Source organism: Bicyclus anynana, chromosome 6, assembly GCF_947172395.1.
Source record: "Bicyclus anynana chromosome 6, ilBicAnyn1.1, whole genome shotgun sequence".
NCBI lineage: Eukaryota > Metazoa > Arthropoda > Insecta > Lepidoptera > Nymphalidae > Bicyclus > Bicyclus anynana.
In genome coordinates, this window is record NC_069088.1 from 1,902,991 (window position 1) to 2,042,902 (window position 139,912).

General features: G+C 36.6%; 1 protein-coding gene and 1 long non-coding RNA gene across 2 annotated transcripts; both read right to left on the reverse strand.

Moving 5' to 3' along the window:
- Nucleotides 1-52,535: 52,535 nt before the first annotated feature.
- LOC112055971 (uncharacterized) lies at nt 52,536-102,637 on the reverse strand. The gene is made up of 7 exons (XM_052882020.1): nt 102,504-102,637; nt 78,784-78,989; nt 78,070-78,223; nt 61,496-61,613; nt 56,106-56,272; nt 54,569-54,628; nt 52,536-53,644 (listed from the first exon to the last, which is right to left on the reverse strand). The coding sequence occupies exons 1-7, from the start codon at nt 102,538-102,540 to the stop codon at nt 53,568-53,570; spliced, it is 819 nt and encodes a 272-aa protein (XP_052737980.1). The 5' UTR covers nt 102,541-102,637; the 3' UTR covers nt 52,536-53,567.
- LOC128198154 (uncharacterized) lies at nt 98,101-99,942 on the reverse strand. Its single transcript, XR_008250892.1, has 2 exons — nt 99,337-99,942; nt 98,101-98,534 (listed from the first exon to the last, which is right to left on the reverse strand). It is a non-coding gene; the product is annotated as an uncharacterized LOC128198154 (long non-coding RNA).
- Nucleotides 102,638-139,912: the final 37,275 nt, after the last annotated feature.

The window sequence follows — 139,912 nt, forward strand, 5'->3', positions numbered from 1 at the left end:
AGTCAGTTTTTAATCAAGTATTGTCCTACTATTTAACATTAAAAACGCGAAAGTTTATATGGACGCTTGTTACTCTTTAACGTCGCAACTAATAACCGATAAGGATGAAATTGAAAATTAAAATAGATACTCGTAATACCCTGGATTAACATATATAACTCTTTGTCCTGAAAAAATCCACGGTTTCCCGAGATTTGCGAAAAACTGATAGTAATGGATGTTATGATTAATGTTTGTTACTCTTTCACGTCACGACCTTGAACTGAAATTACCTGTAATTTGGAATAAAGATAAGTATAAAATGGACATACCTTTATCCCGGAAAAATTACATTACGTATATAATTATTTTTTGCGACTAACACCGCCAGGTGCCAGCTAGTGTTCGTATGTTATAAATTGTTCAAAATTACTTTACATTCCTCAATGCATGGAATGCTACATCGAACAACTTTGGTATTTACTACAATATAAACAAATAATATCCATACTAATATTATAAATGAAGAGTTTGTTTGTAACGCGCTAATCTCAGGAACTACTGGTCCAATTTCAAAAATTGTTTGAGTGTTAGATAGCCTATTTATCGAGGAAGGCTATAGGATATAATAGAGGATATGTTTTCCCCGTATTCTTACGGGAAAGGAAAGGGAACCACGCGAGTGAAACCGCGCGGCGTCAGCTAGTAAATAAATAAAGTATTACATGTAGCCGTGACATAATTAAGCAATATTGTTAGAATGGAGTGATTAAAATTGCCCGTGTAAGCGTACCTTAACTCAGTGTTGGCTTAATACCGCCATGACTATGGAGCCAGGCTTCGTCGCTGCGATGCCGCAGCGCAAATCAAGCGTACTAATTCCGGCTAAAGATGCATTTAGCCGGAATTGGCTCGCTTGATCTGCAGCCAGCGTGCCGGTTAATGCGTGCTTCATGCAAATCTGATACTCTCATTTGCGCCGCTCTCCCGCGCCGCTCGATACTGTTTAATCATGGGGCATTTAACACTTTGTCTATTATAAATAAACTTTTGATTAGTTTGCCCATACCTTTATGTATCTGGATTGAGTAGCAATAAGCACTTGACTTCAATTTTACTTGTTGGAAAGTGATGCAATCTTAGATGAAAGCGGGCTAACTTATTAAGAGTAGGATGAAAATTGACACCCTTTTCGGTTTCTACACGACATCATACCAGAACGCTAAATCGCGTGGCGTCTTTGCCAGTAGGGTGGTAACTAGCCACGGTCAAAGCCTCCTACCAGCCAGACCTGGACCAACTGGCCCTGCCGCTGATCGAACCCAGAACCTCCGTCATGTAAATCCACCACGCATACCACTGCGCCACGGAGGCCGTCAAAGGCCTCGTGTCAAAGGAGGCTTAACATAGTTTGTCAACATCTATTGTCTAAATGTAAATTTCGAGTTGCAAAAAATATATCCTATAATGTACTGCTCTGAGTCATTCAACTTAGGCGTATATGGTTAGAGCATGAGCCTGTAATTACTCTGGCAATAATCCCTTCATAAAGACGCTGATTCTCGACATAAATAAGCAAAGCTTCCCTGGGCAAGCTATGTCAAAAAGCCTTACTATCAACTATTGAAGGATCCAGCATATGCAAACCATGTAGTATCTATATAGATAGTGGTATATATGAAGCCGTGATAGCCCAGTGGATATGACCTCTGCCTCCGATTCCGGAGGGCGTGGGTTCGAATCCGTTCCGGGGCATGCACCTCCTTTCAGTTGTGTGCATTTTAAGTAATTAAAATATCACGTGTTTCAGACGGTGAAGGAAAACATCGTGAGGAAACCTGCATACAAGAGAATTTTCCCAATTCTCTGCGTGTGTAAAGTCTGCCAATCCGCATTGGGCCAGTGAGGTGGACTATTGGCCTAACCCCTCTCATTCTGAGAGGAGACTCGAGCTCAGCAGTGAGCCGAATATGGGTTGATAATGGTGGTAAATATATAGATGTTAGTAGCTAAATCTATACCTGTTAGTACCAATTAATTAAATAAATACATCTTTTACCCGCGTAATCATGACATGTAAAATTTTGCATATTTCAATAATAAAAATAAAAATTACATGATAATAAAATTAATTAATTTGGTATAAAATTATCAATTTTAAGCAATATTATGTAGATCAGTTAATTAACTATCCGATAGTACGTGGTCTTCGTCAGTAATTAGCCATCTTGATAGTCAGTCAGCCGTTTGGCTAATGCTTGCTACATGCAAATCCAATCCTCTAATTTGGACCAATGGGCACATTAATAATGACCATTTACTAGACAAATTCGTGCGTGTACGATTATATATCTTTGGTGTACATGACCATAGCATATACGATATACTCTTAGCCTCAACAATATGGCCAAAGCATAGAATAAATCCTTTGCGTTTTGACTTCTTTTTCGAGATTGCGATTCGAGATTCGATAATTACAGGTAAGGGCAAAAAACCTGTTTTTTTCAATGAACTACCACTAGGCAAATACTTCCTTTCAGGATAGGATACAATTGGAGTAAATTGGAGAGAGTATCTACGCGGCAAATCGCTTAGGTATATGTTATTATCAATATGTTTTATATTAGAATGTAATTATTTAATATTGACCGTTCGAGTAACGTTTGACTCTGTAAAGATCATCATCAGTTTCTTTTCAACCGTACGTTTTTTTTTAATGTTTGTTACCTCATAACTTCGTCATTTATTTACTAATTTTGAAAATTCTTTCTTTTGTTTGAAAGAATACTATCAGATTTGTTTTATTTCATTTTCATTGGTTTAGCAGTTTTGTGTTAAAATCTAAATAATACCTCGAAGTCGGTTCCATTTTTATGGAAAAAGATCAGTTGTTATTGATAACGAACCGGACCGACGCGAAGGCTTAATTGTCTTACAGCCGTTTTCAATAACCTACCCAAGATTACGGATAGATAACTATCTTTACATAGTCAAACTATCTGTCAGTAGGTTATTTTAAAGTAGATAAGAACAGAAAGATAGATTTTTCTTAACTTTAGTAAGCGAAATGGCGGATAGATAAGTTATTAAAAACGGCCTTAAAACCTTTGTGTACGTGAGGAGGTCTTGCTTATGAATTACGTTGTCCATTGTACAATAACTGTATATTATACGATGTGCGTAGTTTTAAATAAGTTTGTGAAATGGTGGTAAACAAAAAAAATAAACCTTGGCTGAGTTTGTTGTGGGCTCTTCTCGGACGGCGGCGGTTTGGAATCCTCGTAACTTTAACTTTAAGTTTTCGACTATTATTACCACCATTAGATTAAATGAATTATGACATAATCTTGACCTTTCAAAAGTGCTTGTAAACTAAGCCTAATTGAAATAAATATTTTTTTTTAATTGGTAAAACATGCATGCATTTTATGTAGTCTATGAGTATTTTAATAATCACATTAACACTCTAAATCAGACCCCCCACTCAAACAGCGGCGAATGTAAAGCCGCTAGAAATAAAAAAGAAAATGTGTATTTCATTTGAGTTTAATCTGAATCCGCTGCAGAGTTAACAACTGCAGGCGTTGAATCAAAAGTTTTAAGTAGAAACCAGCGGCGCAAAGTGTTCATTCCATTGTAATAAAACTTGTTGTAAGTAGTTTAGTTTCTCGATCATCTGCCCTTTAAATACGAACCTTCAGCAGCCGTAGCTCTCAATAAAGCCACCTTTTCACCTCAGAAGGTAGCAAAGTGGATTTTGGGACTCACTCGAGCGCCGCAGCTCAAGAAATGATTGCGTGTTAAGTACGACCACCAAGTATGAGCCCTTATATTGGTGGGTACGTTTAAGACAAACAAAAATAAACAACTTCAGAGATACTCAACCAGTACATCAGATAAATTTATTGGGGTTTAATAATGTCCTTTTGGAAAAGCTATAATGCAAATATTGCAAAAGTCCTTTTTTTCAAAGTCTAAGTCAAGTTCATTTATTTCAATTAGGCTTAGTTTACAAGGACTTTCCCTTTCACTTTTTGTTATATTGTATGATTCAATTAATTATGTATGCCAATTCACCACGTTAACATGACATTCCCTTAATTCCCTTATGCTTTTTTGAGTTTTCGAAGCTTAAACGTTTGAAGAAAAGGAATCGATATGTAACATGGATGAAGATCCTGCAGTTACCAAGTGTGGCAAGCCGGAGGAATGATGAGTGTGATAGAGGAATGAGCCAAATTAAATAATATTTACATAATATTATTATAATGTATCGCATAACGGCAGTCTGAGACGCCATACGTACAAGTATGTACATGAAGTTCGTAGCCGATGAATACTAATAACTAAGAACGGAGCCGCACGTGTTAGCTATTAGATTTGTGTGTGGTCCAAGTTATTCTACCTATTTCAACATAAAAGCTTTTGTTACTAAGATAAGATGATATATTTTTGACGTGACAACGTCTTATAATTCGATGAAGCCGGCTGCACGCTCGTAAAAAGATGACGTCATGCGTCGTTCCCTCGCTCTAGGGTTGCCAATTTTTTTTATAAGAAATAAAGTACCTATATTCTGGTCTATGAAGATTATTAAACAGTATTTTAGGAACATTTTCTTTCGAAAAATGCCAAACTATTCTATCAGTATTTTTCTTATGACGTTGTCATGTTCAACTATCATCAGTAAACCGATTTTACAGAAAACCGATTTTTTTATTTCAAACTGGCTTCGTATGTGGATTTTGTCAATAAATTTCCATACAATAATTCAACATAGCACTTTGTTTTTTGTGGAAAAATAGCACCCTATGCGACATTTATTTTTGTTGTTTTAAACTTTCTACATAACTTGCATGATAATCAAAGCGTAAAACTGAAACGAACAAATAAACCTACCCAGGTTTTCAATTAGCTATATTATTAGAAAATGTTATGAAAATGAATAACATCACACTTTCCCTGCAATTTTATGTATATTATATTATTAGCTATTTTCAATTAATAAAGCTATTAACATTCATTAATCTTTATTCAAATAAGTTTGATATTGTTTAGTTTAACCACACAATGAATCCTCTTTAAAAAAAAACAAATTTTAATGAAGTAAAATGTAAACACCTTTTTGCTAACCCAAAAAATCATAGTTCACTAATTTCATAAATTCTGTACCTAATTATTCCGCGCCATGCACCATTTTGCGTGCCGCCACAAAACCAAAAATTGTAAAATGTTCGAGCATTAATATTTGTGTACCTACAGCTTAAAATGGATCATTTTATTGTGCGGTTGATTATTTCATGTTGTCAGCGTGGCTGTTATACTGTTTCATTAAAATACATTTTGTTACACGTACTAGGTACATGGCCGCTGGGCGTTCGTGATCACTTCGAAGCATTGACATATATAATTATGTATATAAACAATACGTCGCTTTGAAGTATTTTTTTTGCCGATTGTCTATTTTCAGAAATCTTCTAAATTGTACCTCAAGGGACTTAATAGTTAGATACTAACTGTGCAAAATTATTATGAACTTTGTTTTTTTTTTTTTTGCGGTCGCCATTGCAGAATTGTGATAAACAAGAAGAGAGGAACAGTGTGTCCATCTAAAAACGTTATCTGTGGTTTCAGAACTCAGTTTATAGTAGGGCTTCTGGGCTGAGATTAGTCTTGATACACCCGTAACCGTGGTTGGAATGCACGTTCAATTGGCATAAGAAATCGCAGACCTCTTTTCGACTGTTACGCAGAAGTTGATTGAGTTGTCAAGAAGCCGTTGATCGTGGACACCCATGTCACAAAGGCCATTTTTGGTATCTATATCCTTTTCTGTAGAAGGCTACCTACATATATTGGGGTCGTAAGATCACAATTAGTTTATTAGGGTAATTGGCAGTCGTTTTTTCAATATGTAAGTATGAGAATTTTACCCGCTAACGTCTATTACTTGGAGCAAACTCCAATAGTCATATTGTATTAGCATGATTGCGCCGGTTATTAGCATTTATTTAGGAAAGCCTCGTTAAGCCACACGGCTGTAGATGAATATTTTATTCATATTATATCCGAGGGAATGAATCCCGGATGCGGGAACTGTTTCCTTGAAGCGGTAACGCACCTCGTTAGCAATGATCTATTTACATATTTGTAATTGTACTGGGTATACGGTATACATTAAAAACTGAGCATCTCTAAATAGTGGACGCTTGCAAATAATGAGGCGAATATCTTAGCATTCCATGGATTCACCGTGCGGGTGCCGGGTCCATCGCGTGGTAGAGAAAAAAAACTCCGAGCAGAGTCCTGAACTTGTGACTACAGGATGTAGGGTTAAGGAATTCCTTGACGATCGGTCAACACTCCCCTTCTCTGCCCGTGTTATTCTCCCAGCATAGCCAAATTTGGTAAGATCCTATTAGAGCAGCTTTGGATACTCGTTCTAATATTATACGCGTGTAGAAATAACGTAAACGATTAATAAACCAATGCAATTATATCTAGAAATATCATGTATCGGTATAAATAGAAAAGTAATTTTTTGGTAAAATTTATTGCATCGGAGATCGAATAAGCCAATCCTCTGAAATCAGGGGTGTGATTTCGCTATTTTATACTCGTCGATGTAATAATGTAACAAGTTTTATTAGAATTTGAACTTTATTTCTATGGTTTGGGATATCAAATATAAAATCTCACTAACAACGAAGTTGTCATGGAAATGAACGATGTCACTTCGCGCACTTTACAGAATGCAGGTAGTTTTAAAAAAAATCTCTAGCTTTATTTTTTTTTTAATTTCAATTTTTAATAAGTTTTATTTTTTCTAAAGACATTTTATTTATGTATTGACTAGACAAACAAACTCTTCAGCTTTATAATATTAGTATAGATAAATCAGCAATGATTTATTATCTATCCACGATTATTTGAATATCTGGGAATATCGTGAAAAAATTCCCATTCGGTCAAATTACATCGCTAACCGAAACACGGAACGTCCATTACCCGCCGCGTACACTGTCGCATTATCCATACGAAATTTCAATTATTCTATTTTTACTTCAAACCTTCAACTGGGCTCTTTTAGTGTGTAGAGACAGAGGTATGCACTTCATCATCATTATCAACCCATATTCGGCTCACTGCTGAGCTCGAGTCTCCTCTTAGAATGAGAGAAGTTAGACTAATAGTCCACCACACTGGCCCAATGCAGATTGGCAGACTTCACACACGCAGAGAATTATGAAAATTCTCTGGTATGCAGCTGGTTGGTAAAGCTGCGCGTTTACGTTAACGCGATGGTAACAGTATGAAAATATTGCAAACTCCCACTAGGAACACTGAAAAAACGAACAGAAAAAACAGGGTAAACATAACCTTATTGAGTAAGTAAGTCTAAATAGCTTCATAGGTAGTTTTTAAAGAAGGTAGCGGAGTTTTCTTTTCGTTCCGCAAAGTTCAAGCCATTGTCATTGCGAGCTGCGCTGTGATTAAATCAGGAAACTTGCCCATTCGGATGTTGGCCAACTTTCTGATTATCCACTCATTCTTAAAAGTATCTTAAGGGGTATTGACACTGAACCAGTTTTATATAAAACTAGCAGACGCCCGCGACTTTGTCCGCTTGGAAATCAATGTAAACTTTCAAGCCCTCTTTCACCACTTTTGACTTTTGATTTGGATTCAAAATTAAAAAAAAATTTTGAATCCCAATATGTTTTGTATTTTTTTATGATTTATGAACAACTTTTAAAACTGTAACGCTAAAAATGAAGGACTTTCCATACAAACTTAAAAAGTTAAAACCCCTATTTCACCCCCTTCTTATTTTATTTTTGCAATATAAAGTATCCTATAACCTTTTCCGTATTATGGTCTTAAGCCGTGCTAAGTTTCATTTGAATTCATTTAGTAGTTTCAGCGTGATGCCCGAATAACAAAAAAACTCGGACAGACAGACAGATAGACAAAAAATCGAAAAAAATATTTTTAGCTTCAGTATCGATTATATAATGCTATCGATGATATAGATGTTGTTTGAGCGGTAATGTAAGAGATATTTCTCAATAATTTAATCATTATCAACCCATATTCGGCTCACTGCTGAGCTTTACTCTCCTCTCAGAATGAGAGGAGTTAGACAAATAGTCCACCACGCTGGCCCAATGGTGATTGGCAGACTTCACACACGCAGAAAATAAAGAAAATGCTATGCAGGTTTCCTCACGATGTTTTTCCTTTACCGTTTGGACACGTGATATTTAATTTCTTAAAATGCACACAACTGAAAAGTTGGAGGTGCATGATTCCTTCGACCCACATTCTACGCAATCGGAGGCAGATATCATATCCACTGGGCTATCACGGCCCCTGAGTGGTGGTTAATACAATAATGTTAAAAGCAGAATATACCAAACCAGTGACTCGAACTTAATTAATCAATGATGCAATTACTGATGCTATTTCAATAAAATGTAAATGTTTACATTCAAAAATAGATGATGAAATAATGGCACAGCTAGAAAATAATTAAAGTGCATTCCGTGAGCATTCGCCTGAAGAAGTTCGTGTAAAACTCGAAATAGGTCCGCGGAAAGGCAAACTAAATTGGATTCTTGATTCACTCGAAGCAAAGAGAAACAAACTAAACGAGAAATGTTTGCTTACTTGTGTACAACATTTATGTGATGAGCTTCCACAAAGGCAAATGTTTATTTTAATTTATGTGTTTATTTTTAATCGAAATTAAAATTGTTAAATTAAAGGATACTATTTTTCTTTTTATTTAAAGCACTTTGTAGGACGTCTTCTTTGCATGCTCCGTAAAATGTTATTTTGCTAAGAGGCCATCAGCTTAGCCAATTTTATTGCTGTAAACCGATCTATATATACGTGATAACCCAGTGGATATGACCCCTGCCTTCGATTCTGGAGGGTGTGGGTTCGAATTCGGTGCGGAACATTCACCTCCAACTTTTCAGTTGTGTGCATTTTAAGAAATTAAATATCACGTGTCTCAAACGGTGAAGGATAAACATCGTGGGGAAACCTGCGTACCAGAGATTTTTCTTAATTCTCTACGGGTGTAAAGTCTGCCAATCCGCATTGATCCAGCGTGGTGGACTATTGGCCTAAACCCTCTCGTTCTGTGAAAAGACTCGTGCTCAACAGTGAGCCGAGTATGGGTTGATGTATGCAGGTTTGCTCACGATGTTTTCCTTCACCGTTTGAGACACGTGATATTTAGTTTGTTACAATGCACACAACTAAAAAGTTGGAGGTGCATGCCCCGGACCAGATTCGAACCCACGCCCTCCAGAATCAGAGGCAGAGGTCATATCCACTGAACTATCACGGCTCTCGATCAAAATACTGTTATCGAGACATAACCTAGCAGTTTATGAATAGTCCTGTGTGAAATATTTTAATTGACCTATCAAATCTGGGACCGCCCACTCAAAGGTATCTAAATTAAAGGGCTGGTTAAGTGGTTAATAATAATTAGCAAAGCTGAGCAAGTAATTGCGGTACATTAATCACGGCTGAGTCAACCGAAAGATAATTGGTGTGAGACCACAGCATCCACCGGAATATGGAGGCATCTCTGAATGGTTTGTTATGTTCACACACCACAAGATAGTCAAAGTCAATAATCTAAATAATTAAAAAAAAATTGAAATCCCGACTGCCTAATCTGCGCGCACCTAAATATTATAATATCTAATGTACGTTTTTTTAATATGGCCATGATATACCAATTTGAATTCCTCTTGATGAGCGCTTAGATATGATACCCATATCGCATTACTCGAAAAAAAAATTTTTTTCACCTCAAGTCTATAGCGTCTCACAGTCGTTGTGTTGGTTTTTTTTTAATTTCACCTCTCTAAGAATATATACTAATAGGTATTATGAAGGCAAATGTTTGTGTGTGTGTGTGTGTGTTTGTTTCTACTTTGCGCTGCGGCTACTGAAGCGATTTGGCTGAAATTTGGAGTTGAAATATATTTTACTGTAGATTAACACATAGACTTTTCATCTCGGAAAAATCCATGGTTCCCGCGGGATTTGTGAAAAACTTTCCACGCGGACAAAGTCGCGGGCATGCGCTAATCTAGAATAGTACTGGCTTCTATCCAAACTCAGGCAAATTTACAGTTATTAAATCTACACGGGTAAAAGCTGGACATAGCTAAAGTTTCATATAACATGTTATTACCAAAATTAACCAAATTGCCCAACTCATGTAGCACCGTAAGTATCATCACCGGCGAACGTTTCATTTCCATTTCTTAAATCCCCTGTCACACCTTCATATCCGGGGATGAATCAAATCGCACCTCCTATGGGGTTGAGATTTGTATTCGCAGGGGAATTACTGGAATTCGCTTATATTATTATGTACTAGTTTTTACCCGTGGTTTCGTGTATTTTATCCAATAATATCAAAATCATTTGTTTTTAGACTTCTAATAAAGCAAGTTTCTTTTTTTTATTCTTTACAAGTTAGCCCTTGATTACAATATCACCTGATGGTAATTGATGATGCAGTCCAAGATGGAAGTGGGCTAACTTGTTAGGAGGAGGAAAATTCACACATCTTTTCGGTTTCTACACGACATCGTACCGGAACGCTACGTCTTTGTCGGTAGGGTGGTAACTAGCCACGGCCGAAGCCTCCCACAAGCCAGTCTAGTGTATTAGCGACTTTTTTAGTTCTATATCCATTTTGTATTAACTTTCGCAATTTTTCGAATTATCAGTTTAAAGAGTAAGCCGAACAAAGAACCTTTCTTTTTGGAAGTCTGTTAAAAAGGTTTGGGCTAAAAGCCCAAATAGCGCTCAAAAATATTAAATTGTACCGGCAGTCAAGTAAAAATATTACTCAAAAAAATATTTTTTCTCAATTAAATAGTTATTTATTAAAATACATACTCTTGATGTCAAGTAAAAAATTATAGTTAAGACGTTTAACAGACTGTTACAGATAAGTCAATAAAAATCTTAATTTTACAGTACTCAACGCTTTCATTAGTCACTAATATACTTATTAGACTCAAACAAGGTTAACCCGTCAAATCACATCTCAGACGCATTCCAGCAACATTGGCTGGCGGAATATGATTTGTCTCTCGCAAACGTAATAACGGTCGGCTAATCTAGTAAAACACCGCAAATCGATGTTCTAACATGTTTTCTAACCCTCGCGTGTCACCCTCGAATTCCATCGCTCATCCACCGCGGCTGGTAATGGCGCCGTTCGCATTGTCTCGCGCCGGTTTTTATGACGGAAGACTTACCTGACTTAAATGATTTAATATTTAAAATAAAGACTTGTAAGATAAGCCAAATAAGTCATCAGTATCGCTTTTCTGATGGGAAAGAATGTTGTTAAATAATCAAAGTCGTAATTTTATTTTAAGTTTATATTTTTACTTTCTAAAAGTATCTCTGCGTGATCGAATCAGAAATGAGGAGATCCGCAGAAGAACCAAAGTCACCGACATAGCTCAACGAGTTGCGAAGCTGAAGTGGCAATGGGCGGGGCACATAGTTCGAAGAGCCGATGGACGTTGGGGTCCCAAAGTGCTGGAATGGCGACCCCGCACTAGTAAGCGCAGTGTTGGCCGACCCCCCACCAGGTGGACTGACGACATCAAGCGAGTCGCAGGGATTCGCTGGATGCAGGTGGCTCAGTATCGTGATGTTTGGAAGTCCCTACAAAAGGCCTATGTCCTGCAGTGGACGTCCATCGGCTGATATGATGATGATTTTTACTTTAAACCTATTTTTTCAAATGCGCTTGCAAACTAAGCCTACTTGTTTTGAAATTGATTATTACCGTGGTATCGCTTTTCTAATGTACAATAATTATCATATACCTAATATAATTTATATATCTAAGAATAAAAATACGAAATTTTTAAAATTCACACGCCAGAATGGATGAAACCGTGGGTTTATCATCATCATCATCATATCAGCCGATGGACGTCCACTGCAGGACATAGGCCTTTTGTAGAGACTTCCAAATATCATGATACTGGGCCACCGAACCGTGGGTAACTAATTGATATTATTTAAAACTAATAATAATCAGCTTAGTGCTTCAGGCGTGAAAGCGTTCTAACGCTTTCACGCCTGAAGCACTACAGCATACAAGCCCATACATAATAAGTATGAATGCGATAATAAAGCGTCTCAATTCATAGTTTATTTATTAAATCGTTTTGTAACAGTGGAACCGCGCAAATTCCAATACAACATCGGGGGCTGTAATCGATTCGGCAGCGATTTTCTTCTTGACAGCCCAATCACAGCGCGATCGACAGGAGAGCGTGTATCGCTGTTTTGATGGGCTTCATACTTGATGTGTATATCTGAGGGCGGTGATTCGCGTTTAGTGGGGAGATTACTCGGTGACCTTGGAGCGAGGCGGGGAAATGGGGAAATCAAAAGAAAGATTCCATTTATAGGTAAAGCGTTCCGATGTCGTGCTGGATTTTTGTAGTGCCTTACTTTTACCTGTAGACTTTCGTATGCGAAGAAATCTCTGACACTTGTATTAATAGACGATATCTATACTAATATTATAAAGCTGAAGAGTTTGTTTGTTTGCTTGATTGAACGCGCTAATCTCAGGAGGTTCGATTTGAAAAATTCTTTCAGTGTTTGATAGCCTATTTATCGAGGAAGGCTATATATTATCCCCATATTCCTACGGGAACGGGAACCACGCGGGTGAAACCGCGCGGTGTCAGCTAGTTATTTATATGGTAAGGAACTGAACACTACACTCATGTACATACTCTTGAACTGAGTATTGTTTATTATTTTTTAATGATACTAAATATTATACGAACTTTCCCACCTACTAAAAGCTTACATTTTTCAAAAATGCTTGCTCAGAAACGTCTTGACCGAATTTTTATAATTTTTTATATCTAACAGCTACGAGAAAAGCTTGGATAGTATTTTTTAATAGATAAATTATACTTATTAATAATGAGATTGTAGATGACGAAAACTAGAGCATCCCAATTAATTACTGTAACGAAACTCCGATATTATTTAATGAGAACCATAATTCAATATTTAGAAACTTCGCCAACAAAAGGCCCCGCGCGAAACAGCTTAAAACTCATCAGACGAATTGAATTAACTTTTTAATTTTGATACTAGAGTTAACCCTTATTTAGCTTAAAGTCAAAATTAAAATCAATATTAAAAAATACTAAAACTTCTACTGCGAGAAAAAATGTTAATTTAAATTTTTTTCAAACTTAAGCAATTAATAAAGAACCTTTTATACCTACGCCGTACATTTTCATGTACCTAGTGCTTTATGCTTCTATTAGGTAAATTTATTTCTTCTTTTTTCATAAATTGAAATAAGTATTAATTGATAAGTAAAAATTTGTTTATATTTTATGTCATTCATTATTAATACCCTCAAGAATTCATTTTGTTTTTCTTACAAGTTTGTAGAACCACGGCAAGCGATTGTAATAAATAAAAATTAAAAAATAAATAAAAACCAATACTAATTCAATGCATTCATGCAGTTTAAATGAAAATCCTTTCCGATTTCAAAGCGAATAGAAGGTTCGCGGAGCTCCATTGAAGAGCGGAGCAATAAAAAACTACTTAGAATAATGAAATCAACGCTTCCTGAGAAGCATCTAAAAAGAGAATACAATTAAGCAAAGAATTTTAGCGCTAAATTGCAGCAAGATCTCTTATTCATGCTCAAGGATAAAAGCAAAGGAATCCTTCAAGGGGATACGGTATTCGTCGCGAAATATTTTTCCAAACAACAAGACCCGACGGTCTTATTGATTATTAGGATTTTTTTGATAAGTTTTTATTCGGTATTTGATAATTTTAACAAAAACTTTGTTTAATGTTTTTTAGTAAAAAAACTGCCGACTTAAAACACTGTAATCCTGAGAAACATCTAAAAAGAAAATACTTGATATTAGGTTAAGTGATTTAGCGCTAAATAGCTCGATAAGCTCAACAATAGCTATGTACTATGTAATTTATGGTCAAGGATAAAAGCAACAGGGCATCTATCTCATTTATACAAAGATCCGTTATCCGAACCGACTGTCTTTTTTAAAGAAGGTCTGTGGTTCTTTAATATATTTCTGAGCGAATTTTCATCTGGTTCAGTCGTCCTAAAGTTATAAATTGTGTTATATTAATTTAATTGTGTTTATATGGCACGCGTGTTGCTCATTGATCTAGAATACTTTACGATTGCTATAACGAATTTTACTGCTGTAATGGAAATAGTGTTTGCTTTTTTATTCTCCTAGAATCAAGTAATAGATAAAAGTTGATTATGAATTAAGAAAAATGGAATAAAGTTAAATTAATTAAAAGTATCTTTATGATTTTTTTATATAGGTAAATTATATATTTAAACGATATCGGCTCATCACACACGGGCAAATACTACGGGTATAAAAAGTTTAGGTAACTAGGTATTTGTCTCACCTTGGATATACTTAAAGTAACTCCAAAGTATGGTCAACTTTTTTTGAAAAAAAAAAAAGAAAAAAATTAGCTCGAACTCGAAGATGTTCTTGTTAGTTTAAAAGTTTTAGCTTTAAAGAACGACAACTGCAAACTCCAGGGTTATATTATATTTGCACTGACAAGATATGCCAGAGAATGCAATCGTCAGGAAAGGGTTCTATCTGTTCTAGGTTTAGCTGTGTCCAAATAAAGCTTACTAAAATTGCTATCACAATACAAATACTTAACAAAATTTTCGAAAATCAAGCCAGCTTACTTAATAATTTTTTAAGCAAGTTAAATATAAATTCACTTTCTCATCCGGTCTGTCTGTGCGAATGAGCCATAATTCAGAAGCAGTCCAAGTCGTGATAAGCGCGATCTTTACGTTTTCATAAACGAATGGAACTTTTCTCATTCCAACTTATTCTTTTTTATCGCACCGATCTGTACCAGGGGCTTATTCCACGAATTAGAGCGTTCGCACACTATAACAAACTTTATAATCATCATTGACGGCTTCCGTGGCGCAGTGGTATACGCGGTGGATTTACAAGACGAAAGTCCTGGGTTCGATCAGGTTTTCTCAATTGGTCCAGGTCTGGCTTGTGGGAGGCTTCGGCCGTGGCTGCCCACCCTACCGACAAAGACAAGCGATTTAGCGTTCCGGTTCAATGTCTTGTAGAAACCGAAAGGAATTTGGATTTTCATCCTCTTCCTAACAAGGTAGCCCGCTTCCATCTTAGATTACATCATCACTTACCATCAGCCCCCCTAGCCAAGTAGCACGTCGATTTTCTTTCTACGATCGCTAACGCTTCGAAAACTAGAAAAATGAATGGGAATGACAGATCTTGATCACGTGACCTGTCGATGTCGAATGTCATTCCCAAAAATTTTTCTAGTTTTCGAAGCGTTAGCGATCGTAGAAAGAGAATCGACGTGCCACATGGCTAGGGGGGCAGGTGAGATTGTATTCAAGAGCTAACTTGTAAATAATAAAAAAATAGGGAATGGTTTTTTTGCTTGCATCCATTAAAAACTTAAACGCAAAATACGCCGGTTGACTAGATTTTAAAATCGAACCCAGGCCCTCTGTTTTGAAAACCACGGCATTTCCAACTGTGCTAGAGACTTCGTCGAAACTGATATATTTCTGTGTACAGAATCATTGATTGATATTTGATACAGTAAATATTATCCAAAAAATATTAAGTCCGCTGCCAATTTGAACACTTTTATCGAATGAAAAAATAGCGATACATCAATCAGATCCAGACAATTTCTCCACTAAAATACACATTATAAGTGATACGTTTTTTGTAAAATGTAACAGATATGGTGTATAATTGAGCGATCCATCACGCGGTGTCTCGGTGACGTCATCATACGGAACCAACGGATTGATAAACGACACGCGGACAAGCAGATCGGGAATCCGTGCGTGTGATTGATTTGATTACTGGATTATTATATTATGGCACGCCCATATTGTATATACCATTTTCACATCTATATTTCAACATCATTACTAAGAGCATTGCCATAAAAAAGCAGTTGCTATGACAATAATGTACATATAGCGTGAAAAATTTAAAGACGAAAGTTTGTGTGTAAGTGTGAAAGTGTGTAAGTGTGTAATTATGTTTGTTCCTCCTTTACGCTGCAGCTACTGAAGCGATTTGGCTGAAATTTGGAATGGAAATTAATTTTACCATGGATTAACACATAGGCTACTTTTCATCCCGGAAAAATTCATAGTTCCCGCGTGATTTGTAAAAAACTGAATTCTACGTGGACGAAGTCGCAGGCGTTCGCTAGTTCTTTATTATTACCAACGTCGTCGCTAAAGGAAGGCAGGGAGGGGCAGTTGTCGCCATAGAGTTAAAAATACTTACCAAATAAAAAGCAATAAAAAATGTCGCTACAAGTGTGTGTGTGTGTAAGGAATTACTTATGTAATTATGCAGAGGAAAATTAAATAAAATCTGCTTTGTACTTGGATGGTTGTTGGATCCTTGGAACCTGCTATTTTGCGAAGTCACCACAGTGAAAACTCCATAGTTGACTACCATACTTTTTTATACTGACTGGGAGTAAGTATGAACTAATTCTGCTTTCTGTATGTATTTCTGTTGTCGCAAACTCATAGATATGTCCTGTCTGTAAATGGACAATAAAATTCTTTCAATGAAAGTTCCGTGAGTTGCCATTTTGCGGAAGTGTAATAGCTTTAAAATTAACTAAGTTTGTTGCGCGCAATCTGCTGATTGGAGCACCATTTTAGTCGGTTTACCTAAGTCCGACATAACCTTCTCGCCTTCGTGTATCTAGTAAGTATCAATTTATCTATCTATACTTACGAGTATAATAAAACTGGTCGAATTCTATACATTGAATCGCAATTTGAGATTTTACTTATACCATTTGTAACACCAAACGTTACCGCGGCATAACGGACGCCAGCGTCATCTAGAATCTATCCTTATAATACGAACTCTGTACATGTTGTACATTCTGTACATTGAAGATGTTTTGTAAATTACTGTTGGGGGGCATTATATAATCGATACTGAAGCTAAAAATATGTTTTTTCGATTTTTGTCTGTCTGTTCGTGTTTTTTTGAAACATAATGGGATTCAAAAAATTTTAAAATTCAAACTCTAAAGTGGTGAATAGGGCTTGAAAGTTTACATTGATTACCACGCGGACGAAGTCGCGGGTGTCCGCTAGTAATGATAAAAAATGTATCAGTGAAGACCATCGTTTATAAAAAGCGTTTAAAAAGGGAGGTAAGTTCACAGTGGATATTTCTGCACCAGAAATTTCATTTTAATGTAACGACATTTCATTTGAAGCTAAAAAGAAACAATATGAAGTCCTCTTAAAAATATTTTTAGGATACTCGAAAATATTTTCGAGTGCAAAGTGTCTGGGAATGACGAAATTTAAACCACTTATTTTCACAAAAAATGCTCCACACGAGTTTTCATATGATTTTCCTTTTCGCGACATGCTTATTTCGGTAACACTTTTCACCTGAAAAATAAAGTTTATGTCCAAAAAAAATGTAAATTGTAGTTCATATGCATTTTTTAAAATGCAATTGTATTTAGTAAATGTAACTCTGTGGATTTATGGATATATCCTAGAATAATGTAGCCTTTTAAAAAAGATCGTACACCGTCGTAGGAAACGCATGAAGCACAAGTGCTATAAGCAAAAAAATAGATGAATGGATAAGCGAATTTATTGTGGATGATTTTGTTATATTAGATAGATATTTTTTTAAATATCAATCTAATGTAACAAAAAAAATATAATGCATAAAGACGGACTTATCTTTAAATCTTTAATAGCTATTTCCTTTAGCCGCCTTCTAGGAATTTCGTTAAAGTCTCCAAATTTTGCATTAATAAATAGTAATTAATCCTACTACTATCTTGTAAAACGTTTGTCAGGTATAAAATGGAATCGTGGTCAAGCGTTTACTGTTTTGTTATCGAATACAAAAAAATACTAATTAAATTCACATAAAGCTGCCTACTTTTTAAATCACAACAATTGCGTATTTTTTTAAATATATATGTAGAATTCATAATTCTTTATTTGAAAATGGTTAAATACAGATCTTGATACAATAAATGTACAATTTGCTACAAGATAGCATGCAATTTTTTAAAAATAATCTTATAAGAAATAATTGCGAAATTAGAAATGATAGCGTAATTATTTCTAAACGATCGTTTTGATTTAAAAAGTAGGTAGCTTTATGTATTTTGCGTAATTATTTCTAAAGTAAAATACACTGCGTAGGTATTTGTTGGCATTTGCGGCTTATATGGCAGTGTGCAATCGACTTTAAAAGCCACCAGTGTGCGTGTAGTCGGTTACATTGAATTTTTAACAGAACGCTGCAGCATCTCCGACTGTTGGGCGAACATTTTTAAAGCCGCGTCCCGTTTGTATACGTGACTCCATCACGAGCCGCGCTCATAGTGGAGCGAAATATTTATGAGGGAACTTGTTTTAAGGCTTTTTTGTAATAAACATACGTCTTTTTTCCTTTAAACTAGTTTACGTGGCAGTTTTGGAGACGTGTTCTAAAGCCGCGTTTCCACTAGCGCGATCGATGGGCGATGCGAGGTTTTTAAGTTAAGCTAATAAACATAGAGTTGATTTTGACTTCTTGATATTAAAATAATTAAGAACTGGTATATTTTCGACACAAACACTTGTTTTTTATGAAAAAGAACTTAACTTTATATTTTATAAAATACATTATGAGTGTCCATATTGTACCTATCAAACCTTACGAGAGAATACGTTGAAAATGTATGTATGTAAATGTAATTAATAATTCTTTTTTCGTGTTTTCCTATAGTATGTCGCGTTTTTAGACCTAAGATACCTACTTAATAGATAAATTTTAAAGTCAAACCGTAATCGTACAATACTTAATCCAATTTTTTGTAAATTTCCGAAAACTCATATCCATTATCAATTAAATAAAATAAATACTCGCTTAATTTGATATATATTATATTTCAAGAATCGCATGTTCTTATGGAAGGTCACCTTAACGCTCTGTTTGTAGTAGAAGGCTTAAGGCCTTGTAACGTTAGCGTGTTGGATACATTCGTGTATTTTTTAAGTTTCGTCTGAAACCTACAACAGGAATCCCTGTAGTTTTACATCGTTCTAAAGGTTGTAGAAACGGAAACGCGACCACGACATGCATTTTGTTACAACTATAAATAATTATTAAAAAAAAATAACAACCGACTCCAAAATATTAACGTACCCACGAAACTAAAAAGGGAATTACATTATAATATTTTCTACCTTTTTTTTTATTCTTTACAAGTTAGCCCTTGACTACAATCTCACCTGATGGTAAGTGACGATGCAGTCTAAGATGGCAGCGGGCTAACTTGTTAGGAGGAGGATGAAAATCCCTTTTCGGTTTCTACAAGACATTGTACCGGAACGCGAAATCGCTTGACGGTACGTCTTTGTCGGTAGGGTGGTAACTAGCCACGGCCGAAGCCTCCAACCAGCCAGACCTGGACTCATTAAGAAAATCTCAATCGACCCAGCCGGAGATCGAACCCAGGACCTCCGTTTTGTAAATCCACTGCGCATACCACTGCGTCACGGAGGCCGTTAAAATTAACGTCAATTTAACATATTGATCAGTTTGAAGTCAGGTGTTTGAAATTTAGGAGTGTAGAAAATGCATTGGAAAATGTTTATCTTCTACGAAGTGTTATTATAGGTTTTCACTTATCACCTTTGCTGTTTGCTTGTTATTCTACTATTTTTTTCTTAAAAAAAGATATTAGGTACACATAATAATTTTAACATGTAATTAATATTCCTCTTTGTATAACAATCAGTGAAGGAACAACTACTAGTTTAATATCGATCGAACTATACTAATTTATTAGTAGGGTAGGGTAGGGGTAGGGTAGGGATAAGGTAGGGGTAGGGTATGGCTAGGGTAGGGGTAGGGTAGGGGTAGGGTAGGGGTAGGGTAGGGGTAGGGTAGGGGTAGGATAGGGGTAGTTTCACGCGGACGAAGTCGCGGGCGTCCGCTATTACTACTATAAAATAATCATTGTTTGCGACATCGAATGAAATAGCGGTTACAACGCTGTCGGCATTTAAATTCTAAAAATCCAACTATTCCATACTTGAATTTACTGGATTCCATACTGAATCAAGTCCGGCGTCGCAACCGTTGATCTATTGATCCGTATGTCTACAAAAAAGGTGATCGCACATAAATAAATTCGTACGTCAACATTATCAGATGTAATGGGACTCGTTCCTTGGAGTTTGGTCAAGTGGAGTAGTTCCTGTATCCGGGACTTGTTTGCGGACTTTCTCAACGGCCAGTGTAAACTGCCGGGCGGACGGACTATTGACTTTAGTTACGCGTCGATGTATTGGGGGATTGGACAGCGTTAATTATTTTGCCCTTTGCTACTTATATGTGCTATCTGTATATTTTTAGCAGACTCAGAAGTGGATCACAGAAGAAATCCAATATCGAACAAAGGTTCATAACATTTGTCAGGACAACTTAATTAACAAATCAAACTGTAACCAAAATAAGACCCTAGAACGGCAGAGAATTACCTTGAGTGGAGCCACGTACTAGTGATCGTTGTATGTACGGCCAAAGGCGCCTTTAACAGTTAAATAATACTCCCCTTTTCCACTCAAGTCACTCTCCCCGCCTAAGCCAAGTAAAGAATTACACAACAAGAAATGTGGACAGCTCGAACGCCACGAGCAAACTGAAGCCGACCGTACAACGAGCGCCTTATATCACAAGTCGTTCCCGCCGACCAATCTTTACCCCTCTCTAACTCCCTTCTCTTTACGGAAACACGTCGCGCCACCTAGCGTCGGCACGAGTCAACGCGAGATCGAGCGACGTCATATCCGTCTCAGTCTACTATTTCCTACAATATTTTGACGATCTCTCTGGCGCAGTTGTATATACTCAAGTGCTGTGGTATATACTCCACAGAGAGGTCCTATGTTCGATTCCCAGAACGGGTTATTAAAGATTATATATTTATTTAAATTGGCTCAGGTCTGAACTGCCAGGTAAACATCAGAAAGGTTGCACCACCAATCCATTAAGCGTTCCGGTACGATGCCGCGTAGAAACTTTGTTTGTGAGTTTATAGCCTTTAAGGGTTACCTCTGGATCTACTGAATCTTTCAAATTCATTGAACAATAAAAAGCCACGTTATTTGCGAGTGTCATAGGCAATTTTTTATCTCCCACGGAAATAGGAACTAGGTGGGTAAAGTCGCGGTCTGATAGTAAGTTATATTACATAATGGCGAAACAGTTCTATCTATGTATTATAAGACATAAGACCTAGCTATCTGAGAGCTACCTAATCCCTGCTAAGCTGCACCGGCATGATTTGCGCCGGGCGTCGTTGAAGCGAGCAAATGCCTTACAAATTGTAACTTACAATCAGTCCCCATTCACTGCGGCCATGACGGATTGAATACTGAAAATTATACTCCAACATTAACTAAGAGCAATTTTGGTTAAACCACCAGTTTTCTTAATAAACTGGTGGTTTAACCAAAGGACAGATAATAGTCATTAACTCAGTAGTTTTGATACAGTTTGTATAAGTGTAGGTTAATTTTTAACCGCCTTAAAAAGAGGAGGTTCTCTATTTGACACATATTTTTTTAAATTATTAAGCTACATTCAAAACGATCGGTAAATAGCACATATTATGTTATAGTTTACTTGTAAAGTGCTTGTAAACTAAGCCTACTTGAAATAAAACTCCTATAGACAAATATCAACCACAGCGTAACCGGAAATATCATTATCTCTTACATTGCGTTGGGATAAAAAGATCGGACTGGGGCTATTCCGCTATTGGTCGATATCTTTATTTCTCTTTACGAGATAATGTCGTATGCTAGGCCTACTGTGAAACCACTCATATTACCCAGCTCTATAGCCATAATTGTTGGCATATCATTGATATTAAGGATTCATTTACACGAGCGATTCGGCTGGTGGGAGGCTTCGGCCGTGGCTTGTTACCACCCTACCGACAAAGACGTACCGCCAGGTGATTTAGCATTCCGGTACGATGTCGTGTAGAAACCGAAAGGGATGTGGATTTTCATCCTCCTCCAAGCAAGTTAGAGTCCGCTTTCATCTCAGATTGCATCATCACTTACCATCCATCCATATTACAAGTTAGCCCTTGACTATATCCATACCAGGTGAGATTGTAGTCAAGGGCTAACTTTTAAAGAATAAAAAAACCCTAATTAGTCTAATTATTAACCTATTTATTATTCTTTTAATGTTTCTATTCGAAAACTAAATTACGCATGTAGAGGTAACCTATAAGTGGGTCTCTGACACAACAACTCAACTAATCCATGTTTTGTAAAACTCAATTTTAATTGTCATAACGTGTTGGTACCCTATAAAATAAATAAATAAAAAAGCGGCAACTCTACCGACAACAGTCCTGCCGCCAAGACGAAGTTACTGCAGTCAGCGACGTCTTGGCGGAAGGCGACGGCGTCGCCGACTGCAGCCGACTCTCAGCGCCGTTTGGCGGCGACCGCCAACTGCAGTCGACTCTCGTTGGCTGCAGCCGAGACGTCGCTGACTGCAGTTGGCGACGCCGTCGCCGACTCGGTAGCAGCTGCCACTCGTGTAAATGCAGTACGCAGTAACGACACCGCTCCGGCACCGTTCAGCACCGTGTGTTCTCTTCTTAAGATCACTCTGCAAGTCCCGTCAAATAATAATATAAAAACCGTAAAACCTTACAAAAAGTGAAATGAGTAGGTATCGGGTTTATGATCGTGTTTGCTCGCCGTCGGCTATAAAAGATATCGAACAGAAGAAAAAGCTCTTGGAATCAATAAACGGATTATGTTGCCGGCGATGGTTTCTTTGAGAGACTTTTTTCTATTTCAATACCATTAAATTGTATTCTAGACTGGATGGAGTCCTGGTAATTCTTTTAAAATTAAAAAAGGTAAAGTACGAGAAATATACATTTATGTAGACGACATTTATGATTACCTAGGTAAGTATTGACTAAGATTTTTTTTCAATATTATTATGCTGAGCTGGGTTTATACACTAAAGCTAATCGGATATTGTCATTGTCTACTAGAGCGAATTGTGATGTGTGGCATATAATTATAATCTATCAAAGATTATAGACAAATTAAAGACAATGATAGTATTTGTACTAATATTATCTTCTTCTATAATTAAAATAAATCTGTAGAGAGGTCCATTCTGTACATGAAATATATTACCAAAATAACTATCAGAGGGTAATTTAGTGATCGATGCTGATGCCAAAAATGCAATTAGTAAAGTTTTTGTCGGTCTGTCTGTATGTTTGTTTTAAAAATAAAAACTACTCGACGGACTTTAACGAAACTTGGTACATTCTTCATACACCGTTATCGTTTCTTAGATCTTAAAATATACAAATACATATTTATATTATTGACGGCCTCTGTGGCGCAGTGGTATGGTATTGAGGTTTTCTTAATTGGTCCAGGTCTGGTTGGTGGGAGACTTCGGCCGTAGCTAGTTACCACCCTACCGACAAAAAAGTACCGCCAAGCGATTTAGCGTTCCGGCACGATGTTGAGTGGAAACCGAAAGGGGTGTCGATTTTCATTCTCCTCCTAACAAGTTAGCCCGCTTTCATCTTAGATTGCATCATCACTTACCAGCAGGTGATTGTAGGCGAGCACTAATTTGTAAAGAACATAAAAAAACGTGTAAAATATATAATTGCGCATTTAAATATTAGATTATAAGATTTGTAGCTAGAACAGTTCCCAGTACTCCAGTGTCATTATAACTCAGCCAGGTAAGCCTTCAAAGTAGCACGCTTTGACATCAGAGGTCTTTAGCTAAACGTCTCCGCGCCTCTGCAAGTTAGTGTAAGCGTCCTCAGCGCCTCTCGCTTTAAGATCATCTTTCGGTGAAGCGAAACTTTGTGTGCACCTCCATAGTTTGCTTACCTAGCGGCACTATTCATTATCTAGACGGTAATATAATACAATACTATCCTGACTAATCTATGCTTCCATCCATCCTATTACTATATCGACAGCGTGATGCCCGAATAACAAAAAAACACGAACAGACAGACAGACAGGATAAAAATATATATTTTTAGCTTCAGTATCGATTATATAATGGCCCCAACAAATTTTTTTAAAATATCTTCAATGTACAGAATGTACAAAATCTACAGAATTCGTTTTATAAGTATAGATGGCAATAGTAGTACTCTATGCCACGGTAATGTTTGGTGTACAAATGGTTTAAGTAAAATCTCAAATTGCGAATAAATGTATAGAATTCGACCAGGTTTATTGTAATGGATAGGCGAAGGTTTGCATATGTGTTACTCCTTCACTCCGCAACTACTGAACCAATTTGGCTAAAAAATTTGATGCAGATAGACTATACACTGAATTAGCTTACATTGTATCCCATATAAACTAATGGATCAAGATTTTTGAAACTCAGAACTTTTACGCGAACGGAGTTGCGAACGTCCGATAGTAAAGAATAAAATCGTGAGATAGTCAAAAATCACTCGTATTTTTTCTTTGGTCATAAAATTAAAACAGCGAACTCTGGATCGCTTGTTTTCCGAGCGCCTTATCATTTTATATTTGCGTCTCGTGATTTTCAAAATGAACCCGCGAAGTTGGTCGGATTAATCAACTTTTTCATCTCCTGAATGCTTGTAGCGCGATGGAAACATCGAAAATTTTAAATTGCAAGTTTCCTTTGGAGCTCAGCTGCGAGACGAAAATTAGATTCATCATTTCACCGAACTAATCCTCTTCCATCATATTTCTCAATTTATTATTTTTCACGGTGTTGTTTACGGGGACGGAGCCGAATAATGAAAAGTCCTTTTTTGATTTTTTTTATTTTTGTCCTGTGTGATGTTAAAGTTGGAATAGTCTTAATAGTAATGGAGGAACTTTACTAAAAGACCGCAACGTCGTCCGCGTGATATTCAGGTTTTTTAAAAATCCCACAGCAACTATTTCATTTTACACGATAAAAATAACAACTCCCAGTGAAAGTGCCATTAAAATCGGTTCAGTCGGTCCAGAGAAACAGACAGATACACAAAAAATAAAACAAAAGTCAAAACCATTATCATTAATAATATCTTAAGTGTGCTGAAAATGGATAGCAAGTAACATTGTCTTCATCACACAAAAAAAATTTGAAAAACACCTTGTTTTTTTAATTAAGTTTTATGAGAAATCCTTAACTTTTATTATTTAATAATTTTACGACTTCCATGGCGCAATGGTATGCGTGGTGATTTACAAAACGGAGGTCCTGGGTTCGATCCCCGGCTGGGCCGATTGAGATTTTCTTAATTGGTCCAGGTCTGACTGGTGGGAGGCTCCGGCCGCGGTTAGTTACCACCCTACCGACAAAGACGTACCGCCAAGCGATTTAGCATTCCGGTGGGGTGTGGATTTTCATTCATTCCTTCTTCTAACAAGCTAGCCCGCTTCCATCTTAGACTGCATCGTCACTTAACATCAGGTGAGATTGTAGTCAAGGGCTAATTAGTAAATAATAAAAAAATAAAAAAAAATATTTCGATATATTTCGGATCCTTGTTCCATGTACTACACCAAATTAATATTGTTTATATTAAATTTGATATGAGTTAACTACCCTATTCCCTTATTATTAAGATTATTATGGTTTTGTCTCTTGAATTACCCTAAAAAGTACAATAAACAGTAACAAAGCCGGCGTGTTTGTATTACACTCACTCACTTTTTTCTAAATGACATCAAGGAAATGTTGCTGAATGAAAGAATTAGACGGTCAGGTCACGTGGCGGGCGTTTGCCAGCCTTGATGACTTCATGCCCGTGCCTTGATTATATAACTTCCGCTGGAGTTTTATCTTGTTCAAACGCAATGCTTTTCTTTGCTTGTTGACATTAGTGGACCGTATTGGCTATATCTTTTAGAGCAAGTAATGAAATACGATTAAAGAGAAAAGTTTTCAAGTGGCGGGGAAAAGAGTTTTGTTTAGCTTAAATCACATGTAATTGTAAAATGTAATTTGTAATGTAAAAGAGAAAATGTTACATCTTTAGCGAGTTTGTCATGTGTGTTTAATGCATCGTAGTATGTATTGGATGGTTTGCACGTTAACTTTGATACAATTAGATGTTATTTACTATGTACGTAGATATGATGTCGATGGGCTAAGCCAATATAATGATCAGCATTTTGAGTTAGAACTTTAGATCGAACTGTAAAAATATTGGATCATTCATACATAGGAGAAAGAAAGTCTGAGCCCTGTAGAGGCCCAATAAATAGCCAGATGATGACTTGGATGGTGATTTACTCGTATTTTCGATAGTGCGAAAATATTTCCACATAATTACTTTATCAAAGTAGAAGTATGCAATAAAGGGAAGTGAAGTGAAGGCAGTGGGTATCGGATTTATGGGAGTGTTTGCGAGGCGCGCTATGGAGAACATAAAAAGATATCGAACTGGGAAAGAAAGCTTAGAACCAATAAACGGATTAACTTTCCAGAACGCTGCTTTTTCTTGGATTTCTATTTTGTGTTTGCTTTTATATTTGCGTTTTGTTGACGAGGATTTACTCCTGTAATGCTTAAACTTAATATAATATAATTTAGGATGGTACTCCTGAGTATGGTTCTTAATTATTATCTACAAAACCAACAAAAAGTGCTCAGTACAATGAGAAAAAAAATAAACCAATGTTAGCCCAAAATTGCGGAAAAAGTCATAAAAAAATTCTATCTCCTAAACTAAGCAAAATCGTAGAATATACAGTTATGTGGATGATTCGGATACTCCTCGTTACAAGGCATCAATTTTAGCTTTGAACGACAAACTTCCGGCCACCCTGTATAACATATAATAATATAACAGACACTCAACGGTAAAGCGGTCGGACTCATCACCACCACAGAGGGGTAGTGGTTCGATCCCCGCCCCGTTGGACTATTGTCGTACCCACTTCCTACAGTCTTTCCCGACTAGTTGGAGGGGAATGGGAATATTGGTAAAAGCAGATGGTCCAAAATTGTATGGAGCCCAGGATCAGTCACTGTACCATGGCGGAAATAAAAGATTATTTTTTTTAAAACTATTTTTGATTATACAATCTACGAATTTACTTTAATTTTTTCGAAATAATATTCATTCTCTTCCAAGAAATGCAACACAAGAGTAATAATGGCGGATTGATAACCTTTTCAATGCAGTAGTCGATTTGACGTTTGCTGTCAATTGACATGTCATAGTTGCTTTAAAGGCGCCATCTTCTTAAAACCAAAAACTTGGGTTTTAACCTTATTTATTTCTATTTATTTAGTTAGATTTATTTCCTTTAATAAATTTTAATAAAGTCCTTGTATTATTTGAATTTTAATGATATGGGGTACAAGAGTGGACCTAAAATGGACCATCTCCTTTAAGAGATAATACAAATATTCTTTTAAAGAAAAATATAAGTCTAGAATATATGGTGAGGGTCGTCTTATATTGTTTTTAGCTTTTTGAACTTCTAAATCTAAAAATGAAATGTTTAAAAGAAACATGTTCCAAATACAAGAATTCTAGCAATAAAACTAATTAGTTACTATGAATGGAAAACGTTATCTATGAAAACGTAAAAAGAGGGATAAATTCCCATCATCAAGACACGGGTCATGAAGTTATCAAGAATGGCGAATGACCAGTACGTGACTTGACCGAATAAGAGTCTTTTTCTGTAACATTTCTTTGGTACTGTTTTGAAAACTTTATAAGTGGCATATAACTAGCCGTATATATATAAAGAGCCGTGATAGCCCCGTGGATATGACCTCTGCCTGCGATTCCGGAGGGTGTGGGTTCGAATCCGGTCCGGGGCATGCACCTATTCATATATGCATATTCGGCTCATTGCTGAACTCGAGTAACCTCTCAGAATGAGAGGGGTTAGGCCAATAGTCCACCACGCTGGCCTAAAGCGGATTGGCAGACTTCACACACGTAGAATTAAGAAAATTCTCTGGTGTGCAGGTTTCCTCACGATGTTTTTATTGATCGTTTGAGACACGTGATATTTAATTTCGTAAAATGCACATAACTGAAAAGTTTGAGGTTCATGCCACGGACTGGATCCACTGGGCTATCACGGCTCTAGTGGTTACACAATGCCAATAAACATAAAAGCCCTAAATATTTAAACAGACTGTAAAATATAATAAGTATAGTGTATTCCGCAATATGAGTCAGTTTTATGAAACATTTTACGATTGACATTACGAAGAACTTAATAAAAGATTGTGAGAGTGTCCGTGGTTTGTAATAAAGAGTAATAAACTTATGAAACAATGTCCTTCAATTATTTCATTCTTGGTGCAATCATGGTGCAATTATAGTGAGTTCAATAGAGATTATTTCAGGTCTGGTCTGGTGGTAGGCATTGGCTCATCATCGTCATCATCTTTAACAGCCGATGGATGTCCACAGCTTGACATTGGCCTCTTGCATGGACTTCCAAACAAAACGGTCTCGAGCCCCGAGCAATCAGCAACTCGACCAGCACTGCGCTTTCCGGTGCGAAGTCGCCATTCCAGCACCTTGGGAACTCTTCATCTATCGGGTCTTCGAATTATAAGCCCTGAATATTACTACATGCGGACAATACCTTTTATTTATTCATGAGAAAGTACAGAAGGTTTACAGAACTCGCTATAGACATACATACTTTCTACCTTGACAGGTGTATGAATATTAAAAATAATATTATACTAATAATTCCAATAATTAAATATTAAATCGGTGAACATGGTTTTAGCAAACAAAATAATACAAGTACAATTAGCATAATTTGACGAGGCATTCTTAACATCAAATAAATACTATCTAGTTTCAATTTTGTTAAAATGAGAAAATAATTAATATACTATCAGAATCCATTAGGCAATGTCAATGTCTTTCTATGGATAATGATAATAAAACATCCCGAAATGATATCGCGAAACCCGCACCAATACCATCATATAGGTCCGCGTCTGTTTAAACTATCTGTTATTTGCTTTTATATGTACAAGTTGTAAGAATTTGGGAACACAAACTTTGGGTATTACGAATAGAAAAACTGAGTTGTGTTCAAATTTTATAATCATAAAGATATAATATTATCCTTGTAGTGCAGTAAGTGAAATAAATAAAGTTCATGTTATATTTTTAAAACAGCCTCGTATTCTACTAAGTAGAAAAAGACAAATAACAGAACAACAACAAAATATAATATAATAATATTACACCATTAAAATTTAGAAACCTTAAAAACCGACAGCACCATAATCTTTCCTTAATTTTATTTACATACACGAGCTTTACCCTCGCACCCGAGACCCTCAGAAGTGGTTAAACCAAAATGAATTGTGCTCAAAAATAAAATAAGGCCTAGACACATTAATAAGGTTTACCTCAAAACCGGAGTTGAAATACAGCGCCGCACGTTATCGCAAGCCTTCTCGCCACCTGCGCCACCCAACTTGATATTTAATTAACATGGAGCATGGCTTTTGACTTCTAGAAGTGACGGTACAAGGCTTTTATGCCGAGAATTCAGTATACATTCATATATACATCTGAGTCGTGATAGCAAAGTGGATATGACCTCTGCCTCTGATTCCGGAGGGTGTGGGTTCGAATCCGGTACGGGGCATGCACCTCCAACTTTTCAGTTGTGTGCATTTTAAGAAATTAAATACCACGTGTCTCAAACGGTGAAGGAAAACATCGTGAGGAAACCTGCATACCAGAGAATTTCTTAATCCTCTGCGTGTGTGAAGTCTGCCAATCCGCATTGGGCCAGCGTGGTAGACTATTGGCCTAACCTCTCTCATTCTGAGAGGTGACTCAAGCTCAGCAGTAAGCCGTATATGGGTTGATAACGTATACATCCGATCAGGTCAGATCAGATGTATCAGATGTACAGTTCCAATCTCGTAAAATTATCTCGTACTAGCGTGGTTAACTTTTTACTTATTTTGAAGGAAATAATCTCTTAAATAACCGCTAAAGTGACAATTATATGTCCAATAAAGCCTCTTACTCTTAATAGAAGAAAATACAATATTTTTCTATGCATCTAATTTTTATGTTGGTTAAAATTATAAGGCTCTTCAAGAAAGCCTACCTCCATGCTAAAACATGCGGGGTAGCAGCGATCTTAGCTTCGCTGCCTTAATTGTATTTAGTCAATTAGCATACGAAATTTCATTTACAAGACTGGTAATTTCTCGTCACTTACTACGTTATTAGTTTGACCTTCCAGACGATCTAAGATATTGCTAAAACTAGCTTGTGGACTTTACTTACTAAATTTATCAAAGTTTGATCCGCATACGAACTTAAAGTTGTTCTAAGTTCGGAAGACGGTTTGGATGTAGCAACTTGACCGTACTCGTATATCCATGGTCAGCTGACAATTGGGTACAAGCTGGTTTTGTGAATCTAGCACAAAAATATTATTTCCAATCAGCTGGGAATCAAGACTGCGTAAAACAAGGAAACAAACCGATAATTCTCGTTTTTTTGAGTTTTATCTATTAATAGCTTCAATAGCTCAATGGTAAGAGCGGTTGGACTCATCACCGAGGGGTGGTGGTTCGGTCCCCGCCCCGTTGGTCTATTGTCGTACCCACTCCTAGCACAGTCTTTCCCGACTAGTTGGAGGGGAATGGGAATATTGGTCATATTATATAAAAAAATGGCAAATATTCCTTTTTTAAAAAAAGATGTTATTGTGTCCTACAGATAAACTTCTAGAACGTACTCTCACTAAGCCGTTCAATAATAAGAGATGACTTCCGTCGAGCCGCGAGTTAAATAAGTGTCGCTCACTTATTTCGCTTTAGAATCTACGTAGGTATATACAACTCTAAAGAAAAACTCTAAATAGTCATCAATGTTATTGACACACGCAGACACGCAGATTCACTCGCTTAGTTCCCGGTCCTGTAAATCCTACTAATATTATAAACGCGAAAGTTTGTATGGATGTTTGGATGTATGTTTGTTTGGATGTTTGTTACTCTTTAACGCCGCTACTACTCAAGCGATTTGGCTGAAATTTGAAATGTAAATAGATTTTACTCTGGAATAACACATAGGCTACTTCTACCCCGAAAATATCCATGGTTTCCCGAGATTTGCGAAAACTGATGATATTGATGATATGAATGTTTTTTACTCTTTCGAGCGATATATTATAGCCTGGATTAACACATAGGATACTTTTCATCCCGAAAAAAATCCATGGTTTTCGAGGATTTGTGAAAAACTAAATTCCACGCGGACGAAGTCGCGGGCGTCCTCTAATACGGGGATAAAATATAGCCTATATCACTCGGGGAAAGTGAAGCTTCCGAACAATCTAAGAATTTTACAAATCAGTCGAGTAGCTTTAGAGGCTATTCAATGCAAACAAACAAATAATCAAATCTTTCCAGTATAAAATATTACTATTAGACTATAGACTAGATATTATAGATAAACATATAGGAAGGCTACTCACACAACGTATGAAGTTCAATAACAATTAACAATACATTTCATAGAGCCAAGAATGAGTGTTGCTCTAATTAGATCTCAATCAGTAAAATAATATACTACGTTCCGTAGATTTTCTCGCATTTATACCAAGAAATAAACAAAGTATTATAAAAATTCAGCGCTTAATAAAACTATAGAACGCTTGTGAAGTTCAATAGGAATTAGCAATAAATGTCGAAGAGCCAAGAGCTAAATGAATGTCTCTCTGATTGGATCTCAAACAGTAAAATAACACATAACGTTCCGTAGATTATTGTCGCATTTATACCAAGAAATAAACCAAGTATTGTATAATTTTATTGATTTATTTTTATTGTTATTAAAAAATCTATAGGACGTGTATGAAGTTCAATAACAATTAGCAATAAATTTCATAGAGCCAAGAGCTAAATGAGTGTTGCTCTAATTGGATCTCAGTCAGTGAAATATACGGGGTCGCGACCACCGAGGCCACGTATATTTACTTTATAAGCGACACACTCCGCTATCATAACTACGGGTTACAGCCGGCCTAATGTAATTTATAGTTGATTTTAAGTGGCGGCTAGGGTTGTATTTCACTTAGCGGTCTCTAACTGAAAATTATGCCTATTTACTACTTGTTCGCTCGAATTTACGGTTCAACTAAAACATTTTATTTTGTAAGTGAAAATGGATAGCCCAGATATGACCACTGCCTCCAATTCCGGAGGCGTGTGGGTTCGAATCCGGTCCGGGGTATGCATCTCCAACTTTTCAGTTGTGTGCATTTTAAGAAATTAAATATCACGTGTCTCAAACGGTGAAGGAAAACATCGTGAGGAAACCTGCATACCAGAGAATTTTCTTAATTCTCTGCGTGTGTGAAGTCTGTCAATCCGCATTGGGCCAGCGTGGTAGACTATTGGCCTAACCCCTCTCATTCCGAGAGGAGACTCGAGCTCAGCAGTGGGCCGAATATGGGTTGATAATTAAAGTAAAAATAATTTGAAAACATTTATGTTTAACATTTTTCATTTCGATTTCGATCTGTCTAATAGAAAGCAACTTTTATTAAAAACAGGGATTTTTGAATGTTTCGCCAAATTTAAAATGATTTGCTCAATTTCAATATCGATTTATTTCCTGAGATGAAGACTAACGGACAGTTAGACGCACAATTCCCAACATAGGCTATTTATTGACATACTTAATGGGGCAAGAAGTATTTCGGTCATGTTTAACGTAAAAGAATTGTGCTATTTAAAATGTACGAGTATAAATCTTTAAAGCAGACTAAATTATTTGTAAGCTAAAAGCTTTAATAATATTTATAAGTTCATACAAAGGAAAGAGAAAGAAAAGAATTTAATTAGTATGCACTTTCATTTGAATAACATGCTAGCAAGAGTTGTGTAGACGGATAATCCACATAACAACTGGCAGAATATTCCTCGTGCACGTCGTCTTTGAAGATGCCAAACTGAAATAGTTTTAATAATGCAGATACTATACAGATTGAAATAACGATAAAAACTTGTCAAGAAAACAATATTGGTATGAGTGAAACAAAGGAAATGCTTTAGGTCAATACAGTGAAAAGTCTTTTGAAAACTTGTTATTGACGTGATAACGTCTTATAATTCAATGAAGCCGGCTGCACAATTGAAAAAAGATGACGTCATGCGTCGTTCTCTCACTCTAGGGTTGCCAACTTTCTTTTACAAGAAATAAAGTATTTTCTGGTCTATGAAGATTATTAAACAGTATTTTAGGAAAACGAACATTTTGTTTTGAAAAATGCAACCATTCCATCAGTATTTTTTATGACGTTTTCACTATCATCAGTAAACCGAGATTATAATGACCAGGCAGAAATATTGAGACAAAAGTGTCATTTGCACAAGATTAAAACTTTATGTGTTTAGAAATATCTACGTTTTGATAATTTTAAGAGACTGTAGAGAAATTGCAAATTTTATCGAGCCTGGCAGCGAGTAAATCATGCAACGTATCACAGAATATTACGAGTACGCACCTCGCGAGTAATCCAGAATATTCCAAAATATTTCCTCACAAGATTTTCCTGGATACGGCTCGGGAGGATTGCCTCGCAAATGGCGCATTGTGAATTAGGGGATACGTACACAGTCGCCGGTGTTATTTGACAGTGGTGGATCCAGGATTTTATTTGAGGGGATTGACTCGTCGAGGTTTTAATAATTTTAGTAGTAATAGTTATAATCGAAGATATGGATCTTGTTGCAGATGATGTTGGTATGTGGAAAACAATCGCCTATAAATGAAATTAAACTTTGTTGGGCATGCAAGGAACACGACCTACAACGCCCTGCTGTCCTGTGTCTCTCAACTTGAGGTGAAGAAATAAATCATATTGTGTCTACATTTACAGCAGCAACAGAGCAAAAATAAGGATAGCGGTTCTTCGTACGAGGAATCTAGTAAAGATTTTCAACCACTACCATTTCAACTGGGGTATAAGCACGTTTAATATTTAAGCCAAAGTATCTTTACTTAAACGCTTACTACAAAACTATAGCAATTATGATTACTTATTCCTAAATGACTTTGTTAGCTTGCAGGTTTAATGAAGAATAATGCATGATTAACTAGCTAATTTAGTTTCCAAAAAATATTATATATTTCATATGTTATGCATATAGTATTCGAAAAAGTTAATAATGTAAAAGAATTATGATTATGAAAAAATAAATATGCTACGGGTCTTGAGTCAAATTGATCCTTATTGTCTTAGTTAAGAAAATAATTTAGATGTTTTTGTGGGAGACTTGAGTCCATTAGTCCCCTTATGAATCCGCCACTGTTATTATGTGTGTATTCTAATACGCAAAGCTGTTGCTGGGAGCCTACGAATACGCATCGGGAGATCGTTTGTAAGAATTTACCGTGTTATATTATGTTCGTGTGGTGTTGTATTTTGTTTATTCTTTAACAAAGGGCCGAAAATATCTAAGCCAGAACTTTTACGGTTATAAATTAAAATTAAGCTTCCTTAGGAATCGTTTAGGAACATAGTTGGATTGTATTGGATATCTTTCAAAATCAAAATCAATAATCATTTATTTCAAGTAGGCTCAGTTTACAAGCACTTTTGACACGTCAGTTGACTATTTGTAAAGATTATACAACCGGTTCGGAAGGCAGGTTCTGCTGAGAAGATACCGGCAATTTGATTGTTAAAAAGTTTTTGTATATTATGTGTTAGTTTGATAGACACTGTACTAGAAACTACATAGTTTGTAGTACATTTGACGCGATAATTCAGTAAAGAAGTAACGCAATCGGCGCGCAACAGCAAACAGTTCTCAATAAGCGTAGATCCCCGAGGCGCTCGCCGGCAGCCATTCTATGCATTTGAGATTGATTCTATCATCCACGTGTGTGCATGGCTGATTGCCAATTACAGAGTGCGTTTGTTTGCTTTCACTCCTTAGTCCTTACCCAATCAGCGGATTTGGGATAACATTATCAAGATTAGTATAAAAATCTTGGCCTGAGAAGAAGATAGATAAGAATTCAAAATTTAAAATTCAAAATGCATTTATTTTAATTAGGCTAAGCTTACAAGCACTTTAGAAAGGTCAGGATTATGACATAATTTCATTTAATCTAATGGTGGTAATAATAGTCGAAAACTTAAAATTAAAGTTACGAGGGTTCCAAACGCGCCTTGGTCCGAGTAGAGCCCACAACAAATACAGCCAAGGTTTATTTTTTTTTGTTTACCACCATTTTACAAACTTATTTAAAACTAAGCACACAGTCGTATAATACAGTTTAACACCAAGCTTTTTTATCATTTATATAAATTAAATAATTAAAAAATAACCAAGTTTGAGTTGGATTTGTCCAACAAAACAAACTTGAAAGTAAATTATAATCTTTACTAATATTATAGAGAGGTTATGTTTGTGATATTGTAGGGGGGGATAATCTCTTGATGTAGGTACTGAAATGATTTTGAAAATTCTTTTAATAATAGAAAGCTACATGTTTACTGAGAAACATTGGCTATATTTTATTCGCATATTCCAAAAGTGGACCTTGGAATAATTCTCTGCATGTGTGAAGTCTGCCAATCCGCATTGGGCCAGTGTGGTGGACTATTGGCCTAATCCCTCTCATTCTAAAAAGAGATTCGAGCTCAGCAGTAAGCCGAATATGGGTTGATAACGACGGCGAAGATATTATAAGACATTCATGTTTTAAAAATATAACTGGAACTGGAAGTTGGCGACGAACAACGTAAGGAAACTAGAACACATTATGTTGGGGCTCGCTAGTAATCTATAAAACAATTGCGTTTGGATATAATATTTTATCAGATACCAACATAAAAGAAAAAGACAAACCCTCAAGATAGAAGTTGAACTGAATACACAAATAAACCTGCCACTTTTTTAATAAAACCTTATCAGAATCCAATTTAATCCCCTCTTGCTCTGTTATAAATCGTTCACAAAGAAATGTCCGTGACAGGTTCTTATCTTCCGTCTAGTTTTTACTGTTTGTTCTTGGGCATATTTTCTTTTGACGTAATTTCAATGTGCACGAATAATATCAGTAGGGAACAAATTTAAAATTGCAAGGCAAAGATTTTATAATAGAGATATGTCACTATAGTCTGGCAAGTTTGTTGATGACACTCCCAAGATATGCGGGCGACGCCTAACAAGTTAGCCCACTTCCATCTTAGGGTTCATTTACCCACTTGACTCCTAAATGGACGACCGGTCGCCCATCGTATCCGTTACGTGACATGTAAAAAAATATAAAGTAAACTAAGGGCAATAGATTTTTTAAATGGCTCACAACGGTAGATTAAAACCGCATTTTCTGACTGTAGGCTTCTTCAATGCAGACGGGCTTTTCGATAAAATACTCGCGGGCAGCGAATGGTTACACGAGCAGCACGTTGCCAACCAAATTAACCTGGCTGAGTTTGTTGTGGGCTCTTCTCGGACCAAGGCGCGTTTGGAACCCTCGTAACTTTAATTTTAAGTTTTTGAATAATTATTATCACCATTATCTTAAGTTTAATATTATTGCCTGACGTTTCGAAAGAGCTTGTAAACTAAGCCTATTTGAAATAAATGAATTTTGACTTTTTGACTTTTTTTGATAACGGCAGTTGGCAACTGTCACCGACGACTGCCGTTGACTGCAGTCGGCGACTGCCGTCGACTGCCGCCGAGACGTCGCCGACTGCAGTCGTCGGTAGCAGTTGCCAGTTGCCGTTGGCAACGTGCTGCTCGCGTGCGTGTAAATGAACCCTTAGATTGCATCATTACCATCAGGTGAGATTGTCGTCAAGAACTAAATTGTAAAGAATAAAAAAACGGATTTTTTCTAAATTTAATTTAATATGCATACTGATACAACCCTTTTGAGATAGGAGAGATGCTAAATGTAGGTATTCCTTTGAGAAATTCCGATATAACATGGTTTGCTACTTCTTTTGGCTTCATATATTCAGGCATCCAAGTAACCTACGAGTACGTTGCTATGTAGGTCTTTGAATACAAAATTCAATGGCCACGTAATATTATCTGAGGAATGGAATTGTAATTCAATCTAATTCCAATCGGCTAGAGCTTGCCACTTGAATATAAATTCCTTGTATCTAGAATGTGTGTAGACAAGACAGGGATTGTTCAGTTCGTAAAGCGAAATGCCCATAAGGCCCAGGTCTATTTTTTAAAAATATCTTGATAATTGTAGACTTTAATAATGGAATCATTATTCATAATAAATAAGTTTGCTTTAACGACATTTTTAATTCATATTTTATTTGTTCACAACGATTTCATATTATTTAGTAGTTTTTTTTTGTTGTTGTTTTCTCTGGTTTAAAAATGTCTTTTTAAAGCAAAGCCTGCCGACATGGAAGGTTTTTCCTGAGTATTTGGTAGAATTTGGCCAGCACGCATTACAATGAGCGGGATTTTCTTTTTTTTTCTATCGCCAGAGGTACATAGATTGCAATCCTTTCGGTCTCGCACATCCGTGTGAATTGGAAACTGGGACGCACCTGCCACTGTTAGTGATAGCTGCACTCCCATTTTTACCGACTTTCCATATAAAAGAACTTTTGCAGTTCGTACATAGCACGTTGTTTCAAAAGTTTTTTTTATTTGCCTATTTTGTATCTCTTTTCGTAGAAGAAGAGTTCATTTATTTGTTGAGGATACACAGATTAACAATATAATTATGCTTTCGACTATTTCTGACATACAAGTGGAGTGGATTGGAGTTTCTGACATATTAGTGGAGAGCCGTGGAGACCCCGGTGGATATGACCTCTGCCTCTAATTCTGGAGGGCGTCAAATATCACGTGTTTTAAACGGTGAAAGAAAAACATCGTGAGGAAATCTGCATGCCAGAGAATTTTCTTAATTCTCTGTGTGTGTGAAGTCTGCCAATCCGCATTGGCCCAGCATGAACTATTGGCATGACCCTTCTCATTCTGAGAGGAGACTCGAGCTCAGCAGTGAGCCGCATAAGGGTTGATAATGATGATAATGATGATGAAGTGGAGTGTGGAGTGTGTGTAGTATATCCATCACGTTGCAAAACCGCTCCGGAAAGCGCTTAGTTGGAAAGTGTTGGTCGACCCACTAGGTGGACCAGGCACATCACACTAGTTTTGTTTGGAAGTCCATGCAAGAGGCCTATCTCCAGCAGAGGACGACGATCATTTTTAATGATGACGGCTGAGTTGATGATGATGAAAGTAAGCGGGTTTAGATAGACAGTGTCAATTGTCAATCTCGAACACTAGCAAAATATGAGAATGAAAATGGTCGGCACCGGGAAGCATAACACCACCAACTTTCAACCTCGAATACTTCCAAGAATATGACGGAATAAGGAAAACTTATTATTACATAGCCCGATCCGGAACTCGACTTCATGAACTACATTCGCACAGTTTAACCACTGAACCGACGACAGTTAACTTGGCCATTATGGTGCCACAAAATTTACTGACCCGATGGCCAAAACTGTAACAACGTCGCGGCGGTCACCAATTTGGAAAATGTTATAATAAAAGTGTTTTATGAGTATATAGTGAGTGCTAAATAAGTTTGTGGCACTGTATGAAAGTTGAATATTTTTTCCTTTCCGTAGGGAGTTTTTTCCAGAAATATCTCCTTTGTTATATTTTTGTCGTTTGAGGCCAATAATGTGCTTAATAACACTTGATAATCGGTTAAATATTTGCGTGAAAACGTTACATACAAACACTTAGGTATCTATGCTAGATTACTCCGTGGCGCCCTCCGTAGCGCAGTGTTATGCGCGGTGGATATACATGACGGAGGTCCTAGGTTCGATGCCCGGCTGGGCCGATAGAGATTTTCTTAATTGGTCCAGGTCTGGCTGATGGCAGGCTTCGGCCGTGGCTAGTTACCACCCTACCGACAAAGACGTACCGCCAAGCGATTTAGCGTTCCGGTACGATGTCGTGTAGAAACCAAAAGGGGTGTGGATTTTTAACCTCCTCCTAAAGAGTTAGCCCGCTTCCATTTTAGAATACATCACTTACCTTCAGGTGAGATTGTAGTCAAGGGCTAACTTGAAAAAAATAAAAAAAAAAACTATGGATTAATTTGCTTAGTAATATGTTTTTTTTTTACCTAAACACAATTTTTTATGAAGGTTCTCAATATCCAACCAAAAATATTAAAAACTTTAATAGAATCAAAATCCATCAAAATTAACACGTCGACGAACATAGACTCATCGTATGGTAGGTATTCATTTCTACGTAGAACCTTTTCCAAAAATTTATTCTATCGTTGCTAGGTAATCTTTGATAGAGGAATATCGTAGGCAATCTCGCCCTCGTGTCTGGAGGCTTCCAGGAATATATTTTCATACTAATTCAAGAAGTGGGACATCCACGGCACATTACAGAGGCTTAGGATCGTCTACCGCGGCCAAATTTCCCCGGAGACGCGTATATTACGTCGCCCGAGACGGCCCGGATGCTGTATGATGCTGAAATGTCGTGGGGAATATGGTTTTTCAAAATTTTATGATCAGTCGCCCGTACTCGCTGTATTAGGTTACTGAGTCAGATGTGGCACATATTTTTGCATGAGCACATTTTAGTACTAGTACTAGACATATTGTGTATTATTAAGATATATTTTAAACGTATATATTGTAACTCGACTTTTCTATAGTACCGTGTTACTCACTATTTCTATGTTGTCTGTGGTTGTATCTATGAGTCGATCACCATGTTTTTTTCTGAGTGACATTTTCACGAAATTCATTCAATTGTCTCTTGAAAGTTTGTCGCAATTCGCGATTTTAATACGAACGTCATAAGGCAACTGTCACCCGCACCATGCTTTAATGCGCACATAGTTTAATGTGCTTTCCGAAGCAAAGGAATGTAACAAGATGCCCTGAGCAAACTTCCTCTGTGGGCGGGAGGATCCTTAAGTGAATGAAGAAATAATTCTTTAAAAATATGCTAATAGATATAGGTAGAACAATGACATTATGTGATCCATACGAGCCAATTTCCAGGCCTCGGGTTTTCAAATTACTTTAACTTCGTGTACTCGTTTTTTTTTGGACTGCCACTGATAAATAATTATTTGGAGAAAGATAGGCTTCATATTTTTCATGACCCTGGATTCGAATCTAAGATTTCGTGATCGGAAGTAACAAAGTCTTTTCACTGATCGAACAAGACATACTCGTAGATAAGCACCAAACTATCAAAACAATTAAATATTCCATTCCATTGGTTCCGTCTATCAGTTATACTTGCACGTATTCTGCTATAGTGCACATATCTTCACTAATCCAGTATGCCGTTTCAATGGCATTGTATCCAATAAAAATGTTAAGCTGCCGTTCGTTTCAATCTGTATCGAGTATCGTAGCCCTGGGGCAGATTTACATGCATATAGAGGGTATCGCGTATTTGCTTTATCCCAATATACCGTTGCATCGTTGCATCGGCTCTTTTGAGTTGCAAACACCGCATCATGCGCGTTTCATCTTCCGCGCCTTTTGTTTTAGGGTTCACCTAGCTTGTTTGGTCGGCTTTGAAGGTTTTACGTATTACGGAAGACGTATTCTTCAAAGCGTATCATTGTCTTGCGTTTCATTTCTTCTCTTCAAAGCGTATGCCTCAGGGTGTTCCGTTTCTTCATGATGCAATATTTTGCTTTCGCTACGGGAATTCGATTGATGAGATTTTGTATTGTAGAAATTGGTCGTTCTTTTTCAAAACATTGAGTTTTTGTAGATTAGTTTTGTAATGTTATAATACTAATACTAGCGGACCCGGTCAAAGTTTGCTTTGATTTATGTGCATTTCTTTCTTATCTCTACCCTACACTACACTACTCCTACCCCTATCTTGCCTGTGATTGCTAGACATACCAAAAATAAAGGTCTCTAGTGAAGTGTCGCCACGGAGCTAAGGTTCTGGCGACTGGAGATATGATTTTTATGGTAGGCATCAACTGATCCGCATGGTGCATACCGGACACATCGCATTTATAATTTTACGGTAAATAAAATCCGTGCGATGCGATCTGTACGATACAGATTAGTGGTTATATTTGGACAGTTGTCTATGAAATTTTCCAAAGCCATCACGATCCAAAACCCACAATTGCTGCAAAGCTGACTTATGACACGATATGGAGTGAAGATCACGTACCAGCAAGCAAGAAGGTAGCGGAAGGTGGCTGGAAGGAAGGTGGAGGATCGTGTGTGGTAGTGCACTCTCGGAAAGCCTATGTCCAGCAGTTAATGAATAGCTGATGATAATAATAATAATAATAATAATTTATTTATTTCAAGCTTCAATAGGCTCATAATTGTGTTAGTAAAAATAGAATGTGTTAGTAACTTATAAACTATAGCAAAACTTATTCTATTAAATATATCATACTAGTAATATGTGTGTCACTGCCGCTCCAATCCATTTGACATGGAACAGCAGTGATTCACATATTTACAGTCCAACCTGCTCGCAATCATTGCAAGAATGCTGTTGGTGCCGCCCCGCACCCTGCGCACCAAGGATCCACAACGTTTGCGCATTGTGGCGTAAAAACAGTCGACACGCGCATCCGCGAACATCCCCGATGCGCTACAAAAGCGGGGCAACCCCATCAACACCCTGAATGCGTTGTTGTATTGTACACGGAGAGCGTTATAAGATTTTTGAGAGTATTTGGCCCACAGACTGCACGTGTAGAAGCTAGTGCAGTATGCTCTGAACAAAGTAATTTTAACGGCATAGGAACACCGCGCAAACCTGCGGGCCAGCATATTAGCTCTTACTGATAACGCTCTCCGTTCTCTCTCGATATCAGTGTCGTCTCTAAGGTCAGGGGTCAACATGTGTCCAAGGTACTTGACTTTATTCACTCTCTCTAATGCTACGTGATTCAGCGAGATGGGTGGAAGGGTTAGATTTTTAGATGTTTTACCCTCTGCCTCAAATACCATCACTACACTCTTTTTAGTGTTATAGGCAAGACCATGTTTCTCCACATAAGCCTCACATACAGCTATGAGCTTCCTGAGACCACAGATTGACGCACTCAACAGCACCATATCATCGGCGTAACTTATGTTATTTAAACACACTCCATCTATGTAGCAGCCGGTTCTAGTGCTGCTGAGCTCGCCAAGCAAGTCATCCACGTACAGGTTGAATAGCGTAGGTGAGCTTAACCCCCCCTGCCTCACTCCGCACTCCAACCCATACGAGTCTGACAATGCGCCTGCCCACCGGACATTGTTGACCTGGTTTCTATACCAATATTTAAAAATATTGGTGAGTTCTGGAGGTAGTTTTGCTTCCTCCATCTTTCGCCATAAGATGTCATAAGAAACCAGGTCAAATGCTTTAGACAAGTCCAGAAAACAGGCGTAAATCTGAGTCTTCCTCTTGGCATAGTATGTGACAGCATGCTTCAGCCCCAAAACAGCACTCTCAGTAGACAAACCATGTCGGAAACCAAATTGATTGTCGTGTGGTCTAAAGAAATTATTTAAGTGAGAGTTAAGCATGCTGTCAAATACCTTCGAGATGACAGTAGCCAATGAGATGGGCCTATAGTTGGTTTTATCGGATAAGTCCTTATAATGATGATGATAATGAAAAAAAAAGAAAGAAAGAAAGAAGGAAAGAAAAGTTTGTTGTTAAATATTCAGTTCTGATTTACAATGGTATCCTTGCTAACTAGTAAGCCCGTCTTTTAAGGATGATGATGATGATGATGACTAATAGCTGACAAATGGCAAATAGGCTGGGCTAACTATCTGGCTATCGCAAGCTCTTCATCTAGTATTTAATTTTAATTTAGAAACTTGGAATTTTCGACTAAATGATTAAGATCTCCATTAATAGATTAATTTTTATAACTAATTAAATCTCTCAACTTATAGAAGCTTGGATTAATATTTAATCTGCCCGGGAATAGTCCAGACACGTTATAAATAGCTCCAAACTAAGTGCAATTCTGGATCAAAGTGACCGCGCTTTCAATAGTGCGGTCAACGCTTACGGTCATTGTAAAACTGCATTAATATTTTAAATGCGTTAGCCTTTTGAATATAGTTTCTAATAGTTTCACCACAACTTTTCACGTTTTAAAGCTAGCTTTAGTTTGATGAAATTTTAGGAAATGAGCATTCATTTTTAATAATACTATGAATATTGTTCTTAAGGTGCCATTGTATATGAATTACCATCAAATGTCAGAATTTTAATCTATACCATTATTATAAAGCTGAAGAGTTTGTTTGTTTGGTTTTCAAAATTGGTTAAGAAATTACGAAGTTATTAGGTAACAACACACATTAAAAACAAGAAAAAAAAACTTAGAGTCCAATTGAAAACTTCCCCTTTTTTTTGATTCGGTTAAAAAAAATATGTATTAAAATTAATAGCCAATTGGAAAATAATTAACGGTCGTATCTACTATTCAGTTTATATATCTTTGTTACAGCGCGCCTTACTCTAACATCCAGGCCATAACTCGCTATTTAGGCCACGATAATAGAAACAAGGTTAATCCAGTTTCAGCGGCAAATGGTTAGTTTATAGTGAAATATGAGCAAACAAAATACATTAAAACTTTGTTGTGAACTATTACTCTATCAACATTAATTTGGCGTCGGCCATTAGTCGACCGTGCTGCATAATTAATTTCAATTCATACATTGCGGATAAGTGAAGCAAGATTTTCCTATAATCAAGATAATTTGGAAATTTATAAGAAATTTCGGTTTTCGTTTGTGACGATGTAGGTAGATAATCTCTTGGTGTTTTAAAAACATAAGAACACCAAGAGTAACATATTGAAGGTAACTAAAGGTAGTCGGAGAACCAGCTAGATTTATTACTTAATTACGGCTCAAGGTTTGAACTGTTCTGGATGGGGAATGGCCATTCCCGGCCCAGACCTACCCTAACCACCCGGCAGTTTACTTATATCCTAGTTTATTTATTTCTAGTTTTTTAGTTAGTTAGACATTTTTAATTCATCTTTAATTTGTCCACAACGGGGGCAAGCTAAGATCGTTGACCATACAGCCTGAGTTATACGATAGTTTTTGAATTTTATTGTTTGTTAAGCTTGAAAAAATAATACAGCTTCAAATGTTACTTCACCACTGTGGTTCACCGGCGAACAATTTGCCCTAGAAGAGTGATAAAAAAATGTATTTTTCTTTAAGAAACATAATTTTACCAAGCCACTTATTTAACTAGTATATAAATAAGGAAGTACTACTAGTACTAGTACTAGTATATAAGTAAGGAAATAGTAGTTTGAGATGGATATGACGTCAGGTGGCGCGATCGGTTGGCGGGAACGACTTGCAATATATGGCGCTCGTCGTCTGGTCGGCGTCAGTGTGCTCGTGGCGTTCGAGCCGTCCACATTACTTGTTACGTAATTCTTTATGGGTTACTTGGGATAGGCAGCGAGAGTGACTTGAGTGGAAAAGGGGAGTGTTTGTTAACAGTCAAAGGATCCTCGAACCCTACACACAACGGTCACAAGTGCGTGACTTCACTCAAGGTCATTCTATGCTATTTTAGTTCTCTTCTTATTCTTAGTTTGATTTGTTAATTAAGTTGTCCTGACAAATGTTGTAAATCATAACCTTTGTTCGACGTTAGTTTTCTTATTGTTTGTAAACCACTTTTGAGTCCGCTAAAACTAGATACTTATTTATACATCATATTATCATCTTCATATACTTTTATACGGGGGTACACCTGAGTTCCTTGGGCCGGCGTTGTATGGGCCGATGGCCAGTCCCCAGTACAGAGATAAATCTTATTATGGTTTTAGTCGTGCATGTTTATGCACTTACTTCTTATACCAATATTCGCAGAACTACAAGATAAGCGAGGGTAAAACCGCAGATCACAGCTAATAGAGTATAAAAAGTAATTCCTTTTATTCAGGAATGGAAAAAAGATGAGTAGTGGTCTGTTGAAAAAAATCTAACGAACATTTTCATAGCAGCGTACTCGTACTATTTTATTTATTCCCCTCTAACGACAGAGTATAATAATATCCTATAACAGGATTTGATTACTTTGCGGAATTTTCCCAATATGTGTTTTCAAAATGGAAGTGCAGCTATCACTGACAGCGGCAGGTGCAGTCTAGTTTCCAATTCACGCGAATGTGTCGATACCGAGAGGATTGGATTGGATGTTGTTTGAAAAAGTAGCACTCATTGTAATGCGTGGGAACTGGCCGCTGGGGTTTTATTAATGTTATCTCTTAGAGTACCGATGAAGCCGATCTTTCGTGTGTAACGTACTGGATACTATCTTAATAGTCCAGGATCCGGGACGCATTTTTACAATTGATTACTATCAAGTTAATTTTCTGGGAGTATGGACGCTCAACTTTACTTTTTAATGTTTACGAAAATTCTTGATTCTGTCTGGTAGCTAACAAAAAGAGTTACTAGGTAATAAAAAATTCTGAGCGTATGGTAAGAAATAACGTACCACGTAATTTTATTTTTTTTATTCTAGTTAGCCCTTGATTACCGATGCAATCTAAGATGCAAGCGGGCTAACTTGATAGGAGGAGGATGAAAGTCCACACCCCTTTCGGTTTCTACACGACATCGTACCGGAACGCTAAATCGCTTGGCGGTACGTCTTTGTCGGTAGGTAACTAGCCACGGCCAAAGCCTACCACCAGCCAGACCTGGACTAATTAAGAAAACCTTAATCGGCCCGGCTGGGGATCGAACCCAGGACCTCCGTCTTGTAAATCCACCGCGCATACCACTGCGCCACGGAGGCCGTCAAAATTTATGGAACAATGTGGCTGTTATGTTGAATGACTATAAATTAAGCAATTATGATCAATTTTTTAAGTTCCCTTCAACTATCGTAATAAAATAGTAGGTTCATTCTTTGCTCTAAGTCAAGAAAACCTTTCATTGGAGAATTTAACATTCACAAAATAGATAACTCAGAGGATTACTTTTGAAGTAAATTTTAACTTTATAATATTATGTAAATTTAAAAATGGTCTATTTTATACCATCTTATCTTCCTCTTGCAAAAGTTTTTATGTCATGTCTTAAAAGAGAACGAGTGTCTCATTGTCGCGAAAAGATTTTCATTTAAACTGATAAAGTTTATTCAAATGAAAACTAAAAAAGTTTTTATGTTTGTCTGCTAAGATTTTAGAGGATTATCTATTGAATAGAAGCAGGTGTTAGTTTGCAAAAATTTATTGTGTAGTAGAGTTTTTGTGAGTGAGCTCCTACGTCGTTGTCCCGGCGAAGTAGCCATAGGCCTTTAGCCATGCCTGTACAGTCGATTCTCTTTCTACAAACGCTAACGTTTAGAAAACTAACAAAACGTATGTGTTTGACAGATTCGATCGACAACTCGACCACGCGACCTGTCGATGCGGATGACATTAGTTAATGTAATTCCTAAACATTTTGTAAATTTTCAAAGCGTTAGCGTTTGTAGAAAGAGTATCGACGTGCAAGATGGCCACAGACCATGGTTACATTACTGCTGCTATTGCAGTATTGCTGTGAATCCGGTATGAATGACGTGGCTGTTGGTCATATATGGCATATTATGACCATATAGGTCATCACCTACTCCTTAAGTTTGATGGAAAGACACTTGTATGATTTGTTTATTGCAATAGAGTTTCGTTTTCCCTTTTAAGGAGGACATTTTGAAAAATCCTTTTTTAGTGAGGCTACGTGATAGCCCAGTGGATATGACCTCTGCCTACGATTCCGGAGGGTGTGGGTTCGAATCCGGTCCGGGGCATGCACCTCCAACTTTCCAGTTGTGTGCATTTGAAGAAATTAAATATCACGTGTCTCAATCGGTGAAGGAAAACATCGTGAGGAAACCTGCTTAACAGAAAATTATCTTAATTTTCTGCGTGTGTGAAGTCTGCCAATCCGCATTGGGCCAGCGTGGTGGACTAATGGCATTCTGAGAGGAGACCCGAGCTCAGCAGTGAGTCAAATATGGGTTGATGACGACGAGTGAGGCTACGGAAAATACTATTCTCAGCTTTGTAGCTGTAGTAGTTTAGCCTTCATTTATTTTATATCAATCTGTCAATCAGATAGTGTTTTAGTTGTAATATTCTATTACCCAATCCAAGGCTCCCAGTACCTCATCATCATAAGTCACGTGGTCACTGGACCAACGAATCAATTCTCATTATAGATTCTCAATCTGGAGTTGGGAGGATTTTAGTGTCTTTGGAACCTTGTTTAATTAATCTGCCCTCCCAGGGGCAGATTAATTGTACTATTAAAATTTGAAAGTGATCAATACATGAAAACATTATCACCTTAAAAATGCCAACCAGCATTAGGACCAGCGGCGTGGACTTCTTGGATGTAGTAGGATGTAATGCATTGCCTGCCCTGATGACTCATTGCAAATCTGTATTCCAGAAGGAATTTTCTCTTTTTTTCTTTTCTAACTAAAAACTCTGGTTGGGACAGCATGGTGGGTCTAAGCGTCATATTCTCTTTCCTTAATAATGCAGTTAAATAGGTTAATAAACTAAATATAGTTGAGCACATTTTACCAAAAGTACTAGGCATGTTCCGGCAGACATAGTCAAATATTAAACATTTCATCTGCTTTTAATCTAATATTACAGTGTAAATCGCGAAAATATGAAGAAAAAACCATATTTCCCACGATATTTCAGCATCGTACAGCGCCTTGGCTTCTCGGGCCGAGGAAAAATACGCGTCTCATGGGAAATTCGCCCGCAGTACGCTACCCTAAGCCCTCATAATGGCGCCTTCGATGTCCCATCCTTTCCATGGAATTAGTGAAAAATGTATGTAACCCGCCACAAACTGGGACTTTCTTGTTAATCACGTTTCTTGCGGCTTTTGAAATATTGAGGGTAAACAATAAATTAATAACATTTTAAATATTTAGTAGGGATACTACGCGAGCAAGATCTTTGGCAGTCAATTTTGCTTACCGTTTGTGGACTAACGGCTGTGCCGTTTTTGCCGAATTGACTACAGGTACATCCATTGTCGAAGTACTTGTAGTCCATATGATCGTGACAAATGGCTGATAATTGTTATCGCCGCGTTGCAACGACTTGCGGTACGGACGATTTCAGTGTGCTCGTGGCGTTCGAGCCGTCCATCTTGTTGTGTAATTCTTTATGGGTTACTTGGGATAGGCGGAGTGTAACTTGAGTGGAAAAGGGGAGTGTTAGATATCTGTCAAAGGCGCCTTTAACCCTACACACACCGTTCACAAGTGCGTGACTTCACTCAAGGTGCTCTCTGCCATTCTTGGGTCTTATTTTGGTTACAGTTTGATTTGTTAATTAAGTTGTCCTGACAAATGTTGTGTATCTTTGTTCGACATTAGTTTTCTTATTTTTATAATCACTTTTGAGTCTGCTAAAATAATGATAATAACTCTATAGACCTGCAACACCTAACAATTATTCACACCAAACGTAAGCCACTTCTGTGACTATGTGAGCATAAGAGCAGTTACGCTAATGCCTTTGCCGACACGCACACAAGCGCACTGTAGCGTAGTGATGCGTCAAGGGCTCCCATTTCGGGGCACACAAAACGGCTTATAAATCCTGCAACTACACACTATCTATGTGTTATAAATCTATGGTTACAGCTTTAATAAAATAAATCAATATGAAACTAGAGTGCACCTCTAGTTTATAATCTCTGGTAGTATCTCTTTGATGTTGCGTTCCCAAACGGTCTAACGGGGTGTGTACTGAATAATCAGACCCCGCTGTTTTGGTTTGCAGATTTGTTGAGCAAATACAATAAAAAACTAGTAGTCAAGGAGCTGGTGAACTGATATTTTTACTATTTTGCAGGAGAATTAAATTTAAAATAAACCTTCAAAATTGTCGTACCACTTTTTTTGGACGTTCGCGAGTTCGTTCGCGTGAAATCTTAGATTTTGCCGGGATAAAAAGTATCATATGTTCTGCTCAAAAGTCCAAATTATATCATTACCAAATTTCATCCAAATCGGTTAAGGGGTATAGCCGTGAAAAGGTAACACACAGACAGACAGACTTACTTTGGCGTTTCTAATATTAGTATAGATTACACCATGTGACTTTGACCTCGTGGACTCTGAGCAATGACACGCATAAACCTTTTTGAATCACTCTTTAGCAAGCGTAGGTTCAAACCATGTACAAACTATATCCATCTACCTGTTCTGCTGAGGAGAGTCAGCAAGAAACTCAACAGTCACTCTTTTTTAGAAAAGTAATACAATATTATAATTTACAATTGTTAACATCATTACAATAATTTCTTCTAGTAGAAGCTGATCCAATGGCCTCCAAGTAGTGGCGTGCACTTCATACATGCATTAAAGTACTGCATATCCTAAGAGTTGTCTTCGTTAGTAAATACAGATTTTTCCACTTTGCTTAATTTTATTACTAGTGCATACCCTGATCGACAACCATATGCACGCCACTGCCTGGTTGGTTGGTTGTTTCATTTATTGATTTATTTGTTAAGCTTGTTGGTTACATAAAACAATAAATCTATTCATGTACAGCTTTAGTGTTACTTCATCTCCGGTGTACTTTTTGAGCAGTGAGAGTGATAAAATAAAATATTTTTTTTTATGTCAAATGTAGCAAACTTATATTAAAAAAATTATTTAACCAAATCCTTATTTATACATCATATTATCATCTCCATATACTTTTATGGGGGGGGCGTAACTGGGTTTCTTGGGCCAACGTTGTATGGGCTGGTGGACTGTTTTTTGTTTAAAAAACTATTAATTTAATTTAAATTTCCGGGCAAAAGGTAGGTACTATCATAATCAACAATCCCGACAACATTTTATCACTATAATTGCTTAAGTTATTTCAGATAAGAAAAAAGAAGGCAAATATGCAGGCTACAGGGCAGCGTTTGTTTCATGAATAAATATTTATCTATTTTCGAATTCTTTAATAAACACTTACAGAAAATAGAATAGTACCACTAAACTAAAGTGTTTGTTTTTGATAATTGTTTTATTCTAAAAATATACTGGCTCGTAGCCTACAACGAGTAACGAAATCAACAACTGTTATTGCTACAAAATGTCGAGTTTATTTTCCAATACCGGGTTTTTCAAAGAAAATAAAGGGTAAAGTTGAATAGACACAGTTTAGCGTACAGACAGTTCGGAAACGGAGAAACGATTTCTGCAGCCACGACTTAGCTTTCGAGCAGACAATGTGGTCATACGAGACAAACACTCTCGTCATTAATTGACATACCACGGTAAATGATTATTTTCTATACTCCCAATTATTCTTAGGTTATAATATATTATTATGTATTAGGTATATTCAACTAAAATAGATTAAAATGTTGTTTTAATAAGTTTTTATTCTTTATGAAAATCATCATTTGTTTCTTAGAAACATCCTTTGGGTTTTCATGTTGGAATCATTTTTCCAACAATAATGATTTTTATGATCATATTTTCATCGTCTGAGGGTTTACAAAATATAAATGTACTATAAAAATAATACATTTTAGTTATTAAATAACTAACGATCAGTCCCGGCTTTCCACAGAGACAAAAATAATTTTTCAAAATTTGTTTTAATTACGACATTTTTGTAGAATATTTATATAATACTTATATGTACTACAGAAATAAAACACTGTACTTTTATGGCAGGCGTCCACTGATCATCGTACAAATCGTACGTATCGCATTAAACGGATATTTAACATCCGGCGCAAAGGTGTGTTATAATTTTGACGTGTCTGTCTGTAGCACAGTAGCTCGCGAACGGATTATCCAATATCAATTTAGTTCCTTTTGTATTAAAAATGACTTATATGCGAGTGTTTTTAGATATGTTTGATGAAAATCGGTTGAGCCGTTTAAAAGTTGTGGGATGTGAATGTGGGGAAAAATAAATGTCTGCAAATATACTCAAGTGAGGTCTCAAATGAAAGCGCTCTGATAGAGGATATTGATGACTTGATCGAAAGTGTAATTAATAATTTCATGACATTCGGGAGTTTTTCAAAATTTTTAATTTTATGTTATATCTACCGTAAAATTGCGTCCACGCTATACAACGTAATATTAATTTCTCACTGGTTAAAGCATATTGTAAAACGAACTAGCGTAATATAGAATAGTTTTCGTATGTACGAGTAAGTACAATGAACTTCAGTCACTCGTATGCCTCTCTCTCGTCTTGTAATATCAGTTAACTCGTTACTAATAACAGTATATCAACAAGCTTAACAAAACACACCCGGGGCAGATTAATTTGACCCAAACGTCTCAAGAGTGCTCAACTATAACAATGTTGGCTTGACACGTCTCTTATTCGACCTTAGCATTACCTTCACGAGTTTTAGCGACAGTTTATATTGGTCGAGTTAGTCAAAGGGGTTTACTTGTCAAAGACATGAAATTTGAAACTAACTGCAAAAGGATTGGATAGATGCAGGCGTTACTTTGCGGAAGTTCATTATGAATATAAAATAATTTATTTATTTTGCTATTATCCGCGAAAAGCCGACGAAAACATGCGACAATGGTCCGACAAAATACTCTTTACGTACGTTTCTTTCCGAAACCGGAGTATCCTCAGGAGATGTCGACTCTACAACATGCAATTGTAAATGTACGTTGTAGAGGATTATAGAAAAAAAAAATATTATATAAGCAAAAAGATTTTTTATTTCCCCTGTGATACCTTTAGAAAATCAGTGGAAAAACTAAAAACTACTTGGTTGAATAAAACCATATGTAAGGCCTATCATTAAATTATGTCATTAAATAACCATACTATTGTAATGTAGAGTACCACATGCACAAAACTAAAGAGAAAAACACGGGACTGAATTGTAATAAGAAAGAAGTAGTATTTAGTTCTAAAGATAGCTCTAAGATGATATTGTATCAATAATACTCTTTGCCAGCATGCTCCGTGAGTTGCTTCCCTGTTTATCACAGTGTATTGCTTTGATTATTTCAATACTATTGCTTAAATAATAAAAAGAAAACACTATTGTAGATTCATTGTATCGACACACTAGTATAATAATAGTACATAAATAAACATAAGAGACAGTTGATACTTGTTAAGTGTAAACTGCCTGTAAGAGTAGTGCTGGCAATTTCATTAGTTTTATTAACAAACTTTCCACTTTAGTTATGGAACTTGAACATCTGTCCCTAGGATAAGGTTATAAGAATTGCGAAACTCTTAAAGAAATGAAGGATTTAAAATGAAAGACTGACTAATATTTCAATAGAATTTATTATTTTACGACTAGTGACTTGAATCTTTGGAAAATTTATATTAATTTTTTCCATCAATTTGGTAAATTGCTCTTGGTTTTGAAATGATAATTAATTTTTGTTGTTTCTATTACTTCTGCTGAATATCTTACAATAAGTTAAAGAATAACTTAACGGGTATTATGAACAAAAGTGTTATTAAAGTTTAAAGTAGTCTTGCTTTATCTTAAGAAAAAGGTGTTAGCTTTCTCTTTTCTCATAATTAATTTGACTGTATAATTTCAGTATTTTTATTATAAAGATAACTTTATACTTTACTTTTACTATAATTATACTTATAATATTGCGTTATTATAAGCTTTAATTTAACTTGTTTTATCTGGCCAAGTCTTGGAACTTATTATTTATCTTTTCAAACAACGTAATAATTAGTGGTACAATATATAGTACGGTGGAGCTGGGCTAATAATAGATGTAGAAGGTAGCTATATAAAAGATAAACCCATGTAGTTTGGGTTCATTCATTTCTTAACAATACTTAATATAAATATATCTCGGTAGATTCTTTCGGATCTACTGTCCTGTCTTTCCGAAAGTTTTAGAATAAAACTGTAATAATAAGTCAAGATACCAATATTGTCTAGTTATTACATTGCCATAAGTATTACTATGTTTGATTTTTTTCATGTCTTTAAATATTACTAGAAAAGTCTTCCTTCTAATTAAGAGAAATGCTTAAAAGAAAGATTAGGAGTGGGTACGATTAAGTCGAAAGGGTGGGAATAGAACCCAAGTCCTCTCGAACTTTATTCTGGTATCATCATACCATTGTTGAATCTACTTCCCTAAAAGCTTTCAAAACACCAGGTGGTGCGGGTCACATTCCAATTAAATCAAATGAATTGTGACTTATATTATGATTTTTTGGTTATCTTATAAATTATGTTTATAATATTTCGCTGTATAATTACACGTATTTGATATTCCTCTATAAATATTTAACAACTTAATTAATATTGGTAGTAAATGACGTCACGTAATTTTCAAATAGCAGTACAGAGCTATACAGGATATCAGAGTCAGGATCGGGCTGGATTTTCTTGTGGCACCTGGAAATAAGAGAACAATAATCTATAAAATATAACCTAAGATAATTTACTGAATGTTGTGCCTGAAATATTTTTATTTTGACTTAAAAATACAAAACTATAAAAATGCATAATAGGTCCTGAGGTTAGGGTGCGATGCTATTGTCTTAGTCTGTAGATGGGTATGGGGTCATGGGTCGAGTTTTTCTTTCTTCTACGAAATCTCAGTAAGTATTTTTTTTTTTAGAATTTAAACTACCGTGAGTGTTATTCATATTAATTGATTATGAAACACGGATAAAACTCAAAAACCCTACCCTTGGGTTCGAAACTAGTCGGGCATACTCCGACCTAATATCACGTGAGTTTTAGCCATGTTTCATAATCAATTATTTTTTTTGTTATTTTACATATATTAATTATAAATAAATAAAATACGTTTGGATAATGCACTCCCCGCTATATACGTAAGCGTAGCTTGTGTTATAAGTAATAAGATAGCGAATTATACAAATTATGTTATTACTAGCGGACATCAAGTTTTTCACAAATCCGGGAACCATGAATTTTTCCGAGATGAAAAGTAGCTTGTGTTAATCCAAAGTAAAAGCTATTTCCATTCCAAATTTCAGCCAAATCGCTTCAGCAGCCGCAGCACAAAGGAGGAACAAACATACACACTTACACACAAACTTTCGCCTTTATAATAAAACCACTTGTAAGGTCCCTTGTTCTTACTGTAATAGCAGTAAGTCACCGTCTCACCACTACACTGGCCAGTAGCGCACGTCCGCCTCCTCTCGATGCCAGAGACAGACTGGCTGCTTTGTTTTTTTTTTTCTTGTTGATTAAATACCGTTTAGCTCCCTGTGGAACCACTACGACGTCACCGGTGGGGCAGACTACCGGAGTATATATACACAAACACTACAGTGTGATTCATACCATGATCTCGGGCTGTATGCGCGTGTATCACAGTTCCCTCTTGGTCGGCGGGCGGTGGATCTGAAACCATCAATAAATCCATGTAGCATTGTCAGAGTATTCCAGTTTGTTTTATTTGTCGTTAGACAAAATAAATGTTTGCCTTCGCAATTTAAATGCACAACAAAATGTACGCGATACCTGCGCTAGTGATTTTTTTGTTGTTTCACCGAAAATATATTGTTGTGAGTGAATCAAAATACGAATAAAACAAAACAAGTTTTATTATATTTTGGTAATATTTTTTCAATAAAATTTTAACGTACTGCTGTGTTTTTTTAGATAACATTCGATAAAAAGGAGTAATACTGTAATCAGCACTCTGTGGTTTTACTTTCTTGGATATAGACAATTTTAGATTCCTACTATCTACATTACTATTATAAAAAGGAAAGATTCGTATCTTTGTATGTAACGAAGACACTCTACTACGAACTATTTGATTGATTTTAAAAAATCTTGAGCACATACAAAGCTACATAACTACATTTTAGGTCATCATCATCATCATTAACAACCCATATTCGGCTCACTGCTAAACACGAGTCTCCTCTTAGAATGAGAGGGGTTAGACCAACAGTCCATCAAGCTGACCCAATGTGGATTGGCAGACTTCACACACGTCATATAGAATAAAGAAATTTCTCTGGTATGTAGGTTTCCTCACGATGTTTTCCTTCACCGTTTGAGACACGTGATATTTAATTTATTAAAATACACACAACTGAAAAGTTGGAGGTGCATGCCTCGCACCGGATACGAAACCACACTCTCTGAAATCGGAGGCAGAGGTCATATCCACTGGGCTATCACGGCTAATCCTACTATCTACATTCCCATTTTAAAGATAAAAGATATGTATTTTTGCATGCAACGAAATAACTTAAAAAATACTGGATTTATTTGAAACATTCTTTAACCAAAATAAAGCCACATTATCAGTATTCCCACGGGAAGAGAACTACGCAGGTGAAATTGCCACTCGCGAAGCTCTGTTAGTAGTTAAATTAAGTTATGTGGGTACAGTAAACATAACAATCTCTCTACGCGCTACGAATGGCTAGCTTAACAATCGAAAGGTCCTAGATTCGCCTAGCTAAATAACTCAAACATTTTTCTACGTCATCATTATCAGCCGACGGACGTCCACTGCTGGACATAGGCCTCTTGCATGGACCTTCAAGCATAACAGTCTCGAGCCGCTAACAACCAGCGGCTTCCTGCAACCCGCTCAATGTCCTCCGTCCACCTGGGGGGTCGACCATCACTACGCTTTCCGGTGCGGGGTCGTCATTCCAGCACCTTGGTAACCCAACGTCCATCGGCTCTTCGAACTATGTGGCCTGCCCATTCAGCTTCGCGACTCGCTAAGCTATGTCAGTGACTTTAGTTCGTCTGCGGGTCTCCTCATTTCGGATTCGATCACGCAGATCCAAGCATGGCTCGCTCCATCGCCCGGTGAGTGACTTTGAAACAAGCTTAATTTTTTTCTGCTTACCTCGATAAAATATATCCCTCTTCCTACTGAAGTAGTTTGCTAGCGGTATATTCATGTCGCACAGTATCTCCACGGTGGGCGGCAGTGCGTCTATCTTGACAACAGCGCTGGTGAGAGCCGTGTACCGACCCTCGATGATCTTGATGGTTGATTTGGCATTGAGGGGTCTGCAACAATTACAATTGATATCTATACTTCTATGGTAATATTATTGAGCTGTTTAGTAGCGCTAATCTCAAGAGCTTCTTGGTACGAGCTGAAAAATTATTTTTGTGTGGGATAGTCCATTTATCGAGAAAAGCAAAGGAGATGGTCTAAAATTGTATGGAGTCCAGGGTCAGTCATTGTACCCTGGCGGAAATAAAAGAAAATATTTTTTTTAACTATTTTCTATTATACAAATCCATGAATTTATCTTAATTCTTTTGAAATAATATTCTCATTCTCATTCTCTCCCAAGAAATGAGTTACATTGGCGGATTGATGACGTTTTCAACGCAATAGTCGTTTTGACGTTTGCTGTCAAATGTTATGTCATAGTTGCTTTATGGGCGCCATCTTGATATAACTCTGAAACTTAGGTTTTAATTTTATTTATTCCTTTTTATTTAGTTACATTTATTCGCTTATTTATATTTTAACAAATACTCTGTATTTATCAAATTTTAATGAAATGGACCATCTGCTTTATGTTAAAACCAATAAGAGCAAAGTATCAGTGTAAAATGAAGCAAAAATGCGAAAAAATATTCCTTTTGAAGGCTTCTGTTGCGTACGCTGCGTTACGCAAAAACAATGTATGTTGGAAACGGAATTTCTTCTCTTTACATGTCGTTTGTGTGTTGATTTACTGTTGCTGTGTGTTTATCTGTTGGTTGACTACCTAAACCTAACCCTTTTTATCACAATCAAGGATATCCACACAGACAAAAACGCGGGCATCCGCTAGTAAAATAATATTCATACTTTAATGCGAATAGTATTGGATAGAAGCAGGCGTTACTTTGCGGAAGTTCATCATCATTATATAATGATTTATTTATTTTGCTATCATCCGCGAAAAGTCGACGAACCCATGCGACAACGTCACCCAGGTCCGACAAAATACTCTCTACGTACGTTTCACCCCGAAACCGGAGCATCCTCAGGAGATGTTGACTCTACAACGTGCAATTGCAAAGTCCTTGCAATTGCACGTTGTTGTTTTCGCGGATGATAGCAAAATAAATAAATCATTATATAAGCGAATAGTATTTTTTTTGTTACGCTTCTACGGTTAAACTACCTACAACATAAATTTTAATAATATTATTTCACCAATGGAAGGCTACATTATCAGCAAGTAACATAAGCTATATTTTAACCCCTAGTATTTGATAACTTGTAAATAAATGCAACCATACTACCTAGTCCTATCTATAGTTTCCTACACAAACAATGCACGGAGTGCTAATAATATGACTTCCACTCGTATTATCTCGTTTTATATTCATCGATTCTAACAATCTGCGAGTAGACTTGCAAAACTTCCCGGCTGTCCCAAATCGCTCTTCGAATAATACTGAACACTCACTTGGATGTTCCTTAGCTCGTGGAAACACACGCGAACATATTTTATTTCAAAATTTTCGCTTTACAGAAATTTTCATTGATCTGTCTCTAAGTAATTAAGTTTTGTAGTAATAATGTTAGTAAGAATGTTAGGGAGGATTAAACAAATAAAGTGCGAATTTCTAAGAAATTGAAACAGCGCCATCTAGTGGTGCTACTGCACAACTGTTTCAATTCCATATAAATTTGCGTATACGTCAACGTGATAGTAACAGTATGAAAATATTGAAAACTCCCACTAGGCATACTGTTTACTAAAAGTAAATTTTTGATTTGCGAAAAGAGAAAAAGTCTATAGATTGACGTCATTCTGTTTTTTGTATTCTTATATGTAAAGCCATTCTATAAATGTATTACGTGCCTGCATAAATCACCATATTTATATTTAGAAAGACGTCTCAAAATTGCACTGTCAATGTCATCCAAATTAAAATTAATGGATACAAAATTTTACGTCAGAGATAACTCTTTTTAAATTCAGTTGCAAGGTTTTACTTATACAAACAAACACCGCAAATTCCAAGTTAAATAAAATTGCAAAATTATCAGGTGCAATATCGGCTCGTGTGTTTCCAATACCTTAGAGTTACGGACTAAATAATTCGGATGTTCGCGAGTTTGCTAACAACCGGGCGTCTGCTCGCTGCGCCGGATTTAGTTCGTCCCCAGGTATTTGCGCCTAGGAGCTCCGTGCGGCTCTGCCCGGCGTACTTTGTGCCAAGCAGATTCTATCTATTATATTCTATCGTACCTATTTTTTTTATTCTTTACAAGTTAGCACTTGATTACAATCTCACCTGATGGTAAGTGATGATGCAATCTAAGATGGAAGCGGACTAAGTTTTTAGGAGGAGGATGAAAATCCTAACCCTTTCGGTTTCTACACGACATCGTGCCGGAACGCTAAATCGCTTGGCGGTACGTCTTTGTCGGTATGCCTCCCACCAGCCAAACCTGGACCAATTAAGAAAACCTCAATCGGCCCAGCTGGGGAACGAACCTAGGACCTCCGTCTTGTAAATCCAAAACGCATACCACTAAGCCACAGAGGTCGTCAAAACTATGTCTTTTATTTAGTTTTTTGGAACGAAGTTCTTTTTTGCGGTTTATAGTAGACTCAACTGGTCGCTAACTGGGCCATAAGAAGGTCAGTCACTCAGCGGGCGATGGAGCGAGCTAAGCTTGGAGTTTCTCTGCGTGATCGAATCAGAAATGAGGAGATCCGCAGACGAACCAAAGTCACTGACATAGCTCAGCGAGTCGCGAAGCTGAAGTGGCAGGCCACATAGTTCGAAGAGCCGATGGACTTGGGGTCCCAAGGTGCTGGAATTGCGACCCTAGGTGGACGAGGATATCAAGCGGGTTGCAGGGCGCCGCTAGATATTTTATCGACAAGCAATGATTATTTTATTCTATAGACATGTTACGTGCCTACAAAATCAATGCAAAAAGTGATCCGAATTTAGCGACTCCACTGAGAGCATACATGTACAATTTTATGTTTACTTACATTAAAATATATTTATGTACTTAACTATATAATTATAGTTTTTACACTTCCTAAACACACAACTCGGTATTGTAGACAATATTTAGGTATTATGTTTAAATAACCTTGTTGAATAAGCGAGCGAAAAATTAAGACAATTATGCACATTTGGTCGCCTCAGTTTTGATTGCTAGTGCCCTATCTTTAGTATAAAATATCTTTGTCGAAGAGAATAAAATAGCGGAATCATACCCCAGGTCTATTGGCTAAAATAAACATGTCTATCATCGTAGTATATCATCCAGATTCAAAATTAGACAAAATATACCATCATTAGGTATGACTAAAGTTGACAAGCTCTGTGTAAATAAGTAAACAGATGACGTTTATTTATTAAACAATCGAAGTACAATAAATTCCGCTCGTTTATATCCACATTGGAGCTAAATATTTTTACACGTTTCCGCATAATATAAAGTTAATAATTCAACACTAACGGCGCCCCAGACACCTATAACACAGCTATGACGTCAGCCCCCGGGAACCAAATTATGGATATAATTTATTGACAATTAAAATTAATATGAACAATTCGTACACAGAAGATAGACGACAGTACATTCTCAATGTGATTGTGGTACTACATCGGGATTGGGCCGAGAACATCGTTAAAATAACTTCATTAGAAGTAAAATGTGTTGATTTGTCCACTTTAATCATCATCATCATCTTATCAGCCGACGTCCACTGTAGGACAAAGGCCTTTTGTATGGACTTCCAAAAATCACGACACTAAGCCGCCTGCATCCAGCGAATCCCTGTGAGTCACTTGATGTCGTCAGTCCACCTGGTGGGGATATACCAACACTGCGCTTTGTAGTGCGGGGTCGCCATTCCAGCACCTTGGGACCCCAACGTCCATCGGCTCTTCTAAATTATGTTGCCTAACTATGAGGCCTACCTTTAATAAAGGTTGCTAAAGCGTTAGCTTTGTTCTGTGGTTACAATAATGATTTACAAAATAATGACTCACTAGTATAATTAACTGAATATATTCAATCTAAGGCCACAATTCCTCAACCTAACTAATGATTAAGTAAAATAATAATATTAGGTAAATCACAGGGTTGCATATTTTTAATAATAACAGCTTGGTTATGTTATTGTACGTTTTAAATGAATTAACATTAGTTAGCCTTTGGTATGGAAAAAGTAGGATTTAATAGGATGCTTCATTGGAACATTACATACCTATAGGTACACCAATATTATTCAAAAGTATTTTTTTTCAATTAGTTTAAAATCTTCCTATGAATAGTAAACTGAATAAAGAGAACCTTAATGACCGAAATTTAAAGAGGAATCTGGATAATAATACCTCTTTGGCGCAGTTGTTAATGCGGTAGTCTTAAGAGAGAGGTCTAAGTTCGATTCCCATGTAAATAAGTGTGTAATTTACATTACGTAATTAAATTTAACGTTATGACTTTACATTTTGTATCGTTATAATTATAACTTTAACACTTAAAATTCTGATATTATAACAGCGATCGTATCTAGACCCCACAACTCAATAATCATTATGGCGTCTGTTAATTATACAGTAAGTGTGGGTGGGTTTTAATTACAGCATAACAATTGATTAAATTTGCTCCCGGGGTTATTAATTTTTCGATGTTTGCCGACAGTGCCGTTCGTAATTTTAATAAGGGAGCCAACTTCGCTTGCCGACGTCATAATTAATATGTTATTGAGGAACGTTATAATTTTTAATCATTTCAGCTATATACTGAAGGTATCTTGGTAAGAAATTAATATATAAGGGCATATCTCAAAGTGGCACTAGGCGCGCAAAGATGAAAAGTAACAGATTAGCATACCTAGGCATGTATAACTTTTAATAAAATGGTGATTTTGCAAGTAGAATAGAGAGAAAGATTAAACAAGTGGTGGATGGACAAACTAGTACTAGTAACTATAAAAGTATATTTGTTATTCTTTTATGCTGCGGCTACTGAGGCGATTTGGCTGAAATTTGGAATGTAAATAGATTTTATTATCGATTAACACATAGGCTGCTTTTCATCCCGGAAAAATCCATGGTTTCCGCGGGATTTGTGAAAAACTTCATTTTACGTTGACGAAGTCACGGGTATCCGCTAGTTATTAGATAAATCTGAAAAACTGCTGAACCTATTTAAAAAATTCTTTCACCAACAGAAAGCTACGTTATCAGCGAGTAACTTAATTTTATCCCCGTATTCCTAGCGAGAATGGCAACTACGCCTACCTGTTTCCCGCCATGATGACGAGTTCTGGTCTCGGAAACACTCCTTCAACGGAACAGATGATGTTTAGGTACCCGTCGCTGAGTCGGTCCTGGATCATGTCGAATCTTGTCTCCGGCACTGGAAATTAAAAAAAGAAATGTAAAAAACATGTACGAATAATTTCTTATCTCAAGTAAAATTAAATAAATAAACATGACTACAGTCTGACAAATTCGAAAGACTGCGGTGTGAAATCGTGCGTGCGGGGAAGTGAGGTGCATCAGTCGTAGGTTTTTCATTCATCGCTAAACGACCCCCGGCTTGCGCGACCCATCGGGAGTGTTACGAATGAAGTCGCCAAGCTATAATATTAATTTGGGGATATCTCTGGTGCGTGTAATAGAAAGGTTTTAGATTCCGGTTTTTTATTTCCAGCTTGAATTAATGTAGGTTTTTTCATTTTCTAAATTCACTTCCGGTTGGTTGGTATAGGCGGCCTAGCTACAAATATAGTGTAGTACTATCGGTAAAGATGTAGGTAAATATTATAAAGGCGAATGTTTGTGTGTAAGTGTGAAAGTGTGTAAGTATGTTTATTATTCTTGTACGCTGCGGTTACTGAGGCGATTTGGCTGAAATTTGGAATGTAAATAGATTTTACTATGGATTAACACATAGGCTACTTTTTATCCCGGCAAAATACATGGTTCCCGAGGGATTTGTGAAAAACTGAATGCCACGCGGACAAAATCGCGGGCGTCCGCTTGTTATTTATAAAAACCTGTACAAGAAGAAACACACTGTTTCACACTCGTAGTTCGCTCGTAGTTTGTCGAAGTGCGTAATAAAATCGGCGCCGCAAGCGTACGCCGGTACAAATTACACGGTAATCAATGAGCCGATTAATTATTCATGCACTGCTTGGTAATCAGGAAGCTAACCGAAAACAGAGGAATTTTATTTGCCTCGCAAATAAACTGGCAATGCGGGGCCGCTTTTACCAAACGTCAGAAATTATTGTAACTGTATGAAGATTAAATGATTGATTTGCATGTTAAAATTAATTATTTGTTTGTAGTCTGTAATTGTAATTAAACAGATATTTTAACTACCTCGTCTGTCCAGAGGTTTGTTAATGGTGCTACGGAATTCGTAGCCACCGTAGAGCTAATTATTTGTAGTTTGGGTGAGGTTCTTGGTTCGACTCTAGCTGTGTATATTCGATCTTTTTTTCTTCCAAAAAAAAACTTTGTAGGTGACCGAAGTTTTAAAGTAGGTTGTAGCACATCCCCATGCCTCAGAAATCACTTCAAGCAGTCGTTATCAATCATCTGATAGTGACAGTTCAAGTTCGGTCAAACATTATTACTCTAAGCACCTGCGTAGCACCTCTATAGTAGCAGCGTCGTGGGTTCAAGTCCAATGGCAGAGGTTCTGCAGTGGCACATTAAAAAAATTATAAGGTATGTACTTTTCGTTTTTTTTTTATTGACAATTGATCAACGACAAGTTAACCCTTGACAGCGATCTCACTTAATGTTAGGTAACAATGTCTAAGGGTGCATTGACATGAGCGGCAACTCTATCGGCGGCAGGCGACGGCCTGTCGACGGACGACGGTCGGTCTCTGCCGCCGAGACGTCGCTGAGTGCAGTCGACTGCAGTCGTCTGTAGCAGCTGCCGCTCGTGTAAATGAACACTAAGATGGTAGCAGATTTACTTGGAAGAGGTACAAGTTCATTCTATCCATTACCTCTGACGGTTTCTGCGCATCTACATACGCATCATACCATAACGCTAAATCGCTGGATGGTACGTCTTTGCCGGTAGGGTGGTAACTAGCCACGACCGAAATCTACCACCAGACTAGAGCTGAGACAATTTAAAAATAATAAAATCCTCAACTGACCCTAGCTAAATCGAACCCAAGACCTCCTGATTAATATTATACAATCTAAGATGCAAGCGGGCTAACTTGTTAGGAGTAGGATCCACACCACTATTGGTTTCTACACGAAATCGTACCGAAACACTGAATCTCTTGGTGGTACGGCTTTGCCGGTAGGGTGGTAACTGGCCATGGCCGAAGCCTCCCACCAGCCAATGCTTTTACGGTGATTATGCTGTATTATAGTTATTAATTCCTCAACAGGTCAATATGAAAGTTTGCATACACGACAGAAGTACAAAGAAAAAAAGGTAAAAAAATACTTTCATCAAGGAAAATACATATTGTTCCCTAGGGATAGATTCCGTCGTTCGGGATAATTGATTGACAAAATCTACATTATCAAGGATAGGTATCGCCTCTGGCAAAGCATAGAAAGTTAATTACAAAAATTCAGTAGACAAGTTGATGGGTAGGAAAAAGAGAAAACGAATACTTTTTTAAATATTCTCCCGTTGTTTACAAGTAATCTTCCAAAGTACAAAACAGATTTTCATGTCATTATTCAGAAGAGTATCTACCATTACCTGTACCATTAACGAAGGAGAAAGTGGTGCTGGTTATGTGCTTAATTAGTATATAAACAAACAAACAAAACTATATACATTATAAATGAGAAAGTAAATCTGTCTGTTACCTTTTTACCGATTGTTCGTTGAATCGATTTTGATAAATCTTCTGTATAGAGATAAATTCGACTTTATATCATAGGCTGTTTACGCTCGGGCTATGCGGGCTGCGCATATTTTAGAAAAATTCATAGTTTCCACGAAAATTGTGAAAAACTAAAATTTATGCAGATAAAGTTATGGGCGTCTTCCTTTAAAGATTAAAATATAAAATATATGTGTTATCATCTATAGTTGTGCATATAGCATTTCCTTTTATTTTATTTTTATAATAAGTTTAGCCTAGTTAAATATTATTGTCTTAGCTAGTATAAATAATTTACTGTACCTACTATTTAGTTAATAAAATCTATTGTGTTATCATTATTTTTATTCTTCTCAGCACATCCACTCTCTAATTATTGATATCCGTAGGAAAATATCTGGCCAGCCATTTTAGGATTTGCAATGACGTCAGCTTAATATACATTGTCATCCAATATTTCATTAGGTATGTAACAATTTTAAAATTCATGTCCAAGCTTTTTCCTTGACATTGTTTTATCATAAAAAAAGTTTTTAAGAAATAAAGATAGAAGATAATGCAGATCACTGACTGAAAACTTATAATACAATCGTAAATTTTATGTTCCTTGGCACAAGCAATAGATCGTTAAAATTATAGTTACGATTTTAATGAAAATAGTCCTATTATAGATGACGATAGGACATCAATTCATAAACGTTTAATGTAGATGTCGTCAAAATACAGCATTGTACATGTTCCGAACAACATGAACGGCTCGCGAGCACGCTAACTGTAATGGGTACCCGGAGGTGTAATGTGGAGGTAGACTCACTAGACGTGTTCTGCACTGAAAGCTTATTAAGTGTACTTTACCGCAACATGACACAAGCTCACGTGAAGTAATCACGGTGTAAAATGTATTTAATAGAATTATTTATAGTTAGAAACATCACATGAAAGTGAAATATATTGAAGAACAAAACAGAGAAGTCGCCAACATAATAAACTGTGGAATTTATTACTTTAATTTGTAAAACTACAATTTATTGATTGAGTTAGACGAATCAAACAATAAATCAAATCAAACAACAATTTGTGCTCCAACCATGTATTATTGTTTGTTTGTTTGTTTAAAAATAATCTATACTTATATTATAAAGCTGAAGTGTTTGTTTATTTGTTTGTTTGCATGAACGCGCTAATCTCAGGAACTACTGGTCCAAAAGTCTTCCTGCGTTAGATAACCCATTTATCGAGGAAGGCTCGGCTATATATTATCACGACTTGAAGGATAGGAGCGAAGCACCAATGAATAATGTTTCAAAATCAGGGCAATTTTTCCTATTGAGAGCTTAAGCTGCGTGCGCTGCGTAAACGGTTCAAGTTTCGCAAAAATCATATATGACAGAATTGTTCCCCTTTAAAAGTTCTAAAAAAAGTCCGGGGCAGTACCCGCGGTATTTGTGAAAAACTGAAATCTACGCGGACGAAATCGCGGGCGTCCGCTAGTTTAAATATACATGCATTTTCTAAAAAGTTGAAGAACCTTTTGAGTAGGTTAATTTAGAAACGTCTTTTTTTAATTGTCTTCGTTTATTATTTTTAAAAATTATACTTTATACTTAAAAGAGTAAGGGACCATCATTTTCAATTTTCAAACTTTATATATATTTTATTTTAAGTTTTTTTTTTCTATTACAAAGACCCCGGAATGACACATCTAGTAAATACTTTCCATAGATCATTGTCTGATCGCTTCAAATATTGATGGATTTTATGGTATAAGCAAAACGGTCATTTGTATTCCATTAGCTTGTATTCCTCCCCCTTGTTTTACTACCGGCCGTACCCTCCGCCGATACTGTCTTGGGTTTTTTTTAACGAACGATACTAGGCCTCGTCATTTAATTACCTATTAATGTTATTTAATTAATATTGAATACTCTATTCGTCCTTTTGAACTTTTTACTCGATGTGTAAATATTAGAAGACCCAGAAACGTAGTAAACGAACGTAGCCTCATTTATATATGGACTTTTTAATTCTAGAAATAATCGTCAATCAATCAATCATGGTAGAAGTTTTGGCGTAATACATATTAGAGATGTACGGTAAATCTAACAAAATAGTCAATAAAAAGAAGTAAATATCAAAGAATCTATTCACAATGCAATTCCTGTTCTAATTGCTATTCTACAAGGCAGAGATCCAATAAAATGCACAAAAAATTCCATCAATATCGAAAAATGTAGACGAACATCCAAATGTAAGTTCAAAATTTTTTTTTTTAATTCAATTCAATTTGTTTTTGTAGTTTTGCCGGTTGTCTTAATTTGCCCCGATTAAATATATTCAAAATGCATTAAAAGTTAATGACAAATAATTTATACTAAAAGTTAAATGGAGTTGTTTTTAACTAACTAAACTAACAATTTTATGTGCGTTTATGTTACATTGTGCTCTTTGAGAGATCCGTTTACGTAGTATTTAACCAGCTTCTTTTAACTTCTAGTTTCTTTGTTTCACTAACTATAATTAAAAGAACTTTTAGTTTTTGAAAGAGTACGTTTTCTATATCGACTGTGTTCTCGTTAAGAAGACTTAACAAGTGACACGTAGTCGCAGCTTTAGAGCTTTGCTGCAGTTTTTAAAAGTTTAGTTTGTTTGTTCACTTGTTTTGACGGTTACTTTGGCCCAGTTTGGTATCCGTTACTTCTTAACCTATGCCTCCGATTCCGGAGGGTGTGGGTTCGAATCTGGTCCGGGCATGCACCTCCAACTTTTCAGGTGTGTGCATTTTAAGAAATAAAATATCACGTGTCTCAAACGGTGACGGAAAACAAAATAATTTTCTTAATTCTCTGCGTGTGTGAAATCTGCCAATCCGCATTGGGCCAGCGTGGTGAACTGTTAGCCTAACTCCTCACATTCTGAGAGGAGACTCGAGCTCAGCAGTGAGCCGAATATGTAAGTTGGAGGTGTATTCCCCAGACCGGATTTAACCTACTCCCTCCGAATCTAAGGCAGACGTCATATCCACTGGGCGTGATAGCCAAATGATTATTATATGACCTATACTTTTGCAGTTATATAGTATGTTAAATGAAATTAACATGAACTCCCCGCTAGGTGAACTGAGAGGATGCCTTCAGTTCACCTAGCAACCTGCAGGGATTCGTTGGATGCTGACAGCTCGAGACCGTTGTATTTGGAAATCTTTGCAAGAGGCCTATGTCCAGCTGTGAACGTCCATCTGTTAACGATGTAATGAATCTTACAATCAAATTATTATTAAAAGAAAACCATTAAAATGTACACATTAATAAATTCATTATTACACCTACAATACATTCGGAGCCTCACTCGTTAGCTCCCTCGCATTGCACGGGCAAAGTTGCACGAAGTAATTTCCGTTTCATCTCAACTCAAAGCATATTGCGGCGCGTATACGAACAGCACGTTAACAGCATGTGAGAAGTTGTAACAATGTTATGTTATGTTATTTATTGGAACAATGCTAGTGTTTGATTGCAATCCAATGCAGGTAAATTGAGTTGAATTACTTGTGCCAACGGTTTGTGGAACGGTTTTTACTTGAATTCCCTTTATTTTATTAAAAATGTTCGTGATTGTTTTGAATCGATGCATAAAAAAGTGCGTGTCGGGATACGCTCAGTTCAGGGTTTCGTTGTTTAAATCCTTCCAAACCGGTGGTAGAATCTTTACAAAGAAAATCAAGTGACGTATCAAAAGTGCTTGCTTGTAAACTGAGCCTACTTGAAATAAATGAATTTTGAATTTAAAATTAGCACTATAAACCCTTACAATGCGCAATAACCTTTTTTACATAAAATGGAACCGACTTCAAAGACGTCTTTCAGTTATTTTGAATTTAACACAAAATTACTAAACCGATATTCATGAAAATGAAATGGGATCAAAACAACATACGAGTCGGATTGAGAATCTTTTTTTTTTTTTTAATCGGTTGAAAATACCGCGATACCAAACACTAAGAGATAAACGAGTAAAAAACATCCCCACTTTACATGAAGGGAAGGAAGGGAAGAATTTAGATACTTTCCTAAAAAATATTTTTAAGATTTTATTTTACGTTCATACTTATGCTAAATTACAGCTTTTTAGTAGTAATAGTCTCTAGAGTAGTCCAGCAGTGAGTTGTTAAAAATAGTCGTCAAATAAAAGTATGTTGACTATATTTAAAAAACTATTTTTTAATTAAAGTATTAGGATTTCATATAGCTATTGCCCCGTGAATAATTAAGTTTTCACACAGTGTAGTAAAAGTACAGTGTAATAATAGTACAACACTGTATGATTGTTATACCTCATCGTGGGTAAAGTTCGTCGAAGTAATTTCCGTCTCGTCTCGTGTAACAAAGCATAATATTGCGGTTTACGAATCGTTTAGGAATCGGACACACTGATGCGTTCAAGATTTTTTTTTATTTTCTTCAAGCTTATAGTTTAGAGCCTCAGTAGCTCAACGGTAAGAGCGGTCGGACTCATCACCGAGAGGTGGTGGTTCGATCCCCGCCCCGTTGGTCTATTGTCGTACCCACTTCTAGAACAGGAGAAAAACAAGAAAGACAGTGTCCAGCTTTTAGTGAAACTGGTCGGATGTGGATCTTTGCCTGACAATTTTTTTTTAATAACTCAAACTAACTTACTAAAAAAACTATTTGTATTGCCAACGATATACAAAAAAAATGCTGATGAATTGCTATTATATAATTATACTCTTAGGAGTAATAAGTAAATAAATAAACAGAAAATAATGTTTTAGAATTTAGAATTTAAACTATCGTGATATCGTATAATAAATTAATAGAAAATAATGTATTGTAATGTCTCACAAGTCGCTCTATTGATTAAAAAGTACATTTCTTGATTGTATAGATTTAGCAGCTTTACTTTTATTAACTAACCGACGCCACAAAGTTTACCTGCTTAGTTCCAGTTTCCGTAAGAACTCAGGGATAAAAATATATAGCATATGATATTCACAATTAACGTGGTAAAAGAATTTTCGAAATCGGTTTACCTTTATAATTTTAGTATAGATAGTGGACATATTTTTCTAATTTATAATTTTATATTACTATCGAAATAGGTACTCGTACATTAATTTTATAAAAAAAAAATATTTGATTAAAAATATAGGTTTGGTTTTTAATCAACCGCTAGGATGTTTTGATGTAGGTTACAAACTTAATCACAATTTTACGCAGCAGTGTGACCTAAGCTTTAAGTCAAGCGAAAAGTTATAACAATCTATTATTTACTCATTCGATATGTTGACGTTCCATAAGAGTCGTACATACAGTCTGAAACTTCATTTTGTTAACATTTGTAACTTAATTAAAATATTGCCAAGTTATAATGATGTCTTACAGTCTTCATCTGTGAAAGCCTTATCTTGAACTACCCCATAGGTTAGACTTTTCGGTTTCAGATGACGGGGATCTGGGTTTATATTATTGTACGGGCTGCTATGAGATACATAATTTTTCTTTCTTCGAATAAATTTTCACCAAAAGTCCTCGAGTCAGAGATGGAAAGTTGGTGGTGTTACACCCCAGTACCTGACCTCTGCCTTCGTTTTGGAGGGCGTAGGTTCAAATCCAATCCGGAGCATGCATCTCCGACTTTTCAGTTATCACGTGTCTCAAACGGTGAGGAAACCTGCATACCCGAGCATTTTTTTAATTCTCTACAAGTGTGAAGATTGTCAATCCAGCATGGTAGCCTTGTCTAATAAGTTTAAGTCCAGTGATTTCGTGTCCTGATTTTACAAAACCCTTTGTTATTCAATGTGATGCTTCTAATAGAGGTATTGGTGCTGTATTATGTCAAAAAATAAATAATGTCGACCAACCAATATCTTACTTGAGTAGAAAGTTAAATAATCGGGAACAGCTATATTCTACATCAGAACGTGAGCTTCTAAGTATAGTTTATGCGGTTGAAAAATTTAGACCTTACATAGATGGCCTACATTTCACTGTAGTGACAGATCACAGTGCCCTTAAGACGTTGCATAACATGAAGGATCCGCATGGCAGATTGGGCAGATGGGCTATGAAGTTGCAACAATTTAGTTTCGATATCGTTCATAGACCAGGTAGGAGTAATGTCGTTCCAGATGCCTTATCCAGGAGTGTTAATGTTGTTGCATCCACTAAGAACGTAGATATACAAATCTTAGACAGTCATAAAGATGATTGGTATAAGATGAAAGTAGCTAAGATTATAGAAGGACGAAATAAAGGAAATGATTGGATGGTTAAAGATGGGTTACTCTATAAGAAAATCTGTTTAAAACAATATCCGGACAAAATTAATGACTGGAAATTAGTTATTCCAAATACCTTGCGGATTGAGATATTAAAACACTGTCATGATGATGTTACAGCAGGTCACTTAGGGGTACGTGTGATGACCATAGATTAAACGATAAGGTCGTGATGGCACGGCGCGAGGCAGGGGGCGCGGAGAGGGGGGAACGAGGAGGCATTGCGCAGCCGAGCGGACGTGCACGCACGAGTTTGTCAAATAAATTATTTTGTGTTTGGATTTTAGCCTTACCTTATCCTGGTGACAAGTAGGACGTCACAACTGGCGACGAGTCCTAAAGGGTAAGCGTGAAAGTAGTTAGAAATAAATGTGGAAAAGATCATCGAATAAAATAAAATACTATGTAAGTACCCAACGTAAAAAAACCGGCGCCATTAGGTACAGGTTGCAACTTGCATGAGCAAATTCCGTTTCAATAACGTGTATTCTAGTTGATAAAATGTAAATAAAATAATAAATCATTAATCCTAACAAAAAAACATTCCAATTTAGTAAATACGTTAAATAAATGAATAAGCGTATTGAAAAAATTTATGAATATTTTTTCTTTTCTTTATTTTTTTTTAATTTCGAATGTCAATTCGAAAAGGCAAAGGTATCACACCGTACAGTACATTTTTTAAAATCAGTATGAGTGATTCTTTGTAAATTGAATTGTTACCACGATTAGAGTCGTTTGGAAATAGCAATAATAATAATAATAAAATAAAGTAAATTAAATGAACAAATTTAGGGTACAAGCAGTTAAAATTAGATTTATTTAGATATAGAAGAATTGTGACTGTTGTAAATATTTGATCAAAAGTTGTTGTTTTATAGCCGGTCAGAGAGAAGGAATACAACATAAATTTGAAATTATTTTGGGTACTTACGTAACTGTTTTGTTTAATATGGATGTCAAGGCAAACATTTCGCACTCTAAAATTAAGCCTTTTAACGAGTGTTACAACAATCCACATGTATGTTGCAGTAGTAATGTGACATTGTCAATTGGTACTTAAAAAAAAAAAAAAAAAGAAAAAACGAATCAGTAGCAAACTGGATAATCCAGTTGGTGCTAGCAAAAACATACGATTTATAATATACGTATAAGTAGTAAACTGACAAGGACGTCAGTTGGTACTAAGAAAGAAAAAAAAAAAAAAAAAAAACAGTAGCAAACTGGATAATCCAGTTGGTGCTAGCAAAACAGTAGTAAACTGACAAGGACGTCGGTTGGTACTAACAACGAAATTATTTTGCTACAGGTCACAAACAATGTCCCATATGCCATCCTTAGAAACATTCGATTGCGATGGCGATCCCGCATCTGTAGGTTTGCGGTGGGAGAAATGGAAACGTGGTTTAGAAATATTTCTAATAGCGTCAGATATAAGCGATCCAAAAAAACGCAAGGCTAACTTACTCCACTTGGGAGGGTTGGCGTTACAAGAAATATACTATAATTTACCGGGCGAACAAAACACTGATGCTGATGAATATGATTTTGCAATAAAGAAACTAGATACTTTCTTCTCTCCGATGCAAAGTAAAATTTATGAAAGACATTTATTCAGATTATTAAAACAGGAGCCAAATGAAAAATTCGATAAATTTTTAGTGCGATTACGTCATCAAAGTAGTAAATGCAAATTTTCTAATAATGAGGATAACATTATTGATCAGATCGTAGAGAAATGTAATTCTAAAGATCTAAGAAAAAAAATACTTACACTGGGCGATGATGCTACTCTTGACAAAATAATAGCTCAGGCAAATGCCATTGAGGCCGTTGAACGACAACTGGATGATTTCGGTCAAGCATCTAACACATCTGGTGTATATAAAATTGACACAAAATACATTAAGTCTGAAAATTCAGAATGTTTTCGGTGTGGTAGTGTGCGCCATTCAGCAGACAGTAATATTTGCCCGGCAAGAAATAAACAGTGTCTAAAATGTGGATTCCTAGGACATTTTAGAAATAAATGTCGAACTCGAGCTAGCAAAAGGAATAGTTCTATTTTAAAGGCAACAGATAATTATCCAAGGAAAAAAATGAAGATAGCAAGCGATGACCAAAAGAAATCTGAAACTAACCAGAAACCGTATACTACATCTCATATCAAAACTGATGTTAATTATATATTTCACATTGACGACGACGCCTTAATGAGCTGCAATGTAGGAGGAGTTCAAATTGATATGATTATTGATTCCGGCAGCAAACACAATATTTTAAGTGACAAAACTTGGAGTTACTTAAAAAAGTATAAAGTGGCAGTTAGAAATCAAATTGCTAAGCCGGATAAAACATTTATTGCTTATGGTAGTGATAAACCTCTTATCGTAACTGGATCCTTTGATACTGATATTCAAGTAGCAGATCAGGTACAAACGGCAACATTTTATGTCGTAAAAGATGGAACACGAGATTTGTTGGGAAAAGATACTGCCATATCTCTTAAAGTGCTTAAATTAGGATTAGAAATAAACGCGGTAAGCGAAACTAGTTTTCCTAAAATTAAAAACGTGGAACTTAATATATCTATAAATAAATTGCTTAAGCCTGTAGCTCAGCCCTGTCGGCGAGTACCCATACCACTGGAGGAAAAAATTAATAAAAAAATAGAAGATCTCATCAAATTGGATATAATTGAGCCAGTAAAAGTTCCATCTGGTTGGGTTTCGCCGATAGTTCCAGTGCTTAAACCTAATGGGGAAATTAGGGTATGCATAGACATGCGACACGCAAATAAGGCTATTGTAAGAGAAAATTATCCTTTGCCTACAATGGATCAGTTGCTTCCTAAATTTAAAAAAGCCAAGCTATTCTCTAAATTGGACATTAAAGACGCATTCCATCAAGTTGAATTAAGTGAGGATTCTAGAGATATAACGACATTTATTACCAGCAAAGGCTTATATCGCTATAAAAGATTGATGTTTGGCATTTCATGTGCTCCAGAGCAATTCCAAAAAATACTTGAAAGAATCCTTTTGCCGTGCGAGGGCGTGGTAAACTTTATAGACGATATTGTAGTTTATGGAGAAAATAAATCCGAACATAATGCTAGATTAGAAAAACTTTTAGCTACTTTAAAAGAAAGCAATATTCTTCTAAACCAAAATAAGTGTGTTTTTTGTGTGAAAAGTATAAAATTTCTCGGCCATGAGTTATCAATAGAAGGGGTCAAGCCCCTAGATAAATATGTCAAGGTTGTAAAACAATTTAGGAACCCGACAACGGTTGAAGAAGTGCAAAGTTTTTTAGGCCTTGTTAATTACGTAAATAAGTGGATACCAAATTTAGCTACTAAATCTGAACCCCTTAGAAGATTATTGACCCTAAAATTAGGAAAAAATGCACATATCTGTTCATATTGGGGTCCTGAACAGACCGACTCTTTCAAAGAGCTCAAAGACTCTCTAAGTAATATTCACACTCTCGGCTACTATGATCTGAACGATAAAACTACTGTTATGGCAGATGCAAGTCCGGTAGGGTTAGGTGCAGTGCTTATTCAGTCCGACAGTAACGGACCTCGTATAATTGCTTATGGCAATAAAAGCCTAACTGACGTTGAAAAACGTTACTGTCAGACAGAAAAGGAAGCACTTGCATTAGTCTGGGCAGTTGAACATTTCGATATATATCTATTCGGCAAAGATACGTTTGATTTAGTAACCGACCATAAACCGCTGGAGGTTATATTCGGCAGCCGCTTGAAAACTTGTGCCCGAATTGAGCGTTGGGTGCTTCGTCTTCAAGGTTATAATTTCAAGGTGCTATATAAGCCAGGCAAAACAAATATTGCCGATTGTCTATCTCGATTATGTGCTACAAATAATCCCCAGCCGTTTGAGGATGAAAATCACATAGATCAAATTGTTCAACTAGCTAGACCGTGTGCCTTAGAGATGAAAACATTAACGGAATTGTCCTTAGATGATAATGAAATTCGACTAGTTAATGAAGCTTTGTCATCCAATAACTGGGACCCATTAATAAATATTTATAGAATATTTCAAACTGAACTCTGGACATATGAAGGCCTTTTGTTGAGAGGAACTAAGATTGTCATTCCCTTAAAGTTACGACACCAAGTTTTGGAGGCAGCCCACGAGGGACATCCAGGTATTGGTGCAATGAAAGCACGTTTACGAACCAAAGTATGGTGGCCCAAAATAGACAGTGATGCTGAGAAATTTGTAAAGAGTTGTAAGGGTTGCACTTTGGTTTCTGCACCGAATCCTCCAATACCAATGAAACGTCGTGAGCTGCCATCTAAGCCTTGGATTGACGTTGCAATCGATTTTCTCGGTCCATTGCCTAGCGGACATCATCTTTTTGTTATAGTTGATTACTATAGTAGATACAAAGAAATTAAACCAATGAAAACGATAACATCTGCTGAAACAATTAAAGTCTTAAGAGAAATTTTTTCTAGGCTAGGATCGCCTTTTAGCATTACCGCCGATAATGCTAAATCTTTTAGTAGCGATGAATTTAAAAACTTTTGTAAAATTTTAGGAATAAATATTTTTTATACTACACCATACTCTCCTCAACAAAATGGCGAAGTTGAACGACAAAACCGGGATATCCTTAAACGTCTTAAAATTAGTCAATCTGAGAAATCAAATTGGTATGAGGATTTACTATTGTATCTCACTATGTACAACAGTACCCCCCACTCTACTACTGGTAAAACTCCCTCAGAGTTATTTTTTGGCAGACAGTTTAGGGATAAACTTCCTTCGTTGATAGATTTAGAAAACACATCAATTTCAGAAATTAAAGATAAAGACAAAATAATGAAAGAGAAAGGGAAAGAATATGGAGATAGGAGAAGGAAGGCACAAGATATAGATATTGGCTTTGGAGAGAAGGTATATGTCAAAAACATGGTAAAGGAGAATAAACTCACCACAAACTTTAATCCAACAACACATACGGTTTTAAACCACAAAGGCCCTGAATATAATATACGAAACGATGAGACAGGACAAGAATTAAGGAGAAATATTATTCACTTAAAACGAATTGAAGGTCAGTGGGGAGTAGTAGGAGGTGATGAAGATGATTCGGATAAAATAAGTGATCTTAACAGCGATTAAATAATTTCTATAATTGCGGACGCATTAAAGATGTTTAGTTTTGTTTTAAGTATGATTACAGTTAATTATTGTTGTATATGAATTATATTTAAATATTTCAATTTGTCAAAAAAGGAGAGGTGTGATGACCATAGATTAAACGATAAGGTCGTGATGGCACGGCGCGAGGCAGGGGGCGCGGAGAGGGGGGAACGAGGAGGCATTGCGCAGCCGAGCGGACGTGCACGCACGAGTTTGTCAAATAAATTATTTTGTGTTTGGATTTTAGCCTTACCTTATCCTGGTGACAAGTAGGACGTCACAGTACGCAAAACTCTTTTCCGGATTAAACAACATTATTTCTGGCATGATATGTTAAGGGACGTTAGAGAATACATAGGACAATGTGATACATGCGCAAGGGTTAAGGTATCACAGAAACCTCCCTTAGGTCATATGGGTGAACATAGAACAGTTACAAGTCCGTGGCAGTTAATATCATTAGATTTAATGGGCCCGTTTCCTAAGAGTAAACGGTGCAACACGATGCTTTTAGTCATAACATGTTTATTTAGTAAATTTACATTGCTATTTCCACTAAGAACGGGCAAGGCTGATAAAATTTGTGAAATTTTAGAGAATCAGTTTTTGTTATTTGGCAAAGTCAAAGCCATCATCTGTGATAATGGAAAACAATTCGGTTCGCTGTTATTTAAGGACCTCGCTCAAAAATATGGTAGTCAAATTTGGTACACTCCTAACTATCATCCTCAAAGCAATCCCACGGAACGAGTTAACAGAGTAATAGGGACCATGATAGCTTCATACATTAATTCTAAAAAACATAACGAATGGGACATACATTTACAAGAATTTGCTCACGCCATTCGAACGTCCGTTCATGAAGCAACCGAATACACGCCATCACTCTTATTTCTAGGTCGCGAAACATCTTTTCCTGTTAACCTCACTAAAGCACCGGTTGAAATCCAGTCTCTCGCACCTGATGAGTTAGTTCACGTTGATACTAAAGAATATTTATCAAACTTAAACTCGAGACCTAGTTTACATAAACAGGTGGAATTAAAACTAAAAACGGCCCATGAAAAAAGCACAAGGTTTTACAATGAAAAAAGAAGGACTGCTAGTTTCAAAGTAGGGGACGTGGTTTGGAGACGAACTAAGTTTTTATCTAAAGCAGGCGCGAAATTTATGGCTAAATTAGCGCCAAAATTTGAGAAGGCAATTATTATTAAGAAGCTATCCGAAAATGTCTTTCAGTTAAATAACATTTATGGCAAACCGATAGGTGTTTGGCATGCTAAGGACTTAAAGCCATCATGGAGTGCCACCAATTAAAAAAAAAAAAATATATATATACATATATAATAAGCTAATAATTTTTTTTTTAGTGTGTTGAGGGAATATTATGAATAAGTACTTTAAACTGCGCGTGAGTCTATCTCGTAACGAGGACGTACATTGTACTAGTACCTTGCACATTTTCACAATAATAAGTAATGACCGGACAGCGCAGCGGCGTGAATGCTTGCGTCTATGGAATCGCGACCGCGGGTTCAAACCTCACTTCTGTTATAACACATTTGTACTTTTTTAAATTATTCCTATCGATTTGAGAGCAGTAGACATTTTGATGTGATATTAAAGTAGCTAATTTAATACTCGTATATCAAAAGGCAATTCAATTTGTTTCGGCCATATTGGTGTGGTGCTGTGGAGCGACGGTCGTCTGTGAAACCCACGGTGGCTTCCGTGTCACAGTACTGACATTTTGTAGTGCAATAAATAATTAGCACGTTACTTTTAGTTTTGATTGAGTAATTGCAGAACAATTCAGTGATTTGAGATTCATTAGTTTTGGTGTGTTTTGTCATCGAGCTTAGCGGGGTGAGTAGTAGGTTAAGTCATGCGCAAGATCTACGATAGGTTCGATATTATTTTGTCATTCATGCTTTGTTCTATTGTCGGTAGCCTACTGCAACGCCTTCTCGGTACGAGGTATCCTCCAAACGGATCCCTGAGGGTCTGCTCTAATGAGCTAACACTATTAGGCCTGGCAGGGTGCCTGTGAACATTAACAACAACCCCACAAAACTCTCCTGGCGTCCAACCATAGTTTTAAGTAGTCAAGTAGTTAGTTTTAGTAAAGTAGTTAGCAGTAGTATTATTGAAGTAATTGTATCTGTATAGTTGTAGTTGTAAAATAAACTCATTGTAAATTGGACTAGCTTCTGTTATTTATTAACTTAACCCATAACAGCCTATTAGAATCCTTCTCATTCTAAGAGGACATTCGTGCTCAACCATATACGACGAGTATGGGTTGTTAATAATAATAATAATAATAATAATAATAATAATCATTTATTTGCAAGAATTATTGTTCTTTACAATATTCAACTAATGATGAGTGAGTTCATTAATTTAATACTATCATCCTAAGTGAGTATAAGCTAAGGCCTGCCCCTATAGCGGGCCGGCTAAAATAGGCTGATAATGATGATAGGTTTCAAAAAGTTCTTTGCGTTTTACCAAAGATGGTCATGGGGCGGGTCCTCTCATCCTCGGACAGGAAGGTGGAGACCACACACGTGTAGTTGCCGGTCAGCTCCGTGCCCGGGGACAGCACGCGGAGGGCTCGGTGCTGAGTGTACGGATTCTGAGACACTTTGTATGACAGGTCCAACTGAAAATATTGGATACAAGCAGGCATTACTTTGCGGAACTTCATCATGATTATATAATGATTTATTTCTATTCATATTCTTGACGTTGATGAGAGATGAGATGTTGACTCTACAACGTTGTAGAGTCAACATCTCCTGAGGATGCTCCGATTTCGGAGTAAAACGTACGTAGAGTATTTTGTCGGACCTGGGTGACGTTGTCGCATGGGTTCGTCGGCTTTTCGCGGAGGATAGTCCGATTTTGGGGGATGATAGGGTAGTTGATCAATAAATTTAATACAAACAATATTAATTTCGCAAAGTACATGGAACAAGGGCCCGAAATATATCGATATCATTTAGTAAAAGTTGTTTTTTTCTAATAGATTATTTAGCTTTATTATAAAAAAGTTAAAAACAAGCTTTTTTTAAAAAAAAATAACGCTTAACTACTAAACGAAATCAATTGAAATTTGGCACGATTCGAGTTAAAACTACGAAAAAGGTCATAACTTCATATAGTTGCAAAAATAAAATTTAAAAATTATGGCAAATATGTAAAAAAAAATCAAGGTTTTACCTTGTTCTTCAAAAGTCCCAAAGCTTGAGGCTTTTGGGGAGGTATCCACTGGTACACAGGCTGCGACCGGTCCATGTAGAACCATTTCACCACCAGCCCTGTGACGTTGTTGGTCACGAAGTCGCAGTCCAGAGTTATAGCGTCTTTTGTGCCGTACTGGAATACTTCTGGCACTCTAATGTTCATTATACGCACTGACTGGACACCTGGAATAAAAAAAAAAGAAATTATGTATTGTTCGTCGTATGTATGTTTTATGAGAGGACCATGGACTCACTGTGTTGTTGCCGGGTTGTGTGGCAGAAAGAAAAACTCCGAACAGTAGCGCTATTCTGTAAGGATGTTTTGTATACAGCTCGTGCGGATAAACCTGACATCTGGCTCCAATGATGTTTGTATGTATATTTGTATAATATACAAATATACATACTATGGTTGTGTTTGGTGGTTTGTGTTTGGTCGAGTAATAACTAGCACTTGCGAGTTTCGAATTCACCTCTATTTATCTCTTTTTATAGTATTATGATAGACTGAGAGAGATAAAAAGGTGAACTCGAAACTTACACTAGCGAGTAATGAAAGCATCGTTACAGAATAACGCTACACAGTTCTTGACTTGTGACCGACGGGTGTAGGGTTAAGGAGAGGTACCCTTCTAGAGCAGCTTTGGATACCCATTGTATTACATACAAACTTGTAGCAGTTCTAGTGAGAGCAAGGTTTTAAATCAGGTTATATTCGAAGAGAGATTTTACTGGTAGGCCCACTTCTATGACATATAAACTAACCACATAGTTATTGATAATAATGACTTAATTTTCCTAATCATAAAAATTCATTCATTCAAGTACCAATCGAAATTCCCAATCGTAACTAAATACAAGAATAGTTTCTGTCTCTGTTTTTGTTTTCATAATATTTTATAATTTCAAACTTAACATGTAAAACGCGATACGATTAAGCCACGGGGAATTTGCCGAAATATTATCTGGACTTTTAGTAATTTCACTTGTTAAGGGAGATCTATTTAGATTATGAACTGAACCGAATATTCGTAATATCCAACGAATTTGCCAAAGAAAATTGACGTTACACAAAGTAAACAAATGTTAAAATTCAGATTATTTCCCTGTAGATTATTCTAGTTAACCCTAGCCGCTGGGCCACAACGCATAGCGAATTCGCTTCTAGCGAAATTAAAATAAATACAAAACTACTTAAAATTACGACTCTAGGTATGCTATAATTACCTATGTAGAACAATTTAAGACGTTGTAATTAAACAAAACAAACATTTATTATACCGCTTAGTTATTAATTGTACTCGTAGAAAATGTTTATCTGGCAGGGATTACTTTTTTATGAATATGTCTAAAATATGACCAAACGATTCGCCGAGTTTTGGTTTTATTTTATTATAAAGCCAAAAATTGGCGAAAATTTTGTGGTAAGAGGAAGTTAACACGAGACATGGACGTCGACCCCTTTATCTGAGAAGCTATTTAAACTTCGATGTTCATTAGCGATATGACTGCTTCATTAAAATTACATTTGTACCTTAAAAACCAAAACGTTCAGCTGACCAATAAAAGAATATGGGGGTTTTTGTTAATTAAATGCATGTTTTTCTTATGGTTAGCAATTCTTTTGGATTCATGGTATTTTTAACAACCTCCGTGGCGCAGTGGTATGCGAGGTGGGTTTACAAGACGGAGATCCTGGGTTCGAACTCTGGCTAAGCGGATTGAGGTTTTCTTAATTGGTCTAGATCTGACTGGTAGGAAACTTCGGCCGTGGCTAGTTGCCATCCCACCTGCAAAGACGTACCGCCAAGCGATTTAGTGTTTCGGTATGATGTCGTTTAGGAACCGGAAGGGATTTTCATCCTCCTCCTAACAAGTTAGCCCGCTTCCATCTTAGATTGCATCATCACTTACCATCAGGTGAGATTGTAGTCAAGAGCTAACTTGTAGGGAATTAAAAAAAAAAGTCATAGTCTTCATATAATATTTCAATGATATTGAAGCGAATGAAAGCCTCAAGCTGTGTGAAAGTTTCGTGGCCCGAGAATAAACCGCAGAATAATTACTTCGCTTATTTAACTTGGAGCCAAATTACTCGTGACGCCGTGTAATTCTCGGTGGATCAAAAATTGAGAGGAAAAAAGAAATAGGGAGAAATAGAAAATGGGAGAGAAGAAATTATACAACCAAGCGACAAGTCAACAGTCCGATAGATTATTTCTCCTTCGGGATATTTGCCCTCTGCGACGGTCGATTTTGATAAATGTCGATTTTAAATTAAGAACCTGCGATAGTAAGAATGACACAGACGTATAATAAGCACTTAGAAAAAAAGAAGAAAAGAAAGAATATAAGTTTATTCACTTTTTAGTGTCACAAACAGTACATCCTATCTTAGATATTATATGTCTGTCTGTGTCACCAAACAGAAAGGGTTTACAGCTCAGCATTAAAAGCGATTAATAATTTTGCTATTTATTTATATATTTTAATTTTTATTGAAATTGTGTCATTTCTTTTTATTTTTTCATTATTTTCTTTTCTTTGTATAAAAGCACTTTATTAGATAGTTTAATTTGAAAATCATTTTTAATCAAATCATTTATTTCAAGTAGGCTCAGTTTACAAGCACTTTTGACACGTCAGTTGACTATTTGTAAAGATTCTACCACCGGTTCGGAAGGCAGGTTCTGCTGAGAAGATACCGGCAAGAAACTCAACAGTTGCTCTTTTGAAAAAGTCATACAGTATTTATCAGCCCCATCTACATTTTGTATAATTACTTGTGGATAGAGATGTGTATGTGAACTATTTGTTTTTAGATTTACTTTAAGTTTTGTAAGTTATATTATTGTACACAACTGTTTTCGATCCCAAATCCGAAGGCCGAAGCCTCTCACCGGCCAGACCTGGACCAGCCGGAGATCGAACTCAGGACCTCCGTCTTGTAAATTCACCACGCATACGGTGGATTTACAAACCGGATAAATACCTCTTTTTTGAAGTGAGTTACAAAATGAAAGTGCGTGGGATCAGCCTCTAAGGTAGTCTCACATCGGAAGTATATCAACCAAGTTAAACACCGTGACATTGTATGATGTATAACTACTTACATCTATACTAATATTATAAAGAGGAAAACTTTGTTTGTATGTTTGTTTGTTAGTTTGCTTTGTAATGAATAGGCTCTAAAACTACTAGACCGATATTAAAAAATCTTTCACCATACGAAAGCTACATTATCCACAAGTAGCATAGGCTAAATTTTATTTTGGAAAAAAAATAGGGTTCCGTAAGATATTTCGGTTTTTTGGACACAAGGTGTAAAAAATCAACCACAAAAATTACTTATTTTGCGTACGCTGTAAGGTAGGAGTGGAGTAAAGGTTAGGGTGGGGGTAGGTAGGGGTAGGGTAGGGGTAGGTAGGGGTAGGGTAAGGGTAGGATAGGGGTAGTTGAAAGTTTACATCGAGTTTCACGCGGACGAAGTCGCGGGCGTCCGCTAGTTATATTTATATAAACAAGAATCATGCTCGTATATTTTGATATCAACTGAAGGAAATCTACTGCTGGACCGAAAGAAGGATTGGCTAATTTAAAGACTTCTAAAATAGCTAGTAAGTACTTCGTGTTGTCAATCAATATGGCTAAAAGTGGAAATATTGTTCTTTAATAAACTTCTCATCAGAAAAATCGAAATCGAAGTTTCGGTCCTAATTAAACAAAAAAAAGTTTACATTCCATGAAGAAAATCACATGATTGTGTAGCTGGCAGTTTGGCCTTGACTGTGGTAAGCGAAAATTTTAAAATCGAATTTAGAATTGAATTTGTTTATCCTATAAATAAAATGATACACTATTTTGAGACAAATGCGTGTTTGTACGAAACCTATGAAAATTTAATTTAATTTAAGAACTTTAACATTAGAATTTGAAAACCTCATATTATTCACTATTAAAAACATTTTACATATATATAATTTTTCATGATAACCCTTAGAAAACAACCTGCAAGGTATTTAAATTTTTTGATAATAATAATTGTTTATTAGACAGAGATAATTCCGATTTTTTTACTATTGGTGTATGTTGGTATCTCCTTCTCTTATCACGTAGTAAGTTGTTAACGCACCCTAGGCACAGTAAAGATATTACAACCAGTATAGTAACTCGGCCGTATTTTTGAAATAAATACCTACAGCCGCGCGGTACGTAAACATGTGATAGGGCTGCCCGCCTGCAGCATTTTAATTACATTTACTAACTTTGTGTTTCCACTTAGTTTTGTGATTGTAAATAAACATTTTTTATATAAACAAATAAAATACTTTGTAAATTGTAGTAAAATGGGAAGTGATAAATAAAAATGCGTGTTTTTTGATTGGTTGATTTAATTAAGGCTGATACTACGTCAATGATCTCGAAGGATTGGTCGTATTCTTAAACATATTTATTTCCGTGATCTAGGTATTACCTCCACACTACGTGAACAAATAAAAAAGTCGTCGTCATCACTAGACCCCTTATGCAGTCACAACCCCTATAGGTGGAAAGTTCTCATCAATACAAATTAAACAAGCCCAACAAAAAATAACTGCTCTAAATCGTTGACGAGTTCCATAGTTCATGTTTCGGCACCATCATCAGACCGACTCCTTATACCTTCATGAAATTGTAGTGATTTAAAATAGCTAATGAAACAATGAACAAACGCACTAATTGTCCCTACGATACGATAGTTCCCCTAGATTTCTCTAGGATGCCATTATCAGATCCTGACATGAAAAAAATGGGACTAACCTGAAAGAATACTCATCCAAACAAAAAAGAAACGGTTTACAAATGACGGAAATATCGCTGTAAATACGATACGATCCTTTTTGGAAGTCGGTTAAAATTCTTGTCACCAATGCCAAGCTGAGCAAAAGTTTTATGAGCTTGCACATTAAAGCGCATAAAATCCGCCATTTTGATTATTAAGAACTAAGTTACCCAGTGACACTCGGCCTCTGGATGAGTCTAATGACATATCATTTATCAGTATGTGTGCTTGGCAAATTTGTTCGTAACACTCCCGAAGGTCGGCGCGGTCCGGGAGGGGGGTAACCATGCCCAGCGCGTCCGACTTCACACCCGCGCAGTCCTTTCTACCCGTCGCCCGCATACAACAACAAGTCATAACATTCAAACACATACTCCTCCTTTGGGCTTCGCCGCAGTCGGGTAACAAAACACAAATGCTCCGAGCACAGTCACACAAAACATTGTACAAGCAGTCGAGGTTTTAACACAAGCTTATCGTACCTACTGTATCGTGATTCATGAACCGCGTATAACTACCTATTTCAATCGTGTCAATCACTTTCCTTTACTCTATTCACTTTATTTACTAATCCAGATACCTACCTTTATTCTGGAGATAAAAGGAAACACCTTATCCATTAAAAAATACAAGATTATGTACCTACCTACTAATAAGTAAATTTATTTTAAAGTCTAACCTTTCAGAGTTTCCAGGTAACTTAAAAAAAGTTATCTCTGGATGGGATAATTTTGAATTCATGCATCCAAAAACGGCACAGTATTTCCTACTGGTCATAATTTAAAAAATCTAATACTATTAATACACTTTACTCTGTTAATACACCGTGCGTTCGTTCGTCACTGCGGCACAGTCGCGACTGTCTTCACCCTACGATCACCCCATGTTCGAGGTGCGTAGGTATAGCTCGCGTTTCGACCTCTAGTATGAAGTCCAACTACTGGTTGTAATATCTTTACTGTGCCCTAGGGCTACTGTAGTCACCATTATTTAAACAAAACTTTTATCGATGATTTCGAATTTCAGCTTTCTGGACTGCAACATTAAGCAACTGTTACACATGCTCATTTCAAGCACGAAAGCATGCTACTATTGAGCAGTTGCTACTTATTAGCTTGTTTATCGCTACATTGCTAATAATAAGCATGCATCAACAATCGTGCGATTTATGAGCATGCTATTTACTGCGCGGGTGGAAGTGGGCGTGCTTTTAGCGCGTCTGAACAGGTTTGCTTATTGAGTATTCTAGTCGATCAGCATTGCTATTCTGTATTCTCTTCACCTTCATCTCTCCCTATCTAACACGATACTATAGACAGAGAGCGATAGATACAAATTAGCATGTGTAATTAGAAAGAGCATGCTTATTCAGGAGCATACTTAAAAATAGCATGCTTATTGCTAGCAAATGTAAACTGATGATAAACATGCTCGTATAAAGCATACTTTTACGTTTTAGCATGCTATTTTAGAGCATGTGTAACAGTATCGTGGCGTCAACAATCGTGCGATTTATGAGCATGCTATTTACTGCGCGGGTGGAAGTGGGCGTGCTTTTAGCGCGTCTGAACAGGTTTGCTTATTGAGTATTCTAGTCGATCAGCATTGCTATTCTGTATTCTCTTCACCTTCATCTCTCCCTATCTAACACGATACTATAGACAGAGAGCGATAGATACAAATTAGCATGTGTAATTAGAAAGAGCATGCTTATTCAGGAGCATACTTAAAAATAGCATGCTTATTGCTAGCAAATGTAAACTGATGATAAACATGCTCGTATAAAGCATACTTTTACGTTTTAGCATGCTATTTTAGAGCATGTGTAACAGTATCGTGGCGATAATTAATCACTTAGTCCACCAGTATGTAAGTAAGTACAGGTAAATAGATAAAAAATCAATTCAATGTAAAAATCAAATGAAACGCCGAGCAATCCGCTGAAGCAAACGCTCTCAATCATACGCACCTGTCTATTTAAATCGGATGATATAACCTTCCCCATTTTTCCGCGCAATAATCTGACAGCGGGTTGAAGGCAGCGGTGCTCTGTTGGGCACATTAGGCGCTCATAAATGTAGGAAAATATTATCTCACACACTATTTTAATAGTTCTATACTGAATACTGGATTGTAAATTTTTCTATCCATACCTCAGACGGTTTCTACGTGACATCGTACCAGAACTTTGGTTCTCTTTTTTTTTTGGATATGGTGGTATCTAGACATGGCCGATACATGCCTATTTTACTGCTATTTTCTAAATTAATTGACTGACTGAGCCAATTTAGAAAATATAAAATCCTAAGCTGACACGAGCTGGAATCCAGGACTTTTCTGTTGATAACGACATCATTACTAACTGCGCCAGAGGTCATCATAGAGCAAAAAATAAATGTCTTATTCTTAGACGAATAACCTATAGACCCGCAACACCTAACAAATTTTAACTCCAACCGTAAGCCATTTCTGTGGCTATAAGAGCTAAGCTTAATGTTACCTTTGCCAACAAGGACACGATGCGTCAAGGGCTCCCATTTCGGGGCACATAAAACGGCTTAAGAATCCTGCGACTACCTATGTGATAAGCAAAAATCTATGACCAAATTATACCCTACATTCAATGTTTAGAGCCGTAGTACCTACTTTTATAAAATATGTAGGTAGTAAATGTTTTAAGCAAAAATATGATTTTCCACCAGCCCCGATCGCGATCACAAGCCGTGACCGGGGGTGTTCAGTGGACGGTGCAATACTCCAAGACATGAGCGCACAATAGCACGGTTTGCATACGGGAATCGCTTTGTTTTGTATAACGGGTAAAAGGTTTTTATATGCTGCATTTCTGGATTTTTTGCTTTGTGACGGGTTCATGTTCGTTTCTAAATACAATGAAAAGGCTTGAATTAGATGCAGAGGAAATATTTATTTCTTTATCTATTCTTACTCTATAAGTAGGTTTATCAAAATAAAGCCAGCATCTATTATATATTTTCTAAAGTTAAATAGTAACTAATATATAGGTACATAAATGAATAATTATTATGTATGTTCGTTTGATTTGTTTCTATTGCTATCAATGGCATTAAACTATAAAATTCAAATTATTAACCATTCATCATAAAAATAGTATTATCATTAATCAACCCATATTTGACTTACTGTTGAGCACGAGTCTCCTCTCAGAATGAGAGAAGTATTTAGACAGACGGACAGATCCTATAGGGCTCTAAAATTAATATACTCATTATAAAAGACATTATTAAAAGAGTATACAGAAAAACTTTAGCAGACTACTATTTTGGAGGTAGTTTTAAAAAAAAACAATATAATCTGACACCCCGCACGCGTCTGTATTGAATAAAAAAAACTTAATTTACAAAAAAAAATACCAGACAACCATCAAAAGGGCGCTACGCTTTGTAGTTTTAAAGAGGCAGCAAAAACAAAATTAATATGTGCCTTACGGTTAAGAAAAAAGCATTTTTTGTCTCTCTCATGCATAGTTAAAGATGGTAAAGTGTGACAGAGATATGTTAGGTTCTTAAATCGTGATGTGGAACGACGCGTGCGCGTTCCACTCGGCTGGTGCCGTGTGCAATGTGTGATGGCACCATATTGTTACACTGCAGCTGTTTGTATGACCTCTATGGTGCAGTGGTGAATTTTTTGAGGGACCTAACACGTCTTTTGAGCCGTGATAGCCCAGTGGATTTGACCTCTGCCTCCGATTCCGGAGGGTTTGAATCCGGTACGGGGCATGCGCCTCCAACGCTTCAGTTGTGTGCATTGTAAGAAATTAAATATCAGGTGTCTCAAACGGTGAAGGAAAAACGTTCTAGGAGGTGAAACCTGCATACCAGAGCATTTTCTTAATTCTCTGCGTGTGTGAAGTCTGCCAATCCGCATTGGGCGTGGTGGACTATTGGCCTAACCCCTCTCATTCTGAGAGAAGACCTTTTCAGGATCTTTTTAGGACCAATCTTGTCCGGGTAAACCCTACCGCTACGCTTATTGCTATCGCTAGCAACATGTATCTGATCTGAAAAGTATGCCTTGAATTATGTACCCAAGTAAGCCTTGGGTACATAATTCAAGGCCTTAAACCTGTAAGGATTGGCCTGTTTGGACTTCCAAGCACCACAGCCTTGAGCGGCATACAATGACTCTCTGTGACTCGCTTGATGTCCTCAGTCCATCAAGTGTGGGGTCGACCAACACTGCGCTTTTCGGTGCGAGGTCATCATTCCAGCACTTTATTAACCAATGTCTAGCCATTTTGAACTGCTAAGCTTTGCAAGTCGTTGAGCTATGTCAGTGATTGATTCTTCTCCGGATCTGATCATTCCTGATTCAAACTCACATATACTCCGAGATTTGCTCGCTCCATTACCGTTGAATGGTAAGCCTATTTATGAGGTCAATAGTTAGCGACAATGTTGCTAACAATAAAATATAAGCTATATTTAAAAATACATAGCTTCTTCATAGTAGACGTGAGTACACAACTTCATTTAGTACATTCCATACAAATAATTCGCGCGAACACGGTAAATCCAAAGACGTATTATGTTCAAAAAACGGCTCGTGCCAACGCTCATCCTGTTCATTATAAGAACTTTGTGTGGGTGCATCAGACCGTGAACGCATGCCTTAAGCAGAGTACACACTAGCGTAGCATATTTTTAAAGATATAAATACCTCTTTAAAACTCCTCCTCGAGTAATCCCTTTCTACAGTCTCGTTGATGTATAGTATATATATGATAGCCCTGGGTCGGTATTTTAAATCTTCTATTTTTAAAAAAATTTTTTATTTTTTTAAAAATAGAAGTTTACTTCTATTTTTAAAAAAATATATAATTTTTTTTTAAATATTTTACATAATTATATAGAATTGGTGGTTTTCACTTTCACTGGTGTTCAAAATAACCTTACAATAACAATTTGTTTTATTGATATTAATTTCACGCGTACAATTACCACGAGTATCATAAGTTATTTAACATCGTAATGGAATATATTGTTTAAATCACAGATATAAGAAAAGCGTTAGCTTTTAGCGATCTCTGTTCTGTGGTTTGAATAGAATGACGATTTATATCGTCATACTGTTTACGTTACGTTACAGAATCAAATCCGATGTGTACGTAGCTTTAGAAAGGTTTCTTTTACATAACGTCACTTTGTAAATTTTGACAGTCTTGCAGTAACGAGCGTGCTTAAACTCGAACGTCATTAGAGCACTGGTGTGGACGCAGCCTTAGCGCGGGCTCGCGTTACATGACTAGGAGACTAGAACAAAGGGATATCTTACCGCGGCATTAAGATGTGCATTTTCAGAGTTCTTTGTTTTTTGCGTGACTTAGAGCTAGCTTAAAGAGGGGCTAAAGTTTACCCTTTTTCTGTTTTTCAGAAAATAAAAAAAATGTTATTAGTGTAACCATTGTGTTATTTCGATTTTTGGTATATAACACCAAATTGTGATGTTATGTACCAAATTAAAAATCCATTCGGTACATAACATCAAAATTTGGTACATAACAGGTTTATTTTGTAATTTTGTGAGTATTAGAAGGATAGTTAAGTTAGATAGTACAAAAATCATGAAAAATTTAAAAGTTAATGTAATCTGTTTTTAAACAAGCTGATTTTTATGTTAGTGATTAACTTTCAATTAAAGTCTAAACACCGACAAATTGTCAAAAGAGGACTTCCGTAATAAAACGCATTTAATTAATGAAATCCCCATTTTAAATGGATCAATAGTGTTTGAATAAAACACGCATTAGATTATATTATGAGTAGAAACACGAGTACCTACCTCCTCTACTACAGACTATAAAATGACTATTATTTGTACTCAATCTATTTTCAAACTAGAAACCAATTGCCAAAAGCTTATCAAAATTTTTGTAAAGAATAAGACGATTTGTAGCATTTTTTGAAAGTCGCTTGGGAAAGAACACTACTTTCGTAAAGAGCAATTTCCGAGTTACAGGCAAGTATTTAAAATGGCATAAATATTCAGCGGGACCGGTCACCGTCGAGAGGGAAACTTTCGCGTCACTTCAAAAATTCAGCAACACTGACGTTGGGACTGACTTTTTGAGATGGAGTCACTTTCTTCAGTTTCTTGCAACTTTAATTTTAGCTTTCTTTTAAAATTCCATAATACTTTCGTCTTTGTTCGGGGACATCCCCTATTTGTTTTGTAAAGTTTTCTTTTGAAACTATCTACTTTTTTAACAGACGTTAAATATGGTCACAATTTTGACATGGTTTTTACGTGATTATTAATGGCATGTAGAAGTATAAAACCTTATAGAAAATGAGATGAAGAGCTCAGATCCACCAAGCAGCTCAAACTAACAAACAAACTCTTCAGCTTTATAATATTAGTATAGATAACTTCAACATGTAGACAATTCCACTTATAGGAACCGGACTGCATAACAATTTTTTTTAACAAAAAAAAAACTTTATGTTTTTATAGAAAGTAATACAAATAATTCCGACTATCCACGTAAAACACGCCTTCATCTATCCTTGCATTTTAAAATACGTAGTCGTAGTGGTAAGACTGTCGATATCGACTAGATATTGCAACTGGCACTGCGCACTTTATTAGTAAGCTACTTCATGATATTTATCAATGAATAAGTTTAGCTAGGTCATAATATAAGAATGAGATTTATGGGACACAATTTAAGATCTATTTACAAAATAAATATTTTTTTCACTACTCTTGCTCAAAAACACTGTCATATTACCACTCCACAGCGGGGCTAAACAAGCATATTAGCCTCTAGGGGCTAAAGTAATTTTGTTTTTTTAACTCTTGTCTGTTACGAGTACTAGCCAAGTACTAGCCTACTATAAAACGGAGGAGGTTTTATTCGAAAATAGAATCATTATAGGTAAGGCCCTGATTGTTTTGAAAAATAAATAAATAACTTTAAATTGGAATGAAATGCAGCGTTCTTGTCTGTGGAATGCGTTTATTTTTTTATTTAATTTTTATTGAGTTGCGAATAGAGCGAGATTTAAAGACATGGGACATCCTTTAAGGTGTACCTTTGCCTTTTTCTCATGTGAAAAAAATAAAATTAAAAAGCGAGAATTTAAAAAACAATTGGCGTGAATAATACACACTTGATTTTTTTCCGAAATTCATTGTAAATTTGTGACCGTAACTTACATATTTTTCAACAATAATTGTTATTTTTGTCTTCGTCTAGTGAGAATGGTGATCCTAATTTGGAGATGGATGAAATTTTCAATCTGTTACCATCAAAGTCGAGACGCATTCACTTAAATACTTACCTACGATACCTACGAAAAATTTAATAAGTGAAAAAAAACAACAACGAATGGATTCACTTACGAAAGGAGTTTTTTAAACTATTATCTCCCACGTTTACCTCATATATTCATTATTCATCTTCAAAGTAGTCGGAAATTATGTTACCGGGTAAAAGCATCTCCCTTAATATCCAAAATTGTAGACTTTGTACATTTAATTTTCAATTAAAATAAATCATTGAATATTGTACTAAACTATTTTATTTTCTCGCAATCGTAGTGAAAAGCAGAGTGTAACACGTGGGGCTAAACCCATTATAAACTCGGTTTCTATTTAGGCGGCCCTCGCCTTCGTCTCGGGCCCTAAAAATACCTCGTATATAATGGGTCTTTTTAACCCCTTGTATAACAATCTACTATTACTCAAAAATATTAATTTTAGAATACAATTCCTTAGACATTTTTAATTAATTTTCCTTAAATAATATAATTAGAGTTATGGGAAATACTCCCGAGCACCCTGTATATTTTTAACCGACTTCCAAAAAGGAGGAGGTTCTACGTTCGGCTGTATGTATGTTTTTTTTTTTTTTTTTTTTATGTATGTCCAGCGATAATTCCGTCAATTATGGACCGATTTTAAAAATTCTTTTTTTGTTTTGAAGGGTTTACTTCCAGGGTGGTCCCATTTTTTTCATGTCAGGATCTGATGATGGCATCCTGGAGAAATTGAGAAGAACTTTCAAAAGTTGTAGAGACGACTAGTGCGTTTGTTAGTGTTTCCATAAGGTATTTTAAACCACTACAACTTTATGAAGGTTTAGAGTTGGTCTGATGATGGAGCCGAAACACAGACGATGGAACTCGTCAACGATTTACAGCAGTCACCTTTTGTTTGGGCTTGATTAATTTGTATTGATGAGTACTTTCCACCTATATGGGTTGTGACTGTATTAAGGGTCTGGTGATGAAGACGAGGGACAGTGAAGAGAACTCCTCGACGGTTCACAGTAGCTACCTCGTGTTCGGACTTGATAAATTTGTATTGATGAGAACTTTCCACCTAGATGGACTGTGAATATATTAAGGGTCTGGTGATGAAGACGAGGGACAGTGAATAGAACTTCTCGACGGTTCACAGTAGCTACCTTGTGTTTGGACTTGATAAATTTGTGTTGATGAGAACTTTCCACCTAGATGGATTGTGACTGTACACACGCAGTAGGTATGCTAACACTAAAAATAAAAAAATAAAAATTTTAATAAAAAAAATTCAACCGACTTCCAAGTCAAAAAATTACTTTAACTAAAAAGCAAAAAATAACATCCTACCTATGTGCTACCTTCTGATCAGTTTGAAGGCGGTGCCAAGCTAGTGTCGTGTTTTAATTAAAGCTGTTTCTGAAAGAACCACAGAATTTTTGTAGTTAAAACGTGTTTAATTAAAACATCAGTGGCTTGGCACCGCCTTCAAACTGATCAGAAGGTAGCACATAGGTAGGATGTTATTTTTTGCTTTTTAGTTAAAGTTATTTTTTGACTTGGAAGTCGGTTGAATTTTTTTTATTAAATTTTTTATGATATTTTATAATTACACGCGAACGATGCGATGCGTTAATTACACTCGTAGAAAAAGCGTTAAAGTTTTTTGTAATTTACAAAATATTTACAGATTCCCACTGTGATAAATTATTTCCGTTGCGCTCAATATATTCGTAATATGAATTCTTTCATTACGAATTCCCTGAAGAGCAAATGAATTCATATTTAAAATGTTATTGAAAATATTTCGTTTTTGATTTTAAAATTAAATATCTCAGAATATTTGCAACAAATCCATTTATCAAACTGTAACGGGTATATTTAATTAGAAAAAAATTCAAGCGAATTGTTGTAATGTTATTATTTCATTTGTTTTGTGACTGCATTGTCTGGTAGTGGTTAAAGTGGGTTGACTTGGAAAGGGTGTTGGAAGGAAAGGGTGGGTTACTATCCAATTTACACTTATGCCTGATTATATTTTTTTTGAGATATTTATATTCAATCCCTTATTTCTTATTGCAATATTCCTATATAGGAAAAGAAGTTAAGGCGTAAGTAACTACGCTAGAAGTTTACCTTCGAAATTCCTTTTAAAATATTCGTAATCACGAAACGGAATCATAACTTACAGTGCAATATTTGTATGTCTAGTAATATTTTTTGAATTTGGTACTTTTATGGCTCCTTATTATGGAGTAAGTCAGAGGAATTACTATCGCCATAGTTTATCTGCCTAACAGCATTTTCTGCAACGCCAACACATGATACGTATATACCATTTCATATGCGGCTATGTTTAAGTGCAGTGCATTTTGAAACATGTTCGTGATGTGCTTTGTAAGCCGTTACTTTACTATGGAAGTAGGTTTTTCAAATATGGATTTGCTGCTGCTTGAACCATGAACTATTACGATAAAAAATTAATTTGTTCGCATAACTCTTATGTAGGATAGATGGAAAAAATGACAAAATTCTCAAGACATATTCCGTTTTGGACACAGATTTAGGTGACAATGATTTATCATTTGCGGAGGAATTACGCGCACTCGGCTCAGCGGTGAGACGCGGCTGGAATTTGGAATTCAATTATTTTGCCGCTTTTAAGTCTGCTCCACGGGCTTTGGGGTAATTTCCCGCTAATATACGTATTAAGACGTTCTTTTTTTTTTAAATACTAAATGTTACTAATATCTCTATACTAGTAGAGTAGGTATCTGCGTGATCGAATCAGAAATGAGGAGATCCGCAGAAGAACCAAAGTCACTGACATAGCTCAACGAGTTGCGATGCTGAAGTGGCAATGGGCGGGGCACATAGTTCCAATAGCCGATGGACGTTGGGGTCCCAAACTGCTGGAATGGCGACCCTGCACTAGAAAGCGCAGTGTTGGTCGACCCCCACCAGGTGGACTGACGACATCAAGCGACTCGCAGGGATTCGCTGGATGCAGGTGGCTCAGTATCGTGATGTTTGGAAGTCCCTACAAAAGGCTTATGTCCTGCAGTGGACATCCGTCGGCTGATATGATGATGATGATGATGATGATGATGATGATGATGTGTATACAGCGACAACGTTTATACGCGTGTAAAACCAAGAGCTATAAAATAGGTAGTTGTAGTAAGCTTGAAATATTTTTTTACAGCAAGATTATTAACTATTAGAACCTTATTTAGGTAATTTATTTTCAATGTGTGCATCGCTATCTATGTTAAAAGCGAAATTCTTTTAGAACAACGGTTAATTAAGTTATCTCTCTGCTTTTATTTCTGTGAAGCTGATTATAAAACAAGAATCAACAGGCCGGACGTTGCCAGGGAAGCTTTAAAAATGCAAAGGCTTTATTGAACAAGTTACTCGCAAATGAATTAATAATTTTGCTATGATAAAAAAGAACCTTCCTTAATTTAATATTTTTACTTCTAAATTGCTTTTAAAAAACGTATATTTAATGCATATTTTAGAAGCAACTCAGAAGTAAAAATACAATTTCATTTAAACCAAAATTATAAATGAAAAAAGTTAAGTAATAAATAAATAATTATTTTTAAAATAAGTTCCGGTACGATGCCGTGTGCCGTGTAGAAACCGAAAGGGGTGTGGATTTCAATCTCACCATCAGGTGAGATTGTAGTCAAGGGCTAACTTGTAAACAATAAAAAAAAAAGCAGGCCTTAATGACAACAGGCACAACAACTTAGCGGAACGCTATCTTGCGTCGCGGTACGTCTTCACAGGAATGGTGCTAATTTACTAAGGCTATGTACTATAAGACCAAACAGACCAAACAATAAAAAACCTTTAAAATGACTTTATTTTAAGTAGACTAGTGGTTCTACGTCTACCACAGAAAGGCAGGAACTGCTAAGGAGAGCCAGCAACAAATTAAAAAAATGCTCTTTTAAAATTCTAACAATATTTATTATCACTCATTAAGCCGGCCGGTACCAGTAGTAGAGTCTCTACTAACAATTAAAACCGTATCAAAACTGTTTGTGAAATGAATGATTTTTTTGATTTTACGTTTTATGTTTATTATTACGGAACTTACTCTCTAGAAGTGCAGCTAGTTCTGTATTAGAACGAGTATCCAAAGCTGCTTTAATAGGATCTTACCAAATTTGGATAGGTAGGGAGAACAACACGAGCAGAGAAGGGGAGTGTTGATCGATCGTCAAGGAATTCCTTAACCCTACATCCAGTAGTCACAAGTCCTGGACTTTGCTTGGTGTTTTTCTCTCTACCACGCGATGGACCCGGCACCCGCACGGTGAATCCATGGAATGCTAAGATATTCGTCTCCCTTTGTACTACGGTTGTTTGTCGTGCTAATCCAAACAAGATCAAGTTTCAATTTTCTGTAATATAACTTGAACTTTACAAACTAAAGAAGATCGAAGACAGCCAGCACCTGGGAGCTCCCTACAATCGGTGCGAAACAAGTGCGGAGTCCGGATCCACTATTTCGTGCATACCAATTAGTTTGACTATTCAAGTATCGTTTGTGAATATTAATTAGTTATATTCATAACTGTAACTTCATAGTGTAATGAATATTATTGAGTAAAAGCAGCCGTCACTGTGCGGAATTTGTTATGCGGAGTTTATTATAAGTAAAAAGATAAATCTGCTATTATAGATATTATTTTATAGTACAGTAAAAGCTCATTATTCGCGGGGGATACGTTCTCTAAATGTTTCGAGAATACAGAAACCGTGAATATGGAATGGTATTTTATATGGGATTATAAGGGATACGTTCTTGAGTAACAAAATAAATAACAAATATATAAAGAAAAAACAATTAATTGAAGTTATTGATTAACTATTATCTTCAGTCTTAGACAATGGTTTGAAGAAATTTGAATTTTTTTCTTGCTTGTCATTTTTTAAAAGCTTTTCTATTCAGAGTGATTTTAAGCAGTGGCATTCTTGAACCATCCGTTTGCAATTTCGGCAATAGGTATTTACAAGTTAAAGTTTAAATTTGCAGATTTTACGTCAGTTTCGTCAATCAGATCCGCGAATAACGAAATATTTAGCCGCGAATAATAGAAATTGGGATGCAATTTTTTATCCGCGAAAAGTGAAAACGTGAATATAGGAAGCGTGAATAAGGAGTTTTTACTGTATAAGCCAAAAGCTCTATGTTTACTAGAAGGAGAGAAGCCTGGTCTTGAAATTGTTCTCTAAAATAAACTGGTAATGATGACTATAGTAATGATAGGATGATGATAAGATAATGTAAAATGTTCTAGTTGTAGAAATTCTTTCAGTGTTGAATAATCTATTAATTGAGGAAGGTGAAGGCTATAATTATAACATTACGCCAAATAATGCGATAATTTTACGAGTCACAGCTAGTACATATACACCTTGTCGAATACAGCTGCAATTTGGGAGCCTTTGTAACGTTCAGATATAATTGTTTATTCTACTCAATCATCAATTGTAAATTATAATATTGTATGATTTTTTTAAAAGAACAACTGTTGAGTTTCTTGCCGGTTTCTTTTCAGCAGAACCTGCCTTCCGAACCGGTGGTAGAATCTTTACAATTAGTCAATTGACGTATCAAAAGTGCTTGTAAACTGAGCCTACTTGAAATTAATGAATTTTGAATTTGAATTTGAATTTACTAGCGGAGGCCCGCGACTTTGTCCACTCTTTAATCCGGATACCTACTAACTATAGACTACCCCTGCCAAATTTTATTCTTGTACCTCAAACGATTTTTGAGATTTCGTGATGAATGAACTTTCGCATTTATATATTAACATACATAAGATTTTTTATTCATTTCGCTAACATTCATCGAAACTTTGAACATGTTAAAGACATTTGGTTTGTACTCTTTAAGTTCTCATTATCAGTAATAGCTTACTTAAATAGTTACAATGGCCTTATCAACGAGTAGGTACATCTTTAAATACACCAACAAGATGTCAATGGGCCCGCATCATTAACCCTGGAATTCATAGTCGTGAAGTGAACAATCCCCCACAAACCAATATTCAGTATTCACCCAGGGGCTGACTATTGAATCATCCTTCATTGCATTTCATAAACAAACTACTGGAGAGCCCCTAGGTGACTGGAGTTTCAAGCAAATGTTGTCTATGATTTTACATTAGATCTTTGAAAATTCTGTGACACAACCACAGAGAGACGTATTTTGTTTATTCTTTGACATTTTACAAAATAATTGAGTTTCTATTTTCTAATATTTTCATTTACTTTTTGATTTTATTTATCATAGTAAAATTTAATTCGTTCAAGAGTACAATAGATCAATTTTATCAAAAAGTTTCTTTCACACAAGAAGGAGTTGTTAGAAAAATATTGAAGATATGTGGACGAACATGATCATAATCAAAATTATCAGCCGATGGACGTCCACTGCTGGACATAGCCGTCTTGCATGGACTTTCAAACACAACGGTCTCGAGCCGCCAGCGTCCAGCGGCTCCCTGCAACCCGCTTGATGCCCTCGGTCCACCTAGTGGGGGTTCGACCAACACTGCGATTTCATCGGCTCTTCGAACTATGTGGCCTGCCCATTGCCACTTCAGCTTCACGACTCGCTGTGCTACCTATGTCAGTGACTTTGGTTTGTCTGCGGATCTCCTCATTTGTGATTCGATCACGCAGAGAAATCCCAAGCATACTATTTACTATATAAGTAGTTTGATATTTCATACTTTTGTAATGTGGAATCCTACTTGAAATAAAAAAAATATTGTCAGAGGAAATTTGTTTATTTTACTCAAAACCACCTATAATTACCTGAAATAATTACAAGTAGGTACTATTATGCTGTATTTTTTTACAATGTATAGTAAGTGCAGTAAATAAATATAAGTGTATTCCTTAGGAATAGTGGTAAAATTGCATTTCACAAAGCTTTAGATCACATAATATTATATATGTATTTAGTAGGTAAGCTTGGCCTGGTAATGGGCTGATAATAATGAACCACACACACTTATTGCAATTCTAAAATCAAACCTATATCCTTTTGATACAAAGTTTAATTAATAACAACAATAAATACATAATTTACATATAACTTATTGTTATTATTGTATATTTTTATAGGGCCAGACTTAAATGAAAAATGCAGAAGTAAACATTTAATAATTATCTTTATTAAAAATTTGAATCAATAAATTTTTATTTTCCATCATTCATTCAATTAAGATTTGTATATATTTTCTATTGTTATGGACTTCAGAGTGAGTGACCACCTTACAATACACTGCACTCACTCCTACTACTTCGATATTAAATGCTGCTGACTTTTCAAGGTATGAGGGTCTTCCAATTACTGTGATCTGAAAACTCAGATTTTCAAGGACCAAAGTATTCTCAGTATTCTTGGTAAAACAGTATTCTCAGAGCTCATCACTGCTATTCCCTGCCATGATAGCCGGTTTCTTTAAATCTGTGTATAGGGTCCTCCGGGGTTGTTTATACGTATACCTATGCGTGACATCAATACAGCTTGACTTTTGGCATTTCTGTTATTTCATAGAATGCTTGATGGACTGCACCTACAGTCTGAAAATAAACATTATGTTAGTTACATTTATGTAGGTTATATATTTCCTAAATCAAAACTAGATAGGTATACCTAACATTTATATAGGTTAGATTACAAACAAACAAACTAATTAAATTCTTCATCATGAGTATGTTAAGCATGAGTCTCCTCTCAGAATGAGAGGGATAAGGTCCACCACGCTAGCCCAATGTGAATTGGCAGACTTCACACATGTAGAGACAATGTTTTTCCTTCACCGTATGAGACATGTAATATACATTTAAATTCATAAAATGCACATAACTGAAATGATTTGGAGGTGTATGTTTCAGACAGCATTTGAACCTACACCATCCGAATAGAAGGCAGAGGTCATATCTACTGGGCTATATGGATTTTGACCTACTCCTAATTTATCTATACTAATATTATAAACAGGAAAAATTTGTTTGTTTGTTTTGAATAGGATCTGTAACTACTGAACTGATTTGAAAGATTCTATCACTGTTGGGAACCTACACCATCATAATCAAAGGCAGAGGTCATACCCACTGGGCTAATTGGTTTTATATCTACTCCTAATTTATCTTTACTAATAATAGAAACAGGAAAGATTTGTTTGTTTGTATATTTTGAATAGGCTCTGGAACTACTGAACCAATTTAAAAAATTCTTTCACTGTTGGGAAGCTACACTATCCCCGAGCTCTATAGGCTATATTTTATCCCTATATTCTTACGGAAATGGGAACCACACAGGGTGAAACCGCGCGGCGTCTTCATGAACAAAAAATTATTGATAATGAACAAAGGTACGTACCTGATAACATCCCGTTTCATAGAATCGAAGTGCTGCTAGAATGTATAATACTAGCGGTATTGGTATTCCTCTCTTGGTCTTCTGTGTTCATTCTTCATCAAACAGAGGCATATTATGCCTAATATGAGAATCTTTCGTACATTCCATATCGCCATAGTATTATACTGGGTTTACGCAATTGCGAATATATATCTTGGGCACTGATATAACTCGCTGTTTATAACTTCATTTATAACGATCCGAACGTCCACTTTCTAATAAATAAATCACGAATAACAACAAAAAAAATGCCAGGGGATGGTTTGGCTGACAAATATCGGTAATTCAGCAGTCAGCCGCCAGCTCCTGTCAAATGAGGGGTTTCTTTTGTCTATGAAACGCGTAGGGATTGAATTCGACACATAGCGGCTGAATAATCCCCTTAGGGGCCCCCTGCTACGACTATGAATTCCACCGTAAGACACTCCGCTATCACCCAACACCCATATATCACTCCACTTGTCACCTAATATAATATAGAAATCGATATGTTCTATACTACCCTTGACTATCAGCTTCGTCTGCATATATTAATGTTTTATTTTAACTCTTAAATTATATAATGATTTATTTATTTTGCTATCATCCGCGAAAAGCCGAACCCATGCGACAACGTCACCCAGGTCCGACAAAATACTCTCTACGTACGTTTCACCCCGAAACCGGAGCATCCTCAGGAGATGTTGACTCGTTCAATTGCAAAGTACTCTAAATTAAAGAACTCTTAATTCTTTTTAATCCCAATTTAATGAAAGTTTTTTTTTTATTGAGAAGGAATACATTAAAGAACTTAAACCAACATATCCTAATAGCTATAAAAATCATGCCCAAGTGGAATGGTGGCAAGAATACTTCTAGTTAGAATTTAAAAATTATGGAATTTTTGAATCTAAATTTTTTAATTCAGTGACATTTGTTCATTATGAATCATACTGACCCATTTGTTGTCGTTGATTTTTTACATTATTATAAAAAGTAATGGTAACTAAACCAGCCCATCAATCTAGTACCAAATGCAACATAAAATCCCGTAAGGAAAATCATATTTTGACAATGGTACAATGCGATTAAGAATTGATGCAGCCATTTCGCAATGTTTCTACATGGACCTGCTGGTTCTGTCAGCTGTTACATATTACAAGAAATGAACCAAATTTCAAGAAACATCATGCGTTGATAAATAAATCAGTAAACAACTTAACACAAGACATTGTATATATGTGTAGTTAGATTGACGTGCACGGATCATTGACCCTTGCTTTATTACCAAATCGAATGGGCATCGTCACAAACAATCTAGTGTTCATTTAACTGTCATGGACTGTGACAGCGCCCTTTAGTGTCAAACTGAGGGCTAGTATTAGCGTCACAGTGATGCTTTCATTTATTGTTTACAGCCTACGAGACGATATCTTTTTAATTTAAGGAAACATGAAAGTAGAAGTAAGTAAGAATCAGAAGGGCGTATGTTCGAATCTGCCCTCCTAGTCAAGTGGCACGTCGATTCTCTTTCTACAATCGCTAACGCTTCGAAAACTAGAAAAATGTATGGGAATGAAAGATCTTGATCACGTGACCTGTCGATAGCAAATGTCATTCCCATACATCTTTCTAGTTTTTGAAGCGAGATTCGAATTCGCTTTTATCTTTCTTTTTTCTATATTATCGTGTTAGACAGAGAGAATATGAGAAATTCGAACTAGCGTATAAACTAAACATCGTTACAGAATATTCTCTCAGAATATGTGCGAATTTTCTTGTCTCTCTACCTATGTGTGGGTGTCTGCCAATCTACATTGGACCATACTGAGTTTTAGTTCCATTTATGAGCTATACCTACATATAGTTAAATTCTCAGCCCGGAGTTTGGAAGTTGGTGGATTAAAGCCCCCGTGCTTCGCAGACCATGTTACACGTTTGACTGTCGGTGTCGGCCATAATCATTAACTTCTGATAGTGGTCGTTTTTTAATTATCACCCTAAGCCCGTCAATATTGTAGCAACTTGGTGGGTCTAAGCTCCATAACAATCTCCTATAAGGAGGGTGGCATGGCCTAGGCCTGGGCAGTTAAAATGGGCTGATAATGATAAATGACATACGTAAAGTCTTACACTATAAAAGCCCGAAACCAATAGTTCACGAGGTCGCACAATAGTGACGTTCTATTCGATATTTTTTCCATGCGAGCCAATTGCATGTCTACGGGTTTAAATTTTCAGGGAAAATAAGCTTCAGAGAATATAAAATTAGTTTCATCGATAAAAATATCGTCTTTATGTCTTGTGGTTGTATGTTTTCTTAATAAGCATTCATTGACGTTCGTTTGTGAATTTTTTGTTTATGTTTGTAAAATATTTACAATAGTCTGAAAAGGGAAATCCAAATCTGTCGATTCTTTTTTTTATTCTCTACAAGTTAGCCCTTGACTACAATCTCGATGGTAAGTGATGATGCAATCTAAGATAGAAGCGGGCTAACTTGTTAGGAGCAAGATGAAATCCACACTCATTTCGGTTTCTACACGACATCGTACCGGAACGCTAAATCGCTTGGCGGTACGTCTTTGTCTATAGGGTGGTAACTAGCCACGGCCGAAACCTCCCAAGCCAAAAAGAGTCTATAAGAGTCTTTCAGGTACTTATTTATATCATATTATGCAATAGGATAATAACATCAATTTGTACTATCCTGCTTTTCTCACAAGACAATTGCATTTTTCATAAAATTTGTCTTTTACAATGCCAGTAATAACTTTAAAGATTCTAAAAAAAAGTTGTTTGTGTGTTGTTGCATTATACTTGCAATGCTTATGTATCACAAAACCTGCGAGAACCATGGATTTTGTGTGGGAAGCCTATATGTTAAGGCAGATTAAAACCTATTTCCGTTTAAAATTTCATCCAAATCGCTTCAGTTGCCGCAGTGCAAAGGAGCAACAAACATACACACAAACTTTCGCCTTTATTAGTGGGATAATATTTGAACAAATCAAAGTAAATTCAAATATTTTAGATGTGCTTATTGTAAAAGCAACTCTACTACCGCTTCACAAGGCAGAATCTTCTACGAAAAGGCGACAAAAACTCAACATACTCATCTTAATAAAAAAAAAATCCTGATAACTCACAGTGTAAAAACACGGTCATCTTAACCAGCCACCACATCTCTAGTAAGCACGAATCACTCCACTGCACTACACTACACTACACAACGTGTGTGGGGTTCGAACCCGCGATACGTACTAACCGACACTGCAACTGCCGTCCGGTACCAACGAACCGTATCGGAAGTCGGTCTTGGCTACAACACTTGTTTTTTTTTAAGGGGAAGTTTTAGATTATTTTTATTTAATACGCAAATGTGGTTTTAGAACGTAAAGTTGTTTTTTTAATTTTATTTGAATTATTTTTTACAATTACGAAGACTTATTTAGATTGTTTTAAAGAAAAATGTCGATATGAGATTAATGATTTTAATTTTTAATAATTTTTTTTTATATTATATTTTGTACATTAACATTATACTTTTTATTTGACTACAAAATAGTTGCGATTTCATCTGATTTAATTTAATTATATGATTTGTATTTTCAACGCTACGTTGAATTAACCGATCAGTTAAATAATATTATTTAATTGATGTAGTGGCGAAAGAGTCGTGATAGCACAGTGGATATGACTGATTCCGGAGGGTGTAGGTTCGAATCTTGTCCGTGGCATGCACTTTCAACTTTTCAGTTTTATGCATTTTAAGAAATTAAATATCACGTGTCTGAAACGGTGAAGGGAATCACCGTGAGGTAACCTGCATACCAGAGAATTCTCTTAATTCTCTGTGTGTGTCTGCTAATCCGCATTGGATCAGCGTGGTGGACTATTGGCCTAACCCCTCTCATTCTGAGAGGATACTCGAGCTCAACAGTAAGCCGAATATGGGTTGATAATGATGACGCAGTGGCATGCACAAGGCTTTGACCCAGGGTAAACATTGCGCAAGATAGAAGACTACAACCTATAGACGCAACTTCATTAGACGACTGCGAATCTAGGAATATTTAATATATTATAAGTAGAAGGTGTGCGATAGGACCACAGCCTTATTACCTATATCTTACCTTATTATAAGACTTTAGGTCTTATAATCTTACATCTACAGACGCGATAACCATAACAAAATAAAGAAGCGAAACGGATGTCCCTCGTCAATGCGAGGCGATATATAAAACTATGCTTAATTAATATTTATCGCCGCGCGAGCCGTCCGGTGTGGTATCCATTTGTTCTGGCGATCTGTTGGCGATACAGTGATACAACGGTAAGGTGTGTGATATGTTTATCACGTGTCTCATCATCCTAATAATATTATAAACGCGAAAGTTTGTATGGATGTTTGTTACTCTGTAACGCCGCTACTACTGAAGCGATTTGGCTAAAATTTGGAATGAAAATGGATTTTACTCTGGATTAACACACAGGCTACTTTTTATCCCAAAAAAATCTATGGTTTCCCGAGATTTGTGAAAACTGATGATTTTAATGATATGAATGTTTGTTACTCTTTCACGCGTACTTAACCGAATTAGCTAAAATTTGGTATTGAGATATATTATAATATGGATTAACTAACATTAACTAACATAGACTACTTTACCCCGGAAAACCTAATGGTTCTCGAGGGATTTGTGAAAAACTAAATTCCACGCGGACGAAGTCGCGGGCGTCCGCTAGTTAATAGTAGTAATATCTCTCTCCATAGAATTTTTAGGCAACAGCCGCCAATCTCATGTTGACATTAATCATGCAGGAGATATTTCAGCGCACAAGTAAGAGCATACATAGCATAGGGATACTCTTTTGCCTCACTCTAATTTTTTTTATCCTTTACAAGTTGACTACAATCTCACCTGATGGTAAGTGATGATGCAATCTAAGATGGAATCGGGCTAACTTGTTAGGAGTAAGATGAAATCCACACTCCTTTCGGTTTCTATACGACATTGTACCGGAACGCTAAATCGCTTTGCGGTACGTCTATGTCGATTGGGTGGTAACTAGCCACGGCCAAAGCTTCCCACCAGCCAGACCTGGACCAATTAAGAAAACCTCAATCGGTCCATCCAGGGATCGAGTCAAAAAGTCATACTCATAGTCCGATGGGACGGATGTTAAGTACTCTCCGAGGCACGGGGGTGTACAAATTCAGCAAATTCCTGACTCCAGGCTGCTATTACGATTTTTCTGGTAAGAAAAATGCCAATAACGTGTTGTTTTTTCCATGATCATTAGCAGCAAATTGAAAGAGCCCACTAGGTACATTACCAGGCCTCCATATGGGTAATGTAGGTGTTTTACAAGACACTGGAGTCAACTATTTAAACTTCCATAAAGTGCTGAGTATTTATTGCAAGAGAGAAACGTTTAATTTTCGAAATCCGAAGCTACACAGGCTAACATCTGCACCGACAAGGCTATGTCTATTAAACCTTAAAATCAACTACAGCACAGTTCTATCTATGACTCTATATAGTACAGTTCTTCTATATAGTCATAGATCATTAACTAAACTAATGAACTTAACTCGGTGTTGAAACCTGTCAACCCGCATTAGATTAGTTCCGCGGGTGCATGCTCTTTGTCATTGTGTTATTAGATAGGCCTGTTATAGCTTGGCATATTCGTTCGTAACACTTCCGATGGTCCGCGCGGTCCGGAGGGCGTGTAGCGATGAATGAAAAACCCACGACTGATGCACCTCACTTCCCTGCACGCAGAATTTCACACCCGCGCAGTCTTTCATCGGAGTGTCATCAACGACTAGCCAACATACAGTTAATGATATGAGTCAACTACTAACGTATACAATCTCAATCAAATCGAATAGAATAGAATAGAATAGAATATATCTTTATTTGTCCACACACGAGTAATAAAATAAAATAAAATAAACAAACAGAACATACAAATATCTGGTCGTGGACAAAACAGGTATCCACCTCAGCACGATGCCACAGCGAGCTGTGGCGCTGGTTTTCAGGTGAAACCTTGTGAGTTCACGGACGTGTCTACGTGACGTGTCTTAACTTAAAACTTATACATGAATACAAAGTAAAATAAAATAATGAAACAAGAACGAACAGAGTAATAAAATAACAAAATTAACATTTATGGGAAACTAAATTAACAAGGAAAATCAAACAATAATTAATACCGTCTCTCACTGCGAATACAATGTCTTCCTGTTTGATCGGCATACCGAGTTTTGCTGCCAAAACCGTAATTGTGTGCACAGGATTCTCACCTTTAACCTCAGGCAAATTTGAGATTTCAATGTCTGCTCTCAGAAGATCCTGATCACGGTCATTTAAGTCGACCTTGAGTTGGCATTGCACAAAATCGCAATCAATCTTTGACGACCTCCGTGGCGCAGCGGTATGCACGGTGGATTTACAAGACGGAGGTCCTGGGTTCGACCCCCGGCTGGACAGACTGAGATTTTCTTAATTTGTCCAGGTCTGACTGGTGGGAGGCTTTGGCCGTGGCTAGTTACCACCCTACCGGCAAAGACGTACCGCCAAGCGATTTAGCGTTCCAGTACGATGCCGTGTAGAAACCGAAAGAAGTGTGGATTTTCATCCTCCTCCTAACAAGTTAGCCCGCTTCCATCTTAGACTGCATCATCACTTACCATCAGGTGAGATTGTAGTCAAGGGCTAACTTGTAAAGAATAAAAAAAAAATCTGAATAAATATCGTGATTTAGATATTATAGAGAAAGATATTGGTAATAAGTGCCTAAAAGGGATATTTATAGACGCCTCCAACACCACATATGCAGATTAAATTATTGAATAAAGAATTGGTGGGAGGCTTCAGCCAGGGCTAGTTGACACCCAACTGACAATGACGTACCGCCAAACGATTTATCATTCCGGTACGGTGTTGTGTAGAAATCGAAAGGGGTGTAACAAGTTATTTCGCTTCCATCTTAGATTGTATCATCATTACTATCAAGTGAGATTGTCGTCAAGAGCTTACTTTTAAAAAATAAAAAAAAAATCAAAGCATAAACGTTGGGGTCGACCAACACTGCGACTTTATGGTCGCCATTCTAGCACCTTGGGATCTCAACGTCCATCGGCTCTTCTAACTATGTGGCCTGGCCATTGCCACTTCTGTTTCGCGACTCGCTGAGTTATGTCAGTGTCATTTCTGTTTGTTGGCCGGCACTTTCATTAAGCTCCCAAAATGAAAGATCCCCTCGATCTCGATCTCGATTGTCCGGGACTGTCATCCAGTATCCTTACTAACTGGGCTATCACGGCCTTACATTAAGCCTAGTGAATATGACATCTACCTCCAATTTCGGATGGTGTGGGTTCGATTCCGGTCCGGGACATGCACCTCCAACTTTTCAGTTGTGTGCATTTTAAGAAATTAAATATCACGTGTCTCAAACGGTGAAGGAAAACATCATGAAAAAACCTGCATACCTGAGAATTTTCTTAATTCTCTGCGTGTAAGTCTGCTAATCCGCATTGGGCCAGCGTGGTGGACTATTGGCCTAACCTCTCTCATTCTGAGACGAGACTCGAGCAGTGAGCCAACTGTTACTTATCCCTGGTTATTACGTAATAGCACAACACTACACTACACCGCAGGAATGTTTACCATACGGAACACACGGACGTCACGCCTCAACGACGTCCCTCCTGATCAGCCGACCGATCATAAGAGCTGATAATAATTCGTAATGTATGCTGGAATATTGCCCTGCATACTTCTACAGTTATGCTCGTGTATTTTTTTAATTTTTAGGCTTTAATTTGTCTTAATTCACTGCATAAGTTTATTGTAAAAAAAATATGTATTCATTCCTAACTATGTATTTGTATCTTCAAACACTCGAGCCATTAACAAGTTTTTGTGTTTTAGAGTGGGTTTATGCATGATTTATATTTACAAAATGACTTAATGACCTTTCTTTATATAATTTCTATATTAATTTGAGTTGTTTTTCTTTTGGGGTTTCCTATTTTTTTTTTGAGTTCTTTAAAATGTTAGCGACGTTTTTACACAGAAATTATTTAATAATATTATATTAGCGAGCGCCCCGCGATTGTAGTTCCGGTTCCCGTGTGAAAACAGAAAGCAAATCATTGTTATTAGTTGTTAACGTAGCTTTCTATTAGTACTACAATCGACCAAGCAAACAACAAACAAACATTCATAATATATGTATGTAACAGTCTTTTGTTATACAAGTTTGATTATTCGTTCTATGTTTTAACGTTTACCGTATGTTGTACCTTAATAATAATTATTTCACTTCATAGGTAAGCCTTTTGGGCAGAATTGGCGAGAAACTATGTTTTTATGCCCAATAATAATAATAATCTCGGTTTACATTTGACACAACAGTGGCGCTAGGAAATGAGGCAAAACCAAGGGAGGGATAATAAATTAGACGAGGCCTGACACTGCTGAGCAAAGGGTTTTTGTAGCCCTAGCATTGATATACACGGTGGTAGAATTGCAGTATTACTTCAGTGTAAAGTAAAGAGAAAAGTATAAAGAGTCATGATTTAAATGCAAAATCAAAATGGAAAAAATGGGAATCAATTCAGTTCAAAATGCTGACTCAGCAAACGCTTTGGACTGACTGCCAACAAATGAGCCTAAACTTGATTGGTTTATCTTGTTTAATTTATGAGTTAAAAAGATCACCTTTCTAAGGTCTAAGTTAGAATGCACCTAGAAGATGCCTATTCATTATTTTCTTGGAAAAACACAAATTATACATGCCAGAAAAACTTACACCTCTTAAACCAAGGGCTTAACTTGTAAAGTGATCATGCAGTCTAAGATGGAAGCGGTCTAACTTGTTAGGAGGAGGATGAAAATCCACACCCCTTTTCGGTTTCTCCACGACATCGTACCAGAACGCTAAATCGCTTGGCGGTACGTTTTTGTCGGTAGGGTGTTAAGTAGCCACGGCCGAAGCCTCCCACCAGCCAGACCTGGACCAATTAAGAAAACCTCAATCGACCCAGCCGGGGACCGAACCCAGGATCTCCGTTATGTAAATCCACCGCGCATACCATTGCGCCACGGAGGCCGTCATAATATATCATATTTTTTGATCTTGATACTGGAAAACCCGTGCTTATCACACATCAATTGTGATAATCGAACCTAAAGCCGTGGATGCAGAAAGCAGGGTCACCACTGCGCCACGCGGCCATCAAGAATAAAAATAGAGAATTAATCATAAATTAATAAATAATGAAGTAAGTAGTGTATCTTTGGATATCTATATCATGAGCGGTCCTAGTTAAATTACGGTCATCCATATACTGCGGCGTGCGTTTTTTGTTTTTGAAAGTCCGCGGTAAAAACGATTTGAATAGTATATATAGTTTTAGCTGCGGTTTTTCACTATTTTGTCTATTTGTTCGGTGCACCAGCGAACTGACCTACATCTGCGTTCTTCCAGTTTTTGCATGAAAAATAAAGTGATTCGCGTTTAGTAATTTTTAAACGCATTACAAAAATTAATTTCGGAAGTAAAAGACAAAAGATGGCAGTTTCTTGGCAGAGCTTTTGCATATGAATGTTTAAAAAACCTCGGTTAGACAGGTAATAGCGTAAGTTTATTTGATATTTTCACTAAATCAATAAAATATTAAATGACGTAATGTTTGAATATCATTTAATGTAGCTGTAATTGATTAGCTTAATCTACTTTTGAAAACTGCTGAATAATCCACTTAAAAGATTTGGAAAATAACAGAAAAACTTGAACTTTAAAAAAATGGGGTTTGTGTTGTTTTGGATGTTTTATATTGCCACATTTCAAGTTTTTATAATCACCACTGGTTTTCAAAACTTGCTAACTTAACTAATCCTACTAATATTATTAACGCGAAAGTTTGTATGGATGTATTTTTGTTTGGATGTTTGTTACTCTTTAACGCCGCTACTATAGAAACGATTTGGCTGAAATTTCGAATAGGAATAGATTTTACTCTCGATTATTAACACGTAGGCTACTTTTCTGGTTTTCTGAATTCCACGCGGACGAAGTCGCGGGCGTCCGCTAGTATTACAATAAAATTGCGACTGTGAATTTGTTTGCGACGCCTTCATGCCCTACTACGACTATAACTACTACTTAAGCCAATTAAAGCTACATTATCAGCGAGTAACATACCAGTTTTATTTTTTATAGCAGCGGGAACACGGCTCCGTTTGTTGTTCAATTAAATCAATTTACAAGCGGCCAGTTGCAGGCGTCCTCTAGTGCTTCAGTTTTACGTTTTTAAAAAGACAACCGAATATTTTTTTTAAACTTTGCCCTCATTTCTTCTATTCATTCATTTTAAACGCATTCAATAAAAATACCGCTGTTTAAAAAGAATATCGTCGCTCATTTACGTCTTCGAGTCAATTATTTAGCCAGGAGCGTATTGAAAAGGTGGGTTTGAAACGCGGTATACATTTTTAACGAAGCACTCGTCGATAGAGCCCCTATCGCGAGCAAACAATGGAATCGGTTCCGTACTTCGGCGCCTCTTTGAATTGGAAAAAAGGGAACACTGATAACGATAGCGACCAAGTTCGGTGTAAAAAGAACAAAGATTTGGGCACTATGATCATTATTATCGTATTTTATACACTTACGTAGGTACTTAGGTACTACTTACATACTTACGTAGGTGTGACCCCCCACCAGGTGAACTGACGACATCAAGCGAGTCGCAGGGATTCGCTGGATGCAGGTGGCTCAGTATCGTGATGTTTGGAAGTCCCTACAAAAGGCCTATGTCCTGCAGTGGATGTCCATCGGCTGATATGATGATGATGACGTAGGTACTTAATGTGATGATTCTGTAAGTGTGGTGTCTCTATAACCATCGTCTCTATAACGATAACTATCAGTCGTTCTCAAAATGAACCTTAGGCCTAACACGATACCTACGACATTGGCTCGGTTAAGACAATATACTTATAGCCTCAATAGCTTAACGGTAAAGCGGTCGGACTCATCACCGAGGAGTTGTGGTTCGATCTCTGCCCCGGTTGTCTATTGCCGTACCACTACATAGAAGTCTTTCTACACTAGTTGGAGGGGTATCGGAATATTTGTCATATTTAAAAGATATATATTAAAATAAAAAACAAATTTAAAAAAAAAAAGCGACCGGAAATATCGCTCTTGAAAAAGGGTGGAAGGGTCTTGAGAAGAAAGATGTATTTCCGGTTTGGAGCAATTGGTCGATTTGCCTTCACGATATTTGTCGTGGGTTGCATGAAAGGTCTAATAGAGCGACGGCTTAACGTGCTCTCTCAGACAAGGGGGTGTAACACCGCCTTCCTCTTATTTACCTACTCCGAATTTCTACTGAGAAGAAAAAAAAACAAGGAAAATGAGACTCATGCCTCATAGAACGAGTCAGAAATCGAACCCAGGACCCGGCATTTAGCAAGATTCAGCATTAGGCCAACGAGGTAGTGTAGTAATTATTGTCAATTTATTTGAAAATATTTTTTTAATAAAGAAACGGAAGCCTGTAAAATAAATGTAACCTATTATTTACAAGTCATAAAGTGCCAAGCAAATAAACATCTAAAAACGTTGCCAAAGCCCAAAACTACTGTAGGTTTTATAACCACACCGTAACCATATCCCACACTATTAAGAAAAAGTTGAAAAAACTTTATCAGGGCATAACAGTTAGTCACGGTCTCTAACGCCTACCCCGTAACTGGCTATACACTGGAGGGTAAAAAATTCGCGCATGTTTGAAATAATTACATTTTATTCAGCAGCAGTCAGCATGGATAACGTAAGCACGTAGAAGAACTTTATGTTGTTTTAGACTTACTTTAATATATTTTCTAATTCCTCTTCTTGGTCGCATTCTTCATTGCTGAAGGTCGTGTCCGCACTGTAGTCTTATGTTAATCCAGAGTAAAATCTACTTCTATTCCAAATTTCAGCTAAATCGGCCTTGTAGTTGCGGCGTTAACGAGTAACAAACATCCTTACAAACTTTTGCGTTTATAATATTGGTAGGATTTAATTTCGATTAAAAATATTAGAGTAATTATATAAAGGCGGAAATAAGTAAGAAAAAGATAAACTTTCCTTGGAATTTTAATAATAATTAACCACAAAAATTGTATCTACCTATACGCCATTAGACGTTTAATCCGACGAATAGTTTTAGTAGCATGCGCCGGGTATCCGCCGGATATGACAAATGCGGAGAGTTAAAGCTAAAAATGTCGAAAGTAAAAAAATCGCCGATCGCAAAAATATAGTAATTTAGATATTTATATATAATAAATATCAATATACATTAATAGCAATGCCGCCAGCCTAATGGGCACCTTTGGGCCAGATGCTTTTAGAGGCGGGCTTTTTGACGAAGCGAAAGCTGATCACTCCGAATGTTGACGTAAATTTTATGAATAAGTACTTATATACGTGTTATTTTGAAATATATATATAGTATATATTATTTTTTTTATTCTTTACAAGTTAAATATATAGTATTGAACTTGTAAAATATATTATATATAAGTAGTATAGTATAGTATTTTTATTAAATATATAGTATTTTAGATATTTTGATATTTCTTTTGGCCCACAGTGTACCAGTTCAGTGAATCTACGAGCGGTGCCCGACCGTGTATGTGTAGATCAAGAAAGCGTAACAGAACGAGTTTATTTGTGCTAAACAATGGAGTTCTTTATTATGTTAGTGTTTTTGTTAGCGCTATAAACCTATTTTATGTTCTTAAATGTACTATGTTTTTATATGACGCATACTCGTGTCCTCTTTCCTGCAGGAGATGACTATATGAAGGGTTTTTTTTATTCTCTACAAGTTAGCCCTTGACTGCAATTTCACCTGATGGTAAGATGGAAGCGGGCTAACTTGTTAGGAGTGGAATGAAATCCACACTCCTTTCGGTTTCTACACGACATCATACCGGAACGCTAAATCGCTTGGCAGTATGTCTTTGTCGGTAGGGTGGTAACTAGCCACGGCCGAAGCCAACCTGGACCAATTTAGAAAACCTCAATCGGCCCAGCCGGGGATCGAACCCAGGACCTCCGTCTTGTAAATCCACCGCGCATACACGCGCAGAGGGCGTGCTGCTTGTAAAGACTCATTATGTATAATTCTTTATTCTATACATACCTAATACTTCAGTGGTAGGGTGTTGCATCCCGTACACCCGGCGCCATCATTAAGGGCCCCATAACACGCATAATGCAATCAGCACCAGCCGTGACGTCACAGCGTCATTATCATCTAATAAACAAAAAGGCTTTCAAAGGAATACACGGCACCCTATTATCTCTTTGTATTTCAAAAACGGGATTCGCTAACGATGATACTGTCTCGATGACTGGATAAGCCTTTAGCTAATTAGGACTCTAATTAAAGCACTATCTGAAAGCCCTATGACAGGTAGACGAAGAGTAAAGAAGGAAAGAAGAAAATTGATTTGGAAAATACACATCACTCGAAAAATTTAATAAATACAGCAAAATCGTGCAGCGTACTGTTTAGGCACAAAATATATTGTGACGTGTATAAGTCTCCTCTCAGAATTATATTGTAGAACTCTTTGTGATGTATATGTCGGAGATTAGATAATAATAGTGCCTTATGGCGGCAGTAGGAAATGTCAAGTACTGCACTTGGGTGAGGTTTATGCCATGAAGGCCTGTACATGGCCAGTTGGAATGTCGTTGGACGTTTTTAAAAGAAGAAGAAAAATAATATGGAATATGGAATGAAAAAGTAGAACTGTCATGAGAAAAATGGGACGAACGGCCTCATGGCATAAAACTTACCGCGTTTCCATCCAATTTATTATTGTTAATTAATTGTTATTGTTAAATAATTTTGTGATTACATTAAAGTGATTATTTTGCATATATAGCTGACCCATACCTATTCAGTCCTCCGAAATATATATATATATATATATATATATATATATTAGTTATAGAACTTTTAAATTACTTTATATTCAAATTACATTTATCTGTAAATAAAATTGTATTGTTAGAAAGAAAAGTAAGTTTCATGAATTTATTCATCTGTATGAAACTTGTTTTTGGTTGTGAACCTTCAATATTCCTTACATGACCAAGTAAGACTACCTATAGGTAGTCCAATTACAAATATTGTGCGTACGGTAACCGTACTACCGGTGCTTATACCTAAATGTATTACGTAGCCATTTAATACATAATTTTATAGTAATATGTATGAATTATAAAATTTGTTTTTCTTTTACAGGTAAATTTTGGAGATTCCTCCAGGTAAGTACTACAACCATGTTTGTTTATACAGGGTGCTGGGGAGTACTTTCCATAACTTCAAGGTCAACGAGTCCACTTATAGGAGCCGAATTGCATGACTAATATTTTTTTAAATATAAAATAAAAGCTTTTTATGTTTTCATACAAAGTAATTCAAATAATTCCGACTATCTATTACACACGCTTTTATCTATCCTTGCATTTAAAAACAATTAAGTTTGGCTATGTCATAATTATAAGGATATGTTTATGGAACACATTTTAAGATCTATTTACTAAAGAAATATTATTTACTCCGAAAATATTAATTTTAGAATACATGTTTTTTGAACAATTTAAATTAATTTTCGGTAAAGTATTATGGGAAGTTATATTCTTTAGGTTTCGGTTTGAAGAATAGATACGAATATGTTTGATTCAGGCTGCAGATAAAGTTCAACGTCAAACCCTCAGGGTGAAGGGCTTATGCCCTTAATTCCAGGTAACAGAAAAGCTTCTATTTGCTCTACGGTTAAGGTCAGAGTTATACTCAAATACGTGAGATTATGGGTTCTTATCCTGCCCATTAGATTATTGTCCTAGCGTTCAAATAGATGAACATCACAAATCCCGCAGTAACCATGGATTTTTGCCGAATAAAATAAAATATCGGTTGTCTGTAAAGTCGCTTTACTGACGATAGTTGAACGTGACAACGTCATAAGAAAATACTTATAGAGTGGTTGCATTTAAAAAACAAAAATTAGTTTTTCTGTTAAATATTCAAACAAATAAAATACTATTTAATAATCTTCATGGACCAGGTTTCATGGACTTTAGTTTTTGTAAAAAAAGTTGGCAAAGTAGAGCGATGGAACGACGTCACCTTTATTCGAATGTGTAGCCATCGAATTTTAAGACGTTGTCACGTCAAAAGTTACACTTCGTTAATAAAAATTTACGACTCCTGACCACTTGACTCCTAAATAGACGACCGGTCGCCCATCGTATCCGTTACGTGACATGTAAAAAAATATAAAGTAAACTAAGGGCAATAGGCGAGCATAGTATCATGCTCCGCGCGATAGAGGAATATAAAGATTTTTCAAATGGCTTACAACAGTAGATTAAAACCGCATTCCCTGACTATCGGCTTCTAAACGCAGACGGGCTTTTCGATAAAATACTCGCGGGCAGCGAATGGTTAAAATACAATGTCTTTTCCAAATTTCAGTCAAATCGCTTCAGTAGTTAGTATGTAAAAGAGTAACATACACACACACATATATCATGAACTTTTTTTATTAGCAGTGTGATTTTTATCAGCTCGAGACAAAAGGACTTGAATAATCAACAATTAGTAACAATGATTTGGATCGACAAAATTGTCGGTTACAGCCACGCTGTGCAATTGTACAGTATAACTTCGTATCGAAGGTATAATATCGCTAAGTTTAACACGCGAGCGTCGTGTCGACTCTGTTTTCCATTTGCAAACACTGTGACAGTATTATGTCTGTTTAGTTTGAGCTCTGTGTACAATATTCGACGCTGTTGCCGCGTGTTACGCCGTTTGGTGAGTATTGCATTATTTCAACGAATGAGGCGAATAAAGTTATTAGCGAAAGTTTGTATTGGAATGGTCAAACTTTAATCGTAGTTTTGTCCGATAGTGATGTATGATTACGAATTCAAAGAATCTTTGGTACGTAAATCAATAATCCAGTCAAATATATAAAAATGTACGTAAAATGTGGAAGTTTAAGACAGTTTCCATGTCCATGTCATTTCCACTAATCTCATAAGTTTAATGTTTTTTTTATGTTTTGCCTACTATCCTTACTAACTATATCATTGTTTCAGTGATTATCTTATACGAATACGAATACTTAATTAATTGCAAGGTTTGGTTTTAAATTGTAAACAGAAGATAGACAATGTTTTATCAACTATTTTTCAATCGAATCCAGAAGGCTAATTAACATTGACGTATATTAGTAGACTTATACGAAACGACGACTTTGTCCGCGTGAAATTCAGTTTTACACATATTCCGCGGGAACAATGGATTTTTCCGGGGTGAAAAGTAGCCTATGTGTGTGTTAATTCAGAGTAAAATCTATTTTCATTTCAAATTGCTTCAGTAGTAGCGTCGTTAAAGAGTAACAAACATAAAAACAAACATCCAAACAAACATTCGTTTATAATATTAGTAGGATGATAGAGGATTGTGTGCTTGTTAAGCGCACAAGTTTTTTGTACACTATAATATAGCTATACAGGAAGAAAATTTTTTTAGTGCGGATATTTTTATATTTTGTACATAAACAAAATTTAATGATCACGTATTTTTTCTTTTTTTTTTAACTCAAAAATAACAAAATTATCGTTAGCTAAAGTTATTTACTTTTGAACAGAATTTTAAGGTCACCCTATTGTGCGTTTATTTTATTTTCGTTTGATACCTAAAGGACGTCACCAGATCACTTTTAAGCTGAATATATCTTGTTTAGTAATAATATGTACATTATTTTGTTATTTTAGAGACATAAATTAAAAAAAAAAATTACATAAAATGTATCGAACTGTTTGCAGATTTATATTCTATTAATGATACAGAACCACGAAAAAAAATATCCGCACTAAAGACCGAATCACCCTGTATAGTTATTTAGCTACCGTGTATAGATCTAGCTAAATAAAAGCGTGGGCACACGATGCCTTGCGGCGTCGCATCGCAAAGATTTCACCGCATCAGCGGGCACATGAGCGGTGCGGTGGCGCCGTAGCAGCGTTGGACAGTCTGTTAATAAAGTACGCATAAACAGCTGAGCGGTGCCGCTCCGACGTCGCAACGCATTCACCCCTCCCTGCCTCGTCCGGTGGTTGCAAGTCCGGTACACCGCCGCAACGCATCGTCTGCCCCCGCTCTAACTCGTAACTGATCATCCCTTACTGTATGCTCTTTAGTTGGGCACAACCTTTGTACTTTGCAACTAGACATTACTGCGCTTAGCAATGAAATGCATAAAGCGGGCAATTATGAATGCACACACAATCGTGAGTTCCGCCACGTTTGGTCGCTCCGGAAACACTTTGCACAAAGATACAAAGCCAAAATCTGATCAAATATTTACAGGAGTGGGATCAATCAACTGGAACGGAACTAAGCGAGGGAGTTTAGTTCGGTTAATCGGGGAAATTAGCCCATTGGAGTGAATATTACGTTAATTTACCCTCGAGATTATGGGATATGCATACAATTTTTCGTTTTATATTTAATCGATATCTGTCATAACAATACTTTGATAAAAGAAAACTATATTATTTTCTGCAAAATTAATTTTTACATACCGGAAATATTTATTAGCATTTAAATTACCATTTTAAAGCCCTATCACAAATGACAGATTTTTTACATTTCGGACATATTAGTATTTAAAACACCGCCATTTTACTGCGCTGTGACGTCACAAATGACAGATTTTTTTACATACCGGACATATTAGCAAACAAATGACACAATATAGATAAACAGCAAGACATCACAAGGCATACAAAAGACACAAAAAGTACCGCCCTGTGACCATCAACCTAATATGAAGAAGATGAAGAAATACTTTATTGCACACAATATAAAACAAACTAAAAATTTACAAAAAATAATTTAAAACTAAAAAAAATTGCATGCAAAGTTGGCCTTATTGCTATAAGCAATCTCTAACAGGCAACCCCTGGTGACAGGACTTGCAGAGAAAGAAAGGGGTAGGTGCAATATAAATTTTAGCTGGTGAGAGGCTTCGGCCGTGGCTAGTTACCACCCTACCGACAAAGACGTACCGCCAAGCGATTTAGCGTTCTGTTACGATGTCGTAAAGAAACCGAAAGGGGTGTGGTTTTTATCCTCCTCCTAACAAGTTAGCCCGCTTCCATCTTAGATTGCATCATTACTTACCGTCAGGCGAGATTGTAGTCAAAGGCTAATTTGTAAAGAATAAAAACTAAATAAATATAGTTAAGACATAGATGTTGAACCTCATGTGCCTGTAAGCCTGTACACCAGTAACCTTGCGCCTCTTACCAAAACCAAGCAACGCTGATAGGTGGAAAAAACTACAACTCCTGACTACTAACTATATGGTTGTTTTATGTATATTTATTTATATGATATGCTACTACATAACAAAAGCGTATATATCTGTTGGACAAACAATATAATCAGCACAAAGACAGAAAGCCAAATGGAATTAAATATTTAACGCGTGTGGGATCAATCGCGTGGAACTAAACGGGGGAATTTAGTATTGTGCAGCTAAACGCTAAATTAGTGCAATGAACCGAATATCTGTTAAATATACACCGGTATATTCAGTGCAGCTTTTCATATAGCTGATTATTTTTATTTATTGTGGTTCGACGACCTTTGCGGGATTGTCTTGCTATTAGTAAAATATACAACAAATAAATGTTAACATCGCGAATATTCATTGAAACGACCTACAAATGATGAGATTTCAAATATGCTTTTCCTATATTGTATAGGTAACTCTCAGACACTCATTCTCTACAGCTACTTTGAATTATTGAGGGAAAAATAACTTAACGTTTAATCGCCCAAGCTCGAGGACAGTCAACCGCCCGCTAAATGCTGCACTGTCCCGTCGTAATAAAAATGTTAAAACAACTTACATAACGCATAGATTTGCATATTAGCTTCCCAACATTGGGCAACAAAGGTTGTAAGTCTGTATCTATTTCTAGTAACAGAAATTCACTGGCCTACTTCCTGCAGCGCTGCTGTGAACGCCAACCTTGTTCATTTCACATGCGAATATTTTTCACAATGAAGCACAGCGACTCTGTTACACAGATCACTGCATTGGGTACCTAAGTAAGTTACAGCACCATTACTCAGTTATCTTGGGATATCGAATAAAAAAAAACCTAACTAATAAAGCAATACCAGGAGACAGAGAGCGTCAATTCCCTATCTACCCGCAATTTCCATTTTCCCCCCCATCTGTGGTGATTAATGTATTCACATCAGTACACATACAGCCATTTCCAAACGAGGTCTAATAAAAGAGTCTTATTACTCAAAATACTGTAATTACCTGCAGCCTCTGTTAGGGCGTATTCACGTAGAATGCAAGTAGCCTGCGCCGATCAATCTGCGTTTATACTGGTTTGCCTATAACTGCTACGTAAAGCAACCGGATATAAACAGGTGGCGCCCTGAGTAGCAAATCACAACAGAGCTAATCAGATCAGCCCTCACAGTCTGTAAAGTTGCCACAGCACTGTGACATCGTTGTTTTCTATGGAACCTTCGTTGTTAGTGACGTTTTAATTTTGGCATCCTGTAATGTTTTGCCCACTGATACTGGTTTTACTCGGACTAACTCTGACCTCGCTCGGTCTGTCATTTATACTCTATGTTAATAACCCATATTCGGCTCACTGCTGTGCTCGAATCTCCTCTCAGAATGAGAAGGGTTAGGCCAATAGTCCACCACGCTGGGTCAACGCGGATAGGCAGATTTTACACACGCAGAGAATTAAGAAAATTCTTTTACCCTTACACAAACAGTATTTGACAATCCGGCGGATATCATCACGTGACAAATACATAGCTATGTGGCTTGTCACGTGCTGCATCCAGCGGCCATCTTTGAATTCTATTATCTTATTAGTATGGGTCACATCCATAGACACTTTGTTTACTTATTAGTCTATGACTGCCTTCTACAGTCTGAATACCTGTGTACTACACATTCCATAGAAATAATTTTTTAATTCAAATAAAACTTGTGATAGCTGAATATTTCATCGACGAGTATAAAATAGCGGAATCGCACCCCAGGTCGGAATTTATCGGTGACTGTGACTTGGTTTAACACAAGTATGGGGACTCAGTACGGACTACCTACGACTGCCCGGACCAGTAATAAGCGCTGGTAGAGCGACGTAAGCAACCTGCTGTCTATGTGAATACGCCTTTATAAAGTAAATGAATAAAAGCTTTATTAGGGCCCGCATCACAAATTGCGCAGCGAACAGATTTGGAAGCGAAGAGCAATAAACGCACGGTCGGTGTAGAGTGTGGAGGGTAGACGATAAATTATTTCGCGCGCGAGCTGACGCCACGCGTGTAAGCTGTTATTTACTTTATTTGTAGCCTGTCACCTTCCGCTTCGTTGTTTACTTATTTGCATTAAATAATGTATTGTGTTTAACTTTACCTGGATACTTTTTTAATTGATGACTGTATTCGGAACACTAATGTTCCGAATACAGTGATGTTTGTGTGACGTCATATCGAGACTTATTTGTGAAGATGACGTAGTGTAACTTCAATATATTGGCCGATAATATTTATGAATCTCTTCACCGGTCACAGGGTGACCCAGCGAATGTTGTATTTGGCTAAGTCTTTGTACAATTTTTAGAATATCTATACTAATATTATAAAGCTGAAGAGTTTGTTTGTTTGTTTGTTTGATTGAACGCGCTAATCTCAGGAACTACTGGTCCGATTTGAAAAATTCTTTCAGTGTTAGATAGCCCATTTATCGAGGAAGGCTATAGGCTATATATTATACCCGTATTCTTACGGGAACGGGAACCACGCGAGTGAAACCGCGCGGCGTCAGCTAGTTAGTTAATAAAATGACAACTACGAGTACTACTTATCGATCTAGCCCACAGCACAGATGACGCTAAAAGCTAACGCTATGTCTAGCCGTATTGAAGGATTGCGAGCACCAACATCGAAACATGAGATTTTCATGTAATAGAAAATTATCGCATACGATTTATTGTCGCTTGAATTTGAGATACTCTCCTTGTGTGACCTTCTATCGCAATGGTCTGGATATTGGATTGAATGTCGACAAGAAAATGGTGTAAAGAATGAAAAAGGAATCAATTACCTGGGACGCGTTAAATCCGCGACGCGTCAAGGATACCGGTGATGCGTTAATTCCGTGTACTAAAACAAATCGGCCCCGACACGAGGTTAATGGGATAATGAGATTTATTGGCCCTAATAGCCGTCAGCCCAAATGAAGCGAGACTAAACGCCAGATCACATTAAAGGTTGGAACACTTGATGACCTCCTCTGTGGTGCTGACGAATTTCTCGTCTTTAAAATTCAATAAAAACAAAAATATCATTCGATTTTATACTTAATGTATATAAAAAAGAACACAAAAAGGTAACGGCCTCCGTGGCGCAGTGAAATGCGCGGTGGATTTACAATAGGGAGATCCTGGGTTTGATTCCTGGATGGGCCGATCGAGTGATTGGTGAAGATGTGGAAGGAAAACCGAATGGCTGCAAATATACTCGAGTGTAGTCTCAACTCAAACCGCACTAAAGTGAATATTGATGCTTGAGAGTGTAATTAATAATTTCATTACATTCGGGGGCTTTTCAAAATTTTAAATATTGAGTTATTTTCTAATGGAGCGGCGTGAGTCAAAGAGAATCAATCGTTCTGTGATTCGCACTGATTTACAAGTTACAATGGACCTGATGCGCCGATTCAAAGGCTTTATGCAGGTCAAGACCCATCGGAGGCTATCGCTCGCAAATAGAGGCGGCCACCGACAAAGGCGATAATAAAGTCAAAAGCCCGGTTAGCTAACCACATTGAGATAAATGAAACATCGAGAGAAATGCATTTGCTTACTCTTCTCGACCTCTCTTTCTTTTTTTTATTCTTCGGACCGAGGCGCTGCGGAACCCTAATACTATAAACTTTAGAATTTCATCAACATCATTTGAGTTGTCCCCGTAATCTCACGAAAACGAGAACCACGCGGGTGAAACCCCGGGGCGTCAGATAGTTTACAAGTTATATTTGGGTCGTGGTTCAGCCACATTGAATACCCTGACACTTCTATACTTCAAAGAACAGGTTAATCTCATCATTGGCTTATTTGGAAAACCCACTGAGGTACCAGGCCTTCATTCTTACAGAGTGGGATATTGGAGCTTCGATTCACCACGCTGCTTCAATTGCGATTGGCAGGTGGGTGATTATGTTTGACTCAGCGATATGTTACTAAGATTTTCTTAACAGATGAAAGAGCTCAATAATTCATAACCTAATTAATTCCAAAAAAAAAAAATCACTCGGGGACTGCCGCGGTAAAGCATTTTTTATCAAGCAAATATAATTATTTATTTATTTTATTTATGCAGTATTTTTTTTCTTTAGAAAATAATCTATACTTATAATAAATCTGTAGAGAGGTCAATTCTGTACATGAAATATATTTCCAAAATAACTATCAGGGGGTGATTAGTGATCGATACTGATGCCAAAAATGCAATCAGTAAAATTTTTGTCTGTCTGTCTGTCTGTCTGTCTGTCTGTCTGTCTGTCTGTCTGTCTGTCTGTCTGTCTGTCTGTATGTTCTTTATAGAAACAAAAACTACTGGACGGATTTTAACGACACTTGGTACAATTATTCTACATACTCCTGGGCAGGTTATAGTATACTTTTCATTACGCTACGATCAATAGCAGCAGAGCAGTGAAGAGAAATGTTGAGAAAACGGGAGAAGTTACTCAATTTTTTAAGCTTCCATCGCGTGTACAGCCTTAATGGTTAAAGCTACATAGAAATCATGTATGACGGAAATGTTCTCCTTAAAATTATCTATAAAAACACAACAGCATATATATGTCTATCTTTTATGGTTGACTCACAATAACACGTGTAACTCCCGATAGCTTAGCAGTTCAGAGTTTTCTAATTATATTTGTCTACTCTTATGTTTATAACACTCATCACTTATCCCTAATAAGAAAGTTAACATTATTACCTATTCAATAAAAAAAGAATCATAAAAATCGGTAAAGAAACACCAAAGTTATACATGAAATACGCTAAGCCATAGTGCGTGAATTCATGCTTTAAGGATTATTTTTGTGTAACGGTTGCCGCGCTAGACGCGACTCGCGGTGGGAGGAATAAATAAAGAAGTGCAGCCTTAATGAGTAGGGTAGGGGTAGGGTAGGGTAGGGGTAAGGTAGGGGTAGTGTAGGGTAGGGGTAGGGTAGGGGTAGGGTAGGGGTAGGGTAGGGTAGGGGTAGGGTTGGGATAGGGTAGGGTAGGGGTAGGGTAGAGGTAGGTTAGGGTAGGGTAGGATAGGGGTAGTTGAAAGTTTACAACGACTTTCACGCGGACGAAGTCGCGGGCGTCCGCTAGTAAAAAATAAAACAAAATAAAAAATGTCTTTACGTTGAGCTGGAATCGAACTCTGGCTAAATAAGTTTTGCCCCTTAGTTTTGAACCGATATGATAACGTTGAAATGTGTTACCTTAATGCACGGCTTGAGCGTTAGGTTTATTTTCGTTACGGAATTTCTTGATTCAGTCGCCAAGCTATGCAATAGCTTAACAATATTTTTTATATTTTGGATTAAATAAACGATATATTGAATCAAAAAAACAGCTAAAACAATAACGAATGGGGTCAGCCCGCCCATTAACTGGACGGTATAAAATCAATATGTAAGTAGCAAGCAAGCTTCGCCCCTTAATTGACTTAATGCGGTATCAGTGTTTGAAGTGATACTCATTGTTTTATTTTATGGACAAAACTTCATTTTTCGAGTAAAAGTAAATGCAATAGTCTGCCTGCCTCACTCCTCAATGGTCCAGTTGTTAACCTAAGTAGCTTCGGGTCATGAAAAGCTAGATAAGAGACTTTGCTCTGGGTTTCTCACAGACAATATTTATTTGGAGGTCCTGGGTTCGATCCCCGGCTGGACTGATTGAGGTTTTCTTAATTTGTCCAAGTCTGGCTGGTGGGACGCTTCGGTCGTGGCTAGGTACCACCCTACCGGCAAAGGCCAATGACGATAATGACCAATTGACCAATTGCTTTACGTCTAAAGCCGTGCTATATGTTTCATATTAGTGACCGTCAAAACCTTCTCGGTCTCCGTAGTGCAGTGGTATGCGCGGTGGATTTACAAGACAGAGGTCCTTGGTTCGATCCCCGGCAGGGCTGATTGAGGTTTTCTTAATTGGTCCAGGTCTTACTGGTGTGAGGCTTCGGCCGTGGCTAGTTACCACCCTACAAAGACGTACCGTCAAGCGATTTAGCGTTCCGGTACGATGTCGTGTAGAAACTGAAAGGAGTGTGGATTTCATCCTACTTCTAATAAGTTAGCCCGCTTCCATCTTAGATTGCATCATCACTTACCATCAGGTGGGATTGTAGTCAAGAGACTACAATCTTGTAGAAAAAAATGTTTTATTCCTGGAACGATATGAACTCCTTCATATTTTCTACTTGTATAATAACCGTGTAATATTCATTCCATTAATAAATTTGAATAACCAGGCATTTGGATTTACATACAAAATCCAGAAAATCCGTATTTCTAAACGTTTTATAATCCGGTCCATAAACATATCCTTTAAAAGACACATTCCCTATATTAAGTGATTCCTGCCAATTTAAAATACACCTTAAATTGTATGAAATAGAGTTTAAATTTATGGAGTTTTCTGGATAGTCGATTTTGTGTAAGTCAGTAAGGCTTCGAGTAATCGGTGTCGATTATAAGAACATGATATCGGAAATCTGTCACTGGAGTGTCATATCCGCGACACATGTTCTAAATCGCGACATGTGGAATAAAGAGGCGTATACATTGTATTTTCATTAAAAAAAAAAGATATGGCAAATATTATTTAAAAAAATAATAATTGAATACACCTCGAGAGTCGAGATATCACACTTAGGGCGCACCTATACTATGTGTGCTGTAGCATGGTGCGGGTAACAGTTGCTTTATGACGTTCGTAATACTATATCGTGATTATACTTTCAAGAGGTAAACGAACTGTCACCCGCACCATGCAAGAACTGTAACCGCGATGTCTCTTTGGTCGTCTGAGTGTTGTATACCAAGGAATAATGAGATTAGAATGTATAAGTTAGGTTAGGAATTAAACCATGCTACTTGTACGTGAGCATGATTTGTATATGTTATTAGGACAAGTTAGTATAAGAATGTAATTTGAAGTTGACTCGAGTATAACAAGATTCTTTTGAAGCCGCAAATCGCTTCAAAGTTACTACAAATAGACACACTGAACGTTAAAAAACTGCATTTCAACTCAAATTAATTTCTTATGAAAATGACAAAAAATCAACCAAACAAATATAATTATAATCCCCTATATTACAAACAATGGAGAAAATAATCTCTTAAATCCAGAAAACATATTTCAAAAGTTGATGTGACCAATCGTCACGACATAACTTATATAACAATTTTTTTTTGAAGAACAACGGAGCAAACTAAAAAAAGACGAATTTACCCGTATTAACTAGCAAATAACATCGTAAAAAATTTTCCCAAGTACAATAAAAAACTGACGCCATCCCACCCCTGACAGCGATAAAAACTTTTTGATTGTGGCTTTAGTAAATACTTTTACGGGTGGATTGTTTCATAATTCATTCGATAATGTCTGTACTTGCTGTCACACAAGTTTAATAAGAGTACGACTGATTTATAAGGTTTTAATTATTGACTAGACACTAGATAAGCAATTCTAATTTTGTTCCTGAAAAATATATACAGGGTGTCCTATAAATAGTATGACATATTTTACAGGATGATAGCTGTCATCGAGGCCTACTAAAATAACACAATATATGTTAGCCGACATTTTATGGTTTTTAAGTTATATTGGTTTTTGTACAAAATACAAAAATTCCTATCTTCAATGCAGTTTAATCGTACCATGTGCTGAAAAATTACTAAACTAAAATTAGTATGTTGTGTCAAAGTTCAAAATTTATTTATTTTGATTAAGCTTAGTTTATTACCACTTAAACTCAGGAGTAATGAAATCTTGCAGCACATATCTGAAGTGGTATTGTAGGTAATAGAAAGAAAGAAAGAAAGAAAAGTTTATTCAGAATACACATCATACAAAGAAAAGAGAGAAAAAAAAACAATAAATTAAATACAAAAATATTACAAGTAGAAAGGTTTATAAAAATAAGCCAATTATAAATAATAATACAATAAATAAATGATAACTTAATAATTTAGTAAATAAATATTATAATAAATTAAACAAAACAAAGGACCCATTACTTACATGTTTTGAATTAAAAGATAATGTTTTCTAATTTCCTAATACTATATGTACCTATTCTTTTTTTTATTCTTTGGTGGTATTACCTTTCACTAGGTCGTGTATATGTAATAACGATAGTGATTTTCCCGCTTCTACAACTGTTAAATTGGTAACAGTATCAACATAAATGTTACTTCTTTCTTTCTTTACCACTCTTAAAAATAAATTTGCTGTTGACATTACTCCTGAATTATGTACAAGAAGTCAATCAATGTCGCATGTTCACAATCCAGCTTGGCATGAAGTAGGTCGTGTCCTTGTTTGTTGGATGGTATAGTCTATAAACTAATCGAAGAAACAACCGACCCAAATTGTACTGATCTACATTACCTGTAAAAAGGCCGAACGAAGCGTAAATTCAACAGCATCATTATAGGTCCAAACCAATCTAACGTTTTACTCCGCAACTATTTAGTCACTGGCACCAGTTCCAGGCTTCTTCCTTGTAAGTCGATTGGTAGAGAGCATACGTTCTGACGTCATGCATGGAATGCGATAGTCACGCACAAAAGCAGCTAAGGATACGATAAATTGAGTGGTACCTCTGCTAAATTTTCATTAAGAGTTGTCACTACGAGTATATTTATATCTGCTAAATATTGAATCTATACTAATATTATAAAGCTGAAGAGTTTGTTTGTTTGTTTGTTTGTTTGAACGCGCTAATCTCAGGAACTACTGGTCCGATTTGAAAAATTCTTTCAGTGTTAGATAGCCCATTTATCGAGGAAGGCTATATGCTATATATTATCCCCGTACTTCTACGGGAACAGGAACCACGCGGGTGAAAGCGCGCGGTGGCAGCTAGTAATTGATAAACCGTATTAAAGGTAAGCCTCTCCAGACATCTCGCTTGATTGAAGTTCCTTTACAAGGTCTATGTGTGTGTTTGAAGGTAGCAGAAGTAAAACTTGATGACGGGTTACTTTGCTTATTTCTGCCGTCAATCAACATTACTGTGCCTTGCGCAAAACTTCGAGTCCGCTTTGATATTGCAACACGCTGAACTGCAGTTATTTTTAATCTGCCTGGAGTACCATATTTATCTATTTAGGTACTAAGTAGCTACACACCTAGTGTTCAGAGCGAATTTAAAGTTTGGTGTAGGCTATACCGGCATGAAGGTAAAAGGTAGTTTTTGGCGAAAAAAAAATTGTAGATTTACAAAAACAACGTGTAAAATGTGTGTTCAGTTAAAAGATAGAAATTATAGACCCAAAGAATAGGTTATTGTAACAATGTCCTCAAGTCCGTTCTAACCCTTACGTAACTTTTAAAACGTTTATTAAGCAACGGTATAAAACCGTTTTTACTAACAGTGAATTGCAAATTTTAGTATGCAAGCCCCTTTATCGGCACGCGCCGTTTCCAAGGCACCCTGATTAAATTGGAAACCGTAAAAAATCATGGGTTAAATGATACTTGATACCCGGGCCCTTATTAAAGCCCTGCTGTGACGTGGACTCATCTATCTGTGTGCTTTAATTAAATCGTATGAAGGGTTTGGCGGTCGGTACCTACGTCATACTTACTTCCGATTTTTTTATATCCCAGAATCGTGTATTGTCTATCATAATCTACATTATTATTAACATTAGTTATAAAGCTTACCCAAAGCCTTAATAGCCCAACGGTAAAGGAGCTGGACTCATCACCGGAAGGTGGAAGTTCGATTCCTGCCCGCTGTATTATTGTCGTACCAACTCCTAACACAGTTGCCTAGTTGGGAATGGAAATATCCTACTTCCTACTAATATTATAAATGCGGAAGTCTGTATGGATGTTTGTTTGGACGTTTGCTTGGATGTTTGTTTGGATGTTTGTTACTCTTTTATGCCGTTACTAGGTACTGAAGCGATTTGGCTGAAATTTCGAATGGAAATATTACTATGGATTGACACATAGACTTCTTTTCATCCCGGAAAAGTACATGGTTCCCGCGAGATTTGTGAAACATTGATTTCCATGCGGCCGAAGTCGCGGGCGTCAGCTAGTTGGTCATATTTAAAAGTTGTGGTAAATTTTCTTAAAAAAGGGACTTCAACTACCTAAATTCCCGTTCAACTGTCTATCTACACAGAGAGACAAAAATTTAGAGATAGAGAGAGAGAGAGCCAAACGGACCAAAATTCAATGTTTTAAGTGTACGTTTATCGGTTTAGTATTAGGTAAATATCTGTGAAAGTGAAAGATTTAATAATAATTATTATTTAAAAATATTTATATACTTGCTTATTGGCGTTGATATTCAGCTTTGTTTCATAACCAAATTGATTTTATTTAATTATATTTCACAATGCAAAATGTGTAGCATAATTCCATAGCAATTTCACTCGAAAGTTGAACGTGTGCTGAATACCGAGGAAGCGGGTGTTTAACTCCGTCAAGTGTCCATACAATTTAGCGAGGCGCCTTTCACCTCACAGTGTCAACAACTGGCGAGTTTACCCTACTAATTCGTAATATACCTGAAGTTCCTTATTTTACACCGACCCACTAAACTGCTACGTCGCAGGAACTACTAGCGGACGTGCGTGGTTAAGGGCCAGTCCAGTAGGGTTATTATGTAACTCAGTGTACCATTAAAATAATAAGTCACTACATCGTTTTTCAACGTATTTTCGTAATTGTGACAATCTAACACAGTTATTTCAACAAAATTATCTTGACTACGTCATTTTACATCAAATGGCAGCGATGTTTTTGTTTTAACGATTATCTAACATGGTTATTTCAACGAAAATACGTAAATAACGGTTTTTCGTTGAAATAATCTTACTAATTGCTACTGCTACTTTAATAATACTGTCACTTTACGTAAAATGATGATACTTATGTCGCTTAGTTGAAAATACGATGTTAGATTATTGCATAAACGAAAATATGATGAAAAACGATGTAGTGACTGATTACTTGAATGGTACACCGCCTAGGTATTAGAGCAACATAATATACAGAATGTCTACGCGCGTTTTTTCACTCACGCGTAAAACGCGCATCTGGACGGGGCGTTATTTTTTTTTTTTTTGATAAGAATATTTGCTATATCTGTTTAAATATGACCAATATTCCCATTTCCCTCCAGTTAGTCGGGAAAGACTGTGTTAGGAGTGGGTACGACAATAGATCAACGGGGCGGGGATCGAACCACCCTCCGTGATAAGTCCGACCGCTCTTACCGTTGAGCTATTGAGGCTTTTATATAAATAATAAGAAATTACAACATTTCCTGTGTCTGTATTACATAATAGAATGGTGTTAATAAGTAGGTATTGCGGCGTAGGCGTTTGCCAAGTAATAGGATGATAGGGATTAAGTTATCAAGCTTAATGTTAAGCCTAATCTAAATGACACAATACATTAGCAATGAAACGCCTGACAGCATCTTGCGCCGTATTTGGGGGTAATTAGCTTAAAAATTATAGCATCTCTAATTTTGACGTAAAATGACGTGTAGTTTGATGTTCAGTTAGATATTATATGTTGACGAATAGCAGCAGAATTCTGCTGCTATTCGTCAACATTTAATAAAGAAATATTACTCTCTTTCATTATGGTGGGACGAAAGAGAGTGTGTGATTTTGTTAATTACTTTATACAGACATAAGATAGTTATGTTATGAAAAATTCTGAGTGTTCTAATAAAAAATTCTCTTGGTTACTAGATGGCTTGCTAACATTCGACTTAACCTAAATGATCTAGATTTTAAAAGTAGTTTCTTAATTCTGTATTTTCTTACAAGCAATATGCAGCGGGTAAAGATTATTATTAAAAGATCTTAGACCTTCATAAACCCTAATAATTTACCACCCCAGGAGGTGGTAAATAATAATTTGGGCCCTCAGTTGTGGAGTACGTGGTAAACGTTCAATCTAAAACGTATTTTTTAAACACGCTTCGTGAGATGTGGACATATAAGTTATTAGAGGATTCTAAGCTATTTTGGTCATATTGCCCGCCACCCCAATAGTTTGGATAAACTGATAGTTGTGGGTAAGGTGGAGGGGAAAAGACCGCACGGCCATCCACCTAGCCGCTGACCAGGTGAAGTCACTAATGTGTCTCCCTCTTACGGCGGCTGTAAGAAAACTTGAGGCCCGAGCTGTATGGAGAGGGATAGTAAACGCAATGAAGAGACATGCGGACACGACTTTTTTTATTCTTTACAAGTTAGCCCTTAATAATATTACCTGTTGGTAAGTGATGATGCAATCTAAGATGAGAGCAAGCAAATACCGAGACGCTAAAGCGCTTGGCAGTGCATCTTTACCGGTAGGGTGGTAACTAACCAGCCAGACCTAGACCAATTGAGTATCGGCCCAGCCAGGGATCGGTCCCAGGACCTTCGTCGTGTAAATCCACTGCGCGTACCACTGCGTCACGAAGGCCAACCATTCCAATGAAGAATGCGACCAAGTAGACAGATGTCCATTAGAGGTAAGGGTTAAAATGAAATACGCGTTAAGTCGGAAAATAACCCGACCGGCGTAGCTGCGAACTACTCCGCTAATGGCCACTTAACTGAGCAGAGGAGCCTCGCTACTGAACTTTGTAACTTTTCGCTGACTTTTTGTATATCCATTTTTAAATATGAAAAAACTTAAAACTTCATTGAACTTCTATAATAGTTTCAGCGAGAGGATTGAACCATTTTACATGGTTAATTATTTTTCTGGTATAACATCTACATATGGTATGAGATCCGGCATAAGAAATATATACCGTCATCTGTAATTTAATTGCGAAAAGCTACATTTTGCTGTCGGACATAGAAATAATCTGCAAGACAAAATGTAGGTACTTACACATTTTAAAGATAGGTGTTGCAGCTTCTAAGATAAAAAGCCTTTGTAAACTCTGTCTGTTTTTTTTCTGATTGTTTAGGTGCCTTAATAGGCCAAGTAGGCTCCCTAATGGGACCTCAGTGACGTCATCAGGGGTCACTCTGTCTGTATGTCTGTATATGGTAGTGGGGTTCTAACTGAATTCAGTAATAATATATTTTCTGTAAACAAAACGACAAAGGTTTTGAAACGCATTGGAATTAAAATATTACAGAGGTAATATTTTCTCAATATAATCAATACTCATTTCAGTAAATACTCAACTCAAAGTATCTACAATGCAAGCGGTTGGGTTTTTCTTTCGAGAAAATCTGGGATTGAGAAATCGGTACTTGTCCTGTCTAGGAGAGCTGGTGCTCTAGGCGTAAGATCTACGCCTAGATCTCTTTTCATAGATTTGCCTCTTCATTGGTCGCAAAGGGGGTATTTTAATTATACGGCACTAATTTTTGCGTATATACTTGTGCATTAAATTAATATACTCTACGTATACGGATCTATTCAAAAAATTCAAAAAGTAGCATTAGATTATTGTAAGGTAAGATAAGTAAGCTGGTGGGAGGCTTCGGCCGCGGATAGTTACCACCCTATCAACAAAGACGTACCGCCAAACAATTTAGCGTTCCGGTACGATGTCGTGTGGAAACCGAAAGGAGTGTGGATTTTCATCCTCCTCCTAACAAGTTAGCCCGCTTCCATCATAGATTACATAATCACTTACCATCAGGTGAGATTGTGATCAAGGGATAACTTATAAAGAATATTAAAAAAAACAGTGTTTTGTAATTTGATGCTAAATATTAAAGTCTTCAGAGAACACTTTAAATTCAATTAGTTTGTTTTCAATTAGTACAATTAGAGAACCACTTAAAAAGTCATAAAGGAGAAGTTTTTCTCTTTACTTTTATATTATCTCTGCCGCGATGTTTAAACAGCAAAAAGTTATTTATTCACACTAATTAACGCTCAACTGAAAGGGGTGTTAAACTCAAATTGGCTTTGACAGAGTTATTTTATTTGAATAAGAGGGTAGTTAGAAACTTTATTAGTAACTTTTGAATTTTTTCAAAACTACAAAAAAACTTAAAAAATATACTAATATATAATATATATATGTGATGGGTATTATTTTGACGACCTCCGTGGCGCAGTGATATGCGCGATGGATTTACAAGACGGAGGTCCTGGGTTCGATCCCGGGCTGGGCCGATTGAGGTTTTCTTAATTGGTCCAGGTCTGGCTGGTTCAGCCGTGGCTAGTTAACCTACCGGCAAAGACGTACCGCCAATCGATTTACCGTTCTGGTACGATGCCGTGTAGAAACCGAAAAGGGTGTGGATTTTCATCGTACTCCGAACAAGTTAGCCCGCTTCCACCTTAGATTGCATCACTTACCATCAGGTGAGATTGTAATCAAGGGCTAACTTGTAAAGAATTAAAATAAAAATAAAAAATTGGGTCCGGAGACGCTCACGAGCTTCGATTTCTGAGTCGGGCTATGGTATAGCTTTTCTTTTGCCAAAAATATTTTCGCTGAAAGCAAATTGGAAAGTTGGTGGTGATACATCCTCGCGCATCGAGGACCACAATAAGCCATCGGTCACTATCATCGTCTGATAATAGTGATTTTAAGAGTCAAATTTTATCGCCATGATCCCGCCAATCCGCATTGGAGCAACGTGGTGGGTCTAAGCAATAAATCCCATATTTTAAGTAAGTGCATGCGTAAGTATTATATGGTTGTGAAGCATGGACCCTAGTGGAAGACCTGTGTAATAAGTTGGAAGCCTTTGAGATACCGCAGAATGCTCCGCATAAGCTGGACGGTGAAAGTGTCTAACACTGAGGTTCTTGCCAAAATGCAGAAGAAGACTGAGCTTGTTAAACCCATCAAGCAGCGGAAGATATCGTATCTAGGGCATGTTTTGCGACACGAAAAATACCGTTTGCTTCAAACCATCATGATGGGCAAGATTGCAGGCAAAAGAGGAGTAGGAAGAAGAAAGAAGTCCTGACTACGAAATATAAGGGAGTGGACTGGCATAAAGACAGTCGAAGAACTGTTCCGCCTAGTCATGGTCAAGGAAAAGTTTAGAAAGCTGACCGCCGACCTTCAGTATTGGAGAGGTACTCCAAGAGAAGAAGTAAGTGCGAATAGAAGAATATTAAATCGACGAGTATAAAATAGCGGAATCACACCATAGGACTGTACCTGATTTACTCAAGTCACCGACATTGCTACGAAATTAAGGAGGACGACCCTGCAGTGCCTTTCAATATTAGTTGTGTCTAAAAACGTATCTGTTTCATCAATTACCTCAAACTCATTCAATAAAGTACAAACGACGACTGGTTTTTCAAACATTGCTGGTAATAAAGTCATGCGATTTAATAGGGAGCGCAAAATGCCGAAAAAGCATTCATCAACTTCTGAATACGCAAATCAAACCATTTCGTGTTTCCACTAAGTTACAATGATTCCCATTAGCTACACCCTATTGCCGAGGGTGGGTCCCCATGACTCTTGCTCCTTGTCGATGCGATATGCGTAAACCGTTGTAAGCTCGGTTAACCGCCAGTTTAGCGGCAATAAACACGGTAATATGGCAATACACACTTCAGATTTGCGAAACGAAGTGCTTGTTTTGTTTTAAACGTAGGTATGTACTCGTATACGTAGGTACGTTTACTACTCTTAAATTTACATTTATGATATAAAATAAAAGCAATTTATAATTGGGGAATTTAATAACAATAACTATATTTTTGTCTGGTTTATCTTAGATCGATATGCTTAAAAAAAGTAAAAGAAGATAAAGAAGTAATACTTTATACACAAAAGCATGCAAAGGCGGCCATGTTACTAATAAGTAATCTCTACTAGGCAACCTCTGACGATAGGAATATATAAAGTATTTAAGTATGCACGAGGAAGATTGCATTACTTACAAATTAATCTTTTTTTTTACCTCAAAATTATGTCAATCACTTCCATTCAATTCTATATCATTTGTTACCTTATCATTTACCGCTTTAACACACATAGGTATTCTTTTTCACACACTCCATTTTTTTTGTTTTCCTCTCATCTTATGTTCTTCCACTTGCAATTTTAACATTCTACTGGTGAACCTTAATTTCTTACTCTTCAACCTTTCTGTCACTGGCAATACTTTCAGAATTCAGGTAATACCTAATTCAGGATTGCCAAATCAAGTCGCAATCGCAAACAAATCGTAATGCATTACATAAAATGAACTTACACGGAAACTTAAAATCTCTCTATTCTACGTTATATTTGTTAGCTGTACTTATAAAAACAGTTCTTATTTTTGTAAGTAAGAATGAAGAATATAATAATATTAAAACAACAGGGGAAAATAATAAGTTGTAGGTACGCAAGCAAATAGGTAATTGGACGTGATTAAATGCAACGAGGTAAATTACAGTTTTAATTGAGTGCTTAAAATTGAAAATCTCTTCATTCGTGCGCATATTAAGGACTAAAATAACGGCGGGGGCACGCGAGGCGCATACCGCGCCCTGCGTGACCCCGGCCACAGGCGGAAGCGAGTTTACAAGAAATTTGGGTTGGGAGAAAAGAAAATATGACGAATCGCTTCGACAAAAGCTACTGCCTGACGTCTGTCTGGGCTGCCGTTTTCACCTTGCAGATCGTTTTTGTTTTTGGCCACGACCACGACCACGACCAGGGCCTCAATGACCACGTACACACTTAACACGTTCCCTGTCCAAAGGGAGTAACGTTTGTATCAAGGTCATCAGTCCGTGACTCTGGTTGGAGTTATAGTCTAAAAGTAAATTTGATGTTTTTCATTTCACTGGACGTATGAAAAAGAGTAGAAAAATTATCATGGACGAATTAGACAAGGCTACGGAAAGTTAAAAAAATAAAAATAATAAATGGAAACTCTTATATAATTATTGTCGAGTAATCACAAAATTGTAGATGGACGTACGACGAAATTTAAGAAAAAAAAGAAATCATAAAGCTACGTATAATTTGCCATGAGTTCTCGCGCACTACTTCTGTGACTGTGAATGAGACCCCACTAGCCAATATTGGTTCATGAGTGAACAGCAACCCGACATTTGCCTGCTTCATGACTGGTCGTGGTCGTGGCGCACCTGGCCGCAGTCCGACCGTAGCTTTTGTGACCATGGCTAACACTTAGTTGTGGTCGTGGCCATCTAGTTCGTGAATTTCAAATAAATAAAACAAACAAATACACAACATTTAATTGTTCACCCAAAGGCAAAGTACCCGTTACGCTGTTACCCCTCTGTTTAATTAAATTTAATTAAGTTTAATTAAACATAATTCTGTTTAATTTATAAAGATTTTTATGCTCAACAAATTGTTTTGAAAAAATTCCGCTTCCGCTTGTACATTAACGTGAATGATTTATATGCAAAGTAATATCGCATTAAAATTGTCCCCAACAGAGTCAGGCCACGCCCACGGAAAATGCCTTATATCCTTACATTCAGCGGTTATTTATTGCCTTTTTAGGCTTTTCAGCCGCTTTGTATCTTTGAGTTTGCTTACTCGTACTAAAAATCCTTTTATTTTACTCCTTTTTGTACTTGAAAATTTCAAAGTAAAATATTTTTGGGACGAAAATTCAAATTATTAAGTTTGTGGAAAATATCATTTTCTGTCCATTACCCCCAATATTTCTTAGAAACGCCTGCGCAGTGGCTGCTTAGAGATAAGACGGCGTTTTTATTCTACTTCTTTTCATAATAACATTTCATGTATTAACTCTATGGTTCTAAGGGGGTTGACTCGATTCTGAGAAACTAGGGGTGTCCCTGGGGCAGCTTCTTAGTCTCGATAAAACCACTACGAGTTTAGTCTAAAATCACGTATATAATAAATAAGACTTGAGTTTTTTATATGAAATTAAATATAACAACAAGTATATTGCCAATGGGTTGCCTAAAAATTCAGTCAAGGAAATGTTAATTAAATTTTTTTTGTTTTTTTTTTCAATTGTTTGGCTAATAGACAAATTTTTACCAATCGAGCAAACTAAACTATAAAGCCTACTGCGAAGAATATGCAAACGTTAGGTTGACTATTTTTTTACCGTCACAACTCTTGGATAGGCAGATATAAATATGTAAATCGGTACTAGTAGTTCTATAGTTTGGCAAGTTCGTCGATAACACTACCATGATATGCGGGCGACAGGGGAAAGATTGCGCGGGTGTGAAATCTTGCGTGCGGGGAAGTGACGTGCATCAGTCGTGGGTTTTCATTCATCGCTACACGCCCTCCGGCCCGCGCGCAACATCGGGAGTGTTACGTAGTTGCCAAGCTATGTATAGCACTGGTATACATAGGGTTGTCTTCGAAAAATCAGTACTGGATTCCGGACATCATCAAATTGACTAATCTTGACTGAAGTTTATAACCCAAATATCAAGACTAGAGCATCCTCAACCTTATCCTTGCCCTAAAACTCAGACTAATGAGATAAGGACCTGCCTTGTCATTCATTTATACTTTTCTGTCAAAGTATATGATCAACGATCTAATGCAATTATAAAAACTGTCTCTATAGAATCGATTTGCCATAGTTGTAATCGTTTGTCGGTTCGTTTTTAAGACTTCCATAAAAATACCTTTTGGTGTAGTTGCATGGTGTAAAAAACGAGCTAAAACTTGTAGTTTATTCTAAGATATATTACCAAATCCAAGCTCGTTTTCCTCAGAAAATGACAGACAATTTTGTTCGGGAATTTTGGTGAGATACTTGTCCTTATGTACCTAATAGTCTGAGCCCAAAATGTATTTTGAAAAATCTATTATTTTTAATATAAAATAATACATTTCTCGCAATGCTACTCCTACCAGCAAAACTGTAATAACTTCTCCACAGAAAGGCTTAGTCCGTAGTTTGCAATAAACACGAGACATCGCTTTTATACGGTTATTATAAAACGCGGTCTCCCGCGATCTTTTATTACTTTCATTATGTTACTTGTAAAAATGTTTCATAAAAGTTTTCATATTGCGAAAATATGAACTATTTTCCTGCGGTTACACACTGTAATATAGAATTTAATTATTTTTCAATTAAAGGCTTTCAAGTGCACAACATGATGTAAGAGAGTCGTTATTTTAGCTACATGCATGTGTAGTCCTTTCATTCTCTTTTACTTTATTTGACCATCTGCCATTTCCAATTATATTAAATTTTACACGATATGGCCAAAGATATCAATATAACGATTACCTACTATCTCAGACCAATTATAGAAGGACCTGTATCGCACTTATAGTCACGAACAAAATTGTCTGTCATTTTCTGAAGAAAACGAGCTTAGATTTGGTATTAATCTTACACTAAACTAGAAGTTTTTGCCCGTTTTTTTACACAATTAAATTACACAAAAAGGTATTTTTACGGAGCTCTTTAACCGACGAACACGATTACAACTATTTAACATCTATTCTATAGAGACAGTTTTTATAATCGCATTAGATCGTTGATCATATACTTTGACAGAAAAGTAACGTCTAGCGAGGCAGGTCCTATACAATAATTGGTCTGAGACCTACTATAAATAGAGCAGTATTTCTTGGGTTATGTAATAAATATAAAATATAAATGTACTCAACTATAGATTTTGCCATTTCCATCGGTCCGTCCGCGGCTTAGCTCGGAGAATATGAGTAGATACTAGAAATACCTTTTCAGGGATACTTCCCCGAAATATGAAATCTGTAAGGCGACTTACACTGCGAGTGGGCCGTACACGCACATGGTCGGGCTTTTTTTTACTAAGGTAGGTACATAAATCATCATATCAGCCGATGGACGTCCACTGCAGGACATAGGCCTTTTGTAGGGACTTCCAAACATCACGATACTGAGCCACCAGTGCTTCCAGCGAGTCCCTGCGACTCACTTAATGTCGTCAGTCCACCACAACACTCCGCTTTCCAGTGCGGGCCCAATTTCCATCGGCTCTTCAAACTATGTGCCCCGCCCATCTTCAGCTTCTCAACTCGTTGAGCTATGTCGGTGACTTTGGTTCTTCTGCGGATCTCCTCATTTCTGATTCGATCACGCAGAGATATTCCTAACATAGCTCGTTTCATCGCCCGCTATGTGACTCTGAGCTATTTAATGAGGCCCATAGTTAGCGCCCAAGTCTCGGAACCATAGGTAGTCGTCGGGGTTGGCAGCGGAATCTCTGCCGAAGATCTCTAAACACCCTTGCCCCGCCGTTACAGTAACCGCTGCCAGAGCCAGGAATAGCGGGGCTGCCGGGGACTAGGGGCTGTCGGTGTCGCTGCTGCCCGACACCGGCCTGAGGCATTTCGTAATCTAGCCTGTGGGAATGGATATACCGCCATTCGTCGGTCGCCAGAGCCTCGTCCGTCCATCTGCAGGGTGCACCACGAGCAGGTGAGGTTGGCAGTTGGGGAGACTGACTGGTACTAGCCTCCTTACACCCCGGTACATAAATACATTAATAGAATATGGTTCGAACCTCGTTATTTCCAGCTCACAGAGCTTACAATATGATTACGCGAACAATAAAAAAAAAATCGGATAACGTTAACAAAAACACTTTGCAATGGAAATCCCATTTGCAATTGTTCAGATTTAATGGAAACATTTTCGGTTGTCGAAATGCACTCTTTTAACGTAAATGCCGTAATATGTAAATTACGCCGAATGTTTTGTGGAATTAACTGATTTGTTGAGGATTTATTTGCACCACATTTTGGCGCGGAATGTGTAATGTACGGGAACGGTTTTTTAAAAGCTCCTCTTTTTTTGGACGTGTAATATACTGTATTTTTTTTTTGTTGATCTTTTGCGTCATTGAATTTTGTTACGGATCCCTTTAATTCTTGGCCATAACATTTGATAGTTGCTACTTTTATATTTTAGTAGCCATGGCCCACCTGGATCCTGTTCTCGTGGAAATATTAGGATTAAAAGCCTATTTTGATAATACTGCCCCTGTATCCAAGTGGCACGTCAATTCTCTTTCTACGATCGCAAACGCTTCGGAAACTAGAAAAATGTTTGGGAGTGACAGTTCTTGGTCACGTGACCTGTCGATAGCAAATGTCATTCATATACATTTTTCTAGTTTTCGAAGCGTTTGCGATCGTGGCTATTTTCTATCTTTATTCCAGCCAATTCAGTTTAGTAGTTGCGGAGAAAAAGGGTAACAAATATACAAATTTACCTTGTTTAGTTAAGTTAAGTTTCTTAAAATATCTACAATAATGCGAGCCGCGGGCAGTACAAGTGTAATTATAAAATTATAATCTACAGCTAAGGTACGCAAAATCGTACCTTCACTCTTTGTAGGATATGAATACAGCTGCAATTAAGAGAGAGTTAGTAGTAGCCTTAAAAATTTAATTGAAACTCAATTTAAAGTAAATTTTCAAGCTCACAGCGTCACGCATAGACATGCGTTAATAAAACGCCCAATAAAAACAGTCCGGATTCAATATTGTCCCAATTTACGAATCACATATTACATATTATGAATGAAATACCTGCCAACATAATTAATGCGGTAAACGAGAGAAATAGTAAAAAAAATTAAACAGTATTTTATGTCAAATAGGTTTATATACCTATGAATTTGACATAAAATATTAAGTGCTTGCCTAATTTAATTTAGTTTAAAAATTTAATAAAATTGTTTTAATCCTATGGAAAATATTATTATAGTTAAAGTTATTTTTAAGCTTAGTTGCAGGTCAAATCTTTGTAATTTTTGAGGCTGTCCGTATAATTCACCTTCTTAAGTGTTGTAATTTTTAATAAATAAATAAAGTACATAACAATAATAAACGCGTCCTCTTTTAGACCACGGAACACTCGTCTTTTGAGCGTCCCTCATTCCAATACATTTTACGCTCAGAACTCTTATTTCGACTGTCTCGAACCTACAACAAGAATTTCTCTCACTTAGACCCCTTTCATCTTTCCAAAGCACAATTGAAAAAAGAAAATGTTACAGCTCATAGGAAGCATCTGAACCCTACACATAAACATACTTAAATCAACAAGCACCAATCATCGTCGTAATCTTAACTGTTTCAGACACGCAGGCATTCACACACCCACTAACTCATACACAAACACAAACACCCACACACATGCATAATTGCACA

Bases quoted from the DNA above. Each gene is read 5' to 3' on its own strand.
- LOC112055971 (XM_052882020.1), bottom strand. From the start codon at position 102,540: ATGTGGTGGCTGGTTAAGATGACCGTGTTTTTACACT. The intron at 54,629-56,105 runs GTAAGCAGAAAA...TGATGGTTTCAG, and splicing joins GAGGGATATATTTTATCGAG to ATCCACCGCCCGCCGACCAA. The intron at 53,645-54,568 runs GTATGAATCACA...TCTTATTTCCAG, and splicing joins GCATACAGCCCGAGATCATG to GTGCCACAAGAAAATCCAGC.